The 144,179-nt window shown below is 42.0% G+C and overlaps 1 protein-coding gene and 1 long non-coding RNA gene across 13 annotated transcripts in view; both read left to right on the top strand.

Moving 5' to 3' along the window:
* The window catches only part of LOC112256345 (rap guanine nucleotide exchange factor 2-like), a 138,906-nt gene extending 114,512 nt beyond the window's left edge, over positions 1 to 24,394 (top strand). For 2 of the 12 annotated variants that reach the window (XM_042325628.1, XM_042325637.1), the window contains 25 exons: positions 1,650 to 1,827; positions 3,317 to 3,453; positions 4,295 to 4,453; positions 4,749 to 4,901; positions 5,176 to 5,340; positions 7,185 to 7,304; positions 7,523 to 7,726; positions 8,996 to 9,104; positions 10,356 to 10,522; positions 10,783 to 10,901; positions 11,573 to 11,730; positions 11,943 to 11,957; positions 12,438 to 12,678; positions 12,962 to 13,345; positions 13,629 to 13,840; positions 14,164 to 14,287; positions 14,778 to 14,801; positions 16,452 to 16,675; positions 16,886 to 17,056; positions 17,344 to 17,493; positions 20,162 to 20,221; positions 21,409 to 21,613; positions 21,786 to 22,312; positions 22,685 to 23,088; positions 23,700 to 24,394. In XM_042325628.1, the coding sequence (XP_042181562.1) occupies positions 1,650 to 1,827; positions 3,317 to 3,453; positions 4,295 to 4,453; positions 4,749 to 4,901; positions 5,176 to 5,340; positions 7,185 to 7,304; positions 7,523 to 7,726; positions 8,996 to 9,104; positions 10,356 to 10,522; positions 10,783 to 10,901; positions 11,573 to 11,730; positions 11,943 to 11,957; positions 12,438 to 12,678; positions 12,962 to 13,345; positions 13,629 to 13,840; positions 14,164 to 14,287; positions 14,778 to 14,801; positions 16,452 to 16,675; positions 16,886 to 17,056; positions 17,344 to 17,493; positions 20,162 to 20,221; positions 21,409 to 21,613; positions 21,786 to 22,312; positions 22,685 to 23,046 (4,368 nt within the window). In that variant the 3' untranslated portion in view covers positions 23,047 to 23,088; positions 23,700 to 24,394. The remainder of the gene's footprint in view (positions 1 to 1,649; positions 1,828 to 3,316; positions 3,454 to 4,294; positions 4,454 to 4,748; positions 4,902 to 5,175; positions 5,341 to 7,184; positions 7,305 to 7,522; positions 7,727 to 8,995; positions 9,105 to 10,355; positions 10,523 to 10,782; positions 10,902 to 11,572; positions 11,731 to 11,942; positions 11,958 to 12,437; positions 12,679 to 12,961; positions 13,346 to 13,628; positions 13,841 to 14,163; positions 14,288 to 14,777; positions 14,802 to 16,451; positions 16,676 to 16,885; positions 17,057 to 17,343; positions 17,494 to 20,161; positions 20,222 to 21,408; positions 21,614 to 21,785; positions 22,313 to 22,684; positions 23,089 to 23,699) is intronic. The other 10 variants (XM_042325636.1, XM_042325639.1, XM_042325630.1 and 7 more) reach the window with 9 other exon arrangements.
* Positions 24,395 to 54,732: 30,338 nt separating this feature from the next.
* Positions 54,733 to 136,768, top strand: LOC112257101. Its single transcript, XR_002954508.1, has 4 exons — positions 54,733 to 54,940; positions 135,144 to 135,349; positions 135,443 to 135,759; positions 136,550 to 136,768. It is a non-coding gene; the product is annotated as an uncharacterized LOC112257101 (long non-coding RNA).
* The last annotated feature ends 7,411 nt before the right edge of the window (positions 136,769 to 144,179 follow it).

The raw sequence follows: 144,179 nt of genomic DNA, 5'->3' as shown, positions 1-144,179 counted from the left end.
CGAACACACTTCTCAATTATGATCAGGATCAGCACACAACTCATGAGCATTTAGTCTGTCATAAGCCTGATTCATAAACCGAGGTGGGTGGCTAATACTGAATTAACATACAACAATATGTAATCAATGAAAGCTACTGTGTGAGGACTAGCCTAGATCTTACTGTAGACAAGTAATGGGGTCAATGAAGATGTCCAGTGACTCATATCTCTGCTATTTTAGGACAGTGTCCTTCTGAGGTTTGGAGCATGCCAACAATGTTTTATTACTGTGGAATGTAGCTGTTTCTACCGGGTTTCAGCATCCATAGACATTGACTTTCACATCAAGGTGAAGACTGGATAGCTGTTTTCTGTTTTCACTGCTGCCGAGATTTCCAGATGACTTCAAAACAATTTTCTAGGAATCTCCATCTCAGCACCTCAGTTATTCCCTGTCTGCGTGGAAAACCGACGTACCTCGATCTTCAGATTTTTCCACGGTTTCACTACTTCCACACTCTACCAACCCCTTCCAAGGGAAGAACCACACCCCCTTTACTCTCTCGCCCCATCAGGCCCCTGCCCTGCCCACATGGCTGACCTCATGACGCCGAGTGGCTACACAGATTGCACCCTGAATCATTAATGAGACGTTTGCACATGGTGGTTAAGGAGGAATGACATTCTGGGCTACGTTCTGTGAAAGACGGGGGGGACTCTTTCAATTTCGGAAAAATGTAAACACAACTGACAGCCCGGGCGGTAAAGATGCACTAGGACTAGGTTTCTGCAGGCAATTTACGAAGGCGACGTTGTTTCTAGCTCTCGCTTTGAAAAGGCAGGAGTTTAGGGACCGCATTCAGGTAAGAGGAGTTGGTTCTCACTCGACACATCTGGGCCAGGATTGTTTTCAGTTTTCATTTCCCTGTGTTTCATGCGTGGTTTTCGTTCTCTAGGCGGGGCTCGTGTTGAGAGCGCAAAACACGCAATATGGCCTCTCAGCGGTATTTATAGTGTGTGAGAAGCCTTGATGGATGCGCAGCGCCACGGTTTCTATTAATATCTCTGTGACATTGTCAATTGCATCACTTTCGCTCCCTCTCGTTGTTCGTTTTTCCTCTCTTTCCTCCATATTTTATCTCACTCTTTCAAAGAGGTTGTCAGGCTCTAAGTGCAAGCTGGAGTGGGAGAGCGAGAGAAAGAGTTGTGAGATAATTAGCTGGGTGTTTTATGCATAGTGGGGGTGTTTGATGATGCAGTGTCTCTCACATGCACCTCTTACTGAACGGGCTAGATGTTGAAAATACGATTGGTGGTGTCTTTTCTTGGTTGTACTGTGTTACCACTGACATGGTTGTCGCTTTTGATGCGTTGGGTTGATGCAGGTTCTGCTTATAAGCATACTTTTTTTTTATTTTTTAAATTGCCCGCCGTTATGTGAAGTTATTGCACCAAAACCCAGATTTTTATATTTGCCATCCGATAATCTCCGCCCACCAGTTTGCAGCTATTACTACATGGAGTAGATGGGATGGAGCAGACAAATGCTTAGCACAGACCAGCGACCCTTTTCCTCCACTCATGTTACTAAAACTCACTGGTTAAGCTTGATGGTTGGTGTTAAGACGGAGACAACTGTTAGGTCATTGTCGTTCCTTTGACCCTCAGGCCACGGAGAACGAGCCGGGCGACATGGACCTCAGCGGCCTGCCCGAGACCGCCGTCGACTCAGAGGAGGACGACGACGAGGAGGACATGGAGCGAGCGTCGGACCCCCTCATGAGCCGTGACGTCGTGCGGGACTGCCTCGAGAAGGACCCCATGGACCGCACCGATGACGACATAGGTCAGTCCGTGTGAGCACACAGAATCTTCCTCTAACATTCCCTCAAGGTTCCCCCCTCCCCCCTTTTGATTGTCTGTAAAGGAACTTTCTCACAACATTCTGGGAGCCAAAATCTATTTACCTGGTAGCGTGCCAGTGTTTCCCTACTGTTAAGTAGTCACTAGGCAGAGTGCCGCCCTCTCCCTTCCCTGCTTTGCTATGTTGCTTCTTGCCTCAGTTTGGCTCCGATTGGTTTTAATCAATCATGTTGGAACAGAAAGGGGAACCCTACGACTATTCCGCACAACGATTGAACCCTTACGCTAAACCTAGAAACAACTGTTAATATGCTTATTCCATTGATTACAGTACTACTGCTAAAACATCTTGTAAGTGCTCGCTCATTATTTTGGCAACACATTTGGAAAAGCAATGGGAACCAATTAGCTTTGGCTTTGTTCACAAAGGGGAAATCATACCCCGAGTTCCCATTGTAGGCTCATCAGAGTTTAATCAAGCATTCGCAATTTTTAAATAAACGATCCACAGCCTACCCCCCTTCTCCCAGTGCCACGCCCTTAGTGTATCTCAACCCCCGCCCGTCTGTATTAGCTAGCTACTGTTAATGATGTGCCCGACTCTAGGCCTTCGTGCTCTACTGCTTTCATTAGGTGAATTTATTTTAGCCCAGCGTGATATTCTGTCTGTGCCACACAGCAGCCTGTGATATCATAGGCCTGTTAGCAGCAATACAGTGATAGCGATCAAAAAAAGAGAGACTAGTTCACATTTACTCCCATTTGAAACTTCGATGTGGTGTGTGGATGCAAAAAGAGAAACCCCCCCCCACTCTCTGTGCCGGCAGGCTTTTTTAGGTCAACGCCGTACATCCTTGCCTCTCCTCTCCCGGCACATTAAAGTTTCATGCCAACCACACAGGTCAGCCCCGCACCCCAGACTTGTTTTAGGTGCCTTGGAAGGGGATGGAGTCTCTTTGCTGGTCCAAAATCCCCCCCCAAACTCCACAGCAAGCTATTTCAAGGAGCCCCCCAAAAAATGCATGGCACAGGAAACAGGATAGGCAATGACTTATACAGCTGAGCTGAAAGCCCCAAATGTGAATCAAGGTTGACAAACTGTGGAAGAGAATTTTGTTTTGGAACTGGCCGACTATCAACCTATGTATCTATCTAACAATGATCACAAAATGTTTACACGCAGAAGGTAGCGCAGTTGTGTTTTAAAAAATTCTCGATTAAAATGAAATTGATAGTTTGCCTTAGTGTACTTAAGATAATCCTCCCGCTGTTGGGTACTCATCACTATTGTGGGGTTGAATTTAATTCACTTTCTCTCACGCTAGCTGTGCCCTTTTTTTTGTCCAAAGCCACAGAGAAGGTGAAGGAAGAGTGAAGGACTGCCAAGTCCTCCTATGCTCTGTCTCTGTGTCTCTCTCTGTCTGTGTGTGTGTCAAGACCTTCCTAACCCCCCCCCTCCAACCTTTCCACAGAGCAATTACTGGAGTTCATGCATCAGCTGCCAGCGTTTGCCAACATGACCATGTCGGTGAGGAGGGAGCTGTGTGCCGTCATGGTCTTTGCCGTGGTCGAGCGGGCCGGCACCATCGTCCTCAACGACGGGGAAGAGGTGTGTGTGTGTGTGTGGAGGGGGATGTGTGTCCTAAGTGACTCTCTTATGTCTGTATTGTGTGTGCCTTGAATGTGTCTGGGTTTGCACGTCTATGGCCTGCACATGCACTTTGCCCTTGCCATTACCAATGAAGGTTTCTGATGTTTTTTTCCTCCTATTGAACATGAATGACTGCCATCTCCAAGCGTCTTGGGATCATAAGATTGCCTAAGGGGACCAGAAGAGAGATCACTTATCTACTTTCTCTTGAATGAAACCATTTTGGTCTGGTTTTGCATCCAAACAATAGTGAAAAGCCATTACCCTTAAGGGCAGTTCACTTCAGTGGTAGTCCAGTCAATGTAAAATAACATCCCATTGAGCTGATGTGTGTTAGCAATATGTCCACATTACTGCCTTAGTGCAGTGTCGGATTTATATATATTGTTGATGATGCTATAGGGAAGAAATTGAGGGAGAAATTGATCTCTTGCTATAAAATGTGATATCTTTTACTATCGTAATAAAAGGGTAAGCTTCCAGTTATTGTGGCGTTAAAACTGAGCTGTTTTATACTATTGAAACATTTGTGACCAACCATTAAAGATATCTACTTGTCAAAGAATGTGATGCTCATAATTTTTGTTCAATTTGACTCCCTGCCCAAAAAACAAAATAGCGTGATACATTGGTCCACTCCTCAATCAGACATGGCTAACCTGCTAACTAATCGCTCATTGTGATTAAACAATGTGCATCAAGGATCATTGTGGTGATCATTTCCTTCAACATTGATCCTAGCCTGATATGAAACCATTGATATCCACTGAATGATCACGGAGTACTTCTGACCCCCCAGCTGGACTCGTGGTCAGTGATTCTGAATGGCTCGGTGGAGGTGACGTACCCTGAGGGCAGGCCTGAGATCCTGTGTATGGGGAACAGCTTTGGGGTCTCCCCCACCATGGAGAAGGAATACATGAAGGGAGTAATGAAGACCAAGGTGGACGACTGTCAGGTAAAGGCTGGCTCTTATGATGGACGATTGGTATATTGAGCTGTGTGATTTTTACTGGACCTTGTTATTTACTTATTTACCTTGTTATTTATTTACTTATTTACTTGCTTGAATTAAGTATCTAGTTATAATTGTAACCGTTTGCCAATAATTCAAAATGAATACACTGGGGTTAATTTACCAAGAGATTTTGTATTTATGTCAATGGTATCATAAAATAGATTGGATCTCAGCCATGTTGGTCTAAAAAGGATTGTGTCCCCAAGCTAACTACTACCCTCTCTCTCTGCTCCAGTTTGTGTGCATAGCGCAGCAGGACTACTGCTGCATCCTCAACCAGGTGGAGAAGAACATGCAGAAGGTGGAGGAGGAGGGCGAGATCGTCATGGTCAAGGAGCACCGCGAGCTGGACCGCACCGGCACCAGGAAGGGACACATCGTCATCAAGGTGGGTTCCTTCATTCTTGAACAAAGCCTCGTAAAAGGTCCCGCGACGCGTTCATATTGGGTGTCCTAAATGCTATGTGTCCAACCTTCAGTGTTACTGGAAGGATTCTGATCTAATCTCTATTATCGTTGTGAATGGGATAGAACAGAAGAAGAAGAGAAAAGTATTGTCCACATAAATGTGGAAAGTTGCCTTTGGTGTCTTCACAGTGACATGGTACTTGAGACTCAAAACAAACGTGAATACGCTTCTCCTCGTACACCTTCTCCCTTAGGGTACGACGGAGCGTCTGACCATGCACTTGGTAGAGGAGCACTCGGTGGTGGACCCCACCTACATCGAGGACTTCCTGCTGACCTACAGAACCTTCCTCTCCAGCCCCATGGTCGTGGGCAAGAAGCTCCTCGAGTGGTTCCATGACCCAAGCCTCAGGGACAAGGTCAGCTTCCAGTACAAAAGCTTTTACTATCCATTTCAGTGAAGTATTTCAGTCATTGCATTGTAATGGAAGCCTGACAGTACTTAATAACCGTAATAGCCAACGCATAGTTAATACCACATAGATTAACAGGCGCATGCAGCAACACTCTTACATATCCGCTTGTTTTTCACCACCTGTTTTTTTTTTTTACAATGTATAAAAGTAGAGACTCAGAAAATGGTGCTTAATGTACTGCAGTTGAGGAACAATGGTAAAGTAATTCTGCTTTGAAAGTTGATTAACTTGAAGCCCACTTTTGAGAAAATGGTCCTTGAATAATTATGTACACCTACCGGAGAGCTCTCCTTTGTCTATACCCATTCAGTATCGTTCACACCCTCTTAAGCCTTAGTCCCACCCATCTCTTTCAGGATTCACATGAGGCCATGTGGTAAACACAAGTTTATTTGTCACATGCACAGAGTACAGAAGGTGTAAACGCTACAGTGATAGTACTTGCAATATCAATAACAGAAAGTGTCCAGATAAAATTATTTTAGAAATATTCTATCGTTATTAGATGACGCTTACCAGATCCAAAATGATATAACCCCCCCAGCCACACCTAGCTAAGTGGATGGGTCACTATTGTCTAGACAGGTACACATGTTCATGAAATGCAATCGGTGGCTGTAATCACACCTGCTAATTTGATGGGTCATGTAATAACCCGGCCGAATTGGAGTCTTTGGTTTAGACATGTAGCTAGCTAGGTAGCAAGCTAGCTAAACAATGAACCGGCATAACCCCAACTCATACTACTACCAATACAAACATTGTCATAGCTGTAGTGTGAATCTGCAGGTAGCTAAGGCTAACAAACTAGGTTCAATGTTGACTAGCTAACATTAGGCTATAACTACCCATTCAAATGGATTTCTGATTCGAATAATATTACTACACGGATCATACACGTAACTTTAGCTAGCGAGCCAGCAAGCTAACGTTTGCTAGCTAACTAACAGTATGCTTTAACTTGCAATAAACATGACTTTCTGACAAAATTAGAAGCTTAGATCTATAAAATGTAGCTAGACTCTTACCCATATACATGGATGAATGCTTCACGGTGGACTGGAACCATTTAACTCTGTTTTGTTTGTAGCTACATCTTGTTTGGCCAGCGCTGTGTCAAGTCACTCAGGTTCTCACTGACTGTGGCGTGTGCAGAAAGTAGCCCATCCCTTATTCCTCATGATCGGTCGATAGCGCCTGCTAAATTCAGGGCATCAATCTTCTTGCAAAAAGTATAACACAACTTTTGTAGTTCTTGATGGCTAACTTTATATCTTTAAAAAACGGCAAGGTAGAAAGTACTGTCAACACATACTGAATTCCTAACGTTATAGACAGAAGCGCGCTACATGGCAGAGCAAACCAAACTCATCTCCCGGCTTGTCAAGCCCATTCATTATCTCAGCCAATCATGACCAGTGGGAAGGTTCCTGACTTTTTCCATCACTAAACCAACCAGGCTTGTATTTTAACGATTTCATTTGTATTTATAGATGGAATACAAGTTTTATTAAGGCAACACCTTTTTTTTTAACTTTCAAATATTGCTCCTGTGAAGTAGTGATGTGCGACATACGCCTAGTTTCCTGAAACAAGTCACATATGCTTACATACACGCAGATTGAATTACAGAGATGAATACATCCTTACATGCACCCACACACAGACCTAAGTGTGAGGAAATGCATCGAACTAGCTAACGTTCAATCCAAGCCCATGCTCACCCACTTTATTAGATTTTTTTTTTTACCGTGAGTGAAAATGAACTTTCTTCTTTACATCCCCAGGTTACACGGGTAGTCTTGCTGTGGGTGAACAATCACTTCAATGACTTTGAAGGCGACCCCGCAATGACTCACTTTCTTGAAGAGTTCGAAAGCAATCTGGAGAGAGAGGTCCGTGTCTCAGTTAAGCATAGCATGTTTCATATCCAGTTCAACCATCCTTTGCCTTCATTATATATGCAGTCAAGCATTCAAATTGTCAAAACATTTGCCTTGCGCTAGCCTCTTGTTTTACAAATAAATGCTAAAATATATATTTTTTCCCCTTTCACATAGTAACAAAGTTGAGATGCAAACCCTGAATTGCGCAATATACTAAACATTCTCAATTTTCTTTACAGAAAATGTGCGGCCATCTTAGACTGTTAAACATTGCCTGTGCTGCTAAAGCCAAACTGCGTCTCGTGACACTGACCAAGCCGTCGAGGGAGGCCCCGCTAGCCTTCACCCTGCTGGGGGGCTCTGAGAAGGGCTTCCGCATCTTCATCGACAGCGTGGAGCCCGGGAGCAAGGCCGCAGAGGCCGGACTCAAACGAGGAGACCAGGTGAAGTAACAAGAACGTTCTTTGTGTAGCATTTTTTTCACACGTTCAAAATGCTTCACATAGAAGAAAAAAGTAAGGAAAACTTCCCTCCTCCACTACCAGTGTATGTGTAGCACCCACCTGATTGATGGTATGGCTCTGCTTTGCGCCAGAAAGATCACTTACATATCAGACAGCAATGACGGTGTAGAAGGGATGAGTGCTCATTCACTAGACTAGTTTACTCAGCACTGATTTTTCCCACTTTGCCCCAAGGGTTCCAAAGTGCCTAGGTTAAATCCAGGATGACAGCTTGGAAACCCTACTTGACTGTGCTTTCTGTGTGGCTTAAAGGTATACTCTTAAACACTTCCCTGCAGCTGCTTCCCAAAGGAAATATGAACCATAGCATCCTGCAAAGCATTTTTACTCTTTACAATTCTCCTGTCACAACGTCTCATGTAATTGCCATATACACAGTGAGTGACTCTTAACACAGCGTCCCCCAAACTCTGTCCTACGGACCCCAAAGGGTGCACGTTTTGGTTTTTGCCCTAGCACTACACAGCTGATTCAAATCATCAAAGCTTGCTGATGAATTCATTATTTGCATCAGCTGTGTAGTGCTAGGGCAAAAATCAAAACGTGCACCCCTTGGGGTCCTCCAGGACTGGTAAACACTGCTCTAACGAGCTCAAATATCCTTATCAATCTCACTACCCTTTTCATCGGCCCATTAACGAGACCGCTTAGCCGAACTTACGACCAGTGTTTCTTCTAATAAGGGCTGACCCAGAAACGACCTGATTTGCACCATCAACACTGTGGTAATGACTGCAGAGGAAGGCCCCTCACTCACAGAGAGATCAAAGATCACTTCCTGGTGCACCCAGAGATCACTTCCTGGTGCACCCAGAGATCACTTCCTGGTGCACCCAGTGATCACTTCCTGGTGCACCCAGAGGAATGGAAGGTGGCTCGGTGGCACACTCATGTGTAAATGCAAAGTCCTCATGACAAGGCAGCACTGGTCATAAAGCAGCTAAGAGGAAATGGACAAGTAGTGTAGCTGTTAGAGAGAAGGACACGGGAAGGGGGGATTCTTCCAACACCTGGGAGGATATACGGTAGATGAGTGTCAGTGTTATGTAATAGAATAGTTCACGTGGCTCATAATGGGGTGCTTACGTCAAGAGTTGTGGATTTGACTCCTGCAGGAATTAAACGGATCGAGGATGTGGAGGATTACTGTATGTAATGTTGTGGTATATTTGTTTTGTCTTTGAACAGATTCTGGAGGTGAATGGGCAGAACTTTGAAAATGTCCAGCTCACCAAAGCCAATGAGATCCTGAGGAACAACACCCACTTGTCCATTTCTGTGAAAACCAATCTTTTAGGTGAGAATTTTGAGGGCAAACTAACTATGAATGTACTACTATACTGAATAAAAAAGGGTTGGTCCCATACCACAAATGGTTCATAATATGATACGCACAAAAAGCTCATTTTTCTCAAAATGTTTTGCACAAATCAGTTTACATCCCTGTTAGTGAGCATTTCTCATTTTCCAAGCTAATCCATCCACCTGACAGGTGTGGCGTATCAAGATGCTGATTGGTGCGCCTTGTGCTGGGGACAGTAAAAAGCAACTCTAAAATGTGTTTTTGTCACACAACACAATGCCACAGATGTCTCGCGTTTTGAGGGAGTGTGTAATTGGCATGCTGACTGCAGGAATTTCCACCAGAGCTGTTGCCAGAGAATGTAATGTTAATTACTCTACCGTAAGCCGCCTTCGTCATTTTAGAGAATTTGGCAGTACATCCACCCGGCCTCACAATCGCAGAGTACGTGTAAAAGGCATTGTGTGGGCGAGTGGTATGCTGATGTAAATGTTGTGAACAGAGTGCCCCATGGCGGCGGTGGGGTTATGGTATGGGTAGTCATAAGCTACGGACAACGAACACAATTGCATTTTATCGAATTTGAATACACAGAGATACCGTGACGAGATCCCGAGGCACATTGTCGTGCCATTCATACGACGCCGTGACCTCAGGTTCCAGCATGATAACGTACGGCCCCATGTCGAAAGGATATGTACACAATTCCTGGAACCTGAAAATGTCCCAGATCTTCCATGGCCTGCATACTCGTCAAACATGTCACCCATTGAGCATGTTTGAGATGCTCTGGATGGACAGCGTGTTCCAGTTCTTGCCAATGTCCAGCAACTTTGCACAGCAATTGAAGAGGAGTGGGACAACATTCCACGGGCCACAATCAACAGCCCGATCAACTCTATGCGAAGAAGATGTGTCGTGTTGCATTAGGCAAATGGTGGTCACACCAGATACTGACTGGTTTTCTGATCCACGCCCTGTATCTGTGACCAACAGATGCATATCTGTATTCCCAGTCATGTGAAACCCATAGATTAGGGCCTAATGAATTTCTTTAAATTGACTGATTTCCTCATACGAACTGTAACTCATCTTTGAAAATGTTGTTTTTTAAATATTTTTTGATCAGTATAATAACTAATACTAATAATATAAGTAACAGTATCACTAAGCCTTGTTTCACACAGTAATGAAGAGGAGCAGGTAAGAAATACTCATCCGTTTCCCGCCCTTTCATCCACCCAGTGTTCAAGGAGCTACTAGCCCGGCCGGAGCACGACCACGAGGCAGAGGGCGAGGATCCGCCAGAGGTGGACCGCAAGAATGGAGCCCCGGCACACCTGCCCAAGATTGGGGACATCAAGAAGGGCTCACGCTACTCCATCCCTGACCTGGCGGTGGACGTTGAGCAGGTGGTTTGTTATGGACTACAGTACCCATAATGCTTTGTGTATGGTATCGGGCACGGATTCATTAGGCACCAAACGGAAGAAAAAAGACTGAAACAAGGAAGGGACTACCTGACATTGTCCAATCGCAAATGCTTGTTTTCGTTTTCCGTTGCAAAACGTTTTGCTACATTGTGCCTTTATGAATATGTCCCCCGGTTTGATCTCAGTAAAGACATTCCTAAAGCCTAACCTAATGGTATCCTGCCTCCTCCTTAATGCAGGTGATGGGCCTGGAGAAGGCCAGTAAGAAGGCCAAAGCCAACACGGTGGGAGGAAGGAACAAGCTCAAGAAGATCTTCGACAAGACGCTCACCAGCATCCTGCCCCCAAAACCATACAAGTAAGAGCCCAGGGGGAAATGTAACGTCACATTTGGAGAGGAAAGGAGAGTGGAAGAATAATAATAGGAGAGTTGAAGAAAATAGAAGAGGAGAGTGTGGAATAAAATGTGTTTGTTTTAATTTGTTGTATTCCTGAAGATGTATTGAGCTCTTTCCATGACGTAGACTGACCAGGTGAATTCAGGTGACGGCCGTCATCCCTTATTGATGTCACTTGTTAAATCCACTTCAATCCGTGTAGTTGAATGGAGACCGGTTAAAGGATTTTTTTAAAGCCTTGAGTCCTGGATTTGTGTATGTGTGCCATTCAGAGTGTGATTTAACTTCCTTTGAACGGGGTATGGTAGTAGGTGTTCAGGTGCACCGGTTTGTCTCAAGAACTGCAACGCTGCTGCGTTTTTCCACGCCAAACAGTTTCCGTGTGTATCAAGAATGGTCCACCACCCAAAGGACATTTCCGCCAATTTGTGGGAAGCATTGGAGTCCACATGGGCCAGCTTCCCTGTGGAACGTTTTCGACACCTTGTACAGTCCAAGCCCCCGTGCACAACTCAATATTAGGATATTCTTAATGTTTTGTACATTTGTCTACTTTACTGTACAAACATCGCCCTCTATCCTCTGAAAGTGGAACTGCTTCTAACCCCTCCCTCCCTCCGTGTTTCCGTAGCGATGTGGGCGTGGGCCAGTCGCAGGACGACAGCATCGTGGGCCTGAAGCAGTCCAAGCAGATTCCAGCCTCGCTGCCTGTCAGCAGCAACCTATCGTCCAGCAACCCTGACCTGCTGCAGTCCCACCACCGCATCCTGGACTTCAACAACCAACCGGGTGAGGACAGACAGACATGCCTCCTTTGTACCTCTAGTATACAGCTGTATATGAGAAGCACAGCGTGGTTGTCTTCAGCTCCCTTGAAGCCGTCTAATTTCGCATGCATTTATATACATTGCTAGCCGTGCACGTACTTGGCCAGTTGTCTGGCATCCATGTTTGACACACCCATTTACGTTCTCCTACACACACTCTTTGTGTTCCTTCAGCCCCGGTCGTGACAAGTGAGTATCACGCTGCTGCTGCTCTGCCCACGGCAACGCTAGTCTTCTTTGCCAGCTAACTGCTTTTTCGTTTTACAAGCGTCCTATGGTATTTCCAAAACGGGTCTCTAAAGGGCTAACTTTTAACTGTGGTTATGGTCTGGGCTTGTCGGTCGCATGCCTAAATCTGACTGGAGTACAGGTTCAAAGGAATCGTTCCTGTAAACATTTGACGGAGTGTAAGCAGCCAGCATTACATTGACCCGTTCATTCTCAGTGCATATTGGTGTGTTCACTTGTTATCGGGGTGGTATGGTGACATCAAAATGATTTAGGTGGGGATGCCATGATATCCTTGGGTGGGACAATGGTACATGAATTATGTGACTGCATGATAAAATTGCAATGCAATTAAGTGATCTACATATCCCAAATGAGGATTCCGCCCCAATGTTTGTCCAACATTGTGTTGACGTTATACCTCTAACACCCCCCCCCCAGACATGTCCGACCAGGTGCTGCGAGTGTTCAAGGCAGACCAACAGAGTCGATACATCATGATTGGTAAGGACACCACGGCCAAGGAGGTGGTGGCCCAGGCCATCCGGGAGTTCGCCCTGACTGCGGTGCCCGAAGCCTATTCGCTGTGCGAGGTGTCCGTCACGCCGGAGGGTGTCATCAAGCAACGGCGGCTACCAGAGCAGCTGTCCAAGCTGGCTGATAGGATACAGCTCAGTGGCAGGTAAGGACTGTTTTTTAAAAATGAACCCCCCTTATTATTGAAAAACCTTGTCTTTTTCGATTTAAACTCAAGTCACATCATAGTCACAACGCCAGGTGCTTGTTAATAATGACTCAACGTGATGCTATGAATAACTCTAGCAACAAAAGTACTTATTTTGAAAATGTGCTTTGTGTTGATAAGATTTCTACCTGACAAACAAAAGAGAGACCGATGATCGATCTACAATAGAACACCTGCTTGTAAATACTAAAGGAGCTCCCTGCTCTTCCCCTCTCTCTAGATACTACCTGAAGAGCAACATGGAGACAGAGACTCTCTGTTCAGACGAGGACGCCCAGGACCTTCTTCGTGAAGGCCAGATCTCCCTCCTCCAGCTCTCCACTGTGGAAGTAGCCACGCAGCTCTCCATGCGCGCCTTCGAACTCTTCTGCGCCATCGAGCCCACCGAGTACATCGATGACCTGTTCAAGCTCAAGTCCAAGACAGGCTCGTTTTGCCTCAAGCGCTTCGAGGAGGTCATCAACCAGGAGACCTTCTGGGTGGCGTCGGAGGTGATCAGGGAGCCCAACCAGCTCAAGCGCATGAAGATTGTCAAGCACTTCATCAAGATTGCTCTCCATTGTAGAGAGTGCAAGAACTTCAACTCCATGTTCGCTATCATCAGGTGAGGTGGGAGAGGTGGGAGGACGAGAGGAGACCAGGTGACCATGTTGTGTTGTCATGTAGATGGGTTAAATCGATTTTGAGGACTTTTACACCCAAAGTCCAGCAGTTACGCTGAATCGGCTGTGTTTGTGTGGTGTTGGAACAAAAGCCTGCATCCTCTAAACCCAGAGTTAGCCAGTTAGCCCCCTAACCCTAATCCCCAGAGATTATCACCCCCCTCTACATGATCAGCCTTCTAACTTTTCTAACTTCACTGTCTGTCTGTGGTCCTCCCCCAACAGTGGTCTGAACCTGGCCCCGGTATCTAGACTCCGGGGCACGTGGGAAAAGCTCCCCAGTAAGTACGAGAAGCTGTTTGGGGACCTGCAGGACCTGTTTGACCCGTCCAGAAACATGGCCAAGTACCGCAACGTGCTCAACAACCAGAACCTCCAGCCGCCCATCATCCCCCTGTTTCCCGTCATCAAGAAGGACCTCACCTTCCTGCATGAAGGTAGCCAGTGACACACACTTTGTCATTTTGTATCACAAAATGTGCTCAGAAACATTCCTTTTGCAACCCAGAACGAAATCTTAAGATAAACGCCCGCCCTTCTCAAAGCTTCTGCCAAAGCCCGTCCCCAGCCCTTCCCCTTCCTTTTCCCCCGTCAGATACAGCGCGTGTCGCCGACAGACCTTCACAAGAGACTATAAATACATTGGCTATTTGTCTACCATTTTTGTATCGGGTGTTGCACTCCCCTGTATGCCAATGCTCTCCTACAAGGCATCTTAATCAACCTGCTGTAACAAACAGCCTCTCTCGTCTTTCGCCAGGGAACGACTCCAAAGTGGACGGCCTGGTGAACTTTGAGAAGCTGCGGATGATCGCCAAGGAGATCCGCCACGTGGGTCGCATGGCCTCCGTCAACATGGACCCTGCGCTCATGTTCAGAACCAGGTAACATCGGGGGAAAAAAACACGGAAAACCAATATAATCCCAGAAGACTAATAACACCTCACCATCCCCCTATACGTCCAGTCAAACCACTGTCAATGATTGTTCAACATGTAGATTGTCAATATTCCGCGCTTCCACGCTTTTCCCTTGAGCAGCCGTTTCCCCGGGCAACCCAGCTGTCTCCTGTATTCTGTGCACTCCACTTATCGTTGGCGTAAAACCACAGTGCTCATGTGTAAGTGTGTTGTCTGACTGTGACTATGTATGTCCACCATGCTGTGATGTCACTTCCGGGTGTCGGTGGTTGTTATCAATGTTCGTCTCTTTCTCTCTATTGTGGGCCTCTGGTAAACTTGCTCATCTTGGTGGCTCTTTGTGGTCTATCCTGTCTTAAGCTTGTCTCCCTCTCTTTCTCTCTCTCTCTCGTCCTCTCTCTCCCTGTGCACTCTTTGCCCTCCACGCTTCACTGTTCATGGCTATCCCTTCTAGGAAGAAGAAATGGAGGAGTTTAGGGTAAGTTTTGGTGACCGACCTTTCCATGCTTTTTTCTTTTGCTCCATTTGTTCGCTCCCTCCCTCCCTTCCTCACTTCTGAGGCCTTTGTTTGTTTGTTTGTTTTAAGTGATGATTTTACTACCCTGTTTGGTTTGAATACCCTTCTAACACTGCTTGGCTCTGGCAAAAATGTCTTTAGAAATGGAAATTAAAATCACTTTTGCTTTTTTCAGGTCACACCGCCATTTTTGAAATCTCAAAGTATTTCGCAATTATGCGTTAGAACTGAGAGCGATTTGCATCCCATGTAATTCACAATCCATGAACTAGCAAAAGTGATTACTTTGTGTGTTTTCCCAGCTAAGATGGACTACTTACCAAAAATGGCATGCCTACTTTTGTTTCGCATCAATTTGCCATGGTTTGGATTTATCAGCCTCCATACTGAAAATATCTTCTTCAACATGGAATTCTGTAGTGTGCTACAATGACAAACAGGGCATACAATTAACACCTGCCAAATCCGGGTAGATTTAGGTATTGGGGAGGGGGTTTAAGAATGACTATTCACCTGCCACAAAGGCGTGTGGTCAATTTGCAGGGCTCTACAGTGCAAGCATTACATTTGCGAATAAAAAAATAGTCAAAAGTCAAGTATGAGCACATGTGCAAGTTAGGGTTAAAAAAAAAAGGCCGCCGTGGCAGTTTTCAAAATATTTCTGCTGTTTTGTTCCATAGTTGCTAATCGCACAAAGAAATATGAATCCTCACGCAGCAACGCTGGCAGGGGAGTGAAGTGCTGATAGATTCATTTTTGGAGGCAACGCCTCTAATTTACTCAAGTCTACAAAGTGAGACTTTGTCCTTGTTTTTTGGCTATTTACATTGTTTGTTCATAAGGTTGCTTTCCAAGACCCACGTGAGTCGTTCTGTTACTATGGTAACCTCCAGGCCTTAAAGGGGCAGCTGAACATTTTGTCCCTGATATTTTGGTTAAAAGACTCGGGTCACAATACATCAAATTTAGCAATATACCACATTACTTCTTACTAATACGTTTTTTGTTTTAGAAACATTACAAAGCATGTCTTCTGTTGTTTTTAATGTAATTATGGCCCCAAAAGTATTTTGGCTGGTAAAAAATCTGAGTGTATGGTAGTTCATTTTAGGCCCTGCAGCCAAACTAGTCATGCTTTACATGACAGCGTTACAGTGGCCAAGGAGGTACTATACCACTATACTGTGCATGTACTCAGTATGTACCATAGTTTCTGCTGAACAGGCATTTCAATACAACTACCTTGGTGTTTACCACAGAAAGACTGTACATCACTATTTGAACCACCAACACACACACACCTCCCCTGTTGCCTGACTGATTGACACCCCCCCCCACACACATTCCCTCCCCTTCTTCTTTAGAATGCATGGAATGTTCTGGAGCTGAGAGGAATGCCCCCAAAAGCCTCTCGGTCTCTGCATGTTTGACTCTCAAACGACCCTCCTCTCTACTACCTTCCAGGACATCTACATATTAGTACACACACATGGCCATAGTCTGATGGTGGTCTCGCTCTCCCCTTTCCATTTCTATGTGTGTATATTGTGTGTGTGTGCGTGTGTGTGCGTGTGTGTGCGCGCGTGTGTGTGTGTGTACGCGTGTGACCAGGTCTCTTAGCCAGGGCAGTGCCAACGCGGCGGTGCTAGACGTCACCCAGACTGGCGGGCACAAGAAGCGGGTGAGGCGTAGCTCCTTCCTGAACGCCAAGAAGCTGTACGAGGATGCCCAGATGGCCCGCAAGGTCAAGCAGTACCTGTCCAACCTCAGCCTGGAGACCAACGAGGAGGCGCTGCAGACCCTCTCTCTGCAGTGTGAGCCCTCCATCAACACACGTAAGTGCTGGATAGAGTACATGCTGTACACACACACACACACTTTTGTTCTCTAGCTGCAATGTGAGCCCTCCTTCAAAACATGTAAATGTTGCAGACATCATGCATGCTGTGTATACACCAGCACACCGGGTGGCCATTTTTGGTTCAGCAGCAACACTGGTATTATTGATTGTTAATGCACCACATTCTCCTTTAACCCTTTCTCAGTGCCCAAGAACGCTGGTGGCGGTAAGAGGCCAGACACATCTCCGGTGGTGTCCAGGGCTGCCAGCCAGCAGAGGGGCCAGCTGCAGAAGGGCAACCAGGCCCTTCAGGTGCCCGCTGTGGCCCTCTACCCCTCCCGCAAGAAAGTGCCAGTCAAGGACCTGCCACCATTCGGTAAGAACCTGCACAAGTTGAGGGGGAAAATATACTTGGTGCAATTATGCTCGTTTTAGAACATTGTTTCTTTCTGACACCATACAATCTGTGATTCCTCAAAGAAAAATGGATTCATTTCAGTTTCAGGTCAAATGTACCCGATCACAATGTTGCTTTTATTGTTGGTAGCTAGTTTAGTTAGACAATATGGGCTGGAGATTCGACGGATTAATCTGCGTCTGGGAAATTGGCCCTTGCTGAATGCTAATTAGCAAATGCTAATTTTGGGCTATTTTGTTTTGAAGGCACGAGTTCCCCTCAGTCGCTGAAGAAGATCCTATCGCTGTCGGAGGAGGCCAGCGAGCGTCACAAGCGTCAGACGGAGGACACTGTGTCTAATGCCTCCTCGCAGCTCTCCTCCCCTCCCACCTCCCCCCAGAGCTCGCCCAGGAAGGGTAAAATTATAATCCCCTCAATTCAACCTCAGCCCAGTCCCCCTCACCCACGCTGACACCTAGTGGTCATAGAGGGGAACTACTTGTTCAGCCTCCTGTGATGTCGTGTTGATATAGCAACAGTTACTCAAGGTTTTTGGGGGCTATGGGACATGACCCATGCAAATAGAAAGTTGTGTTTTACTTGTGGAGTTACATTAAAAGACACACGCCACAATTAGGGCTGGGCGATATGACCTAAAAATCATATCTCCGTTTTTTTTCGAACTGATGGTGATTCGCGATATATATTTAGATTCTCTTTGTGTTCTCTAAATGAGCGTTGTCATACAATTAAAGGTCAAATACACTGCATTTCAAACAGTCGGCAATAAGCTAATGAATTGAGGCCTTGTAAAAGTTATACCTAGGCTAAATATAAGCCTTCCACAATCATAAGACCAACTAATAATGTATTATTTTATCAGAATATTTTAGCCTCCTTTTTTGATCTTGCAACAATCACAGATCTGGTGAAAAAAAATGCCCTTTTTTGTTACAAATTTAACTAGAATCATACATAGTCATTATTAGTGAATGAGCGCTAACTTCTTAATAGCAGGCATTAGGCTATAGAAAATAAACACAGGTCTCATCAACAATCTCTCTAGGCACTAACAATCTCTCTAGGCTCTAGGCACTAACAATCTCACTAGGCACTAACAATCTCTCTAGGCACTAGGCACTAACAATCTCTAGGCACTAGGCACTAACAATCTCACTAGGCACTAACAATCTCTCTAGGCACTAGGCACTAACAATCTCTAGGCACTAGGCACTAACAATCTCTCTAGGCACTAACAATCTCTCTTGGCTCTAGGCACTAACAATCTCTCTAGGTTCTAGGCACTAACAATCTCTCTAGGCTCTAGGCACTAACAATCTCTCTAGGCTCTAGGCACTAACAATCTCTCTAGGCTCTAGGCACTAACAATCTCTCTAGGTTCTAGGCACTAACAATCTCTCTAGGTTCTAGGCACTAACAATCTCTCTAGGCTCTAGGCACTAACAATCTCTCTAGGCTCTAGGCACTAACAATCTCTCTAGGCACTAGGCACTAACAATCTCTCTAGGCACTAGGCACTAACAATGTCACTAGGCAATAACAATCTCTCTAGGCATTAGGCAATAACAATCTCTCTAGGCATTAGGCAATAACAATCTCTCTAGGCATTAGGCACTAACAATCTCTCTAGGCAATAACCATCTCTCTAGGCATGAGGCACTAACAATCTCTCTAGGCACTAACAATCTCTCTAGGCACTAACAATCTCTCTAGGCACTAACAATCTCTCTAGGCACTAACAATCTCTCTAGGCACTAACAATCTCTCTAGGCACTAACAATCTCTCTAGGCACTAACAATCTCTCTAGGCACTAACAACCTCTAGGCACTAGGCACTAACAATCTCTAGGCACTAGGCACTAACAATCTCTCTAGGCACTAGGCACTAACAATCTCTCTAGGCACTAGCCAGCTAATCTTTGTGTTTCAAGTTTAGCCAACTTGGATCGACAGTATTTGCTCGCTAACAAGGTTGAGTAGTTTAATTGTTATGAACACACCCTTCTGTCCGTCTCGAGCTGTTTTGAACAGCATGCAAGCCTGTCCACTTTGTTCGGATGTTGAAATGAAGTGGCCTACTTATTTTCTCAGAATGAGAACGAGTTGCCAATTCCTTATTTCCTTTTATATAATTGTTTTTAAATGCTTATTGCACATTTATAGAACACAGACTAGACGGCTCATAACAGTCTTTGGCTAAAATGCTGCTAGCGGTAGGTGGGACCCAAATGTGACAAACTGAACATTCATTTTCCAGAATCAATGTTCATTGATACTCTCGTTTTAGTAGTGTCTGCTCTGCGCACAATTTGAATAGAAAGGGTGTCGTTAGAAAAGTTATCTTCTCTATTGCAGTAAAAAATCATGTCTCAATGTGTTTGTGTTCATATGACCGATTCTGTTGGACCAAACCTCCAAATGCAAATAGCTAGTTGAAACCGCTTGTCAGATCAGAAGATGTGATCTCTGAACTCTGTTGGTGGGAGAGAAAGTAGCAGGGGCTTGGTGTGTGTGTGTGCAAACCGTAAAGGATGAGAGGAAACAACCTCTCACTAAAATCGGACCAAAATAAGGCAAATCTGTTTTTCTGGGTTTATTTTGTACCTAAGCGTTGGACCCTCCTTCCCGTCTTTGGGACAACGACTCTCATTTTTTAGGGCGGAGACATGAGCATCACGCCATTCTATACAGATCTCTGGTGTAAATGGGAAAGGTGCACAGAGGAGCGAAAGACACAAGACCAAATACAGCATGAGAACAAGCGGACATAAACGCTCATGAATACGAAAAAGAACAAAACAAAAGATTCTTACGATACAGAATATCGCTCCACCCCCAAAAAAACACACACATTCGAATTAATCAAATGGATTCGATATATCGCCAAGCCCTAACCACAACACTAAACTATCCCTTAGCCCAGCCATTCTTAGAGAGCGCCTAGTTCTACGCTGGTTCATATTGGAATATACCTCCCATCCCAACTACCTCACCCCTTTCATACTGTGTTGCTGTCCTGTGTCCTGTCTGTGTGTGACGGTCTCTTTGCCTTGCTGCACGTAGGGCTCGGGACACTGAAGGGCCAAAGTGTCCGGAAGGTTACCTTTACCAGTAAACAGACAGGTAAACTAAGCCCGGCTCTAAACCTAGACAGACGCTGCTGACCTAGAACACATACTGGAGTTCCCCGTATGATACCCCCCCCCCCTTATACATGCAGGGTATTAGTTGTTCAATTCCAACCAAGTCTTAAATTATGACTAATATTGCAACGTTTTCGATTAAGCAACAAATCAGAGTCGTGTTCATTAGGCACCAAATGGAAGAAAAGAGAAACAGGGGAGGGACCTAAACATGTCCAATAAGGAACTGTTTTCCGTTGCAAAAAATGAACACGACCCAGTTGATCTTACAAAGAGGAACTGGTTGGAACCTGTATATATAGGGGGGGGGGGCTTGTGTTGTCCCGCTCGTCTTAGTAGCCGAGTTGCTGCTGTTATGTCTCGTTGTATTACACGTAGTAAGGCAGTTGCTTCAGAAGATGATGTGCTCAGTTGCTGCTGCTTCACCGACATCATTACTCCACTTGATAGTGGAATGTGCTTAGAAGCCAGTAGAAGCCCTTCGGTCCACCGGGGGGAACTAATGCACTCCTTATTGGATGGGTTTCAGAGACCGTCTTGACGCTCGGCCGCCGGACTTTAGAATAGCACTTCATTTTCTGAATGGTAGCTGGAGGTTGGTTTGCCCAGTGATTTAATGCCGTTTTTGATGACTGGTGCGCAAAGTGGGAGAGGAAGTTGATAGGATTTATGACTCTGAGATGGGGTTTCTTGATGTGTGTGAATGGGATTTCTTTGTAATATCAGTCATTGTGACTCCAGGCTAAAGGTGTGAGGATCTTCGTTTTTTGGGGGGGGGGGATTGGGTCGCTGCCCCAAGCACGTTCTGAGGTTTGTTATAGAGTTAGGTCTTGCTGTGTATTTCTCCTATCCTTTTCTTAGGCTAGTGATTCTAGGTGGGTAGTGGGATCTTTGAATATTATTTTGATCATGACTCGAGGGTGTTAAAAGTTTTACGTTCAATGAATGGTGTGCTGAGTGAAGGTGGTGATTTGAGAGGTTAGATGTTTTGTTTTCCAGGTGCAGATAGAAAGATACGTTTCGTAGTGAGCCTATGTGTTCTCTCATTATGCCTGCTGTTAATCCATGCTAGGAGGTTCTGAATGTTTCAACCCTCTGAACACAACCCCATTGACAAGTAGATTGGAATCAGTAAGTTAATTTTAACCACCCCCCTCCTCTCTCCAGGCTACCCAAGAACGGGAGACACCTACTCGGATTCGGGTCACAGCGAGATTTCGTCGCGCTCCAGCCTGGTCAGCAACTCCTCCTTCGACATGGCCCAGGAGGAGAGGAGGGGGCTCAGGCACTCAGGAGGGGTGGGAGACCCCCACGCTGGAGGGGTGCGTCTGGAGAGGAGGGCTACGACCGACCCTGATCAGTACAGCCTCGGGTATGAATCAATGCTGCCAATTTACAGTTACAGAGATGAGTTTAATTTCAAAAGTTGAAAACGGAAGATTTCTCATCCCAGCCCTTTATTTCTCTACCTGTCCACTGTGTTGTCGATGAATGGCGAAACCATTATAAAGGTGTAGCTTGTCTCTTATCCCCTTCCCATACAGTTCCTACTCGTCCATGCAGGACTGCCGGGGCCTGTATGCCTGCGCCATGGTGCTCTCCTCCCCCAGCTCGGAGGAGTTGACCCAGGACCAAGGGGACCGTGTCTCCCTGGACGCCGCCGATAGCGGCCGCGGCTCCTGGACCTCTTGCTCCTCGGGTTCCCATGACAACATCCAGACCATGCAGCAGGGACGTAGCTGGGAGACTCTGGCCTTCGGACCGGGGGGTGTCATCGGCGGGAGCATTGGTGTCCACCCACCCGGGGGGCCTGAAGCATTACTAGGGGGCCCCGCTGGACTATGGGCGTCCCAGGCTAGAGGTAGCTGGGCATCGGCCTCTTCATCTTCCTCTGCTGCGTACTGGGGCGAGGACTCCGAGGGCGACACGGGCACGATTAAACGGCGAGGCGGGAAGGATGTGAACACCGACCCGGAGACGAGTAGTATCACGTCGATGGGGTCCGACGAGGCCAAGCAGCACGGAAGGCCTTCGCCATCACCCATCACTGCCGGAAACAAGGGCCTTATCAGTGAGTTGACCGCTGAACCTTGTCTGTTCTGTTGATGGATGGGTTTAGTTGCCCTCATAGGTGAATGTTCCTGTTCCTCAACAAATAAACATTTAATGTTATGGTGTCCATACCTGTTCCTTAACAAATAAACAGTTTCGTGGTGAAAGGGCTGATTTTAGAATTTTCTGAAAATACCAAACCTTCCTCACATATGTATGCATTCATGCCTTTTACGATTTGCATGCATCTTTGGAGCGAAGTACATGTCAGCTGACTCATGTCCACGTGAAGATCTCCATGCCAACACGTTTTCTGGGAGGTGTGTGTGGCGCAGGTGCGTAAAGTATTAATTCCAACTAACTCCACCATCTTTCACCCCCCCCCCTTCAGCGCGAAAGGAGAGCCGGTACCGCGAGCCCCCTCCAACCCCGCCGGGCTACACTGCCCTGACAATCTCTGACTTCAGTGAAGGGCAGACACAGTCGCCGCCCACAGCCCCGGCCCACTCCGGCCGCCGCCCGCCCGATTACACCACGGCCCTGCAGCGCTCGCGCATGGTCACCCAGTCGCCTGACTCCCATCACCACCACCAGGCCCAACAACATGCCAAGCGCCAAGGGCTCCACCGCACCCGCTCGCCAGGCGAGGAGGAAGAGCCTGAGGAGGAAGAGGAGGGTGAGTCCTTGTCTCCCAAACTAGTCGCTCTGAGGAAGACAGTGGCACACACAACACCAGAGACAACCAGGCCATGAGATGAGTGTACGGGTTACAGGGCAGGTCCCCCTCAGGCTGAGGTAAATGACTGATTTATAGCAACGATAACCTGCATGCCCACCAGGAACAACACGGACTTGAACCACTACCCCCCATATCCACCACAAACCTAGTCCGGTCCCAAATTTGTTTGTGCCGTCTTGCTCATTCCCCATAGGAGTTGGCATCGAGGAGATGTCAAGACAGCACAAACAGATCTCGGACCAGGCTAGCACAAACCCACCATGGCATCTCATGTGCATGAAGTCATCATGCTTGGACCAAAGCTTACCAAGCTCACCAGGCATTAGCGACATTTTGCTCCTCACTCTCTCTACTGTCTCTCACGTCACCAGTAGTGTCGAATGGCATTCATCTGCGGGCACGGTTGTGTTGACGATGCTTGCACACATGCATCTCCATCCCTGGCAGTGTTTTTCACACTTTTTGCACTTAACATTGTTGTTTGTAGCCAATATGCATATTGTTCAGTTTGGATAGTTGTTATGATACGGTAAGTTCACATAGAGGACAGTTAGTGATGTTTTTTTTTGTGGGGGTTTCTGCTTCTGTGATGCTTTTACAGGACTTTGCAAAAAAAGATGTGTATATATATATATATATTTTTTTGTTTCTCTTTCTCTCTTGCCAGAGGATGAGCAGGTATCAGCAGTCTGAGAACGGTCTTCTGCTGGATGTCCTTTGCAGTGACTTGAAGTCCCTTCCATGGGGGCGGAACAAGAGAGACTGACTTGATTGATTGATGGACAGACCAATCCAGTACGTACGTGCCTGCCTGCCTCCTCTTCCGGACTCTCCGTCATTGGTGGACTCCTCTGCTCGTATCTCCCCCCTCGCCTTAAAGCATCATGGGGGTTGAATGACCCTGCATGCAAAAAAAAAATACTGTGAAGAAGAAGATGGAGAGATGGAAAAGAAAGACACAAAATGCCTGGCACTTTGGGGAAAAAAATAAAAACAAGACAAACGGTTTTGCTGAAGAAGAAAAAACTGCTACGTGCGGCAACCGCGCACACACACACACACACACACACACACACACACACACACACACACACACACACACACACACACACACACACACACACACACACACACAGCTGTCATGGAACAGCTTTCCAAGACTAACCCCTATCCCAAACCCACCTCGCTTTACACACACAGTATCATGACGTGTTGAGCTTTGTCTGCACTTTTTAATTTTCTACTTTATAAAACGAGAACAAAATGGACAATGACGATGGAGGAAAAAAAAAAAAACATTTGATCAATTTTTGAACTTTCTTCTAGGTTTCTAGAGGTCTTCTTTCCAGAACTATTGCACTCGGGGGGTAAAAGTGGCTATACCCAAGTCTCATATCCCTGTGTGGACTCTGAAAAACAGATCTAACAATCTTAAGAGTTTTATTCCACAATTACAGTATTATCTTGTCCATTCACATATCCTAATGGTGGCTCAACCCCCACTGCTAACTGGACAGTCACAGTGAGAGAAATAAGTTGGGGTGACCAATATGTCATTTGGGGGGACCAACATGCACGTTCATAATCTAATGTTCTGACACACACTGGGCAAGTCTGGCTTCAGCACTTCTCAGTACAACTTTAGGTTTTAGTGCAACCCTCCATTCCTAACCCTGGCCTGGATATCTTGTCTATTTCCGATATGGCCAGCCACATCTTCAGTTCTAGGTCATATACGATATTGTGGCAGGTTGTGTGGATCATAGCAGTGACCCAACTAGGGAGTCAATCTGGCTATTTGATATCCATGTTTTAACCTAGGTCATCTGGTGACTTATATTAATTCTATATTTAGACAACATTTTAAAGGACAACTACAGGAGATTTTTCTTGGCTTAGTCTTGTCCCTAATGGGTTGTGATGTTAAAAGATAAGCACAAAGGGTATTTTATACCCGATTTGGCAAATCAACCACCTCGGGGAACGTGTTTTTAGTTATGCACCCCAAAGGCATGTCGAGGCTTAAATCCTATACAGGTGAATGGAGTCTCATGCCTTTCAGCGGTGCTGCATAACCAAACGCTTTCCCTGGGTTCTGTCAACCATTTAAATGAACTGTCCAGTGGAAATCTAACTTTAAATACTTCCTATTCTGTTAACTCATGCCCAAATAATGTTGACTCATCCTATCCTCGTATTTGTCACCAAACATTAATTGGAGAAAAACACTTTTTGTTGTAAACATATCAAACAGACCATTTAAAAAAAATGCTTGCTATTTCATCATAGAGAATGATGTGCTGGCCAATCAGCGGTCTACTTGCATGAATATGTTTTATGACAGGTATACGCCCACACCATTGGGGTACGCCCACACCATTCCAACAACACAAGCTGCTTTTCTTTTTTTGTTGTGGAAAGGAAAACGATTTCACTCAGTGTAATTTATTATAGGTCATATTTCATAGAAATCTGGAAACGAAACACTGGACAGTTAATTTTTTTAGACTGAACTAGAATACATCTCTCCTACCTTGCCATCGGCAACATCCTCCTCTTCATCGAAAAGTCCTCCGCTGTTACAGGCATCAAGATCAATGGATTTGTATATTACTAGGCAATGCGAAGCATAGAGCAACCTGTTTTCCACCATTTCTTAACACCATCGCAATTGACTGAAGAAAATGATTGAATATGTTTGTTTTGACTCCGGTGGGGAAGTTACCTAGATGAAAGAATTCACTTTGAAGGCTGCCAATCAGAATTAGTGTCACTTTTTTAGTTTTTCTTTTCACTGAGTTGTGCTGATCACATTGATCAGTAGTTAGAAACAATAGACTGAGAAGGAGGAGAAGAAAAAAAACCAAGTGCTGTGTTTTTCACTGTGGGCTGTTACTACACTTTCTGTCCATTTTTATTATTTTCATGGCAGCCGATAGATTGTCAATCATGCGTTTTAATTACAATGGTGACACGCATCATCATTCACTCTTTCAGCTCTGAAGATCATGTGGATATTAGCAGGCCAAGGCCTATTTGGAAAAACAAAGACGTTGCACAACATTGTACAAGCATAAAGATAATTGTAGTAGGTAGAACTACTACTCCGTTTTGATGTGTGATGTCAAGTGAGAAGTGTACATTTAGCTGGTGATTTTTCTCATACTTTCTTCTACTACTTTGACCTGTATGTCTTTTAAAAAGACAATCGGTGGAGTATGTTTTGGTTGTTTTTTTTTTTTTTTTTTTTTTTTGTATTTTTAATACAATAATTGTAAATATTGGTTATATTTTTGTTGAAATGTACTATGTTTATGCCTCAACATCCAGTTTGTATGAAGCTGGGAAATCAATAAATACTACAAAAGTTATCAATTCATAGTGCATTTAAACCTCTTTTTTTCCCCCCCTGCATTTTCAGGTCTCCTCTTTTGAATATTGTTCCTTTCCAAGACCTAACCTACACACCATCTAGTGTTTGCACAAAATAAGACATGGCAATGACTTGAAATGTGTAGCTCTCACACTTTTATAACCGACAGCGGTGTGTGTCAGAAATAATTCTATATTTATTTGTACTTTTTTCACGTTTATTTTGAATAGTTATGAAGACGATTAATGTGACAGCAATGTAAGGTGTAGTTAACCATGTTTTCTACAAGAGAGAATGTGTTTTATGTTCACTGACCATATTTCTTACCAAAAATATATATTTTTTTAAATACCTTACAAACATTTCAGAACCCAAGTTGTTCATGGCCATTGACTAGAGCCTGGCCATTGACTAGAGCCTGGCCATTGACTAGAGCCTGGCCATTGACTGGAGCCTGGCCATTAGCAATGTAATATGTGTGAGGCTTCTTGAAGCCCCCTTGTTTCTTTGCGTTTAAGAGTACCTTCAGACCTTGCATTAGACACGGGTTGAATGTTATCCACTGTGAATGAAGACACTCTGGGGTGAGAGCCAAGTAGACAGCCTACCAAGTCTCTGGTGTGTTACAGTGTAAAGAAATCACATGATGATAATCCATCTCTACAATCCATACTGTAGGCCCATGCTCAATCCCTCTTTCAATTGGAAAAGAGGCAGAGAAGAAATCTCATTGCTACAGTAAACCATTAGTTGATGGAAATGCCCACTTATCAACACTGCTATAAAACGACAAGCTGCAGAACAGCACCAGGGCAGAAGAGATCCAGAAGCATGCATGAGTTGACTACAGACAGCCGGAGTCTAAGTAGAGGGTCTCTGAGCCCCTCATGCAGGGGCGAGGCTCCAACATGTGCATCCTTCCTCCCTGTATGACCTAAGTGAAGCCAATGCGGCAGCTCAGGGTGCAAATAGCTCACAACACTTCAGCACAAGGAAGGAAGGCTCCGAGATGCTGCTCCTTCCTCACCGCGCACTCGTCCTCCATCCTCCCTGTGTGCTCGTCATCTTTCCTGACGATGTGACCTGAGTGAAGCCAATGCGGCCGCTAATGGTGCGAGTAGCTCATTAGACAACAACACAGGCTAGGAACGCTCCAAAATGCTGCTCAGAAAAATCTGTTGATGTGCCCTTGAGCAAGGCACTTAACCCTAATTTGCTCCAGTGAGGCCGTATCACTATGGCTGACCCTGTAAAAACTACACAACTCACTCTGTGCGCAATAATACTGGTTTTCAGGATTTTCTAATGACTACCCAATCTCTGTACCCCACAAATACAATGATCTTTAAGGTCCCTCTAACACTCCAAATCCATAGCCTAAATCCATAGCCTACTGAACATTGCAGACATTTCAGGAATATTTGAAATTAATCCTTATTGCCTACCAGGGTTGTGCTCAATAATTCCAATTAAATTCTTGATTTTTAATTGTAGTAGTAAACAGGATACAGAATTTGAAATAAGGAAATAGAATTGAATTCAGTGAAATTCAATTAAATGCAAATACATCTTGTGTAATCTATACAAATATACGTCTTTTACACAAAAGATCAAATGTCGTCATATTTTATTTTTGAAACAATTCATTTTGAAGACAAACTCTTAAAATGAATTGTCAAGGAAAACAAAACCTGTATGCAAATATTCTAAGTTATTATATTTCATGAATCACTTACATTTTGTCCATTATGGGGAAATTACTACATTTCCCAGAATGAATTAGTTTAACTCTCAAGTTGACCCTAAAGTCTTCAGGAAGAAGTCAAACAATTGGCTATTCAAAGCACTTAGGTTAAAGGAGTGTATATGAGCATTGTTTCCAGAGAGAAATTGATACACTCCATGACCAAAAGTCATGACCTGCTCGAACATCCCATTCCAAATCATGGGCATTAATATGGAGTTGGTTCCCCCTTTGCTGCTATAACTGCCTCCACTCTTCTGGGAAGGCTTTCCACTAGATCTTGGAACATTGCTGTCGGGACTTGCTTCCATTCAGCCACGAGCGTTAGTTAGGTCGGGCACTGATGTTGGGCAATTAGGCCTGGCTCGCAGTCGGCATTTCAGTTCATCCCAAAGGGGTCCAATGGGGTTGAGGTCAGGGCTCTGTGCAGGCCAGTCAAGTTCTTCCACACCGATCTCGACAAACCATTTCTGTATGGACCTCACTTTGTGCACAGGGGGATTGTCATGCTGAAACAGGAAAGGGCCTTCCCCAAATTGTTGCCACAAAGTTGGATGCACAGAATCTTCTAGAATGTCATTGTTAGCTGTAGCATTAAGATTTCCTTTCACTGGAACTAAGTGGCCCAGCCCAAACCATGTAAAACAGCCCGAGACCATTAATCCTCCTCAACCAAACTTTACAGTTGGCACTATACATTAAGGCAGGTAGCGTTCTCCTGGCATCTGCCAAACCCAGAGTCGTCCGTTGAACTGCCAGATGGTGAAGCCATCTGAAGCCAATCATAAATTGAATTAAGATGTTGTGTCACTAATCTACACACAATACCCCATAATGTCAAAGTGGAATTTTGTTTTTAGTCATTAAAAAAATAAATATATATATATTATGTAATCTGAAATGTCTTGAGTCAGTAAGTATTCAACCCCTCTGTTATGGTAAGCCTAAATAAGGTCAGGAGTAATAATTTGCTTAAAATGTCAATAGGTTGCATGAACTCACTATGTGTGCAATAACCGGAATGCTGTCCAGAGGGTGGTGTGCTGTCCAACGCAGGCCACAGGACACCGACAGCACCCGATGTCACAGGAAGGACAAAAAGATCATCAAGGACAACAACCACCCAAGCTACTGCCCGTTCACCCCGCTATCATCCAGAAGGGCGAGGTCAGTACAGGTCCATCAAAGCTGGGACCGAGAGACTGAAAAACAGCTTCTATCTCAAGGCCATCAGACTGTTAAATAGCCATCACTAGCACATTAGAGGCTGCTGCCTATATACATAGACTTGAAATCATTGGCTACTTTAATAAATGGAACACTAGTCACTTTAATAATGTTTGCATATTTTGCATTACTCATCTCATATTTATATACTGTATTCTATCCTATTCTATTGTATCTTAGTCTATGCCACTCTGACATTGCTCATTAGTATTTATATTCTTAATTCCATTCCTTTACTTTAGATTGTGTGTGTTGTTAGATATGACTTGTTAAATATTACTGCAATGTTGGAGCTAGAAACACAATCATTTCGCTACACCTGCAATAACATCTCCTAAACACGTGTATGTGACAAATAAAATGTGATTTGTGTTTTCGATTCGTTTTTATAATAGTGGTTAACATTATTTTGGAATGACTAGCCCATCTCTGTACCCCACACATACAATTACACTACCGTTTAAAAATTTGGGATCATTTAGAAATGTCCTTGTTTTTGAAAGAAAAGCACATTTTTTTGTCCATTAAAATAACATAAAATTGATCAGAAATACAGTGTAGACATTGTTAATGTTGTAAGTCACTATTGTAGCTGGAAATGGGTGATTTAAAAAAAATGGCATATCTACATAGGTGTACAGAGGCCCATTATCAGCAACCATCACTCCTGTGTTCCAATGGCCCGTTGTGTTAACTAATCCAAGTTTATCATTTTAAAAGGCTAATTGATCATTAGAAAACCCATTTGCAATTATGATAGCACATCTGAAAACTGTTGTGCTGATTGAAGAAGCAATACAACTGGCCTCCTTTAGACTAGATGAGTATCTGGAGCATCAGCGTTTGTGGGTTCGATTACAGGCTCAAAATGGCCAGAAGTAAAGAACTTTCTTCTGAAACTCGTTAGTCTATTCTTGTTCTGAGAAATGAAGGCTATTCCATGCGGGAAATTGCCAAGAAACGGAAGATCTCGTGCAACGCTGTGTACCACTCCCTTCACAGAACAGCGCAAACTGGCTCAAACCAGAATAGAAAGAGTGGGAGGCCCCGGTGCACAACTGAGCATGAGGACAAGTACATTAGTGTCTAGTTTGAGGAACAGACGCCTCACAAGTCCTCAACTGGCAGCTTCATTAAATAGTACCCGCAAAACACCAGTCTCAACGTCAACAGTGAAGAGGCGACTCCGGGATGCTGGCCTTCTAGGCAGAGTTGCAAAGAAAAAGCCATATCTCCGACTGGCCACTAAAAATAAAAGATTAAGATGGGCAAAAGAACACAGACACTGGACAGAGGAAGATTGGAAAAAACTTATGGACAGATGAATCTAAGTTTGAGGTGTTCGGATCACAAAGAAGAACATTCGTGAGACGACGAAAAGATGCTGGAGGCGTGTTTGACACCATCTGTCAAGCATGGTGGAGGCAATGTGATGGTCTGGAGTTGCTTTGGTGGTGGTCAAATTGGAGATTTGTTCAGGGTAAAAGGGATCTTGAAGAATGAAGGCTATCACTCCATTTTGCAACACTAGGCCATAACCTGTGGACGGTGCTTAACTGGAGGCAATATCCTCCTACATCAGGACAATGACCCAAAGCACAGCTCCAAAGAAACAATTTTAAGCCTTGAGACAATTGAGACATGGATTGTGTATGTGTGCCCATTCAGAGGGTGAATAGGCAAGACAAAATATTTAAATGCCTTTGAATGGGGTATGGTAGTGGGTGCCAGGCGCACTCGTTCGTGTCAAAACACTCAACAGTTTCGTGTGTGTATCAAGAATGGTTCACCATCCAAAGGACATCCAGTCAACTTGACACGACTGTGGGAAGCATTGGAGTCAACATTCACCAGCATCCCCGTGGAACGCTTTCGATACCTTGCAGAGTCCATCCCCCTGATCAATTTAGGCGGTTCTAAGGGCAAAACAGGATGATTAACATTGAATAGTCTCGTTTATAATTTCACTGGTTTAGTTTGCGAGTCAGCTAGGCTACTTAAAAAGTGTGCGTTTGTGATACAGTATATTATTATGCACTAAACCTACTGTAACAAGGTGTGCACTCCTTCGTGAGCTTTCGTAATGAAACCTTTTGAATTACAGAGGTGTTTTCAGCACCAGGAAATTCGCCAGCAGGACCACCCGTAGTCTCTAATACCCGCTGTTTAGCCGCGCCGCCCTTACAAGCACCACACACCACACCGAAGATGCAGACCACAATATGAACATGAACAATTGAGAATTATATAACAATACCTGAAATATCGATGTGCACAACTACCATGTCTATTCATACAATTTCCTCATAACTAATTGGAGTGAGAAATGCATTGAGAGTGTAGTATTGTTCACTAAAAGCCAACCCAATTGGTTAGGTTGTCCTCCTTTTAAAATTCCATTTCTCCCCTTTGTTTTCCAGGCATTCTAAACCTTCCAAATTCGACCTCGCATAATTCCTTCACGAACCATGGAGGGATTCTACTTGGTGGTATAGGAAGTTCAAGAAGTTGCTTCTGTAAATGGTGGTGTCATGCACAAGGGGGCACTGTTTTCTAAAGAATCGAACAGCACATCAGCAGCAGACATTCAGATTCGTCTTAGACTCCACTCCCTCTTTCTGGTTTAGTGACGAGTTTGGATGGAAGCTCTGTTGTAGCAAAATCCCAATACATTCAGTGGTGGAAAAAGTACCCAACATTCATGCATAAGTAAAAGTAAAGATAACTTATTAGAAAATGACTAAAGTGAAAGTCACCCAGTAAAATACCACTTGAGTAAAAGTCTAAAAGTATTTGGTTTTTAAATATACTTAAGTCTCAAAAGTAAATGTAATTGCCAAAATATACTGAAGTATCAAAAGTATGAGTATAAATCATTTAAAATTCCTTATTATGCAAACCAGATTGCACCACTTAAATTGTTTTCTTTTCTTTGCAGATAGCCAGGGGCACACTCCAACACTCGGACATCTTTACAAATGAAGCGCTGGTGTTTAGTGAGTCTGCCAGATCAGAGGCAGTAGGGATGACCAGGGATGTTCTCTTGATAAGTGTGTGAATTTGACCATTGTCCTGTCCTTCCAAGCATTCAAAATGTAACGAGAACTTTTGGGTGTCAGAGAAAATGTATGGAGTAAAAAGTATGTAGTGAAGTAAAAGTTGTCAAAAATATAAATATTATAAGTAAAAGTACAGATACTCCAAAAAACAACTTAAGTTGTTCTTTTAAAGTATTTTTACTTAGGTACTTTACACCACTGAATACATTACAAACGTAGCTTTTAGTGAAGCTCTTCAACACCTGCTCAAAAGTATTATAGAACTGAAAATCTAGAACTTATAGTGTCATTAATATTGATCTGATAATACATACAACCCATATGCTTCTTGTTCTTGTTGTTGTTGTTCTTCTTCAATGGATTCGATTTACACACTGCTATATGCTACTATAGCTATTACCTTGCTATTCTGACTACTTTTGAGTAAATGTTTCTGTCATTCTGTGAGTTTAAACTGACAGAGATACTCTATCTAGGGAGTGTCACTATGGAGAATGCCAGCTTGGCTCGAGGGCTTAGTCATTCTGACTGCTCTCCCCTTGTTTCAGTCACCCTGTAGCTCTAAACTAGACATTCCTATTCCACATTAATAAAACATGCTAGATAGAGGGGAAACCAAGGCTTTCACAGTGGAAAAGCTTTAGTCTGACACACACACACACACACACACACACACACACACACACACACACACACACTCCATGTGAAATGAGTTCATGTTGCGCCGATGATGAGCGCCAGTGGGCCTTTTTCGGCCTCCTGTACCCACAGAACTCGTGGAGGCGTCAGTCCAGGAAGTGCATAAGTCTACGTATGCAGTAGTCTAGTGTGGTGTGGGCTACAGTGAGTGGACAGCATCAACCCTTTTGACTTGGAATATTGTGGACATACTCTATAAGCAGCATCATATGAGTACTGCAGCAACTTCAAATTTAATTTGAAAATATTATTTTGGGTTTGTACTCATTGTCCTTGATCTCTTAACCTCCAGTTTGTTTTGATATTGTGGTAAACCATCATTTTTCAGTTCCTTTAAAAGTTGGGAATTCCAGAGAACCTTTTCAGGTTACAGTAAATGGAAAATGCATCATCATTCTTCTTTGTCCATTTGAAAATCTGCCTTGAGATACAATGTACAACTTGAGCTACACTTAGGTTCGATCCTGGCTGTATCCATGAAGGACAACATAACAAAGACCTGTAGTTGAAGTCGGAAGTTTACAGACACTTAGATTGGCGTCATTAAAACTCATTTTTCAACCACTCCACAAATTTCTTGTTAACAAACTATAATTTTGGGAAGTCGGGTTAGGACATCTACTTTGTGCATGACACAAGTAACTTTTCCAACAATTGTTTACAGACAGATTATTTCCCTTATTCACGGTATCACAATTCCAGTGGGTCAGAAGTATACATTCACTAAGTTGACTGTGTCTTTAAACAGCTTGGAAAATTACACAAAATGATGTCATGGCTTTAGTAGCTTCTGATAGGCTATTTGACATGATTTGAGTCAATTGGAGGTTTACCTGTGGATGTATTTCAAGGCCTACCATCAAACTCAGTGCTTCTTTGCTGGACATCATTGGAAAAATCAAAAGAAATCAGCCAAGACCTCAGAAATAAAATTGTTGACCTCCACAAGTCTGGTTCATCCTTGGGAGCAATTTCCAAACGCCAGAATGTAACAGGTTCAATTGTACAAACAATAGTACGCAAGTATAAATACCATGGGACCACACAGGCTTCATACCGTTCAGGAAGGAGACGCGTTCTGTCTCCTAGAGATGAATTTACTTTGGTGCGAAAAGTGCAAATCAATCCCAGAACAACAGCAAAGGACCTTGTGAAGATGCTGGAGGAAACGGGTACAAAAGTATCTATATCCACAGTAAAACGAGTCCTATATCAACATAACCTGAAAGGCCGTTCAGCAAGGAAGAAGCCACTGCTCCAAGCCTACAGTTTGCAACTGCACATGGAGACAAAGATCGTACTTTTTGGAGAAAAGTCCTCTGGTTTGATAAAACACAAATAGAACTGTTTGGCCATAATAACCATTGTTATGTTTGGAGGTAAAGCCGAAGAACACCATCCCAACCGTGAAGCACGGGGGTAGCAGCATCATGTTGTGGGTGTGCTTTGCTGCAGGAGGGACTGGTGCACTTCACAAAATAGATGTCATCATGATGTAGGAAAACAATGTGGATATATTGAAGCAACATCTGATGACATCAGTCAGGAAGTTAAAGTTAAAGCTTGGTTGCAATTGGGTCTTCCAAAATGGACAATGACCGTAGGCATACTTCCAAAGTTGTGGCAAAATGGCTTAAGGACAACAAAGTCAAGGTATTGGAGTGGCCATCTTAAAGCCTCGACCTCAATCCCATAGAAAATTTGTCGGCAGAACTCAAAAAGTGTGTGTGAGCAAGGAGGCCTACAAACCTGAGAGTTACATCAGCTCTGTCAGGAGGAATGGGCCAAAATTCACTCAACTTATTGTGGGGAGCTTGTGGAAGGCTACCCGAAATGTTTGACCCAAGTTAAACAATTGAAAGGCAATGCTACCAAATACTAACTGAATATATGTAAACTTCTGACCCACTGGGAATGTGATGAAAGAAAGAAATAATTCTCTCTACTAATTATTCTGACATTTCACATTCTTAAAATAAAGTGGTGATCCTAACTGACCTAAAACAGGGCATTTATACTAGGATTAAATGTCAGGAATAGTGAAAAACTGAGTTTAAATGTATTTGGCTAAGGTGTTTGTAAACTTCTGACTTCAACTGTATATGCTGGCATTGGAGCGTGGATTGATGATGTTCCTTTCTGTTTGCAGTCTCGGGTAAAACATTCCAAAACTAAGTGGTGCATCTGTTGGTTTTGTATCATGTTCTATATTTGAATCTGAAGGACAGTGTTTAATTCCACCTTCATTCCTCAATAGGGAATACAACGCCACATCGTGAACATTCACTACTGTTCGAAGGTTTGGGGTTAAATAGTACCTGTAAACACCAATCTCAACTTCAACAGTGAAGATGTGACCCCCGGATGCTGGCCTTCTTGGCAGAATTACAAAGAAAAGCCATATCACAGACTGGCCAATAAAAAGAAAAGATTAAGATGGGCAAAAGAACACAGACACTGGACAGAGGAACTCTGCCTAGAAGGCCAGCATCCCGGAGTCGCCTCTTCACTGTTGACATTGAGACGGGTGTTTTGTGGGTACTGTTTAATGAAGCTGCCAGTTGATGACTTGTGAGGTGTCTGTTTCTCAAACTAGACACTCTAATGTACTTGTCCTCTTGCTCAGTTGTGCACTGGGGCCTCCCTCTCCTCTTTCTATTCTGGTTAGAGACACTGGCTGATGACATCTATTTTGTGTTGTTCTGTGAAGGGACTAGTACACAGCGTTGTACGAGATCTTCAGTTTCTTGGCAGTTTCTCACATTGAACAGCCTTCATTTCTCAGACCAAGAATAGACCGATGAGTTTCAGAAGAAAGTTCTTTGTTTCTGGCCATTTTGAGCCTGTAATTGAACCCACAAATGCTGATGCTCCAGATACTCAACTAGTCTAAAGAAGGCCAGTTTTATTGCTTCTTTAATCAGGACAACAGTTTTCAGATGTGCTAACATAATTGCAAAAGGGTTTTCTTATAATCCATTAGCCTTTTAAAAGTATAAACTTGGATTAGCTAACACATCGTGCCACTGGAACACAGGATTGATGGTTGCTGATAATGGGCCTCTGTACACCCATGTAGATATTCCATTCAAAATCACCCATTTCCAGCTACAATAGTCATTTACAACATTAACAATGTCTACACTGTATTTGTGATCAATTTGATGTTATTTTAATGGACATAAAATTTGATTTTTTTTTTCTAAAACAAGGACATTTCTAAGTGATCCCAAACTGTTAAATGGTAATGTATGTTGTTCTCAAACGCAACGGTTAAGATTGGTAGTGCCCTCGTGTTTTCCTTCTATAGCCTTTGTAACAATCTCAATGTTACTCTCCATTGTGGGGTTGAATGATAGTCTCCATAATAACACTGGCTGTAGCAGCTTGCTAGTTATTATGTGGCCAAATGAATGAGATTTGGCTCCATCAAGTCTTCAAAGGGGATGTGATTCCATTTAATCACAGTGTGACACTAATAAACATGATATCCTACCTAAGGTCTTGCTTCAAACCCAGCCTTTGATGTTCGTGACACACAGGCTGCCAAACAAACAACTTGTTTCGTCCCTATCCCCATGCCTCTCTGTTTGTTGTCGCACAGCCAGCCCATTTCATTTCATCCATAGTTGTGTCAGGGGACTATGGCATTGAGTGAGTGTGCTTGCGTGTGTTTGTGACTTGATTGTGGGCCCTAGTACAGTAGCTGTTGTGGCAATTGTGTCAGATAGGAGAGTGTGTTTCTGTGATAGAGTTGGTACATAATGGGAGCTAATCAGGATTGGGTGTGTGGAGCGTAGGAAGTGAATAACAGGGGCCAGATTAAGAGACGGAAAGGGAGGAGACACTGTGGGGAAGAGTGAGCAGTACGTGTATCTGATGTGTGTGTGCCCGTGAGTGTGTGAGAGATGGGCTCTGTCTGTCTCTCTATCTGGCAAAGTCTATTTAGTCAGCAATTTAAAAACTTTCTCCACTCCTCCAACCCCTGTGTCGGGTTTCCCAGTAGCAATGTTCAAGGAAACATTATGAATATATACGGTAGACGGAACTCGTTTGTTTCAGACTGTAGGGAGTAAATAAGGGGAGGTGATGTCGGGAAATAGGTGTTTGGGTTTAGATTTCTCTTAAACTCTATATCCAAGGACAATGTGTGTGCTATTTGATAAACATGGACGCTGTTGGTTTATCATTCTGGCTGTAGCTCTTGTCTTGTATCCGTTGGACACAGTCTTGTAAAATTGACAGAATGAATATAACAAAGTACATTGCACCTCAACCCAAACATCTGTCATGTAAAATACATTCTTAACAGTCTTAATGACATGTTCTGTTAGTTTTCGATGGATGGCTGTTCCAGGAAATGAAGAACTGTCTAAAAAGCTGTTTCAGGTCATTCAGCAGGAGGGTATAATTTTGCTTATGTTATGGCCATTGGCAATAGATGGAGAGAGCCCTATATACAAGATCACGTGTTTCAACGAGTCCTTATTGGCGAGAAGGGCTTACCAAGGCAAAACTTCCAAAAAGGACTCATTTGAGGCAGGAAGGAGCTGGAGCAGAAAGGAGCCATTGTCTTTTAGCTCACTTGAATCCATTGTACAGGATGCGAACAGGTGACTGACGTTTCAATGTCAAGCTGACGTCTTCCTCAGAGTCCTTGATGGTGCTTAGCACTGAACTATCGGTGGCCTATTTTCTAACCGCACTCCTTTCAGTCCCCTGTGTATGATACAATATGAATCTTATATATCAAGAGATTTCTCCTTAGGCACTTCTGTCAGCATCTTTACAATTTCCTAACGTGATACATGAGTCCCACATGTATTTTGACGGAACATTTTGCAAACCCCAGCCGTTGTTTCCTAGGCAACATGTAGACCTTTGAATACCATTGCCATCTATTGCACATGAACCATGCACGTGAACACGTTTTAACAATTCAATATGAACCCAATGCAATCCCGGTTTTGCTCTTACTTGGGTACAGGGCATGATGTATTCAGAAAGACCGCATACAGTACACCTACCCACTTTCCATGTGCAGTGTGTACTCCCCACCAATGGGAGGCGCTGTTTCCCAGTAAATATTGTCTGGGTGAATATTCAGTCCCTTTGCCAGCACGCCTTATCATGAAGCACCAGACATCCACATTACTATGCAGCGCAATGGCCAGTTATGTGTGTGTAAACCCCGGGCTCTTGCGTTTTCGACTGTGTTCAATGGGCATACTCTGGGCAGTATTATGGGGGGATGTCTGGGAGCCGTTCATGCTAAATTGGATGAAGACGGCAGCACTGGAGAGCAGAGAGTGGAGATGTCACGTCCCTTTCACCAGGCTCTGTCTGAAGGCCAAATAGAGAAAGAATGCAGTCATGGGATGTTAAAGTATGCTACAAAGACAGGGTATGGTGGCTACAAGGCTACATCCAGGTGCTTACGAGTTCAGTTTTATGTGGCGATATACCTGAGAAGGGCAGTGAGTGTGTTATACCCAAAGCGTTACTTGATTTGTAGTGTCGTTCGAGAGTAAAGTTGAAATGTTCAAATCGAGTAGCTGAGTTGGGATCTAGGTGCAGCGATGGACTTGATGTGTTATATTTGAATGCGTAATACGTCATTGTAATTAGTGGCAAAGCTGGATAATGCGACAGCAAAATAACAATCGTCGTCACCATCATCATCTCCACCATCACCACCACCTTTACCCTCCTCCTCATGGTTTTCCTCAAAGCTAGTAAGTATATCCTGGTACATTGTTTAATTGCAAAATTGTAATTACTTCGCCACTACGGCCTATTTATTGCCTTACCTCCCTAATCTTACCTCATTTGCACACACTGTATATAGATTTTTTTGCACGCACTCTATATAGATTATTGACTGTATGTTTTGTTTATTCCATGTGTAGCTCTGTGTTGTTGTTTGTGTCACACTGCTTTGATTTATCTTGGCCAGGTCGCAGTTGTAAATGAGAACTTGTTCTCAACTGGCCTACCTGGTTAAATAAAGGTGAAATAATACAAATAAATAAACAGTCTGAAGGCACCCTTAGCGGCGTTGGTAGAAAGCGGATGTTTCTGGCTTTCAGGGATAGGGTATTTTCCACCTAACTTTTCCCTTGAAAAAACGGAAGTGGGGACTCCGCTCAGGCATCTTTCTACGCCTGCTGCATGAGGTTAGTCTGAAGGTGCAGACAACAAGAAGGCTGCAGGCCTTCTAGTGGTGTGGGGGCTGTGCTTTGGCAAAGTGGGTGGGGTTATATCCTTCCTGTTTGGCCCTGTCCGGGGGTGTCCTCGGATGGGGCCACAGTGTCTCCTGACCCCTCCTGTCTCAGCCTCCAGTATTTATGCTGCAGTAGTTTGTGTCGGGGGGCTGGGGTCAGTTTGTTATATCTGGAGTACAATTCGGTGTCCTGTGTGAAAAGTGTGCTGAGATCTTTCTTTCACTCTCTCAGAGGACCTGAGCCCTAGGACCATGCCCCAGGACTACCTGACATGATGACTCCTTGCTGTCCCCAGTCCACCTGGCCATGCTGCTGTTCCAGTTTCAACTGACCTGAGCCCTAGGACCATGCCCCAGGACTACCTGACATGATGACTCCTTGCTGTCCCCAGTCCACCTGGCCATGCTGCTGCTCCAGTTTCAACTTCCACCTGACTGTGCTGCTGCTCCAGTTTCAACTGTTCTGCCTTATTATTATTCGACCATGCTGGTTATTTATGAACATTTGAACATCTTGGCCATGTTCTGTTATAATCTCCTCCGGCACAGCCAGAAGAGGACTGGCCACCCCACATAGCCTGGTTCCTCTCTAGGTTTCTTCCTAGGTTTTGGCCTTTCTAGGGAGTTTTTCCTAGCCACTGTGCTTCTACACCTGCATTGCTTGCTGTTTGGGGTTTTAGGCTGGGTTTCTGTACAGCACTTTGAGATATCAGCTGATGTACGAAGGGCTATATAAATACATTTGATTTGATTTGATTTGCAGGCGGATTCATTCCCATTCTGTTTCTCTCTCACATACACCCTCTCTCCACCCCGCTCTCTGACTGAAGTGGACTGTGGTCCCTCTGTGACAAAGCACCTGAAAATGTGCTGAGATAAGACGGGGAGCCAGGGCAAAAACGGATGACAAAAACCCATCCTTACATAGCATTCTTATTACTTAGAGCCAGGAACTGTAGACACTCCTTCACTCCCTCTGCTTCTCTCTCTCTCTCTCTCTCTCTCCCTCTCTGCTTCTCTCTCTCCCTCTCTGCTTCTCTCTCTCCCTCTGCTTCTCTCTCTGCCTCTGCCCTCTCTCTCTGCCCCTCTCTCTCTCTCTGCCCCTCTCTCTCTCTCTGCCCCTCTCTCCCTCTGCCCCTCTCTCTCTCTCTTCTCTTTTTCCCCACTTCTCTATCAGACTTACCGTCTGTCTGACCACAGCTCATATTCCTGCCAGTGTCACAAAATACAGAAATATATAAATCATTAATATTAAATCTATGCCATTTGCTACCTCCTTTCCTCTGTGCTGACTTCATGGAACCTGTCAGCCATTGGAGTGGCCTCATAATGTGTCTTGTCTTCCTTGGGATTTGCGAAATAAATCTGAAAGAAAGGGTTTGACATCCATCTTTAGAGCGTTGGCTTTTTCAAGTGAGGCTTTGTCACTGAGAGAATGACAGACGGAGGCAGAAATAATATTTTATTATCAAAATGCAATGGAGGTGAACTGTGAACTTTCAAACTCAATAAACAATTCATTACAGTGTATTTTCCTTGACTGTGTCAGTGACCCCGCCAAAAGTTTTTACATTGGTAGGGAGGATCCTATTTAATCAACAGCTAAGCAGAGAATGTAACTCAACCTGCCATGCAATAATGTTATGAATGGTTCTGTTCTTGAAATAGCATGGCTGTTTACTTTTTCATGTGAGAAGTGGCCTTAGGTAAGGCACAGCCTGCCTGATGCGAGTCGTGACTCACAGCGAGGGAGAGCTGTGACACACTGGTCTGGACAGTAGGCAGTATTTGTGCAGTGTTTGGTTCTCTCAAACCTTTTTTTTTCTTCCCGGGGGGGTTGAGACCTCAAGTTGTTTAGGTTAGAAAATACTACAGTTGTATTGGTGGAGGGCGGAGCTAGTGGCCTGTGTGTGGTTGTCCACGTGGGTTGGAGTGAGAAATACACAGAGGAGAAGCAATCAGTAAAAAAACCCACATCTCCTTCATTATTGACACATTGTGCCGACAACATCAAAATAGCCTTTCCAGACTCTGAAGTCAGGAGGGCTTTGAGTTAGGTGTTACCCAGACTAGGTAAGACATGCCTAAGCAGTACAACAGCCTTCCAATTCCAATCCACTCCATCTTCTATGTGCAAAGTAACGTCCAACATAGAGATAAAAAAGGTAAATTAATAACCTATATTTTCCCATTTCTGTGACTTTTACAATCAACCTCCCCCTAGCTCCATATGCATTCTGATGCAGTTGCCTCAACCAGGCATTCTGATGCAGTTGGCCTTGCTTCAGCCAGGCCTGAACACAATGAATACAACCACCCGCCTCCTGTCGTGTTTAATTGCCTGTTAAAGCTTGACTGTGTGTCCTCTTCTGTCCGTTCTGTCTTCTATTTGGTCACTCCACAAGAGGGTATAAGGGCACAAGGCGAGCCCCAATTGCAGACACAGGAGGCAGATGGTTGAGCTCCGATATTTATTATCAACAAAAGGGGTAGGAAAAAGGCAGGTCGGGGACAGGCGAGAGTTCATAAACCAGGTCAGAGTCCAAACAGTACCAGGCAATGGGCAGGCTCGAGGTCAGGACAGGCAAGGGTTCAGTGATCAGGTCCGAGTCCAAACAGTACAATGGGATAGGCAGGTTCGAGGTCAGAACAGGCAAGCGGGTTCGGTATCAGAGATTGGGAAAGATAGGAGCTAGGAAAACACCTGGTTGACTTGGTAAAACAAGATGGACTGGCACAGAGACAGGAAACACAGGGATAAATACACTGGGGATAATAAGCAACACCTGGAGGGGGGTGGAGACGAGCACAAGGACAGGTGAAACGGATCAGGGTGTGACAGAGGGGTGACAGCCCCCATATAAACCTGCCAAGCACTGGCTAATAGTGATGCATGGGTTGACTCATAACCCGCTGTCCCCCTGGTTAGTGGGGCAGCAGGTTTAAGGTCATGAAATATTGTGTGGATGAACAACCTTGTCTCAGAGCATTTTATATTATTTTGTGCGTAAATCCAAGACACACCATTTAGTATGATGTGTTACGTTTCATATGGTATGTATTAATTTGTTGATGCCCATCATCCATGTCATATAATATATTACAAATCACAATTCGTATGGTATGTTACGAATTTGCAAAAATTACAATATGTTGCGAAATCCAATTTGTTGAGGCTAATGTTAGCTAGGTGGCTCAAGTCAGGGTTTAGGTTTAAGGTTAGGAGTTACAGTGCCTTGCGAAAGTATTCGGCCCCCTTGAACTTTGCGACCTTTTGCCACATTTCAGGCTTCAAACATAAAGATATAAAACTGTATTTTTTTGTGAAGAATCAACAACAAGTGGGACACAATCATGAAGTGGAACGACATTTATTGGATATTTCAAACTTTTTTAACAAATCAAAAACTGAAAAATTGGGCGTGCAAAATTATTCCGGTTGCAGTTGGCCGCTGATTCCTTCCAAATCACACACTGTTGAATTTGCGATTTCCAACTTGTTGTGTAATGTTTGTCTAATGACCGATCAGCACTGACACATGTTTACTGTAATTCCTCTTCACGTGACAAGGGTTGAAAAGGATTTGCCAGTAGATTGTCGACGTGATTCATGACGATGACTGCTTGTCTAGCTTGCTAGCTAAGATTTTGAAAGTATGTCGTTGACATGATCAGTCCAATCAAAGCTACGGTAGATATAACGAGATTTGACATCATTTTATCTGTGGCCAATGACCTTGAGCCTTCTTGGACGGGCACTTCTAATGTCAATCTATGGCAGCACACAAGGGGGCTTGAACTTTCTAGCTCTCCCTGTAGATTTTGCAGTGACATAGTGTCCCCATGAGTGACAGAATACTGAGACAATCACAGCACAACTAGAGAATATTACCAACCCCTCCATCACAGAAAGCACTAGCTAGGCTGAAACACCTGCATTTTGGAGCTGCCTTACTCAAGAAAGCAAAAAAAGAGTCCATGTTTGTATGTGGCTTTATTAACTATTAACTCTGATAGTATATCAACCACACAAAGTATGCACCCAAGCTGAACTGTAATCTTATCAGAGAAATGTTGATATAAATGTTTTCACAGCTTTCAATTTCCTTACAAACAGTCAAACTGACGTCTTTTGGACATTTTGCACGGAGAATCTTTCCAGTTTTTGGGGGTGAGTTTGGGACTGTAAGTCTTTATAATGATGAATACCTGGAGAAAAGTGGACCTCTTTGAAATGAAAATGGATGGCCCTCCAATCAAAAACAAACAAACAAGTGACCCTCCCCTATACCCAAAATAATAATTAAAAACAGAGCGTGGATAGCAGAGAACATGCCTATCGCTTACCCTCACTCCTAACACAGACCAGCGCTAAGATCATCTTAACTCCTTTGAAACTAAATGGATGGAAGATTATCTTAGTGCTCCAATGCTTTTGGGAAACCCAGCCCAGAGCCAGTTTTAGAAGCTTTTCTTCATTTTGTAAGACTTACATGGCAAAGTAGCCAGAAGTTTGTGGAGTCGCAGACAAGGACAGGGGTGAAAAGATATCCATTATAATAAAGCACTGCATGAATCATCTTATTTGCGGTCTGAGGGGGAAAAAAATGGCCTTTTACAAAACGCATGAAATGCGTCATACGTCATTTTACATGACTGGAGACGAGCCTGATCTTTTTTTAAATACCACAACAGAGCATGACAATGAATGAGCACATCCTGCAGCACTGGAGACATTTTGATTTCTATACAGGCTATTATTGAAAAAGAGGATAGTAAGTTTGGAACAGTGCTGACGTTGTCTATCAACCGTAAAAATGAAGCGCAAAAGAACCAGTTACAACTGAAGTATATGACTATCAATGAATTTGAGAAAAGAAACCTTAATTTAACACAGACGCTGCTCATTGTCACATGGCCTATACGCATGTACACATTTTTAAATGTATTCTATTTTATTCCATGATATTGTTGTTACAAAATAGATTTGTGTTGTCTGTGATTAGGGCATGGGAATATAAGATGATCTGCTAGGCTAAATTAACAAACTAGGCATGCATAGCTCACTGCATGATCTAAAAAAACGTTTCTAAAAAGTGAATTCAAAGGCATAGCCTAATAAGGCATTTTTCATTTCATTATTGTTTCATTCTATGTTCATTTAAATTTATACAGCCTAAATGCCCATTTTAAAGGCATGTTGTTAAAGTACTGTTGTTTGATGCATTGTTGAAATGCTAAGCGCTCCTGCCAAGCCTGTAGCGTGTCACAAATGCCTCACAATTAATTTCTTAAATGGCAGACTATAGCCCTGAAATAATAACAACATAGCCTAAATAATTCATTTTTCGTTCCTTCTTGGGCTACCTGGCTTGCTCCTGACTGATTTAGATTTAGAGTTAGTATGTTGTTTAATATATCGATCGTGATATAATTGATGGTGACAGAATCGCACATGACTTTCCATGTGAAGTATAGAAGGTTGTAGCAAAGCCTCTGAATGTCATAGAGGCAAAACAAAGGGTTCCCATATGCATCGGAGTCACGTCTTTCCCTAGCATTTCACAGCTTGTTTCTAGCATAAAGCATTGCGGACTGAAGTGTCGTTGTTTATAACTTTTGATATCTCAATTTCTTTAGCTAACAACGGGGTAGGCCAATGCTTTCGCCATATACCCTCACATACCCCCTCAATTCATGCCCTGGTTTTAACTTAACACACAGAATATATAGATAGTAGACTTTAATTTCATCTACCTCTTATTTCTTGAATAGGAAGAAATAGGCTCCAACACAAAGCCCTCTTGTTGTTATTAGCCAAAAGTACATTTAAAATGAAGACTGTTTAAATGAATTAGGCCTTCTCAAATTAGCCTCCTTTTAGCAACCATGCGCTGTGCATCTCCACGGCTGCCGCTTCATAGTAATGTAAGTTATGGAAATTACTCAAATATGTCTCGTTGTGAGGTCAATAACTCTGATAAATAGCTTAATTATGGGCAACAAAAAATATTGTTTTTATTCAAATCTATTAAAACAGCTGCAAGCTTACCTCCGGTCCTCCTCATCTCCGCCCTCTCCCAACCAAACTGAACAGGACATCAGTAGGCCTAGTCTGGGTGCACAGAATGATACTGCATTTTTTTTGGACAAATAAAACATCATTTTTGGAAGAAGCCTTCTACTTGTTTCCTGAAGTGCAACTCTACACAGCAAAGTCACTGGTTAGGCAGTACAAAAGGGTTTACGTCAGCAAGAGCAGGGCAGGCTGGGGCTCATGATTAGGAACGCCTATCTATTGCAGTGTGTAATGCAGTGAAGCCTAGTTTAATATACACCATCCCAGAAGCACAAAAACTTGGGAAGGAAGAACATTTTCTTAGAAATATATCTTGCTCTGTGCTTCACCGAGCATGCTCTTCGTATAGCTTAGGCCTATAGCCTATAGATCATTTTATTGAGACCACACTAGGCACACTTGATGTTGTGCGCCCAGCAGAGAATCAAGGCATCATCGGGCACACATGAGATACTATAATAACAACTAATTCTAAAACCCTCAGTAGGATTAGGGGCTAGATTCAATCAGATCCACTTTAGCCAGCATCCGCATAGCGGTCGTTTTGGCGGTGTAGGAGGTGGAACTGTGTTAGAGCTGTCAAATCCACAAGTGGCAATATACCTAAAGTGAAAATTGCCATTTGCTGGAAAGAGTCGCATGAACAGAAATCCCATTCAGTCTTGTTTACATGTTTGAACACTGGAATGTGAGATGTAATCTACACCTCAATTAAGATAATAGATATCCTTATTATTTAGCGTAATGATTTTTCAATTTCAGTGTTATTATCTCTATATAGCCTACATTTTCTATATAGCCTACATTTTCTCATTTCTCTAACACCAGTGGGGCGGGTGTGGCTTCTCAACAAAGATTGCAAGAGCAGCCTGTTCACTGATTTGATGCAGTTCCACCTCAGACACAGCCAAAACATCCACTATGCATGCGGGTGTCTGCTAATGCTGGTTAACGCTTGATCTGACTGAGTCCAGGCCCAAGTCTGGGAAAACTGGCCATATAGGTTTGGGCCACCTTGACTCGTAAAGACCATCCGAAACATTCCCTGTTACTTCTTTAGGGGACAAAATCAGCCCAGTCACACTCTGAGAAAAGGACATTGGACTACATATTCTGCTCGGTGTTGTACTGTTTTCTAAACTTCCTAGTAAACTTGTCCTGACTGATTAACATGCGTTATGCTGTGTTTCAATGTGACATTCTCTCATATGTTAGTTCGTTTCTCATGGGGTAAAATGTTTCTGAGGATATAAAATACTCTGCCAGAGACTTTAAGTTTGGGAAATATTCGGTGGAAACAGTCCACAGAATGTAATCTTTAAAAATACATCTGAAGGCATACACTATCAAATAATGAGCGCCAGATTTGTTTAATTTCTAAGCATATTTGATGAAATTTCAATTTAATAAAGCCTTACTCCTAACCCATAGACTCTGTTGTAAGAACTAAATTGATTAGATTATTTTGAGAATTTCACTGACTTAACGGGCAAGTCTTTTTTCCATTCCTATATGCCTCTATATTCAGGGAGTGTGCAACAACTAAGAGAAGAACTGAACAACCAAGTAACTAAATAAACATGTCGGGAATGTAAACACAAATCATCCATTTTAAATAGCAACAGTTTAAAGAACGTTGGCTAATCTTTTATTGGTGTTTATGTCACACACAGAAGGAATAAGTCTTCTGCTGGATATAAAATGATGGACAGTGTTTCTTATCTTCAGTGAAAATTCTGTTTTTACCCTTCAAAGGCTTATGCATGATGAATATTCAACATGTGATTTTATGCAAGGTTGAGCACTGGAACTGAGTGTACTTGTGATACTGGGCCTACACCACAGTGACATAGAATAAATGCCACGATTTCATCATTCAAAATGCACACTTCCAAATGGTCAATCATGTGTTACGGTATTAATTCTGGCATAATTCCACTGTATGTAGATTAAATTATATCCACAGCTGAAAAAAAGAGGGGAAATGAGGTATAAAGTAATAGGTACTGCGTATACGTGTTGACTAGCTGTGTACAACTGTTTAAAAAAACTGAATAATGTTTAGGTGCATGAGGCTTGCCATTTTCCCATGCTCTTTTAAGTGATTTTAATGTGGGATAAAGTACTGGTGAGCTTATTCGTTGTGTGGGCCTTACATTTACAGTAATTATCTAAAATCAAAGTTCATTTGTCACGTGCGCTGAATACAACAGGTGTAGACCTTACAGTGAAATGCTTACTTACAGACTCTAACCAATAGTGCAAAAAAAGGTATTAGGTGAACAATAGGTAGGTAAAGAAATAAAAACAACAGTAAAAAGACAGTCTATATACAGTAGCGAGGCTACATACAGACACCGGTTAGTCAGGCTGATTGAGGTAGTACGTGCATGTAGATATGGTTAAAGTGACTATTCATATATGATGAACAGAGAGTAGCAGTAGCATAAAAGAGTGGTTGCTGGATGGTGGGTGGGGCACAATGCAGATAGCCCAGTTAGATAGACCAACAAATTGGAGTGGGTCTAGGGTTTCTGCAATAATGGTGTTGATGTGAGCCACCTTTCAAAGCTCTTCTTGGCTACAGACCTGAGTGTTACGGGTCTGTAGTCATTTAGGCAGGTTGCCTTTGTGTTCTTGGGTCTGCTCGTGGTCTGCTTGAAACATGTTGCTATTACAGACTTAATCAGAGACATGTTGAAAATGTCAGTGAAGACACCTGCCAGTTGGTCAGCACATGCCCGGAGCACACGTCCTAGTAATCCGTCTTGCCCCGTAGCCTTGTGTATGTTGACCTGTTCAAAGATCTTACTCACGTCGGCTATGGAGAGCGTGATCACACAGTCGCCTGGAACAGCTGATGCTCTCATGCATGCCTCAGTGTTACTTGCCTCAAAGCGAGCATAGAAGTGATTTAGCTCGTCTGGTAGGCTTGTGTCACTGGGCAGCTCGCGGCTGTGCTTCCCTTTGTACTCTGTAATAGTTTGCAAGCCCTGCCACGTAAGACGAGCGTCGGAGCCGGTGTAGTATGATTCAATCTTAGCCCTGTATTGACGCTTTGCCTGTTTGATGGTTCGTCGCAGGGCATAGCAGGATTTCTTGTAAGCTTCCGGGTTTAAGTCCCGCACCTTGAAAGCGGCAGCTCTAGATCTATATGATCTATATTATCTTTTAGCCCGGCATTGGTATACTCAAGTTTAGGATGTGCATATCACCCTTCTATCCTTCATTACTTACAATGAAGTGTGTTTCGTTTTAACATGGCACTCCTTCTATTTTAGACCTGTGAATTTAATACGCCTTTATGGTTAAGCGTTTAAACCTCTTCAGCATCTGCTATTGCTCGGCGAAGCTTAAGGTGTTTCACAATTGCCTCAGTTCAATCAGAAAAGTTCTGAAGAAACACGATACATCAGTTGTCATCAAACGGACTGCCCGCCTTTCAGCCATCAATCTTCAGTGTGTACTTGAATCAGGCTTCTACCTAACTCCTACTAGGATCCCTCAAAGATAACATCTGGACTGTACGACAGGAAGAGGAGGAGCTATGACAGCCCCCTGTGAATACTCCTAGCCGTCGTCATCGCTCTAGCCTTTTTATTGCCGCTGCCCTTTTTCTCAAGCTGTTTGCCTCGTTCACCAAACAGACGCAGCTAGGAGACGTGCACTCAAACGACTCCTTCTCAAGACTAGTGGGAAGGCAATTAAGGCCTAGAAACCCCCTTCACACTGCATTAGGCCAAATGGGAGATACTGTATGCTGCATTTAACAACGTAATCATCACATTTAGCTGTGCTTGAAATTCTGCTGTAGCACCAGGTTTTTTTTATTTTTATAGCCCTTCAGAGTGCTGATTTTGTTTTGGAATGAGCTCTTGCTTGTGCGGAGATTGTGCAATGGCTATAGACATCACAGAATGGGCCTAGACCTTGTACATTAAATATGTTTTAAGGGCCACATTGGACTAGGAGGTTCTGAACCTACAAACATACAAAATGACCTGTGACTAAATTGTATTGCTTGCCAATACACTTGCTTGTGACGAGCAATAGTTACCGGTAAAAACTCCTGAAAATCAATCCCATCAACATAATTCTGTCGCCTATGGATGTGCAGTGCAGACACTCTTCCTATAACTTGCCAACAGGCTGGTACAGCTTGATACACGGAATGATAATATTTTGCTGCAGCGTAGTTGGCAGTGTGAAGAAAAAAACAACCGAAGCCCATTTTCCCATTTCCAGTTAGAAAATAGAAAGGGGGAAGAGAGTGGGAGGGAGTTGCTTAGCTTGAAACGAGAGTACTAAAGCGCCGTTTGGAGCCAACTGCACTGTTTGCGGCCATCACTCCCAATAACAGATGTACCTCTTTCTCTCTCAGCAGTCCTACTGAGCACTGGTAGGGGCTGAAAACATTTTGGAGATCACAAAATAGTCAAATTTATCTTATCAGAGAAGTCCCCGCAGCACACAGCTCAACTGCAGCAGGCTCAGATGGTGGAGCTGAGCTCACTGTGGAGAACTTGTAAAAAAAAAAACTACCCAGGGAGGAAACAATAACGTTGGTGGCAGTTAAAGTATTTCCCCCTTTTAAGTTCAAACACAAGCCGTGTTATCATATTGCTAGAGAGTGAAACTGACTGAATGTTTTTTTTATTTTTTTATTAAGTGTTTTCGATCAGCAGCATATATTGTGATAGGAGTTCAATAGCACTGGGGAGAGGATTTCAGTGTGTGTGTGTGTGTGTGTGAACTTAGACTTGTAAACAAACAAACATTCTCATCAAGGTTTGAGGCGGGCAGAGAGGATTATAATAATTCCAAAATCATTTCCATAGTTTGAGAGGGGACTCTGCAGCAACCCGTTTGAGTAGCTTATTCTTCCCGATATTAATGAAGAGTAGAATAAACAATTGAATTACCCTATGACATTATGGTAATACTTTAGTAGTAGTCCCTATACGAAACACAACTTGTGCTTTGCTTAGAAGGCCTACTGTGTATACATGCTTTAGTAAATATTCATAAGCAGTGTTATACACTACATGACCAAAAGTATGTGGACACCTGCTTGTCGAACATCTCATTCCAAATCATGGGCATTAATATGGAGCTGGTCCCCCCCCTTTGCTGCTATAACAGCCTTCTGGGAAGGCTTTCCACTGGATGTTGGAACATTGCTGTGGGGATTTACTTCCATTCAGCCACAAAAGTAATAGTGAGGTCAGCCACTGATGTTGGGCGATGATGCCTGGCTCGCAGTCGGCATTCCAATTCATCTCAAAGGTGTTTGATGGAGTTAAGATATGGGCTCTGTGCAGGCAAGTCAAGTTCTTCCACACTGATCTCGACAAACTATTTTTGTATGGACAACGCTTTGTGCACGGGGGGATTGTCATGCTGAAACAGTTGACACAGTTGGAAGCACAGAATCATCTAGAATGTCATTGTATGCTGTAGCATTAAGATTTCCCTTCACCAGAACTAAGGGGCCTAGCCTGAACCATGAAAAACAGCCCCGGAACAATATTCCTCCTCCCCAAACTTTACAGTTGGCACTATGCATTGGGGCAGGTAGTGTTCTCCTGGCATCCACCAAATCCAGATTCATCCGTCGGACTGCCAGATGGTGAAGCGTGATTAATCAGTCCAGAGAACACGTTTCCACTGCTTGAGAGTCCAATGACATCAAGCTTTACATCACTCCAGCCGATGCTTGGCATTGCGCATGGTGACCTTAAGCTTTTGTGCGGCTGCTCGACCATGAAAACCCATTTAATGAAGCTCGCGACAATCAGTTATTGTGCTGACGTTGCTTTCAGAGGCAGTTTGGAACATGGTAGTGAGTGTTGTAACCAAGGACAGGCAATTGTTACAAGCTACACACTTCAGCACTCGACGTTCCTGTTCTGTGAGCTTGTGTGGCCTACCACTTCGCGGCTGAGCCGTTGTTGCTCCTAGACGTTTTCACTGCACAATAACAGCACTTACAGTTGACCGGAGCAGCTCTAGTAGAGCAGAAATTTGACAAACTGACTTTTTGGAAAGGTGGCATCCTATGACGGTGCCACGTTGAAAATTACTGAGCTCTTCAGTAAGGCCATTCTACTGCCAATGTTTGTCTGTGGAGAGTGCATGGCTGTGTGCTCGATTTTTATACACCGGCCAACAACGGGTGTGGCTGAAATAGCCAAATCTACTAATTTGAAGAGGTGTCCACATACTTTTGTATATATAGTGTATATATCATATTACTATTCCACATTGGCAAAGCATCAGATGTAAGTACATTTTGTATCACCCTCTATCTAGCATGACCTTGCTTATAAAGGATCGATATACCCCTTAGAAGTTAATTGTTTAAATAATTCAGTCATTGAACATTTAATTTTCTCTAATCATGATTTGATTGGCTGAGTGAGCGTGAGGATTGATCTTCAGCGCGCTGAGGGTCTCAAAACAATTTCTCGACAAATTGATCACTTTAAAGTATACTAGAATAATTCAATGTTCTGTCGTTCAAGGTCAATTCATGATTAAAAAGAAATGAATTCCAGTCAGTGGTTGTACCTTGCCTAGTGACAAGTTACTTCATCACCTAAACCACTAGCATTGAAATCATCAGGTCGAGTGTGAAGTTGGGGGTTCTTGGATGCCTGGAAGGTTAGTTGCTATGTTTTACTGAGTTACACCTGAGTTGGGTTTCCGTAATAGGGTAGTCAAATCAAATTTTATTTGTCACATACACATGGTTAGCAGATGTTCATGCGAGTGTAGCGAAATGCGTGTGCTTCTAGTTCCGACCATGCGGTAATATCTAACAAGTAATCTAACAATTTCTGCCTTGGTTTGGTGTGTATTACATCTCTATCCTTCCCATTGTTGCCTATTGTGGGCAGAAAAAAAAGTGTAAGGAACGTCTAAAATGGAAACCATTAGTTTTTATTATGTGTTATTTTCATTTAGTTAGCAATTTCCACTGACATCACTTGTGTAGTTTTTTTTGAGGTTAGAGTAAAAAGTAAGATGTGCTGATTCTTCATATGGCCCACAATTCCCTTGATAGGTCATTCTCTAGTCAATAGGTTCAAATTAGGTTCTCAAAGTACAATTATTCAATGGAAACACTCAGGTCTGATAGGTTTAATTTCGTGCATTTTCAGAGCGGAACACAACCATTTACATTTAACCATAAGAAATGATTGAGCAGTCCACAAGCAACTCCCACCTTTACTCCAACTTTTTGCTAACCTCTCAAGTGAGCTCTCTCTTGATTTCTTGCAGAAAACATAATCAACCCCGTGTAAGTATTTTACATACTAAATTCAACGTCTATTAAGTCTAGGACTTGCCCTTTATCTGCTTGTAGCCCATGTTAAATGCCAAACATTGACGGCGAGTGTAAACAAATGATCAAATGTCCTTTATGGTGGTGATTGTATCTTGTAATGCAAGAGCCTGCAATTCACTCTTACCTCTTAGCCTAGTGGTTAGAGCGTTGGACTAGTAACTGGAAGGTTGCAAGTTCTAACCCCTGAGCTGACAAGGTACAAATCTGTCGTTCTGCCCCTGAACAGGCAGTTAACCCACTGTTCCTAGGCCGTTATTGAAAATAAGAATTTGTTCTTAACTGACTTGCCTAGTTAAATAAAGGTCCAATTAAAAAATATTTACGTCTTACTTCTGTTCATATCTTGAAGAAATTCTCAGATCAACAAAATGCTGTACATTTCCATATGATTTAGTTTTTTTCAATTTCCCAACAGGTCCCGGACCATCTAAAGCGTCCTTAGATAATCCATTCAATGTGGATGAGTGTAGAATTTACTTTCTAAAAATGTTCACCATACAAATGCAGGAGTCATTTTCAAACCGTTGGACCCGAACTCCTGGATGTGGAGTGTTCGAACATTCTTTCGACACAACCTGATTGCTGAATCATGATTGCTGTTTATTTGTGCAGTCAATTGCCCATTTGCCCCTATACAACGCTGACAACGGACAAAAACTCTGTATTTAAACCTTTCCCACTGACACTGGTAGGCCTACTTTCCACCATTTTGCGACATCTTTTAATTCCACTACTTTGAACTAATACTGTAACTCAAGTCTCCCTAACCTTTAACCATCTCTCATTAAAAACAACAGCATGTCCAATTACCTCTTCTTAGCCAGTGATGGGACGAAATTGCTCTTCCCCAGTTGTGTCACCAAGATGGCTGCATTTTTAACGCACGACCACATGGCTGCTTTATGGCAAGAAAATAGGGCTGGTGTGGTAATTAGCCAGCACGTGGAGAGCCAGAGTGGCAGTGAAAGTCATGGTCTCCCTCAAAGCTGGTGTCTGTTGCATGCTGATAACATTGACATGCCCCATTCTCCGTGGATGTCTCTCAAACCCGCCGTTGCATTGCAGATGATGGTTGAGGAAAAGAGAAGAGGAGGCTGAAAAAGACGACGGTGACAGATGAAGTGATGGTTGACCTTTGCTCATTAGAGAAGTGACCTTCGATAATCGATGGGGCGGATTTGATGTGCAGCCAACGCCACTCGCTATGTTTTGGCCCAGTTTTGCTTCGTTTTAGAGGGAGCAGTGTAAGACATTTTGCAAACTGATTGGGCAATTGAGTGCCATTTTGATACATTAGGATTTTGTCTCGGCTTAGCGGTGAAGCCAATTTGAGAAGTCCTTCTATGGCTGAAATATGTAATTCTGCAAAGCAACTGTTTTGATGTCAGGGATATATGCTTCCGTAAACGAAACTACAGAAAACAACACACATGAATCAATTTGACTAGCCTGCTCCAGTGGAGATGATCAATTGATTCTAGACTTACATTTTCAGAGTTTGTTGGAGAGAAATGGCAACATAAGTCTTACAAAATAATTCTGACCTGTGCTTCATGCACTCTATTCTTAGGAGTTGCGTGAGCCATGGACTCTGCCCTTCACTTGTTAAGTGCTCTGTGGAGAGAAATGTTGGCGAGCAGACGATTGAATCTATTGACCTCGCCCTGTCTGAGCCTAATCCCAGAGCTATGGGGACAAGGGTTGGCAACAGCACAGCGTTCTGTGTTTACACCACTCGCTATCAACGAAATGTGATATTCTGGCATTTTTGTAGGGAACACACACACACACTCAAACTGGCTCACACACACATTCAAGCAGGCAGGCACACATGCACAGGATCACAGGCAAATGCGCGTGCGCACGCACACTTTATCACAGTCCAGCCCATGCCAAATGTCCTTGGCGGACACATTTACTTTCCTAGGCTAGTGGTGCGCAGGAAGCAGGTGGGTGGTGGACGACACTCAGCTGAAGTATCCCACGCTGCCCAGAGAGGAGCAAGTCAACTGAGGCTAGGCGGTGGGATGGCGAGGGCCAGCTGGCCAGCCGGGGCTGCTGGGGGATTTGGAGCGGCGACAACGGGCAGCCACTGCCAGGCACCGCGTGGACATGCCAGCTGTTGTCCGACACCTGCCACCCACACCACAGAGGTGACTGCAATGAGGCCTGTTTTTCTCCCTTCTTATGCCCTAACAAATATAAGCTAATAATTCAATTACAGACCTAATTGGTATAGATTCTTGTTAAGTGCTTCAGAATCTCAACATTTTTGTTTGAGAATTGCGAAAATGACAAAAATATATATTGTTGACAAATAAGTGAATACGCTTGGCTGCTCGTTAGTGACTTGAGAGAGGATCAGCTTTATTTGTTGCTAGGTTCATAAACCATCATTTTCTCCCAGTTGGTTGACAATTAAACACTAACTGTGCAACACGTGTAACCTCCACAAAAGCATTGGACCACCAATGAGACGCATTAGGTTAGGTTATCTATTAGCCTAATACTAACACTCTGCCCAAGCTTGCCAGGGATATTGATTTAGGCTTTGGGGTGTCAATCTCTGAACTATTTAGTTGTTGAGCAATTTAGGAACACTGTAGACACTGTAGTACAGTAATTTCATGCAAGAGAAAGAAGTAAACATTGTTTATTGTCTATCTGTGCACAGTGTGCAGTCTTTCACATTTTTTGACCTGTGAACTCAAACGGCAGGAAAATGTGCATAATGTCTTCTGTGAATTTTGTTTACATGCATTCTAAACTTTTGCTTTGCCACATTCTGCTTTAAATTTGAATACATTGTTGATAGAGAAACTGTTTTGCTCTCAGTCTTTGTACTTGTTATTATAAAACTTGTTTGTGTGAGGGTGTGTGTGTCTTTCTGCATGAGTGTGTGTATTTGCTTGTGTGTGTGTTCATGCTAGCTTGCATGTGTGTGTGTGTGTGTGTGTGTGCATGCAGTTGTGTATGTGTGTCAGTGCGAATAGGATAGCTCTGTGTGTTTGTGTGTAACCCTTTTAGGTTAGACAGCTTAGTGGTGGATTATAGGTCTTCTGCAGGTGGTGAAGGCTGATGGTAATCAGACCTCACCACCTGGATTTAATTGAATAACGGAGAATTTTCTCAATTGAAACGTTCCCCTGCAACTAGACATTGGAGTTTAGAAAACACCAGTGACTTCTAAATTGAGAACGAAGAAAGTATTGCCAAGTAAAAGTTTATCGAAAATCTGCTGCTAATGGCTAAATAGTAGCCTGTTATCAACAGTTATCATTGCTAGTGATGGAAGCCGTTTAATCCCATCAGCTAGCGTCACTGCACCGTGAACAGGTTACTGCCCTACCCTCTTTGTGAATGGTTTGGCCAGAGATTTGAGAGGCAAGCCTATTTGTCAACTTCCTGCTCCCAGAATACATATTGGCAGAGTCACAACCACGTTCAAGAGGGGCCCAGATTTTGAGACTACACACTAGGAAGTGGAAAAACTTACAGTACTGTAGATTTCCCCCTATAACCTATTATTGTAAAATGGACTTTGAGAATTCCTAAGACCTTAGTGCTAACATGGTTTAGTACCCACCAACTGCATCCCCTTGTGACCTGTTAAGACTTAACGAATGTTTGAATCTAAGGTACTGTCAGTCAACAAGATCCTAAAAGTCACAAAGGCTGCCTACCCATATTGGCAGTTTACAACTCAGAAAGGAAGTCCAGGAAGCTAAACATATTCAAGAGTTTCAACTAATAGTGTTGGCCTATGTCACACTGATTCAATAGCCCGAGGGCTGTTTTTGAGTAGGAAAGGGAGCTATGTCATCAAAAGTAGACGGACCATGCCTCAGTTGCCAATATATCACTCATTTGTCCATTCCACCCACCCCTTCTGGTCACACTGTCCAATCTAGCTAACTTTAACTTCTCTCTAACTCTGAGATCCTTAACTCAGGTAGACTAAACATAGCCCGAGGGGGGATTTCTAAGCCCACTAGTGTAGAATGGGGACCCAGTCAAAGTAGCCTAATCTTCAGAGGCTGCTGCCCGCTCTCCCTATGGTGGTGTAGTGTACACTAGGCTGGTGCTGACAAGGAGAAGAGTCCCCAGGGATTGATATGTAAATACAGCCACCCCTATTGCCATCTGCTAGGCTGCAGATTAAGGGTTTGTGTTCTTGGTTGTTTTGCTCTGTTTTCTTGTGTGCTCGGCTGCTAAGAGAATAGCATATTGTGCCTCTTTGCGAGAGGCATAAACATATTCTCTTTTGTCCCCCACCGCAACCCCTCTGACACACATGTTTCTTTTGTTCTTTGTATTTACTTTTGCCTCATTATCTCTTTCTCTCATGCACACATGCAGGCACAAACACAGTTTATTCACACTCATTTATGCAGTGTGTGCCTACATACAGTGCTAATATACAATGTACAGCTGTTGGAAGTGCACAAGATATTGATTAGCAAATAGATGAACGGATTACAACCCCTTGTCATTGTACTCCGATTCCGTGTCACAGTTCCCGCATCACAAAGCTTAACAGCTGTTTACACACACTGTTGACATTTTCGACAGCCAGTCGATGTGCGTGTAGGCTTGAATATTGGTCTTAAGCCCTTCAACATGTCTTAAAAGTCGCCAATGCGCTTTGTCAATATGTTGTATTATTACGAAGCTAATGGTGATTATTGGATATAAAATGGACACTTAGCTATCATCATTATTAGCACAATACATTTTTTTATTTTCGCTTTGAGCGAGACATCCAATAACCTAGTCTTGAAATAACATTTTAGAAAATCACCAGTATCCTTAAAAAAAAATCACCTTTCAACTGTTGATTGAGGTTTTATCTTGGGAATCAATGGAGAGACACCACCGTTTTTTAGGCCTTTGACTCACAGACGGCTCTATGAAAGGCAAACCAAATTGAACTATGAAAGGAAAATGATCGCCCTTTAATCAGAGTTTAAAACCACTTCAGTTGGCACGCTTCTCTCCCAACAATTTTTTTTAATGTCCTTGATGGGGCTCTCCACACGTTGAGCCTGGGGACTGTCAGAGGGAGTGGTAAGGGGGTGGTGAGAGGGGAGAACTGGTCAGAGAGGAACACCATATGCACCTGCGTCTGTCATGGAAGATGGATACTCACACACAGGATAGTACATATTGACCGTCTTTATGGCTCGAGTACAGTGTGTGTGTGTGTGTGTGTGTGTGTGTGTGTGTGTGTGCGCGCGCGCGCACACACACGCACGCACGCACGCACACACACCCTCTGCATGTGGTGTACACTAGCATAGCTATGGGCTCACTAGGTTCCTCTTTTCTCATCTCTCTGTGCTATTTGGGCACTGAGCCACTGCTCCCCAGATGTGGCCCTTATAAGGCATTTCAAGCTGGTGCCAACCACTCACAGCCTCAATGCGCAGACACACAAGCCGCAATGAAAACATTCACATCAAGTTTGCACTTTTGCAACCACTCCAGCATTGTCAGCACCATGGACAACTTAAACCAGATGCATCAAGGCAGAAATGTCAGTAATCACTGTAAGATTCATAGCCTAAGAACGCTTTTGACACACAACACTTGACAACATACTATCTTTGGGAATGTCAGACACATTTCTGATAATTAAGATTCATAAAAATGCAAATTTTTCCAAGCACGCTAGTGCAACACATGGCTGACAGGGCTTCCCGGGGAGGATGGAGTGCGTATCTTTAGACGATTATCTCATTAAGTTCAACTCATTACCAGTATGTTTGACTCATTTTGTCTCGGTGGGGTATTTGGCTGAAATAATGCTTCAAAGAAGATGGAAGAAAATGTTAGCTTTTCATCCCAAGCGGATGCTCACTCTCAAAATCACTCTCTGTTGAATGGCTCACATCTGTTGCATTTTTATTACAATCTCTCCAAAATGGAGTTGCTGTTTATCCCCACTGTGAAGCTATGTTACAAAGTACCATAAGGATTCTTGAAAACACTAGTCTTTTGAGTAGCCTTCCACAAGCTTCCCACAATTAGTTGGGTGAATTTTGGCACATTTCTCCTGACAGAGCTGGTGTAACGGAGTCAGGTTTGTAGGCCTCCTTGCTCACACATGCTTTTTCAGTTCTGCCCACAAATGTTCTATAGGATTGAGGTCAGGGCTTTGTGATTGCCACTCCAATACCTTGACTTTGTTGTCCTTAATTAAGGGATTTTGCCACAACTTTGTTAACTCAACTGTAGTTTCATCTGTCCACAGAATATTTTTCCAGTAGCGCTGTGTAACATCCAGGTGCACTTTTGCAAATGTCAGAAATGAAATGTGTTTTTTTTGACAGCAGTGGCTTCTTCAGTGGTGTCCTCCTATGAACTCCATTCTTGTTTAATGTTTTACGTATCGTAGACTCGTCAACAGAGATGTTAGCATGTTCCAGAGATTTCTGTAAGTCTTTAGCTGACGTTCTAGGATTCTTCTTAACCTCATTGAGCGTTCTGCGCTATGCTCTTGCAGTCATCTTTGCAGGATGGCCACTCCAAGGGAGAGTAGCAACAGTGCTGAACTTTCTCCATTTATAGACAATTTGTCTTACCGTGGACTGATGAACATCAATGCTTTTAGAGATACTTTTGTAACCCTTTCCAGCTTTTAGCAAGTCAACAATTCTTCATCTTAGATCTTCCGAGATCTCTTTTGTTCGAGGCATGGTTTCTTGTTTAGGCAATGCTTCTTGTGATTAGCAAACCCACATTTTGTGAGTGTTTTTTTATAGGGCAAGGCAGCTCTAACCAACATCTCTAATCTCATCTCATTGATTAGACTCCAGGTTAGCTGACTCCTGATTCCAATTAGCTTTTGGAAAAGGCATTAGCCTAGCGGTTCACATTCTTTTTCCAACCTACACTGTGAATGTTTAAATTATGTATTCAATATAGACAAGACAAATACAATAATTTATGTGTTATTAGTTTAAAGCAGACTAGGTTTGCCTATTTTTGTGGAGTAGATGAAGATCAGATCAAATTTGTTGACCAATTTCTGCAGAAATCCAGGTAATTCCAAAGGGTTCACACACTTTTTATTGCCAATAAATGGTTCTATGTAGAAACCTTATTGCCTTCCAAATAATCCAACTTGCCTTCCAAAGAATTATCAAAGAACCCTGTCTTCCGAAAATGGTTCTTAGGATGTTAACAGTTCTAGGTAGAACCCTTTGCAAAGAACCTTTGTCTTCTATCCCGCCGCAAATAACCTTTTTAGAACACTTCTTTTCTAAGAGTTATTTAAATATTATTCACATCATCCACAGGTCAATGTCTTCTGAATCCGTACAAAAGTCCATAAATTCCAACTCTCGTGAGGCCTTTGCATTGAGCAGGTCAATGTAAATATTCTGCAATGAAGTCCTACTTTATAGTCCACCTATTGTTCTCCTAATCCTCCTTACACATAAGGGTCGGACCTCTACTATTCATTCTCTTTCAGTTTTTTTTTTTTTGCATGCTTTTACACTCAGCTTGTTCCGACATTCAGGTAATTACCATTCACTGCCCTCCTGAAGGCTCTGGGTGTGAAATTCAATCAGCAGCCAACCAAGATTTAACTCCCATATTCCCATATGTTGAAGCAAGCCCTGCTCGGGATATTGATTTAGCTGTTACACCCCACTTTTTGTCTCCTTTCATCAGCATCCCCGTCGCACAACTAGTGTGCTCGGACAGTTCTCTCTCTCTCTCTCTGTATTTTCAATACAGGGAGTATTGACTAAAGGTTTACATTGTTAAAGGGAACAGCCTTGGGAGGTAATTACACGAGGTGGAGATTATTATTAAGTATAATCACTTGGTTCAAGTGGGTCCATCGCTGTTTGTTGTTGATATAGTTGCTCTCAATGGTTCTAATCAAAACAGTGAACACAATAGCTTGAGTAGTTTTTTTTTTTTTAGAGAGAGCGTTACTATGAAGAGCATTTGGTAGAAAGCCCACAGTGAGGCTTCCTCTCAAGCTAAAAGGCACATGTTTTTTTTGGAGTCACAAAACATTTGGAATTCAATGTGTTTTTCTTGGAACCAAATAAATGCCCTTGGCTATGTTTGTTTGGGTTATAAAACATGTTGGAAATGCTTTCCTTTTAACCAAAATCCAATTAGAGGAGTACCGTGGAAACGGCTGTCATAGCTCCAATGAGAATGCACAGTTAGATGTGAAAAAATGGCCTTTATTGGTTTGAATTTGAGATGACACTTCACTGTAAAATTAATGAACAAGGAGGAAGAGAGACAGTACAGATTCGTATGAGAAGGTGAAGATGTAGGGGGCCGTTTAATAATTATCCCCCTCCCCATGGCTAGCTGGGGACATGCTGTCAGAGTCCATACAGCCAACAGGATTTTCAGTGCATTGCGCCGAAAGGAATAAACATCTCTCCGGTAAGAAGAAGGGTGGGGGTGTATGTTTCATGATTAACGACTCATGGTGTAATTGTAACAACATACAGGAACTCAAGTCCTTTTTGTTCATCTGACCTAGAATTCCTCACAATCATATGCCGACCATATCATCTCCCAAGAGAACTCTCCTCGGTTATCGTCACAGCCGTGTATATACAGCCATGTATATCCCCCCGCAAGCGGATACCAAGACGGCCAACAAGGAACTTCACTGGACTTTATGCAAAATGTGAGGCGTCAGTTTCTCGAACTAGACACTCTAATGTACTTGTCCTCTTGCTCAGTTGTGCACCGGGGCCTCCCACTCTTATTTCTATTCTGGTTAGTGCCACTTTGCACTGTTCTGTGAAGGGAGTATTTCACAGCGTTGAATGAGATATTCAGTTTCTTGGCAATTTCTTGCTCGGAATAGCCTTCCTTTCTCAGAACAAGAATATACTGACGAGTTTCAGAAGAAAGTTCTTTGGTTCTGGCCATTTTGAGCCTGTAATCGAACCCACACATGCTGATGCTCCAGATACTCAACTAGTCTAAAGAAGGCCAGTTTCATTGCTTCTTTAAACAGAACAACAGTTTTCAGCTGTGCTAACATAATTGCAAAATGGTTTTCTAATGATCAATTAGCCTTTTAAGATGATAAACTTGGATTAGCTAACACAATGTGCCATTGGAACAAAGGAGTGACGGTTGCTGATAATGGGCCTCTGTACGCCTATGTAAATATTCCATTAAAGATCAGCTGTTTCCAGCTACAATAGTCATTTACAACATTAACAATGTCTACACTGTATTTCTGATCAATTTGATGTTATTTTAACGGACAAAAAATGTTTGTTTTTTTTCAAAAACAAGGACATTTCAAGTGACCCCAAATTTTTGAATGGTAGTGTATATAATGTATGCTGTATCCTATCTATTCTTTACTATCTATTGCATCTTAGCTACTCTGTCACTGCTCATCCATATATTTTATACTTATATATTCTCATCCCACTCCTTTACTAGATTGTGTGTATTAGGCTTTGTTTTGGAATTTGTTAGATATTAGGTTTTGTTGTGGAATTGTTAGATATTACCTGTTAGATACTGCTGCACTGTCGGATCTAGAAGCATAAGCATTTCGCTACACTCACAATAACATCTGCTAACCATGCGTATGTGACCAATACATTTTTTTATTATTTTTTTAACGTTAATGAGCAACTTAACGTAATAAGTAACTTCTCATTTTGAAAACGGCCTATGTGGCATTGATATAAGTCAGAAAATTGTATTCCAATGTCAAAATGTACTACAAAGTGTAAATAGGATCATTTTGATTATAAAGTCAGTCTCATCCAAATCTCAGATTTGTGAGATAATTAGGAAAAAATTGTATGTCATTTAATGAAGGGTTTTCCTTGGTTTTGGTTTATTTCAATCCTGCCCACAGCTGGCAGAACCAAAGTATTCTGAGCGCAGCTACACAAGACCTATTGTAATGCCCATGGTCAATTTGGTTGGACATTCGATGTCTATGTAAGGCTAGTTAGGGAACATCAGTAAATGACACAATGTACATGGTACAATATTTAAAAGTGAAATAACTCCACAATTCAATGACTTAAAACCCTCAAACCAACCATAGATTTGAGAAATTCTTATACAAATATTGAAAGCATTTAAGGAGAGAAATAAAAGAAGTGCAGCATGAAAATATAGTCCCATTTACAGTGTAATTAATTGACGGTCCCTAACTTGTCCCACATGTAGGCTATCCAAAGTCAAACCAACTTTGCCACAGCCACACACTGGCTGGCTGTAGCTAAGTGGCAAAATACGTTGACTAGCATGCTTGCTAGTCTAGGCTACTTCCAGACACAATACCTGGGAATACTGTTTCAAGTTATCTAGAAGGGTTAGTGACTATAACTGTGTACCATTGGAGGCTGGTGGGAGGAGCTATAGGAGGATGGGCTCATTATAATGGCTGGAATGGAATTGATGGAACGGAATCAAACGTGGTTACCACATGTTTGTTATGGTTGATAGGTTCCATGTATTCTGTTCCAGCCATTACAATGAGCCTGTCCTCCTATAGCTCCTCCCACCAGCCTGTACTGTTTTGGCAGATTGAAAGTACAAATGCTTCCCACGTTTGAACACACACACACACACACACACGAGACACACACACCAAATCACGCCTCCAAAACCCACATGATTACATCCACTGTAAATGCCTTTTCACACCAATAGGGCCGGATTATGAAATCATAGTTCCCGGGGATTTGCTTTTTTTTGTCAGCAAGGTCAAATATATGTTATCTTTCATCCTTTTTCATTCAATTATATGACTATTCCTACTATAAAATATATATGTGTGTTGTTGACTGTGATAAAGGCACGGGATCATAAGCAGCGTGTGAGTTTCAAGTTTGAGGAAGCACATTTTCACTATAAAAATGCACCTTTATCATAAAAATGCACCTTTTATAATAAAGCATTCCATGCATCATCGCATTTGCAGACTTATGTAAGAGCCTACTATTCGTAATGTGATGATTGGATAGTCATCATTTAGGATAATAATCACTGTTTGCAAAAAAGACAGTTCAATGCATGGCTGAGCGCTTATAGCTTTAGAGTAGGCCTAGGCTGTAGGCTATATCATATAGCCTACATTTCTTCACTCTTTGCAGTGGATTCTTTTTGGCTTTTCATAAACAAATATCATGCAATTCTACTACACTTTATATGACTGGAGGCATTAGCCGAATCTTGTTTAAGACGACAAATTGCAGGTAGCCTACTTTGCTGATTTTGTCAAACATATCAATAAAAACAATGTTGTCTGTATAAAAGCCTACAAGAAGGGGAGACGCAAATAGTACATGAGGTCCATCTAAACTGGAGGAGGAAATTATTGTCCAAATACAAAACTTCTAGTTGCATTGACCCATCAACAATAAAGAGTATGCACAGTGCACACTCACCGGGGAAATGGCCGATGCACTCCGCTGGTGCCAATAAGATAGGCTATACTGTTGTTTACTCAATTAAATTGAGAATTTTAATAACTAAAAGACAGATTAGTCTTTTCATTGCCTTCTCTTTACAGCAATAGCCATTTGCTTTCTATACAATGTTTTCCCATGATTATATTTTGAAGTATTGTTATATGCCTGGCTGGGCCTATATTTTTTGTATAAACAGGAGGCAAATTAGGCTATACACTTTTGGCAATTTAATTCAGTTTACTTTAGGGAAAGTTTAGATTTCCCCAGTGGTGTAAAGTATTTAAGTAAAAATACTTTTAAGTAGTTTTTTGGGGGTATCTGTACTTTACATTACTATTTATATTTTTACTACTTTTACTCCACTACATTCCTAAAGATAATAATGTACTTTTTACTCCTTACATTTTCCCTGATACCCAAAAGTACTTGTTACATTTTGAATGCTTAGCAGGACATGAAAATGGTCTAATTCAAGAGAACATCCCTGGACATCCCTACTGCCTCTGATCTGGCAGACTCACTAAACACAAATGTGTTGAACTGGGCCGCATTTAAAACCAAATACTTTTAGACTTTTACTCAAGTAGTGTTTTACTGGGTGACTTTCACTTTTACTCAACAAAAAAAACGTTTTTTTTTGCACCTTGTGAAATAATCTCCAAGACTCCAATTGGTGGCTCTAGGGGAATTCAAAAGGCAGATTGAGGACCTTTTCTACTGAATAATGTTTTTTTCTATGATTGCTTTTTCCTTTCCACGTTTTGATTGAATATTGATGTGTATATTGACGTGTACAGTGTATTGATGTGTATACAGGGTTCATCTGTAAAAGAGACCTTGGTCTCAGCATGACTCCCTGTCAACAACAAAAAAAACAGAAAAACGGTGAAATCAAAATGTTTTGCATAGCACAGGTGGTCGCCTAAATTCACTGTAATAGTTCATATCCTAGGCCAAATATACATGCTGGCATATGAATGCTAGATTAATAGGCCTATGTGATTTAGCATATATTTCGGTCTTCACTGTTCCCTTCTTCTGGCATCTCCACCATCTGAATTACTGGCCTCGCTATTCTCTTTCCCTGTCCTCTCTATTGCTGTATTGTTCTTGCACCAGGAATAACAATAGGCCTATAGTTTGGTCAATTATTTTGAGCAATTTAAAAAAAACTAACATTCAAAGAGAAGAAGCCCTCTTGCTTGCTGAATAGAAAATAGTGTAGATCATTATCAATGAACTGGTGGGGAAGTTTGAATGACAAGAACATGTAGCTCTGGTGTGACGTGATCGCATAGGCTGGTGGTAATAAACTGAGTAATACTTTATTTGGATAGTTGCAAGTAGATGATTTGTAGATGGTCAATAGATGTTCAATAACTTTCAATAACATTTCAACTAAATATCCACAAACTCTTACCCATTCCTCATGGTTCTAATTATAGCAAGGCTGCCCAATCCAGGTACCTGGTAGTTAATTGTGTGTTATCTCTCGTTATTAGCTCAGAACATCTTTTGCGTTATTATACACAGCCGAAAATAACTTTTGGATATTAGAGCCGCGGTAATTCACCAGCATTTCAACCAGAAATATGACTTTACTGAATTGGATCCTCGTACCCCCCCCCAAGGCAATTCCACTTATCCCAGAGACTGCTCCAAGATGCCGCCGGAGGAGAAGAAGTATTCGGAGTGGACTCTCAGTACGACTCAGGAGGCGTGCCTACCACCCACCGCTTCTGAGTATGGACAATAAAGTAGATGAGCTCAGGGCGAAGATCTCCTTCCAGAGAGACAGCAAGGACTGTAACATACTCTGTTTAACAAAATCATGGCTCTCTCCGGATATATTGTCCCCATCCATACCGTCATCTGGGTTCTCACTACGTCGCGAAGAAAGGAATAAAGAACACTCCGGGAAAAAGAAAGGCGGAGGTGTATGTTTCATGATCAACTACTCATGGTGTGATTGTGGTAATGTACAGGAACTCAAGTCGTTTGGTTCACCCGACCTAGAATACCTCACAATCAAATGCCGACCACATTACTTCCCAAGAGAATTGTCTTCAGTTATCGTCACAGCCGTGTATATTCTCCCTAAAGCCGATACTGTGACAGCTCTCAAGGAACAACACTGGAGACTGCATATCCTGAGGCCTCATTTATTGTAGCTGGGTACTTTAATAAAGCAAATCTGAGGAAAAATCGACCAAAGTTTTAATAAACACATCGCCTGCGCCACTCGCGCTTCAAAAGCTCGCGACCATTTTGCTCCTCCCTTCCTATTGGCAGAAACTCAAACAAGAAGAACCCGTGGTAAGGACTATTCAACACAGGTCTGACCAATCGGAATCCATGCATTAAGATTGTTTTGATCACGTGGACTGGGATATGTTCCGGGTAGCCTCTGAGAATAACATTGACTTATAAACTCATTCACCGTGTCAGTGTATCAGGAAGTTTATAGGGGATGTTGTTCCCACTGTGACAATTAAAACCTATCCAAACCAAAACCATACATAGATGGCAGCATTCGTGAAAAACTGAAAGCTCAAACCACCACATTTAACCATGGCAACATGACTTTGAATATGGTCGAGTGCAAACAGTCCAGTTACGCACTCCATAAGGCAATCAAACAGGCAAAATGTCAGTACAGAGACAAAGTGGATTTGCAATTTAACGGCTCAGACACGAGAAGTATGTGGCAGGGACTCCAGACAATCACGGATTATAAAGAGAAAACCAGCCACGTTCCGCTTCGAGGGAAACACAGTGCCACCAACGAGGGCCACTACCGCTCCCATGGACTGTGAGCTTTCATTCTCTGTGGCTGTTGTGAGTAAGACATTTAAGCTTGTTAACCCTCGCAAGGGTTCCGGGCGAGACGGCATCCCTAGCCGCGTCCTCAGAGCATGCGCAGACCAGCTGGCAGGAGTGTTTAAACTCTTCTTATCCCAGTCTGTTATCCCAACTTGCTTGAAGATGTCCACTATTGTGCCTGTACCCAAGAAAGTGAAGGTAACTGAACTAAGTGACTATCACCCCGTAGCACTCACTTCTGGAATCATGAAGTGCTTTAAGGATCATATCACCTCTACCTTACCCAATACCCTAGACCCACTGCAATTTGCATACCGCCCCAATAGATCCACGGGCAACAGCAACACCCTGAAATCCACCCTGTGCAACTGGGTCCTGATCTTCTGGACGGGTTGTCCTCAGGTTAAGAAGGTAGGCAGCAACACCTCCATTATACTGATCATCAACACAGGGCCCCCATAAGAGTGCATACTCAGCCCCATCCTGTACTCCCTGTTCATCCATGACTGCGTGGCCACGCACGTCTCCAACTCAATCATCAAGTTTGTAGATGACACCGCAATGGTAGGCCTGATTAACAACAATGACGAGACAGCCTACAGGAAGGAGGTGAGGGCCATCGCGGAGTGGTGCCAAGAAAATAATCTCTCCCTCAATTTCAACAAAATTAAGGAGCTGATCGTGGACTTCAGGAGAAAGCAGAGGTAGCAAGCCCCATCCACATCACTGAATCTCTGAAATGGTCCACCCACACAGACAGTGTGGTGAAGAAGTCTGCAACAGCGCCTCTTTTACCAGCGCCTCGCTTGGCCCATAAGACCCTCACAAATCTTTACAGATGCACCATTAAAAGCATCCTGTTGGGCTGTATCATCACCTGGTACGGGAACTGCACCGTCCACATCCACAGGGCTCTCCAGAGGGTGATGCGGTCTGCCCAACCCATCACCGGGGGCACACTGCCTGCCCTCCAGGACATCTAAAGCATCCGGTGTCACAGGAAGGCCAAGAAGGTCATCAACGACCTCAGCCACCCGAGCCATGACCTGATCACCCCCCTACCATCCAGAAGGCAAGGTCAGTACAGATGCATCAGAGCTGGGACCGAGAGACAGAAAATCAGCTTCTATCTCAAGGCCATCGGACTGTTAAATAGTCACCACTAGCCGGCCTCCGCCCAGTACCATGCTCTGAACTTTAGTCAGTAGATGGCTGCCACCCGGGTACTGTACCGTGCACCTTAGAGGCTGCTGCCCTATGTACATAGTCATGGAACACTGGTCAGTTTCAAACTTCTTAGGGCTAGGCCTCCTTTTTTTCTCAATTTCCGCCAGAATGACATGCCCAAAGTAAACTGACTGCTGCTCAGGCCCTGAAGCCAGGATATGCTAATAATTGGTACCATTGGAAAGAAAACACCTTGAAGTTTGTAAAAATGTAAAAAATAATGTAGGAGAATATAACACAATAGATATGGTAGGAGGAAATCCAAAGATAAACCAACCTTCTTTTTTGAGAGACCATGGTCTTAGAATGGCAAGTTATTTCCCTGCATGCAATTCATATGGCTTCCACAGGGTGTCAGCAGTCTATGTACAAGGTTTCAGGCTTGTAACTTCAAAAACGAAGACGAAATATCAGTTTTAGCACAGGGACACAGTCTTGGAAATTCGTGTTTGTGCGCGCCATGAAGACAGAATGCACCTGCTAAAATCGGTTTCCGATTGAACATACTTCTTTTTGTAAGAAATATTATAGTTTGATTACATTTTAGGGTATCTGAGGAGTAAATAGAAACGCATTTTGACTTTATTGTTTGTTGATCAAATCGATGGCGCCAACTAAACAGACTTTTTGGAATATAAAGAAGGATTTTATCTAACAAAATGACACTACATGTTATAGCTGGGACCCTTTGGATGACAAATCATAGGAAGATTTTCAAAAAGTAAGTGAATATTTAAATGCTATTTGTGAATTTAAGAAACCTGTGCCAGTGGAAAAATATTTTGATGTGGGGCGCCGTTCTCAAACAATCCCTAAAAATAGCTACTGTAATTCGGACAGCACAGTTAGATTAACAAGCATTTAATCTTTCAACCGATATAAGACACTTATATGTACCTAAATGTTTAATATCTATAATTTGTATGATTATTTATTTGAATTGCACTCCCTCCAGTTTCACCGGAAGTTGTCCTGCTAACGGGACGCCTAGCCCTAATAGAGCACTGGTCTCTTTAAATAATGTTTACATACCGTTTTACCCCCATGTATATAATGTATTTTAGTCAATGCCTATCCCATTTTAACTATTGCTGTACATATACTATTCTTCAGATATACTACGTAGTCTATATACTGTCCATATTGTCTATTCATCCCATCACACAAGCATTTCACTACACCCACAATAACATCGGCTAAATATGTGTATGAGACCAATGAAAAATAATTGTGACTTAAACAAATGTTCGCAGAATGTTCAGCAAATGTATGGTTCTCTTTTATGTCAGTTCTGTGCTGTGAATGTTCCAACATTTTTAATTCTACATATGAACATCAATTCTCTTTAAATTCCCTTCTCAGATCACAAAGAAAACTTTCCATAAAAATCACAAGAAAACGTTTGAGGAATGTTTAAAAAAAACATACATCCCATTTTCAGCATCAACAAAACTCTCTCTATCCTCCATCTTGTTAAAACTGTTCAGGTTTTTCAGCCATGCCCACTAATATGCCACACCTGATCTTAATGAGTGCTTGTTTCCTTTGAAATAGGGTCTGTTTGAATAGACTCAAATGAACAGCATTATATGTAGCTTTGCACATGCTTTTTCAAGTCTGCCCACACATTTTCTATAGGTTTGAGGTCAGGGCTTGGTGACGGCCACTACAATACCTTGTACTTTGTTGTCCTTTAGCCATTTTGCCACAGCTTTGGAAGTACGCTTGGGGTCATTGTCCATTTGGAAGACCCATTTGCGACCAAGCTTTAACTGATGTCTTGAGTTGTTGCTTCAATATATCCTCCCTCATGATGCCATCTATTTTGTGAAGTGCACCAGACCCTCCTGCAGCAAAGCACCCTCACAACATGATGCTGCCACCACCGTGCTTCATGGTTGGGATGTTGTTCTTCGGCTTGCAAGCCTCTTGCTTTTTCTTCTGAACATAACGATGGTCATTATGGCCAAACAGTTCTATTTGTGTTTTATCAGACCAGAGGACATTTCTACAAAAAGTACCATCTTTGTCCCCATGTGCAGTTGCAAACCGTAGTCTGGCTTTTTAATGGCGGTTTCGGAGCAGTGGCTTCTTCCTTGCTGAGCGGCGTTTCAGGTTATATCGATATAGGACTCATTTTACTGTGGCTATATATACTTTTGTACCCGTTTCCTCAAGCATCTTCACAAGGTCCTTTGCTGTTGTTCTGGGATTGATTTGCACTTTTTGCACCAAAGTAAATGAATCGCTAGGAGACAGAATGCGTCTCTTTCCTGAGCGGTATGACGGCTGCTTGGTCCCATGGTGTTTATACTTGCCTACTATTGTTTGTACAGATGAATGTGGTACCTTTAGGCGTTTGGAAATTGCTCCCAATGATGAGCCAGACTTGTGGAGGTCTACAATATTTATTCTGAGGTCTTGGCTGATTTCTTTAGATTTTCCCATGATGTCAAGCAAAGAGGCACTGAGTTTGAAGCTATGGCCTGAAATACATCCACAGGTACACTTCCAATTGACTCAAATGATGTCAATTAGCCTATCAGAAGCTTCTAAAGCCATGACATAATTTTCTGGAATTTTCCAAGCTGTTTATAGGCACAGTCAACTTAGTGTATGTAAACTTCTGACCCACTGGAATTGTGATACAGTGAATTATAAGTGTTATAATCTGTCTGTAAAGAATTGTTGGAAAAACTATGGTTTGTTAACAAGAAATGTGTAGACTGGTTAAAAAAACAAGTTTTAATTACTCCAAACTAAGTGTATGTAAACCTCCGACTTCAACTGTAGGTCTTTATGTTAAGTTGTCTTTCATGGTTACAGCCAGGATCGAACCTAAGTGTATGTAAACATCCGACTTCAACTGTAGGTCTTTATGTTAAGTTGTCTTTCATGGTTACAGCCAGGATCGAACCTAAGTGTATGTAAACCACCGACTTCAACTGTAGGTCTTTGTGTTAAGTTGTCTTTCATGGTTACAGCCAGGATCGAACCTAAGTGTATGTAAACCTCCGACTTCAACTGTAGGTCTTTATGTTAAGTTGTCTTTCATGGTTACAGCCAGGATCGAACCTAAGTGTATGTAAACATCCGACTTCAACTGTAGGTCTTTATGTTAAGTTGTCTTTCATGGTTACAGCCAGGATCGAACCTAAGTGTATGTAAACCACCGACTTCAACTGTAGGTCTTTGTGTTAAGTTGTCTTTCATGGTTACAGCCAGGATCGAACCTAAGTGTATGTAAACCTCCGACTTCAACTGTGACCTAGAGGCACCAAAACATCCAATTTAAGAACATTCTGCAGATTGTTCCACAAACAAGGTGCAAGAAAACTAAAATTGATATTCCTAACTCAGCAGAGAACAAGACATTTTCAGAGTTAGCCATCCCTGAGACCAGGTGTGGTAACTCATAAGTCTAACGTTTAGTAATGATTAGTGCTGAACAATTAACCAAAATGTTTTTAAACACTAATTGACCGTCAGTTAGATTATTTGAATTCCATCTCTTTCCGTTTTTTTTCTGTGAGCTCACTGCACAGTTTCTCTTGAGATCAGATCAAGCCCGAACTATGCAATGTAGTAGGGAGTTGTAGTTTCCAACAGGCCAAAAATATACTACATAGTTTAGTGCAGAAAATGTGGTAATTCACTGCAATGACCATAATCCATTGTGAGGTCTGTGGGTTTGTTTTATGCCTGCTATGTTTGATTTATTATTATTTATTTGTATTTTATTTACCTTTACCCCTTTTTGTGGTATCCAATTGGTAATTACAGTCTTGTCTCATCGCTGCAACTACGGACTCGGGAGAGGTGAAGGATGAGAGCCATGCATCCTCCAAAACACGACCCAACCAATGACACTGCTTCTTGACACAATGCCTGCTTAACCCAGAAGCCAGCCACATCAATGTATCAGAGGAAACACAGTACACCTGGCAACCGTGTCAGCATGCATGCGCCCGGCCCGCCACAGGAGTCACTAGAGCGCAATGGGGCAAGGACATCCCTGCCGGCCAAACCCTCCCCTAACCCAGATGATGCTGGGTCAATTGTGCGCCACCCCATGGCTCTCCCGGTCGCAGCCAGCTGCAACAGAGCCTGGATCTCTAGTGGCACAGCTAACAACTGCAATGCTGTGCCTCAGACAACTGCGCTACTCGGGAGGCCTATGCCTGCCTGCTATGTTAGGATAGTGTGGGGAAGACCCGAAGAGCAAGAGAAGAGACAGAAGATGAGAATGCAAGAATGAGAGGCATAAAGAGCAGTTGCTTCATGAGATATCGCTACCTGAAAATACATGATCTAAGTGATTGATAGTTGGTATTCAGCAATCATAAAAGTATGTAGCCTAGTGGTTAGAGCGTTGTGCCAGTAACCGAAAGGTTGCTGGATTGAATCCCTGAGCTGACAAGGTAAAAATCTGTTCTGCCCCTGAGCAAGGCAGTTAACCCACTGGACGCTGAATACATGGATGTCGATTATGGCAGCCCCCCGCACCTCTATGATACAGAGGGGTTGGGTTAAATGCAGACGACACATTTCAGTTGAATGCATTCAGTTGTACAACTGACTAGGTGTTGCCTTATATACTTTGAAGAACTACGAAAATGGGGATTTTGTCAGACAGCGTAGGCAGCAGCTCTATGGAGATGAGATGATGACTTGGAATGAAATAACAAAGTCATCAAATTAAACAAATGTAATATACACAACAGCTGAAATATTTTATTAAAGTCAATAAATGATGGTTAATGGGCAGTAATGGGCATTCACTATCATCATGCGACTTGTATTAATTGTTTTGTTCTGTGTTGTTACAGCATTCAACCCACATAATGCATTCGTGTAATTAAAAGAAATGATCAAACAGAAATGGAACTGACCTCAAAAAGCACTAATCGCTCAGCACTCTTAGAAAAAAGTGTTCCAAAAAGTGTTCCTGCGGCTGTCCCCATAGGAGAACCATTTTTGGTTTGAGGTAGAACCCTTTTTGGTACCAGGTTGTACTATTTTGGGTTCCATGTGGAACCTTCGGTGTAAAGGTTTCTACATGGAATTCAAAATTGTTCTACCTGGAACCAAAAAGTCTTCTTCAAATGGTACTTCTGTGGAGACAGCTGAAGAACCCTTTTAGGTTCTAGATAGCACCTTTTTTCCCCTAAGAGTGTAGTAATGATGGAAGGTACAGTGTGAGTTTTTTTTATCCATGAAAACGTTAGCAATGTATCAACCTAAGTGACATCAAAGAGGGTCAACCAACTTTCCGGTAGAGAATGCAGTGATGAGTACTAAAACTGTCGCCAACGAGTACGACAAACTGCATCTAAACGGCTTTAATTAATGAAGTGGTAGTTACGTTCATATAGAGGATGTTGCCATAGTCTAGGACCGATAGGAACGTTAACTGAATCTGCTTTCTACTCTTTAGCATGAGGCATGAGCTATTTCTATAGAAGAAGACCATTTTTATTCTATGTTCTCAATGTTATTTAATTACCTTCAAATAACATATCATTTCCATTGTTAGAGCATAACACTTACAATAAAACTTTCAGAGGACCAGAGTAAAACATTTTCAGAACCTCCCTGCAACCTAGAAATTAACAATCCCAGAACAAACAAAATGTTCAGGTAAAAAAAGAAAAATGTTTTAGCTGTCAGGAAACTTTGAGTGCACCTGAGTGCCTCATCTAACGGAGAAACAATCACAAGTGACAATATTCTGTGTAGATTTGAATAACGTTCTCTGGTGAGGCGAGACAATGCAGTATCGGCTACAGCCTCATTTATTACATTTTTAAAAAATGTAACCAATATGTAATGGACTTTGGGTCAACTGATACTTTGTTACAAAGAATAGCAAGGGTCATTGCAACCAAATACTTCATAGCCAAATAGAAACTGAACCCTGACTTACTTCCACTCTTTCCGCTCAGTCCTACATTTCCTGTCAAACGTGTATCAAGGACATCTAATTCATTCCTTTCACATACTGTATACACATAGTCCCCCTGTGGGTATCCACTAACATTCATGTCCAGTTTCTATCCTTTAACAATCATTGGTTAGGATTTTTCTTAAATGCTGTACAGTATATACCCAAACCACATGGTTTGCTACATTGAGGATGTGATTAAAAAAAAGGTGAAATATGAACAAAAAAGATGAGCATTTAATTATGTGTCTGAGCACATGCTTAAAAGCAGGCTTTGTAGTAATGGCAAGTGGACAGGACATATTTTTCACCACAGCAATATCTTCCAATTGATACTCATACTACATCTAAAATAACTTGCCTGTCGCTGTCAACCTTTTGGGAATATGTATGGTAAAAAAAAGAAAGGACCGTTCTATTCTTCTAAGCACAATGTCATATGAGTGTGGGAGTACAGCTCTAATGAATAGTTCTTTTTAAGGTCACAGGGGAGGCCTTTTATCATGGAACTTGCTACAAGAAATCTGCCACTTGCCAATGTGTGATCATTATTGCAAACCTTTCTTTTTAAGTTAGTGTGTTAAGCTTCACAACCTTTTTTTTGTTGTACATAAAAGTACAGATCAGAATCCAGAATATGCTCATTTGTGAATATCTTGAGCAAAATGCAGGGAAAAGAGAATGAAAGCTCTTGATCTGACATAGGCCCTGAGTTCTACACTCTATACCCCCTGCCAGCCATTCTCACAACCTATACTTTGTTGTATATTAGCAGCTATTGTTGTTCTCTGGGGTTGTTTCTGGTGTGCAGTGTGGAACATCAACCCTCTGGCTCCAACAACTTGCCACTGTATCCTCAAAACTCTCAATTAGGGTCTATTCATTTATTTATTTTGAAACATTTTACAATAAACACATTTTCCAAAAAACAAAAACATACATAGATAAAAACAATAAACAACATACCATTTACATACATTTCCACAAACATTTATGGCTGGGCGGCAGTATTGAGTAGCTTGGATGAATAAGGTGCCTAAAGTAAACGGCCTGCTCCTCAGTCTCAGTTGCTAATATATGCATATTATTATTAGTATTAGATAGAAACACAAAGTTTCTAAAACCGTTTGAATGATGTCTGTGAGTATAACAGAACTCATAGAGCAGGCAAAATCCTGAGTTGAAATCAAAACAGGAAGTGAGAAATCTGAGCTTTGTATGTATTCACCAGAGTCCCCAATGAAATCCCCTTGAGATATTAATGATGTTGCACTGCCTAGGGGTTCCACTAGATGTCAACCAATAATATACATTTTAATGAGACTTCTATGGTGTTATGGGAGTGAATGGGAGCAGAATGTATCAGGTGTCTATCAAGCAGCCGTATTCTGATTACGCTTATTCCTCATGGTACCCACTTGCGTTCCATTGCCCACGAAGACCAGAAGGAATACTCAATTTGGAACTTTATTGAAGCTATATGTTAAAAACATCCCAATGATTAATTCTGTACTTAGTTTGAAATGTTTCTTCGACCTGGAACATAACTTTTTAAAGTTTTTGTCTGGTGTAACGCTGACCAGAATGAGCGTTTGGAGATGTATACCAAACGCGCTAACAAAATAAGGTATTTGGACATAAATAACGGATATTATCGAACAAAACAAACATTTATTGTGGACCTGGGATTCCTGGAGTGCTTTCTGATGTAGATCATCAAAGGTAAGGGAAAATTTATCATGTAATTTCTTGTTTATGTTGACGCCATCGTTGTGGTGATTTATTTATTTATTTTTTACTTCTGAGCGCCGTCTCAGATTATTGCATGGGTTTCTTTTTCCGTAAAGTTTTTTTGAAATCTGACACAGCGGTTGCATTAAGGAGAGGTATAGCTATAATTCCATGTGTATAACTTGTATTATCATCTACATTTATGATGAGTATTTCTGTTGAATCGATGTGGCTATGCAAAATCACTGGATGTTTTTGGAACTAGTGAATGTAACGCGCAAATGTAAACTCAGATTTTTTCATATAAATATGAACTTTATCAAACAAAACATGCATGTATTGTGCAACATGAAGTCCTATGAGTGTCATCTGATGAAGATTATCAAAGGTTAGTGATTAATTTTATCTCTATTTGTGCTTTTCTTCTCTCTCTCTTTGGCTGGTAAAATTGGCTGTGTATTTTAGTGAGTTGTTGGTGACCTAACATAATCGTTTGTGTTGCTTTCCCTGTAAATCCTATATGAAATCAGACAATGTGGTGGGATAAACAACAAGACTACCTTGAAAACGATATAAGATACATGTATGTTTGAGGAATTTTAATTATGAGATTTCTGTTCTTTTGAATATGGCGTCCTGTACTTTCACTGGTTGTTGTCATATCGCTCTCGTTAACGGGATTGCAGCCATAAGAAGTTTTTAACGACATCCCACTTGCTCAGATCCACATGTTCCCACAGTATCTACACTCAATGTTGTTTCTAAGACTTGTAAGACTCTGGCCAATTGACTTCAAATTGTGTTATGTTGTTTCTGTCTATAGCAAGATTAGATTAGAATTTTTTTTCTAATAAAGCATCAGATTCTTCCATTCGCATTACGCTGGAGTGTCATCAGTATTAAAGTAATAGCTTCTTCAATATAAGTGACGAAAATCATATTGTCCAACCACAGGAGGCTGGCTCATAATAATGGCCGAAACGGAGCAAATGTAATGTCACCAAACACATGGAAAACATGTACAGTGGCTTGTGAAAGTATTCACCCCCCTTGGCATTTTTCCTATTTCGTTGCCTTGATGGACAAAAAAAAAAAAGCCCAATTTTAGTCTCATCTGACCAGAGTACCTTCTTCCATATGTTTGGGGAGTCTCCCACATGCCTTTTGGCGAACACCAAACATGTTTGCTTATTTTTTTCTTTAAGCAATGGCTTTTTTTCTAGCCACTCTTCCGTAAAGCCCAGCTCTGTGGAGTGTACGGCTTAAAGTGGTCCTATGGACAAATACTCCGATCTCTGCTGTGGAGCTTTGCAGCTCCTTCAGGGTTGTCTTTGGTGTCTTTGTAGCCTCTCTGAATAATGCCATTCTTGCCTGGTTTCAGATATTTTTTTATAACCCAACCCTGATCTGTACTTCTCCACAACTTTGTCCCTGACCTGTTTGGAGAGCTCCTTGGTCTTCATAGCGCCTCTTGCTTAGTGGTGTTGCAGACTCTGTGACCCTTCAGAAGAGGTGTGTGAATATATACTGAGATCATTTGACAGATCATCTGACACTTAGATTGCACACAGGTGGACTATTTTTAACTAATTATGTGACTTCTGAAGGTAATTGGTTGCACCAGATCTAATTTAGGGGCTTCATCGCAAAGGGGGTGATGCACACACCACTTTTCCGTTTAACATTTTGTTTTACATTTTGTGAAACAAGTAATTTTTTAAATTTCGTGCTTATTTAAGATGGTGAGGAAGGCATTTAAAAAAATAACCAGGCATCCTCTACTGACGGGATGAGGTCAATATCCTTCCAGGATACCCATGCCCAATTAGAAAGGCCTACTCGCTGAAGTGTTTCAGGGAGCATTTGACAGTGATGAGTGGAGGTCGCTTGACCGCTGACCCATTACGGGTGCAAGCAATGAGGCAGTGATCGAAAACAACAGAGGTGTATTTAGAGGGCAAGTTGGTTAGGATGATCTCTATGAGGGTGCCCGTGTTTATGGCTTTGGGGTGGTACCTGGTAGGTTCATTGATAATTTGTGTAAGATTGAGGGCATCAAGCTTAGATTGCAGGATGACTGGGGTGTTAAGCATGTTCCAGTTTAGGTCACCTAGCAGCACGAGCTCTGAAGATAGATGGGGGGCAATCAGTTCACATATGGTGTCCAGAGCACAGCTGGGGGCAGAGGGTGGTCTATAGCAGGCGGCAACGGTGAGAGACTTGATTTTAGAGACGTGGATTTTTAAAAGTAGAAATTCAAATTGTTTGGGTACAGACCTGGATAGTATGACAGAACTCTGTAGGCTATCTCTGCAGTAGATTGCAACTCCGCCCCCTTTGGCCTTTCTATATTGTCTGAAAATGTTGTAGTTAGGGATGGAGGTTTCAGAGTTTTTGATGGTCTCCCTAAGCCAGGATTCAGACAGGGCTAGGACATCCAGGTTGGCAGAATTTCCTAAAGCAGTGAATAAAACAAACTTAGGGAGGAGGTTTCTAATGTTAAAACTTCTTAGGGCTGCAAGCCAGTTAACGGGATAGATATGACAACAGCCAGTGAAAGTGCAGGGCGCCAAATTCAAACAACAGAAATCTCATAATTAAAGTTCCTCAAGCATACAAGTATTTCACACCATTTTAAAGATACACTTCTTGTTAATCCCACCAGTGTCCGATTTCAAAAAGGCTTTACAGCGAAAGCACCACAAACGATTATGTTAGGTCACCGCCAAACCAGAAAAACACAGCCATTTTTTCAGCCAAAGACAGGAGTCACAAAAAGCAGAAATAGAGATAAAATTAATCACGAACCTATGATGATCTTCATCAGATGACACTCATAGGACTTCATGTTATACATAACATACGTTTTGTTCGATGAAGTTCATATTTATATCCAAAAACCTCAGTTTACATTGGCGCCATTGATGAAAGATACATGTTTTACATAGAATTAAAGATAAACTTGTTCTTAATGCAACCGCTGTGTCAGATTTCAAAAAAGCTTTACGGAAAAAGCAAACCATGCAATAATCTGAGGTTGGCACTCAGAGCCCAATCAAGACAAAAATATTGTGCAGTCAACAGAAGTCAGAAATAACATTATAAATATTCACTTACAATCAGAATGCACTCCCAGGAATCCCAGTTCCACAATAAATGTTTGATTTGTTTGGTAATGTCCATAATTTATGTCCAAATAGCTACTTTTGTTAGCACGTTTGATAAACAAATCCAGTCACAAAGCACGTTCACTAAAAGCGGACGAAATGTCATGTTCCGTAACAGTCATTAGAAACATGTCAAATGAAGTATTGAATCAATCTTTAGGATGTTTTTACATAAATCTTCAATAATGTTCCAACCCGTGAATTCCTTTGTCTTCAGAAGTGCGATGGAACAGAGCTCGTTCTCACATGAATGTGCATCGTCAGCGCATGTTCAGGTCATGATAGACCTTACTCAATCCACTCTCATTCGGCCCCACTTCACAGTAGAAGCGTCAGACAAGGTTCTAAAGATTGTTGACATCTAGTGGAAGCCGTAGGAAGTGATAAATGACCCATATCACACTGTGTACTTGATAGGCGATGAGTTGAAAACCTACAAACCTCAGATTTCCCACTTCCTGGATGGATTTATTTCTCAGGTTTTTGCCTGACACATGTGTTCTGTTATACTCGCATACATCATTCAAGCAGTTTTAGAAACTTCAGAGGGTTTTCTATCCAAACATACTAATAATATGCATGTATTAGCAACTGGGACTGAGAAGCAGGCAGTTTACTCTGGGCACCTCTGGGCACCTTTTCATCCAAGCTACTCAATACCGCCCGTGCAGGCATAAGATGTTTTAACATGCATGAAACCAAGGCTATTACAGTTACAGAAGTCATCAAAAGAGAGCGCCTGGGGAATAGGAGTGGAGCTAGGCACTGCAGGGCCTGGATTCACCTCTACATCACCAGAGGAACAGTGGAGGAGTAGGATAAGGGGACGACTAAAAGCTATGAGAACTGGTCATTTAGGACGTCCGGAACAGAGAGTAAAAAGAGGTTTCTAGGGGCTATAAAATAGCTTCAAGGTATAATGTACAGACAAAGGTATGGTAGGATGTGAATACAGTGGAGGTACAGTGGAGGCATTGAGTGATGATGAGAGAGATATTGTCTCTAGAAACATCATTGAAATCAGGTGATGTCATCGCATGTGTGGGTGGTGGAACTGAAAGGTTGGATAAGGTATAATGAGCAGGGCTAGAGGCTCTACAGTGAAATAAGCCAATAAACACTAACCAGGACAGCAATGGACAAGATATATTGACATTAAGGAGAGGCATGCTTAGTCGAGTGATCATAAGAGTCCAGTGAGTAGTGAGGTTGGTTGGGGTCACGGCAATTCAGACAGCTAGCCGGGCCATCGGTAGCAAGCTAGCATAGGATGGAGGTCTGTTTTTAGCCACCTCGTGCGTTTCCGTCGTTAGATTAGTGGGGTTCCGTGTGGTAGAGGGGGATCAATCCAATTGGCAAAATAGATGTAGATATAGTGACCCAAGAAAAATTGTCCGATAGACCTATTCAGATATCAGCCGATAAGACAGCTAACAATTAGCGGGCTGCAGATGGGCGTTCAGGTAACGTCGCGACGTAGGGGCCAGTTGGATAACTAGTCCAGTCGTGAAGGCACGGTGGGGCTCCTTTGTGCTGTGTGTGAAGATGAGAGAGAAGATAGTCATTGTATTCTTAAAAAGTATACCAGATGCACTTATCTAGAAAATTTCTTGAACTATATGGTATATTATTGCTCCCGTGTTGATGTAATAAAAATATTTAGCACCTTGGGATTGAGAAAAGCACTATTGGCAGATTCAGAATTAGGAAATATATTCCTTTTTTTAAGTGTTTTGATTTAAGCACTTCGCAGTAGTTGGTATTCAGACTTACCATATGCAGGTGCATAATGGCCTTTGTAGGTGTGGCTTCCTTGAAAACCCTTCCTCTTCCTGGCCAACATATCTTCTTGTGAAGTTATCATTGGGTAGGGTTTTCAGTACATTTATCTAAAGCCATCCCTTTAAATACGGTATACTTTAATTAGAATTTTCTCAGACTCACTAGAATATATAATCGAGCGAATGGGTTCAGAATAGGGCTCAATGAAAGAAAGCCATCTAAACACACAAACAGTCATCTCCTTTTCAGCACCAATTGGTAGATTAAAAATTACTCTGATCTTGTAGACTATTTAAGGTTAGGAAAGAATTTATGAATCATGCATAAAACAGTGTTGGAGAGCCTTCACACACAAAATATATTGGTTAATCAAATATACAATGGCTTTGATTCAACACCAGCAAATTCTGAAACCATAGGCCTTCAATTCCAATTCTGAATAACGATACAACTATTTATACTTCACTGTGGAAAGGAGGCCGAAAGACCTGTAATGTTGACATGCTTTCAGTGTGCTGATATATGACTGTTTTCACATTTGTCTCCAGTGATCATAAGGTAAAATAGATCTAAAACCATTTTCCTTTGCATTTACAATCCCATTATCCAGACAGATTACTCATTTACCTAGCTCTTATCAATTTGTAAATTGCAGTGCATGGAGATTGGCGGAGGAAACCGACAGTTTGCTCAACCTTGTTCATGGTTTCCTCGCTCGTAAAAGGGGGTGGAATTATGAGGGAATTAAGTCAATGTCAGAATACAGCCTATCTGTAGACACACCCCTGCCACACCTCCATTTCTATCATCTCCACCACAAACAAATAACTAGCTGGTACATGCTTTACCTCATGCTTAAGTTGAAGGTGAGAACACGAGTAGAGAGAAAAGTGAATAAGTAGATAATGAAGTTCCATTTACACATGCACAACTCTGGTCTGAATTTTCCCCATAAAGAATAATTGACGGATACTGCGTCATTAACTGAGTCAATATAAAGTTTGTTGAGATATTCCCTAATTAAATAAAAACATTTCTAAAGAGCATCATTCCAACACCATACTGTAATACTTACTGCCACATCTTCTCACCTGCATTCTGTCTCTTCAGTTCCTCCACCTCACTCTCACTGGCTGTCACCCTGGTCCCCATGGATGACAGTACTGCTGCTGGGATTGTACCAATAAAAACACATGATACATTTTTCATTTCTGCTGGTTAATGTTAACACAACAACATATTAAAAAAAAACACTATTTACAGTTGGTCGATATCAATTCACCACTATAGCTACTAAGATTGGGAAAAACTATATTACCTGCATTCTGTCTCGTCAGTTCTTCCATCTCTTTCTCAATGTTTGTCAGCTTGGTCCCCATGGTTGACAGTTCTGTTGCTTGTGCTGGACAACAATAAATAAGTAAAACATTGCAAGGCTGAAGTCTTGGTCATCCTGATGTTCAAAGTTTGGATACTGTTTTATAACCCAACCCTGATCTCCATGAAGACCAAGGAGAGCTCCTTGGTCTTCATGGTGCCGCAGACTCTGGGGCCTTTCAGAACAGGTGTATACAGATGAAATCAGAAGTTTACATACACTTAGGCGTCATTAAAACTCTTTTTTTCAACCACTCCACAAATTTCTTGTTAACAAACTATAGTCTTGGCAAGTCGGTTAGGACATCTACTTTGTTCACGACACAAGTACTTTTTCTAACAATTGTTTACAGACTATTTCACTTATAATTCACTGTATCACAATTCCAGTGGGTCAGATGTTTACATACACTAAGTTGACTGTGCCTATAACAGCTCGGAAAATTCCAGAAAATGTCATGCCTTTAGAAGCTTCTGATCGGCTAATTGACATCATTTGAGTCAATTGGAGGTGTAACTGTGGATGTATTTCAAGGCCTACATTCAGACTCAGTGCCTCTTTGCTTGACATCATGGGAAAATCAAAATAAATCAGCCAAGACCTCAGAAACAAATTGTAGATCTCCAGAAGTCTGGTTCATCCTTGGGAGCAATTTCCAAACGCCTGAAGGTACCACGTTCATCTGTACAAACAATAGTACGCAAGTATAAACACCATGGGACCACGCAGCCATCATACCGCTCAGGAAGGAGACGCGTTCTGTCTCCTAGAGATGAATTTAAAATGGTGCGAAAAGTGCAAATCAATCCCAGAACAACAGCAAAGGACATTGTTAAGATGCTGGAGGAAACAGGTACAAAAGTATCTATATCCACAGTAAAATGAGTCCTATATCGACATAACCTGAAACGCCGCTCAGCAAGGAAGAAGCCACTTCTCCAAAACCGCCAGACTATGGTTTGCAACTGCATATGGATAAATGTCTCTGGTCTGATGAAACAAAAATATAACTGTTTGGCCATAATGAAAAGGGGGGAGGCTTGCAAGCTGAAGAACACCATCCCAACCATGAAGCACGGGGTGGCATCATCATGTTGTGGGTGTGCTTTACTGCAGGAGGGACTGCTGCACTTCACGAAATAGATGGCATCATGAGGTAGGAAAATGATGTGGGTATATTGATGCAATATCTGAAGACATCAGTCAGGAAGTTAAAGCTTGGTCGCAAATGGGTCTTCCAAATGGACAATGACCCCAAGCATTCTTCCAAAGTTGTGGCAAAATCCCTTAATCAAGGACAACAATGTCAAGGTATTGAAGTGGCCATCACAAAGTCCTGACCTCAATCCTATAGAACATTTGTGGGCAGAACTGAAAAAGCATGTGCGAGCAAGGAGGCCTACAAACCTGACTCCATTACACCAGCTCTGTCAGGTGGAATGGGCCAAAATTCACCCAATTTACTGTGGGAAGCTTGTGGAAGGCTACCCAAAAAAGTTGACCCAAGTTCAACAATTGAAAGGTAATGCTACCAAATACTAATTGAGTGTGTGTAAACTTCTGACCCACTGGGAATGTGATGAAAGAAATAAACGCTGAAATAAATAATTCTCTCTACTATTATTCAGACATTTCACATTCTTAAAATAAAGTGGTGATCCTAACTGACCTAAGACAGGGAATGTTTACAAGGATTAAATGTCAGGAATTGTGAAAAACGGAGTTTAACTGACTGCGTGGCCACGCACGCCTCCAACTCAATCATCAAGTTTGCGGACGACACAACAGTGGTAGGCTTGATTACCAACAATGACGAGACGGCCTACAGGGAGGAGGTGAGGGCCCTCGGAGTGTGGTGTCAGGAAAATAACCTCACACTCAACGTCAACAAAACTAAGGAGATGATTGTGGACTTCAGGAAACAGCAGAGGGAACACCCCCCCATCCACATCGATGGAACAGTAGTGGAGAGGGTAGCAAGTTTTAAGTTCCTCGGCATACACATCACAGACAAACTGAATTGGTCCACTCACACAGACAGCATCGTGAGGAAGGCGCAGCAGCGCCTCTTCAACCTCAGGAGGCTGAAGAAATTCGGCTTGTCACCAAAAGCACTCACAAACTTCTACAGATGCACAATCGAGAGCATCCTGGCGGGCTGTATCACCGCCTGGTATGGCAACTGCACCGCCCTCAACCGTAAGGCTCTCCAGAGGGTAGTGAGGTCTGCACAACGCATCACCGGGGCAAACTACCTGCCCTCCAGGACACCTACACCACCCGTTGCTACAGGAAGGCCATAAAGATCATCAAGGACATCAACCACCCGAGCCACTGCCTGTTCACCCCGCTGTCATCCAGAAGGCGAGGTCAGTACAGGTGCATCAAAGCTGGGACCGAGAGACTGAAAAACAGCTTCTATCTCAAGGCCATCAGACTGTTAAACAGCCACCACTAACATTGAGTGGCTACTGCCAACACACTGTCAATGACACTGACTCTACTCCAGCCACTTTAATAATGGGAATTGATGGGAAATGATGTAAATATATCACTAGCCACTTTAAACAATGCTACCTTATATAATGTTACTTACCCTACATTATTCATCTCATATGCATACGTAGATACTGTACTCTATATCATCGACTGCATCCTTATGTAATACATGTATCACTAGCCACTTTAACTATGCCACTTGGTTTACATACTCATCTCATATGTATATACTGTACTCGATATCATCTACTGTATCTTGCCTATGCTGCTCTGTACCATCACTCATTCATATATCCTTATGTACATATTCTTTATCCCCTTACACTGTGTATAAGACAGTAGTTTTTTGGAATTGTTAGTTAGATTACTTGTTCGTTATTACTGCATTGTCGGAACTAGAAGCACAAGCATTTCGCTACACTCGCATTAACATCTGCTAACCATGTGTATGTGACAAATCAAATTTGATTTGATTTGCAATCCCAATACCGGGATCGATATGACAACTACCAGTGAAAATAGAGGGCGCCAAATTCAAACCACAGAAATCACATAATTACAATTCCTAAAACATACATGTCTTATGTCATTTTAAAGGTAATCTTGCTGTTAATCCCACCAAAGTGTCTGATTTCAAATAGGCTTTTCAGCAAAAGCACTACAAACGATTATGTTAGGTCTCCACCAAACCACAATAAGCACAGCCATTTTCCAGCGAAATATAGCATGTACAAAAAGCAGAAATAAAGATAAAATTAATCACTAACCTTGAATTATCTTCATCAGATGACACTCATAGGACTTCATGTTAAACAATACATGCATGTTTTATTTGATAAAGTTCATATTTATATAAAAAAAATCTGAGTTTACATTGGCTTATTAGATTCACTAGTTCCAAAAACATCAAGTGATTTTGCATAGCCACATCATTTCAACAGAAATACTCATCATAAATGTAGATGATAATACAAGTTATACACATGGACTTATAGATATACCTCTCTATTATGCAACCACTGTGTCAGATTTCTTAAAAAGTTTACGGAAAAAGCAACACATGCAATAATCTGAGACGGCGCTCAGAACAGAAGCCAAATTAGCCGCCATGTTGGAGTCAACAGAAACCAGAAAATACATGATAAACGTTTCCTTACCTTTGATGAACTTCATCAGAATGCAGCCCTAGGAAACACAGGTCCACAATAAATGCTTGATTTGTTCGAAAATGTCTGTTATTTATGTCCAATTAGTTACTTTGGTTAGCGCGTTTTGTAAACAATTCCAAAGTCATAAAGCGCGTCCACTATAACGTGACGAAATGTCCATAATTCTGTAACAGTCAGTAGAAACATGTCAAACGCTGTACTGAATCAATCTTTAGAATGTTGTTTACATATATCTTGAATAACGTTCCAACCGGAGAATTAGAATGACTTCAGATGACCGGTGGAACGCAAGTCCTTCCCCCGTGAATGCGCTTGGTGAATGCATGGTCAACTCGTGGCAGTGGTGACAATTTCCTGTGTCATTTGACCCTCCTTCACATTAGTCATCAGACAAAGTTCTATTGACTGTTGACATCTAGTGGAAGGCGTAGGGAGTGAAAACTCATCCATATCTCGCTGTAATTTCAATGAGAGCTTGGTTGAATATCTGCCACCTCAGAAAAAACAGGAAGTGGAATTTCTCTGGTTTTTGCCCGCTATATGAGTTCTGTTATACTCACAGACATAATTCAAACAGTTTTAGAGACTTCAGTGTTTTCTATCCAATACTACTAATAATATGTAACTCTGTGTGTACTCCATGTGTAACTCTGTGTTGTTGTATGTGTTGAATTGCTACGCTTTATCTTGGCCAGGTCGCAGTTGCAAATGAGAACTTGTTCTCAACTAGCCTACCTGGTTAAATAAAGGTGGGGGTTAAAAAATGCAAATATTAGCAACTATGACTGAGGAGCTGGCCGTTTACAATGGGCACCTTTTCATCCAAGCTACTCAATACTGCCCCTGCAGTCATAAAAAGTTCATGTATTTGGCTAAGGTGTAAGTAAACTTCCGACTTCAACTGTATATAGGAAAGACACATTCAGGCATTGTGAGATCTGGCATGCGTCTGCAAAGTGTATTATTGACTGTATGTTTTGTTTATTCCAGGTGTAACTCTGTGTTGTTGTATGTGTCGAATTGCTACGCTTTATCTTGGCCAGGTCACAGTTGCAAATGAGTACTTGTTCTCAACTAGCCTGCCTGGTTAAATAAAGATGTAAAATCATAAAATAAACAAGTTGTCAGCCTGGAACACATTGTTTGATAGAGGGGAGCCTGTTGAAGGGAAGTGATGTACATGTAATGACATAAATAAAAAGGTTGACTTAGATACTATTCAGTAGCTATGTTTACATTAACTTCTTCTTTTGTAGACAGTTAGAAAGTTTATATAAAAATAGATGCAACAATAGCCCGCTACGGTGTATTTTCATTGTATTGATAAAAACAGCTGGATATAATGGCACACCATTGTTTTTATCAAAACACCTAGTGTTGCTTACAAATTAAGCACTTAAAGTGCTTCCATTGTCCATTTAGGCAAATTGTGCATTAATAAATTGGTGACAACCTATAGCTCTACCACCGATATGTGTCATGTAGCCCGCAAGGATACAGTGTAAAAATGTATTTGCCATATTCAAATGATGTTCATGTGCCAACTTATCGCCACGGTTTCTTGCCATGGTGATACTTGCACTCCTGTCGATCTGAAATAATTGCATGGTGAAACTTGCATCAAAGCAACATTCAGCCATTCTTGTGTTTTGCCATGATGAAATATGATTTAGCAAGCTTTAGGCCTTCAGAATTAAATATGGAGTAGAGCTTAGATGTTAAGTGATGACGTCACGAGAAATCCCCCTGTCGAACAGATTCAAATGTTGCCGAGCTTCAGAACATTTCTCCTATAGCTGCCGTTGTCGTTAGAAGTCGCAATGTTTTCTGCTGCGATATCGTTTTTGTCAAATAAACCTGCCGTTTTTGTCCCGCCCCGGCTCAGTTTTATCATTGGAATGCGATACAAAAAAAAGCAAGGGAGTACTTTAGGACCAAGCGGACGCCTCAGAGCAGTCGGGTAGGCTGTTTTATGTCCGCCCTACTTCTAAAACCAAAGTTGCGCCCCTGCATATTGTAGGCTACTTGTGTGTGTGTGTGTGTCAGAATGCCATCCAGGTATAAAGACAGATATGCCACCTTCATTATCTTCATTTAACCTGGTTCACATTTCTAGCTATAGACTACGTATAAATGGAACCTTTTTCTCTCCATCTGTGAGAGCAGAGGGCGACGTTTTCCAATTCCAAATCGGCACTTACGCCCCTGTGCATTTGTAGATGTTCCCAATACATGTAGAATAACTCTGCCTGTCATTTTTCACTTCAAATAAAGTGTTACCAACGTGTCATTGGCCAAATGTCCCAAAAAACAACTTCGTCCACACAAAATGTAAATGATTAAATGTTTAATGGAAACCTCTCTTCACAACAACAATAAATCGGAAAAGTTGTACCGACAAATTGCATTGATTGTAGCAAAAAATAATGTCCTCAAGCTTTCCTAGTCTTGAAAACCCAGACCCAGGATCAAGAGCACAAGGTCTGAAGATAGTGTCAGATTCTCTTGAACGTTTAATGAATTTAACTGCGTCTTGGAACACATACAGAAATGTACTGTATATGTGATTAGAGCAGAATAATAATTAGGTATTGGTTATTGTAAAACAAAAAAGCTGGAATATAAAACAAAGTATTACAACTGATATGATGAGGATGTTGCAATCCAAGACCAAGTCTTGGAAATGGTCAACCAAATTCTACAAAAGAGGACAGTTGACACTTGGGCCTTAAAATGCCGGAATGGAATTGTGTTCCTGTTTAGCTAGGGTTACAAGTGGATACAGTAGTAACGTCACCTATGATGTGTGTCAAATCAAATCTATTTATATAGCCCTTCGTACATCAGCTGATATCTCAAATGTTCATAAATGACCAGCATGGTCGAATAATAATAAGGCAGAACAGTTGAAACTGGAGCAGCAGCATGGCCAGGTGGACTGGGGACAGCAAGGAGTCATCATGTCAGGTAGTCCTGGGGCATGGTCCTAGGGCTCAGGTCCTCCGGAAGAAAGAGAGAAAGAGAGAATTAGAGAGAGCACACTTAAATTCACACAGGACACCGAATAGGACAGGAGAAGTACTCCAGATATAACAAACTGACCCTAGCCCCCCGACACATAAACTACTGCAGCATAAATACTGGAGGCTGAGACAGGAGGGGCCAGGAGACACTGTGGCCCCAACCGAGGACACCCCCGGACAGGGCCAAACAGGAAGGATATAACCCCACCCACTTTGCCAAAGCACAGCCCCCCACACCACTAGAGGGATATCTTCAACCATGAACTTACCATCCTGAGACAAGGCTGAGTATAGCCCACAAAGATCTCCACCACGGCACAGGCACAACCCAAGGGGGGCGCCAACCCAGACAGGATAACCACATCAGTGACTCAACCCACTCAGGTGACGCACCCCTCCCAGAGACGGTATGAGAGAGCCCCAGTAAGCCAGTGACTCAGCCCCTGTAATAGGGTTAGAGGCAGAGAATCCCAGTGGAAAGAGGGGAACCGGCCAGGCAGAGACAGCAAGGGCGGTTCGTTGCTCCAGAGCCTTTCCATTCACCTTCCCACTCCTAGGCCAGACTACACTCAATCATATGACCCACTGAAGAGATGAGTCTTCAGTAAAGACTTAAAGGTTGAGACCGAGTTTGCGTCTCTGACATGGGTAGGCAGACCGTCCCATTTATGAATAGTCATCTCTGTCCCAACTGACTAAACTGCAGCATTTGTACATTGTGGGAGGCAACCTGTCTGTCTATAGAGACTACAAGCTTCCAGTGAAGAGATACACAACTTCCTCTAGGATTATGGCTGAACTATGACTCTTTTAGCCTCTCCAAGAGGCGGAAATCTCTTTATTTGGTTGCTATGTGTTGAACTACAGTCGCTATAGTATTTTATCAAGAAGGTCCACTTTTTTCCGCTCTCTTGCCTCACTTAAAAAAACGACTATATGTTAATCATTTAAATACATTTGCATGGCCTCAGTTTGCAATGTGTGCTTTAAAAATCCCCAAACCTGACCATGATCTCACAATGGGGCTGTGAAAGTGGCCACCCCCCTTGCACCTTCACAATGGATGTCTCTAAACATGCCGATTTGATGCTCAATTCTTACTTCTCGGTCTCCATCTCCATTCAATTGTCATATTTTGGCTCAGGCTTTTTATTAAGTCTTAATAGAGCACGTTATGGTGTAAGGAGAGCAAGACATTCAATCAATTGCCTCTTTGGTCTCTGAGTGAATTCTAAGTGCACGTCAAGCCCACAGCCAGGTGCCATAAAAGCAGACCATGCAGGCACATTTAGCCAAAGGTCAATTATGTAATATTCCCTTTTATGAAATAGAGGGCAGTCAGAAAACACGATCTGGCAGGCAATAATATCTTTATCTTCAATAGACTTGTGAGCACAAGTTCTTTAATGGAATTCAAACTCTTCAAGGAGGGCCGATTGCCGACATTTAATGTTACATTAAAATCTCACTTATCACAATGGTCTAGTTTAATAAAACAATGAAAATAGACTTAGTGTTTGATTATTAACCTGGGGTTAAAGGGTAATTAAGTCATTTCATTTCCTTTGAAAACAAAATGAAAGATTAAAGATTGAGATTTCATAAAGCAGTAGGAATGCCTCTTTCTTTCCCCCAACGCAGTTCTACAAAGCTTTGAGCGCTCTCCAAGTCTCCAAGTCCGGGAAGTGCATATCACGTAGCACGAAATGTCAGTCACTGGTTAATAACATTTTCCATTATATTTCAAGATTGAAAAATATAACAACATAATATCGTGGACCGAAATAGCCATAAACGTCCCTTAACGCTCAAAAGACATTCAATGGCTGCAGCATAGCCTATTCGACTGAATTATTAGCTAATAAATAAATAATGAATAATAAGCATATGATTTTATCTGATAATAGACTAATGACGATATAACTTCAAATACCGAGCTAGTAACGTTAAGTAGCCTAGGTTAACTTAGCTGACCTTCAATTGAGGGAATTCAGCAGAGTTCTCTGAGACATTTTTACAACTCATTTCAAACTCTGAAAATAAATACATGGGCAAATGTTACCAAACATGATGCTAATAGGTCTGCATTACGGTAGGCAGCTAATTGTTAAATTACACTTTCCATCCTTACATTGGAAGGTCACGGTCTCTGCGCTGATCGCCTGTGAGTGAGACAATGCTAGCTAGCCAATGGGAGCGTAGTAGAATGACCCTCTGAATAGCAGGACATGGTTTTGGCTTAACTGCGTTGGGGAAAAAGAAAGACGCAGTAGGAATATACATTGACATTTAGCCCTAATTAATTTAACTGGCTCTTGGTACACATACAGAAATGTACTGTATATGTGATTAGATCAGAATAATAATTAGGTATTGGTCATTGTAAAACAAAATAAAACTGGAATATGAAACTGATGAGGATGTTGCAATCCAAGACCAAGGCTTTGAAATGGTCAACCAAATTCTACAACAATACAAACGTGGACAGTTGACACTCACGCCAGTACCTTAATTAACAGTTAAGAGTATCACCACAAGCGTAATAGAACAGACAACAGTATTCATGAATCTTTCTGGTCGGAGCATGTAGATCTCATTACAGATGAAAACGGAGATAACACACCTCATTAGCATGTAGACCCATCTGCCTTAATGTGCTGAGCTAACAGGTGTTAGCATGGTTGTGTCTCAAATGGCACCCTATTCCCTACATTTGGAATGAGATGCCATCTGGGATACAGCCCATATCTTAGCAGAGTAATGTCATTTTGATACTGGGAGGCACTACACCTTGACTAAGCTGCGCAAAAGGATGTGTGCCCATGCATAAACAGAGTTAAGAGCTGTGTCTGTAATTGGATATGTAAAGGTAGATTTCAGATTTTGGATTATTGTAGGCAAAGCTATGCACATTTGAAATACCTTTGAGGAGTTCTTCCTGGAGAGGAACCCAAAGATTGAATCTGTATTCATATATAGTTAATGTAACTTTAGTATGAGTTCAGTCAATTATACCTTTAGCATATTCTCTAATTAATTGTGACAGAATTCATTATAAAAACACATTTTTGATAAGGATTGTGACAAAAGGAAAAGTGTTCCATTTTGTATAGCGGTGCTAATATAATATCCAGGATATTTTCTCATCATGACTGTGATACTATGCATTTGTGTGCATATGATTATGATATGACACGATATGATATGGTTAAAACATGAAATATGAAATACACTTTCTAATGTATTCATTCATACTTACTGTATGTGATTTGCACTCGGTTTCATTAGCCTTTTGCCACCTCAGTGTCGGCAGGCTTTGGAGAAAACCCGATAGCTTTACGCAACAAGCAGCGACAGAAGTAGGAGACAAAAGCAGGGAACTTTGAGAAATGCTGGTTCAGGGAAATTTTATTTAGAAGGTTTTCCAATGATCTGAGATTATCAAACAGTGTCTTCAAAAAGTGACTACTGGAGTTATTCTTAGATAAATTAGCCACAAATGTGAAGACCTATAAGTACTTTTGTTTAAATAGTGGCTAAGGCCATAATAACTATAACTGCAAATACAATCCATATACGGCACAGATTTGAAACAAAATGTCAGGTTTATAAAATTTGATTTGTCTGCTATGGCCATCTTGGTGAGATTTTATATGAGCTGTCTAGTAAAGTAGATTAAATTACATTTCATTATCTATTCCCATCTTCCCTGTTATGCTGGATCGTGTTGGGCTTTGGCTGCTACTCTGGCCATAATAATCCTCCCATTTATGCACTTTAGCCGGCATCAGCATAACGGTTGTTTTGGCGGTGTCAGAGGTAGAGCTGCTTTAGGGCCGTCAAATCCACAAGCGTCTCCTGGCATTATACCTTAAGCCAGCAGGTTCCCAAACTATGGGTTGCGACCTGATTTGAAAATGTCTAAAATCCTGAAGAAAAAAACACAATATCCCCAAAAATTTATGATATCATTTTGTCTTTGAATCTCAAAATCATTGTAGTGTGGCTAACCTTAAAAACCCAGCATATGCTCTCCAAATGGATGTTAGCTGTGAGGGCCGAGATGACCATGAATGGACTTTTGTTCACTATACATGTCGGGGGGAGATTTACGAGGACATATTGCCCTGTCTCATGATTCCCAAGCATTAAACAGCACAGGGGATGTTCATTGTGCTATATTGCTGAAAAACAGATTCCACAAGGGATCGAATGGTGGGCTTTTGCACAGATGGCAGAGTGGTGGGCAGGCCTGTTCACTCTAGTTATGAATGTGTCTCCCTCTGCCATATAGACATATTGCATATATGATACACGAGAACAAAAGACCTCGGAACTCGGAGATACACTGCAGCAGGTAACTTTGATTGTAAACTACATCAAACCACATCCACTGCGCACACCTGTTCACTAAACTATGTGGAGAAATGAGATCTGATCATCACAATGTTCTATTTCACACCAAGGCTTGGTGGTTATTGAGTGGGAGTGTTGGAAAGATTTTTCGCATTGAGAGAGAAATTGTCGTCAATTCACTATGGATGTAAAAAAAAATAATGACTTGGTTGATTTTCTGTGTCATGAAAAGAAAATGTGTGTCCTTGCCTATGTAACAGGCATATTTGGGAAACGGAACGAACTAAACGCAAGCATGCAGGGGAAATACAAAAACATTCTACAGATGAGTGACCGAATCAGTGGATTCAGAGGAAAGAATTCTAATTTGGAGTGAACCGTGCCCTCTTCCCTCGGCTGTGCATGTTTCTAACACAAGAGTGATGACTGCTCACCTCCAACGCTCAGAAGAGCACTTTTTGACCTCCTTCCCAATCCATTTGACTGTGATCCTGGCTCAGATGACATGCCGGTAAGGGAAATCAAAACAGCTGATCGAGCGGTCATGTGACCAAATGCTTCAGACAACACATTCACTGGTCATTACGTAAGAGTTTTGGTTCCTGACTCAAAGTTAATACCTTGCTGTCCCCCTCTGTGCATTAATGCTGAGTTCAAGACAACTGGGAGCTCCCACTGGGAAGAATCGTTTTGAACTTGGAATTCCAACTCAGGAACTCGGGCCTCTTTCTAGAGCTCCGAATCCCCGACCTGAAGACCACTGACGTCATGATTCCCAGTGTCTTGGAAGCACCATAAAACTCAAGGTCTTCACCAGCTCATATCTGTGTGAAGCTGGATTCAGTGTTCTCCTCTGCATTAAAACAAAATATAGATCCAGGTTGGATGTGCCAGCAGAGATGAGGTGTGCACTGTCAACCATGCCCCCTGACTTTGAGAAGCTCCGACGCGACATACATCAACTACACCCATCTCATTAGTGAGATAAGAAACATTATGTCAGACTAATTTGCAATTGACTGTCATAGCCCCACTGTCAGCGCCGTGTGTATAGGTGGCAAGGAAGTCAGGCGCAGGAGAGTCGAAATAGAGTGTAAATGGAGTCTTTTAATAACTGTCCACAGAACATGCTCCATAACACTAAATAGTATAGACATGAAAAACATGGGTACGAGGACCTGTCGCGCACCAATACAACAAATAAACAACACTGACAATAAAACAATCTCTGACAAAGACATGAGGGGAAACAGAGGGTTAAATACACAACAGGTAATGAATGGGATTGAAAACAGGTGTGTGGGAAGACCAGACAAAACCAATGGAAAATGAAAAATGGATCAATGATGGCTAGAAGACCGGTGACGTAGAACGCCGAGCATCGCCCGAACAAGGAGAGGCAACGATTTCGGCAGAAGTCGTGACACCCACATTAAAAGTACGTGATGGTGAGTTGAGAAGACAATCAGAAATACTGTTTTAATGTTTTTCAATTGACTGCCATAGCCCCCAATAAAAAAAACATCATTATTTTCACATATTTGGGGTCAAGATCATTTTCAGATATCTTTATGGGGTCGTGGGCCCAAAAAGTGTGGGAACACCTGTCTTAAGCGGACATTGTCATTGGCTGCACAGAGTCGTATTAAGAGAAACCCCATGCAGCCTGGTTCCCATGCAACCTTGTAATCTACAACTCGATTAGGCTGAGCGTCATTATTTCTATATAGCCATTGCCTACACATTCTTGTTGGGAACTTCTAAGGCAATTGGGATGGGTGTGGCTTTGACAGCTCCAAGACACTTACACCTCTGACACTGCCAAAACATCAGCTATGCGGGTGTTAGCAATTGCCGGTTAACGCTTGATCTGATTGAATCTAGGCCTAACTGTTTTAATCAAGTCAGAGCATCTGCCGTATTTAATGTTAAAATCATAATGATGAGCAACAATGTGGACATTAGGTTTGTAGAATGATTGAACCAGATGTTTCTTCACAAGGTCAAACATTTGTAATTTAGCATGTACTGTAGATTAATTAGGCATTTACAATATGAAGAAATTAGCTGTTATATTAATATTCAAAACTGTATAATGGAATTATTAAAATATATTGTCTTAGGCCACTTTTGGACCTAGTTCATATTCACGCAAAGAAAGATGGAGCCGTGCTGGATGGCCGCCGTTTTGCAAACTCTGAACCAACTTTGCTATTTTGTCATACTTTTTATATATTTTTTTAACTTTATTTTCACAAAATGTATCCGCTATTACTTCTTACAACCGACAGAGACTTTTGAACATCAAATCGTCAGTTACTTACCTACATTTTGGTACCCAAGAGGAAACACCAACGTTACAGAGGGAAGAGAGGGGAGATCTTGGTGAGATTAAGGCGAGGGTGGGAGAACCGGCCACCTCTTCCCTCCATTCTACTGGCCAATGTAGTCACTTGACAATAAGATGGATGACCTCCAATCGTGGATTTACTACCAACTGGACTCTCGAAACTGCAATATTCTCTGTTTTTTGAAACAGGGCTCTCAGACAAGATACCCCCCATGGCTATCCAACTCGATGGATCCTCCATTCATCGTGTGGACAGGACAGTGGAGTTGGGGAAATCGAGAGGGGGAGGTTGTCTCTTCATCAACGCCAACTTGCGTGCTGACTCGAGCACATTGGAAGTGTCAAGCCATTGTTCACTGGTCTTGGAATTCCTGATGGTCAAATGCCAACCCTTTTACCTCTCGAGGGAGATTTCAGCTGTTATCGTGACTGGTGTACACATTCCACCTCAGGACAAGAAAAATAACAAGCTGGTGTTTAACAAACTGTACGAGGCTATAAACAAACAAGAAAACGTACATCCAGAGGCTGCTTTTCTGGTTGCCGGAAATTTTCATTCCGCTTCATTAAGACATGAGATTCCCAACTTCCACCAACGATTGGATACCATGAAATTGGGGTAAAAGTGGTCTAGGACTGAGCTCATCTACATTATTGTCCAGAGACTGAACATTAGTGAGTAATATACTCGGAAGCAGTGGATGGTGTGCTCGCCTCCTGAGTAGGACTAGAAGTCCACTCCGAATACCTCTGCTCCACTGGCGGTGTTTTGGAGCAGCCTCTGGGATAAGTTAAATTGCCCTGGGGGTACAAAAAAAGGATCCAATTGGAAAGTCGTATACCTGGTTGTAATGCTGGTGAGTTACCACTGCTCTAATGTACACAAGTTATATCCGGCTGGATGTAATAACACAAAAAAAACGTTCTGGGCTAATGATGTAAGAAATAAACAAAAAAAAAACAAATACTGTGAAGTTGCTTAGGATCTAGAAGCAGAGCTGCCATGTCTATCGGCGCCATCTTACTATATATACATACAGTTGAAGTCGGAAGTTTATATGCACCTTAGCCAAATACATTTAAACTCAGTTTTTCACAATTCCTGACATTTAATCCTAGCAAAAATTCCCTGTCTTAGTTCAGTTAGGATCACGACTTTATTTTCAGAATGTTTAATGTCAGAGTAATAGTAGAGCGAGTGATTTATTTAAGCTTTTATTTATTTCATCACATTCCCAGTGGGTCAGAAGTTTACATATACTCAATTAGAATTTGGTAGCATTGCCTTTAAATTGTTTAACTTGGGTCAAACGTTTCGGGTAGCCTTCCACAACTTCCCACAATAAGTTGGGTGAATTTTGGCCCATTCCTCCTGACCGAGCTGGTGTCACTGAGTCAGGTTTGTAGGCCTCCTTGCTCGCACACGCTTTTTCAGTTCTGCCCACACATTTTCTATTGAGGTTAGGGCTTTGTGATGGCCACTCAAATACCGTGACTTTGTTGCCCCAACTTTGGAAGAATGCTTGGGGTCATTGCCCATTTGGAATACCCATTTGCGCCCAGGCTTTAACTTCCTGACTGATGTCTTGAGATGTTGCTTCAATATATCCACGCAATTTTCCTTTCTCATGATGCCATCTATTTTGTGAAGTTTCTCCTGCAGCAAAGCCCCCCCCACAACATGATGCTGCCACCCCGTGCTTCATGGTTGGGATGGTGTTCTTCGGCTTGCAAGCGTCCCCCTTTTACCTCCAAACATAACGATAGTCATTATGGCCAAACAGTTCTATTTTGTTTCATCAGACCAGAGGACATTTCTCCAAAAAGTACAACCCTTTTCCCCATGTGCAGCTGCAAACCGAAGTCTGGCTTTTTTATGTTGGTTTTGGAGCAGTGGCTTCTTCCTTGCTGAGCGGCCTTTCAGGTTATGTTGATATAGGACTCGTTTTACTGTGGATATAGACACTTTTGTACCTGTTTCCTCCAGCATCTTCACAACGTCCTTTGCTCCTGTTCTGGGATTGATTTGCACTTTTCTCACCAAAGTACGTTCATCTCTAGGAGACAGAATGTGTCTCCTATCCTGAGCGGTATGATGGCTGTGAGGTGCCATGTTGTTTGTACTTGCGTACTATTGTTTGTACAGATGATCATGCTACCTTCATGCATTTGGAAATTGCTCCCAAGGATGAACCAGACTTTTTCTGGGGTCTTGACTGATTTATTTTGGTATTCCCATGATGTTAAGCAAAATGGCACTGAGTTTGAAGGTAGGCCTTGAAATACATCCACAGGTACACCTCCAATTGGCTCAAATGATTAGCCTGTCAGAAGCTTCTAAAGCCATTACATCATTTTCTGGAATTTTCCAAGCTGTTTAAAGGCACAGTCAACTTAGTGTATGTGAACTTCTAACCCACTGGAATTGTGATACAGTGAATTAGAAGTGGAATAATCTGTCTGTAAACAATTGTTGTAAAAATTACTTGTGTCATGCACAAAGTAGATGTCCTAACCTACTTCCCAAAACTATAGTTTGCTAACAAGAAATGAGTGGAATGGTTGAAAAACAAGTTTTAATGACTCCAACCTAAGTGTATGTATATAGAGTATATGTTCTCAGAGTATTTGTTCTTCATGGTCATCTTCAACCTCTTCTTGTCCCCGTCTGTAATCCCCAAATATTTTAAGATGAAACACAATTACTTTAAGATGAACACCACCGTTCCTGTTCTCAAGACTTCATACCACAATGACTACCACCCTGTAGCACTCATATTTGTAATTTATTTGTATATATATATTTTACCAGATAAATTGAATGAGAATTTTCAACGACCTGGGGAATATTTACAGGGGAGAGGATGAATGAGCCAATTGTAAACTGGGGATGATTAGGTGACCGTGTTGGTATTACACCAGATTGGGAATTTAGCCTGCACCCCGGGGTTGACATTGGGGTTAACACCTCTACTCTTACGATAAGTGCCACAGGATCTTTAGTGACCACAGAGAGTCAGGACACCCGTTTAACGTCCCATCCAAAAGACTGCACCCTACACAGGAAAATATCCCCAAACACTGCCCTGGGGCATTGGGATACTTTTTTAGACCAGAGGAAATGGTGCGTCCAGCAACACTTCCATCAGCATCTGGTCTCCTAGCCTTGGCCAACCCTGCTTCAGATGCAAGCCAGCAGTGGGATGCAGGGTGGTATGCTGCTGGTTATCATGAAGTGCTTTAAGAGGCTGGTTATGGCACACATCAAGTCCATCATCCCAGACACCCTAAATGACCCACTCCAATTTGCATATCGCCCCAACAGATCCATAGACGACGCAATATCAATTGCACTCCAGACTGCCCTCACTTACCTAGGTAAGAGGAACAACTATGTGAGAATGAGCTGTAGTCAATGAACAGCAATGTTGTCAAAATCACTGCTTGTTATGGCAATAGCACCGTCCTCGATCACATGGCGCTACAGAGGGTGGTGCGGACAGCCCAGTACATCACTGGGGCGAACCCCCTGCCATCCAGGACCTCTATACCAGGTGGTGTGAAAGGAAGGATGGAAAATCGTTAAAGATTCCACCCACCCAAACCATAGACTGTTCTCTCTGCATGGCAAGCGGTTTCAGTGCATCAAGTCTGACACCAACAGGCCCCTGAACACCTTCTATCCCCAAGCAATAAGACGGATAAATAGCTAACTAAATAGCTAAAAAATGGCTGAGTTGACCCTTGTATTTTATTCTTATTTTTGTCTCTATGCACACTCATAGGGGACTACACACTCACAAAACGCTGACACTCTAATACACAATCAAACACTCACTCCATCATTTGCTCACACACACACAATTTGCACATACATTTATACTGACTCTACACACACACACCCACACTCACATACAATCATTATATAAGCTGCTGCTACTCTGTTTATAATATACCCTGATGCCCAGTCACCTTATCCCTATACAAATCTACCTCTATCTATCCAGTATTCCTGCACTTTGTAAATATGCTACTCGAACTGACCCTGTATATAGTATTACTTGTGTCATGCACAAAGTAGATGTCCTAACCTACTTGCCAAAACTATAGTTTGCTAACAAGAAATGAGTGGAATGGTTGAAAAACAAGTTTTAATGACTCCAACCTAAGTGTATGTATATAGAGTATATGTTCTCAGAGTATTTGTTCTTCATGGTCATCTTCAACCTCTTCTTGTCCCCGTCTGTAATCCCCAAATATTTTAAGATGAAACACAAATACTTTTAAGATGAAACACTTTGTAAATATGCTACTCGAACTGACCATGTATATAGTATGCTTACTTACTTTATCATATTCTTCTTATTTCTTATTTTCATATCTCGTGTGTTTTTATTCTACCTTGTTATTTATTTTTGTATTACCTTGTTATTAAATAAAGGTTTAATAAAAACATGAAAAAAGATTGATTACTGTATTGTTGGGGTTAGAGCTGGCAAGAAAGGCATTTCACTGTACTTGTGCAAGTGACATTAAAACTTGAAACTTGACTGGTTGGGCAGTGAGGGATCCTCCAACAGTCTAGACAATAACTTATTACTCACCATAGATTGTTTGTTTGTTTGTTGCCTCATTGCTTTCTCTCTGGTTAACACTGTATAAACTGACCTTAATGGTTTGAGTTCCAACTTCCAAGCTGATTGTTATACAATAACTGCCATCTATATAGGCAAGAACAAATGTATAGTTTTTTACATTTTTTAAACGGTTGCTTTCTGTGGAACATTCATTGCCTGCTGTTGCAGGGCCAAAGACATCTACAACTGGAGGCAGCCAGCCCATGATTGAGTGAGTTATTAAAAGAAACCATAAGTTGACTGCAACAAAAAGTTCCAATATGGCAACTTGCCGCCTACAGGTCAACAATTTCAAGAATAACGTGACATTTTTTAAAGGAATTTTCATTAGAGATTCATGAAAGAGAACCACCTCAACCTTATTGTGTTCACTAGATTTATTCTTCACCTTAGACAAGAACGGGAGTAAAACCTCATATTTGTGGAGGACGTCAACAAATAAATTGTCATTCTGCCCCTTGCACTAGGCCGGCATTCGGATCGTTTATTGACACGGTTCCAAAATGTGGCAACTGTGTCTTCAGGAAGAAATACATTTATGGGGTGCTGTGTGGAATTGGGCTCGCTAGGGCATCCCGTACTAGCTGTAACGAGAATATTTATTAGTATGCTCTGTGTCAGAAGATTACATAAAAAATGCAAATGCTGAACACTGCATATATAGCCTACACACAGTGTTGTTGATATGATCCCCTGGGTGAGCCCTGTATACTTATACTTAATGGAGCATGAAGAACAGCAGAGTGAGGCAAAAAAACATGGGGTGAATTTGTTTTTAAATAGCACAAAAATAAATGAATATCCCCCAGTTTTCAATTGATTTTGTAGCCTAAAGAAATTGGAGCAGTTCGGCAGTATCTCAGTGTCTTCCTTTAGTTCCTGAAGTGTCCCTCGTGCATTACAGGCGTGCAATTGGTTTTAGGGAAGACATACAGTGCCTTTAGAAAGTATTCACACCACTTGACTTTTTCCACATTTTGTTGTGTTAGCCTGAATTTATAATGATTTAAAGTGAGTTTTTGTTTGTCATAGACATTGAATATCCGTTTCAGCAGGGTGAAGTTATTAATTACACTTTGGGTGATGTATCAATACACTCATTCACTACAAAGATGCAGGCGTCCTTCCTAACTTCGTTGCCTGAGAGGAAGGAAACTGCTCAGAGATTTCACCATGAGGCCATTGGTGACTTGGAAACAGTTACAGTTTGATGGCTCAGATAGGAGAATAAGTAGGATGGATCAGCAACATTGAAGTTCCTCCACCATACTAACCTAATTGACAGAGTGAAAAGAAGGACGCATGTAAAAGAATAAAAAATATTCCATAACGTGTCCTGTTCGTATTCAGGACAAAAAGTGAATTGCTTTGCCACATTTTTTGCAGTATTTCTTTAGTGTCTTGTTGAAAAGTGTTATGTTGGGGGCAAATCCAATACAACGCATTACTGAGTACCATTGTCCATATTTTTTAACCTCTCTGGGATATGTGGGACGGTAGCATCCCACCTCGCCAACAGCCAGTGAAAGTGCAGGGCGCCAAATTCAAAACAACAAAAATCTTATAATTAAAATTCCTCAAGCAAACAAGTATTTTACACCATTTAAAAGATAACATTTTCGTTAATCCAGCCACAGTGTCTGATTTCAAAAATGCTTTACAGTGAAAGCACCACAAACGATTATGTTAGGTCACCACCAAATCACAGAAAAACACAGCCATTTTTCCAGCCAAAGAGGGGAGTCACAAAAAGCACAGAGGTAAAATTAATCACTAACCTTTGATGATCTTCATCAGATGACACTGATAGTACTTCATGTTACACAATACATGTATGTTTTGTTCGCTAAAGTGCATATTTATATCAAATAATCTCATTTTACATTGTCACGTTACGTTCAGTAGTTCTAAAACATGCAGTGATTGTGCAGAGAGTCACATCTATTTACTTAAATACTCATTATAAATATTGATGAAAATACAACTTTATACATGGAATTAGACATATACTTCTCCTTAATGCAACCGCTGTGCCAGATTTCAAAAAAACTTTATGGAAAAGCAAACCATGCAGTAATCTGAGTACAGCTTTCAGACAACAAAGCAGCCAAAACGATCAAATCAAATCAAATTTATTTATATAGCCCTTCGTACATCAGCTGATATCTCAAAGTGCTGTACAGAAACCCAGCCTAAAACCCCAAACAGCAAGCAATGCAGGTGTAGAAGCACGGTGGCTAGGAAAAACTCCCTAGAAAGGCCAAAACCTAGGAAGAAACCTAGAGAGGAACCAGGCTATGTGGGGTGGCCAGTCCTCTTCTGGCTGTGCCGGGTGGAGATTATAACAGAACATGGCCAAGATGTTCAAATGTTCATAAATGACCAGCATGGTCGAATAATAGTAAGGCAGAACAGTTGAAACTGGAGCAGCAGCACAGTCAGGTGGACTGGGGACAGCAAGGTGTCATCATGTCAGGTAGTCCTGGGGCACGGTCCTAGGGCTCAGGTCCTCCGAGAGAGAGAAAGAAAGAGAGAATTAGAGAGAGCATATGTGGGGTGGCCAGTCCTCTTCTGGCTGTGCCGGGTGGAGATTATAACAGAACATGGCCAAGATGTTCAAATGTTCATAAATGACCAGCATGGTCGAATAATAGTAAGGCAGAACAGTTGAAACTGGAGCAGCAGCATGGCCAGGTGGACTGGGGACAGCAAGGAGTCATCATGTCAGGTAGTCCTGGAGCATGGTCCTAGGGCTCAGGTCAGTTGAAACTGGAGCAGCAGCATGGCCAGGTGGACTGGGGACAGCAAGGAGTCATCATGTCAGGTAGTCCTGGGGCATGGTCCTCCGAGAGAGAGAAAGAAAGAGAGAAGGTGAAAATTAGAGAACGCACACTTAGATTCACACAGGACAGCGAATAGGACAGGAGAAGTAGTCCAGATATAACAAACTGACCCTAGCCCCCCGAAACATAAACTACTGCAGCATAAATACTGGAGGCTGAGACAGGAGGGGTCAGGAGGGATATCTGCCATATTGGGTAGTCAACATTAGTCATAAATAGCATTATAAATATTCACTTACCCTTGATGATCTAAATCAGAATGCACTCCCAGGAATTGCAGTTCGACGATAAATGTTTGTTTTGTTCGATAATGTCCATCATTATGTCCAAATAGCTTCTTTTGTTAGGGTGTTTGGTAAACAAATCCAAAGCGCATTCAGGTCCTGCCGAACGTCGGACTAAAAGTTCAAAAAGTTCCGTTACAGCCCGTAGAAACTTGTCAAACTAAGTATAGAATCAAATCTTTAGGATGTTTTTCAACATAAATCATCAATAAGGTTCCAACCGGAGAATTCCATTGTCTGTAGAAAAGCAATGGAACGAGAGCTAACTCTCTCATGACCGCACCTCAGAGCCTGTGGCAATCTGCCAGACACCAGTTCTAAAGACTGTTGACATCTAGTGGAAGCCTTAGGAATTGCAACATAAGCAATATCCCACTGTATCTACAATTAGGGGCCGAGTTCAAAAAAACTACAAGCCTCAGATTTCCCACTTCCTGGTTGGATTTTTCTCAGGTTTTCACCTGCCATATGAGTTCTGTTATACTCACAGACATCATTCAAACCGTTTTAGAAACTTCAGAGTGTTTTCTATCCAATACTATTAATGACATGCGTATATTAGCATCTTGGACAGAGTAGCAGGCAGTTTACTCTGGGCACCTTATTCATCCAAGGTACTCAATACTGCCTCCCCCCCCTGTCACCAAGATGTTTTAAAGCCTAGTGGTGGCTGCATAATGTTATGGGTATGCTTGTAATCGTAAGGACTGGGGAGTTTTTCAGAATAAAAAATAAACAGAATGTAGCTGAGCACAAGCAACATCCTAGACGGAAACCTGGTTCAGTCTGCTTTCCAACATACACTGAGAGATGAATTCACCTTTCGGCAGGACGATAGTCTAAAACACAAGGCCAAATCTACTTTGGAGTTGCTTACGAAGAAGACAGTGTATTTTTCTGAGTGGCCGAGTTACAGTTTTGACTTAAATCTACTTGAAAATCTATGGCAACACCTGAAAATGGTTGTCTAGTAATGACCAACAACCAATTTGACAGACCTTGAAGAATTGTGAAAACAATAATGGGCAAATGTTGCACTATCCAGGTGTGGAAAACTCTTAGATACTTACCAGATGTGATCACTGCCAAAGGTGCTTCTACAAAGTATTGAAAAAGTGTGAATATAAAAAAGTATGAATACTTATGTAAATGAGATATTTCTAAAACATGTTTTCACTTTTGCTTTTATCGGGTATTGTGTGTAGATGGGTGAGTAAAAAGATCTATTGAATACATGTTGAATTCAGGCTGTAATACAGCATGTGGAATAAGTCAAGAAGTCAGAAAACTTTTTGAAGGCACTGTAACTACTGGGGCTTGTGTTTTAATGACACAGACATGTACTGGTGTATGTATTAGTAGTTATTTCTTCAGGAAGGATGTAATAGTATCTATATGTACATCCCAAACCATTCATTTGTATTATATGGCCACCAATTTGAGGATGCGGTCAACAAACTACAATATGATTGGTCCAAGCATGCAATACGACACATCATTGAATGTTTTTACAGTTAAACACAGTAAAATCTGTCAACACAATGCGATATCTTACTAGTATTTCATTAATGGACTACTTCGCCATAATGATCAAGATATTTGTCGAGACCCCATTGCAACACTGGCAACACACCCATTATAAGCTATCATAATATTGCCTGGCAATTAATTAAAATATGAGGGCACAAAGCAGGAGCAGGGAAATGGGCATTTGAAAGATTTAATGAGTCTGGCTGTGGACAACGAACATGTGGGGTCTGAAGCAGGGTGATTCACTCACTGCTCGCAATCACTCAATTTAATGGGGAATTAAATTCAACTGACAGACAATGGGTGTTAGGGATGAGTTTGATTACCCCCCTAACTCCCCATGCATCGGCAAATACTGGGCACATTGTAAATGACTGGAAGAAGTTGGCACCAAAGTAAATAATTTAAAAAATGTGATATATCGTGACAATTTCATTTTCTTTGCTTCATGGGACGCTGCATGGCTTTCCAGAAAGGTGTGGGGGCGTCGTAATTATGTGTGAATATAATTCAATATAAAACCAGGGTTTCAGAGAGGATACCTTTCATTAAATGTTAATTAGTTGTCATATGTTAGTCTTGACTGGAGTCAACGTTAGAAAAATAAATTCAAATCAAATGTTATTTGTCACATGTACCTAATTCAACAGGTGTAGTGAAACGCTTTACTTACAAGTCCTTAACAAACAATGCAATTTTAAGAAAATCCCTAAAAAGGTAAGAGTTAGGAATAACAAATAATTAAAGATCAGCAGTAAATAACAATAGCTGAGCATTATATTCAGGGGGTACCAGTACAGAGTCAATGTGTCAGGGTGCAGGGGGCACCGGTGTCGAGTTAATCAAGATAGTTATTTACATGTAGGTAGAGTTATTAAAGTGGCTATGCATAGATCATAACAGAGTAACAGTAGCGGGGGGGGGGGCAATGCAAATAGTCTGGTAGCCATTTGATTACTTGTTCAGGAGTCTTATGCCTTGGGGGTAGAAACTGTTTGGAAGCCTCTTGGAGCTAGACTTGGCGCTCCGGTACCGCTTGCTGTGCAGGAGCAGAGAGAACAGTCTATGACTAGGGTGGCTGGAGTCTTTGACAATTTGTAGGGCCTTCCTCTGACACTGCCTGGTATAGAGGTCCTGGATGGCAGGAAGCTTGACCCCAGTGATGTACTGGGCCGTACGCAGTACATTCTGTAGTGCCTTGCAGTCAGAGGCCAAGCTGTTGCCATACCAGGCAGTGATGCTCTTGATGGTGCAGCTGTAAAACCTTTTGAGGTGATCGTGATTGAAAACACAGCTCATTGTGGAAGATTGAAGTGACTTAATTACCTTTACCAGACATCTTAAAGACCCTACATACTATTAATACATTCACAAATTACTTTCTGATTATTGCTCAATCACATTTTTAAGTTGAAGAAGTTGAAAAAAGAATGTTGAAGGTGTGACGAGTCAAGTTTCTTTATCTTGGGCTTCTCAGCTTCTCACTTCGTTCCGCAGCTACGGATTCATGTTTATGTGCAGTCAGTGCTGTGGATTCATGTGTATGTGCAGTCGGTGCTGTGGATTCATGTGTATGTGCAGTCCGTGCTGTGGATTAATATGTATGTGCAGTCAGTGATGTGGATTCATGTGTATGTGCAGTCGGTGCTGTGGATTCATGTGTATGTGCAGTCATCGCTGTGGATTCATATGTATGTGCAGTCAGTGCTCAGAATTCAAGTGTTTGTGTGCTGTGCAGTCAGTGCTGTGGATGAACATTATGTATTTCGGGTAGTCATTAGTTGCTGGCTGTTCAAATGCTTTCCCATCAAACTGCAGCTTGAAAAGAAATTAAGTGGATTTCAAACATTGGCAGGAAACAGGCTTTCCTTTGGCAAACCCCAGAACGGCTCATAGGTGGGTGAGAAATGGAGGGATGAAGGAGGGAGGGAGAGAGAGAGAGAGAGACCAATCTCTGAAGCAATTAGAGATGACATTCTCTGGAGACGGTGCTCAGCATCAAAGACATTCTCCCCAGGGGGCCGCAGCTTCTCTACTAAAATGTTAAGCATCCCCCAAGACTACCTGCACATTGCGCAGTACTGGTCCTCGTTGTGAAGTAAATCCAGTTTGCCACTGACAGCTTGATTGCTGCCTGCAAGTTTGCCATCTGAACCGGTTAGTGGTCATAGTGGATAGTGGTGTGGTGTAGTGTAGTGGACTCAAGGGGATGAGGAGATGAGGTTGAAAGAAGGAAGGAAGGATTTTTATTTCTCCTTTAGGTGGGTTATTTTGTTCCAAATGGCCTGAGGGAGGAAGTTCGGTACAGTCACTTAAAGCTGAGAGCTTCTCCAGCCTGAACAGGATTTGACTGTCAAGACCTTTTGGAGAGAGAGGGAAGAGATGGATACATTTTAGAGCACTCCCTTTCGAAAACAAAACATGATTTTACATGTGAAATGTTCACGTTTTCCACAATGTGAAACCATTTGGAACACTTCAAATGTGATAATATTTCACATGAAGCTTCATAAATGGATTTTCACGTAACCTTTCACCTGTGAAACCATGTGGTTTTGGAAAACTATAGTTCACATGAAGTTTCACAAGGGATTTTCACATTTGATCACGTAACCGTGTGGATTCAAATTTTCACATGATGCCCTGCAAACAAAAATATGTCATTAGAATGTCTCCAGGAACATCGCAATATAGCCGCAACTAACATATATGACGAATATGATTACATTGTGTATGTTTATTTACACAGTAAAACCAGCGTCATCTGGGTTTGGCCAGGGAAAGGCCGTCATTGTAAATAAGAATTTGTTCTTAACTGGCCTGCCAAGTTAAATAAAGATGAAATTTAAAAAAAATGTAAAATATTCTTACACTTTGGACTTCAGAGTAAATCTCTGCTTTGTATAATATACTCAAGAAGAGGTATTATACAGCATGTATCATAGTGATTCAGGAGTAACAGAATAATACGCCCCACCAAGATTAGACAACTATACAGAAAACCTTCAAATTGCTGAAATAAGTTCATTAAATCAGTGTTGAGAGAATAGTCAGATGAATTGATATCTAAAATAGCAGTGCAGATGGCACTCTTTTGGTAAGTGCAAACATCTAGTATAGTTAATGAAAGTGTAGGGGAGTTCTGAGAATGCAACAGACTTTGTGATGCAAGCAGAAAGACCAGCATACTCCAGAACTAGAGGTTTTGAGTTCAAATCCCATGTGGGGTTGTATTGAAAAGTCAGTATTAGGTGATCATGTCAAATGTAATCACATTGTCATTGATTAAAGACCTTAGATAAAGATCAATTAAATATAGTTACAGTACATTGTATCACAGGTTGACATTTTGCATCCACGTTGCCACAATTACTTCACATGGGCTCAAATGTTTTTAAGGTCTCATGTCATCCATCACATGTTCAAAGATTAACTTCACATAAGACCTCGTGGTTTTCCCTTAAGGGTTGTAAAGTCAATTACATAACGTTTACTGCCATAGGACATAGTTTTGTCTCGTATCTGCTAATACAGATACTCTGATGCTTGGGGTAGTTGACCATATATTTTCTTTATATAACTTGCAATATGCATTGCTTTCTAATGCTCATTCCCGAGGGTCCGTTCCATACTCTGGTAGACTGCATGGTGAGTTGTGTTTTCTCTGAGACATGTCAAGAACCATGAACCCTTTGCTTAATCCATTTTATATGCACCTACTTTAAATTGCCAACTCACGTTTCTTTGCCTCTTACAAACTTTTGGATCACTTTAACCCTTGATTTACTACTTACATGCTCAGAAGCGACCTGATCCCCATCCCCCCCCCACCTTATTTCCAACCCCATCTCTCTGCGAGCTCAAGCCCATCCCCAAATGTAATGAAATGTTATGCACAGTTTGAAGAAAAATTATCCAATCAATGGAAACAATATGTTGCAGTCAGAGTGAGATGGAGGGAAATATGCTCCAGGAAGATTAACCGTGAAATTATGTGCCTAGCCACCGTTTGGCCCCGCACTACCTGCGACACATGAAAAAGCCCAGTCATCATCACCTATAGCCAACATTTGAAATTAATTACTTATTTAGCATGTGCTGTAGAATGTAGGGATCTGCAGAAATACTACACTGAACTGTACGTATATGAAACTACAATAACAGCTGAGGTGTGCTATCTGGTATGCTATGGTGCTGCTGTGTGTGTTGCTTTCATAATGCATGGGCATAGTGAAAGCAACACACACAGTGAGAAAGTGCTTTTACCTCGAATTTGTCCTTTTGGAAATGGTTCTTAGTAAGCCATTCCCATGAGAAAATGCTCTCTCGAAAAGTACAGTTTTTTAAAGTTCCCATGTACAGGAACTTTTTTTGCTGATCAATGAGGTAGAAATTGCACACAGGAACTTCGCTGGGCTGAAATTGCTCACAGAGCTGAAAAAGGGAAGAGAAATGGAGATCGAATGTCTCCTACATGTTAATGTGACAGATTAAAGACAGCCATGGAAATGGATTTCACGCACACAAGGAGTTCAGAGCCCTGGGAGTTTTGCCATGATCCTTTGGCTCTGTGAACATCATAATTGGTCGGAGGCCACCGGTTCATTACCAAGTAGAGAAACAAGTGGCTCTTTACTGACAGGATGTCAATGGCCCAGGTTAAGTGAGTGTCTGAAGAAAATGCACCACTAAAGCCAAACAGATTGAAAGCATTTTTTAATGCTTAAAATACTGATGATTTGCGAGATGTGTATGGAATACCGTTTGTGTCATAAAGCACGTGGTCAAAACTCAATATTTTTAATGCTACGCGTGTAAAGTAAGCAGCGCATTAAGGTAACGTCTTCACGTGCTAAGTTAACACCTACACACCTCAAATAAGAGTGCGCAAATGTGCTTGCAGGCGGTTCAACACGTGCTAGATAAACGGCTGCAAGCGGTCCTGCACCTGTCAAATTAACGGCTACACCTGCAAAATATTTACCTACACAAGCTAACTTAATGCGCTCTTTAATATGCACATTCTACCAGACAATTTCCCTAAATTTCCCTAAATTGTTGTTACTGTTCATTTTCCACTGCAAGCAGAGCATGATCGTTGACAAGGTAACGGTTTTGTCTTTGAAAATTGTTGTTACTGAATCATAAAGTTTATCAGCTAGTTTACAGCGGAAGGATCTGTTATCACTGGTTATAAAATTCAGCCAACATTAATCTAGCACCAGGATCAGCAGTGCTTAGCATAAGCTAAATCAGATACTGACTAGCTAATTTAGCTAATGTCTGTAGCCTTGAACCCCGGCCATATTACACTGCTCAAAAAAATAAAGGGAACACTAAAATAACACATCCTAGATCTGAATGAATGAAATATTCTTATTAAATACTTTTTTCTTTACATAGTTGAATGTGCTGACAAAAAAATGACACAAATTATCAATGGAAATCAAATTCATCAACCCATGGAGGTCTGGATTTGGAGTCACACTCAAAATTAAAGTGGAAAACCACACTACAGGCTGATCCAACTTTGATGTAATGTCCTTAAAACAAGTCAAAATGAGGCTCAGTAGTGTGTGTGGCCTCCACGTGCCTGTATGACCTACCTACAACGCCTGGGCATGCTCCTGATGAGGTGGCGGATGGTCTCCTGAGGGATCTCCTCCCAGACCTGGACTAAAGCATCCGCCAACTCCTGGACAGTTGGTGGTGCAACGTGGCGGTTGGTGGATGGAGCGAGACATGATGTCCCAGATGTGCTCAATTGGATTCAGGTCTGGGGAACGGCAGGCCAGTCCATAGCATCAATGCCTTCCTCTTGCAGGAACTGCTGACACACTCCAGCCACATGAGGTCTAGCATTGTCTTGCATTAGGAGGAACCCAGGGCCAACCGCACCAGCATATGGTCTCACAAGGGGTCTGAGGATCTCATCTCGGTACCTAACGGCAGTCAGGCTACCTCTGGCGAGCACATGGAGGGATGTGCGGCCCCCCAAAGTAATGCCACCCCGCACCATGACTGACCCACCGCCAAACCGGTCATGCTGGATGATGTTGTAGGCAGCAGAATGTTCTCCACAGTGTCTCCAGACTCTGTCCCATCTGTCACATGTGCTCAGTGTGAATCTGCTTTCATCTGTGAAGATCACAGGGCGCAGTGGCGAATTTGCCAATCTTGGTGTTCTCTGGCAAATGCCAAACGTCCTGCAGGGTGTTGGACTGTAAGCACAACCCCCACCTGTGGACGTCGGTCATTTTGCAGGGCTCTGGCAGTGCTCCTCCTGCTCCTCCTTGCACAAAGGCGGAGGTAGCGGTCCTGCTGCTGGGTTGTTGCCCTCCTACGGCCTCCTCCACGTCTCCTGATGTACTGGCCTGTCTCCTGGTAGCGCCTCCATGCTCTGGACACTACGCTGACAGACACAGCAAACCTTCTTGCCACAGCTCGCATTGATGTGCCATCCTGGATGAGTTGCACTACCTGAGCCACTTGTGTGGGTTGTAGACTCCGTCTCATGCTACCACTAGAGTGAAAGCACCGCCAGCATTCAAAAGTGACCAAAACATCAGCCAGGAAGCATAGGAACTGAGAAGTGGTCTGTGGTCACCACCTGCAGAACCATTCCTTTATTGGGGATGTCTTGCTAATTGCCTATAATTTCCACCTGTTGTCTATTCCATTTGCACAATAGCATGTGACATTTATTGTCATACAGTGTTGCTTCCTAAGTGGACAGTTTGATTTCACAGAAGTGTGATTGACTTGGAGTTACATGTTATTGTTTAAGTGTTCCCTTCATTTTTTTGAGCAGTGTATATCATATCAAACTCTGCCCGGCCATAATGCTAGCCTCAGTGAACATCTCCTCCTTGTGTATTATTAAAAGCACTGCTGAAAAAACATCTCAACTATAACAGCCACGGAAACACACTGGACTATGTCAATACTATCAAGGTAAATGACATACTTGCAAGATTGTTGCTTGAATGCAGGGCCAGGCTTACATAGATGAGACGACGGTGATACTCCAAAAACATCCTGCTGGGGCTAATGCTATTAATACTGGTAGTTGTTTTTTTTGGACTATGCTGTCTCTATTTTGCTTGATCATTGACTAAAGGAAGACAAGCTACCTAAATGTGACTTATCAACTAGTACTGAAGCAGGACATTTTTTTGTTTTTACTTTTTTTAGCACAAAGTCGTGTATTTAAGCAAAACAACAGCTGAAGGTAGGCAACTTCTTCAGCCGGAGTGGCGGTCATTTTATTGCTAGCGTTAGCCGCGCTAGCCCTCGATTAGCATGAAGACACTGAAAAGCTCACATAAAGCAAATTTGGCCAGTGAGAACATAGTAAAACCTTTGCTAACATCTATAACATATCAGCTTTCGAACAGAGTTGACTTTAATGTGCACGTTCACTTCGTTTTTGGAATATTTACATTCCATCGAAGTCTTTAGGTTAAAACAACCATTTCAACCATATACCAAGAACTTTATAGTACTGCTTCAAAGGAATAGAGTTCCCATTCCTTCCGCATTATTTTCAAACAATTGTGTCTTGCAGAAGGGAACCAGGAAGAGGAGCTTGGAGTGGGAAAGGGGGAGGCTGATAGGGCAGCAGGGAAGACCTGATTCATCAAGTATCACAGTTAATTCTGGTGGTTCTCACCTGGTTGGCATGCACAACACTCTTAATGTTTGACTTCAGGCAAAATGTCTTCAGCCACCATAGGGTGAAGAGCCACTAGTTGTGTGGGTGTACCAAGAAAGGACGTTAGAAGTTAAGTCCCCATGATATCGACTCCACTGCAGCCCAGTCAATATCGAATTAAAAAAACTGGAACAATTAGATATCGTGTAGCACATGGTAGCAAAAATTCACTGGACCAACTCCAGTTTACCTGTTGTCCCAACAAATGTGTCAATTATGCATTTTACATACGTCAGAGTGCGTTTTCTTTTATAGCTCCACTTTCAACACCATCCTGACCCACAAACTGGTTAGCAGACTCAGGCCTCTGGGTGTAAACCCTGTAATAACAAGTTAGATTTTTTTACATTTTCACAAGAATGTGGATCCCCAGAATGGATCCAACACCTAAATATGCTGACGACACTTACATGGTACACCTGATCACCAGTGATCCTGAGTACATGAAGAAGTTGTGGGTTCTGATATAATGGTGATAGGACAACAGCCTCAGCATAAGCAAAACAAAGTAGATGGTGAGACTTAATAACCATTCTTCCATCTACTGTACATTGACATGGAGATGATCAGCAGCTTCAGGTTCCTGGGCACCCTGATATCCTTTTCTGCCCTTAGTCACATCACTCAAAAAGTCCCACCAGTGCTTCTCCACTACCCTCCACTACCCTCATCAACGTGCTGCACCACGACCTATAGTTGAAGTTTACATACACTTAGGTTGGAGTCATTAAAACTTGTTTTTCAACCACTCCACAAATTTCTTGTTAAACAAACTATAGTTTTGGCAAGTCGGTTAGGACATCTACTTTGTGTATGACACAAGTAATTTTTCCAACAATTGTTTACAGACAGATTATTTCCATTATAATTCACTGTATCACATTTCCAGTGGGTCAGAAGTTTACATACATTAAGTTGACTGTGCCTTTAAACAGCTTGGAAAATTCCAGAAAGTGATGTCATGGCTTTAGAAGCTTCTGATAGGCTAATTGACATCATTTGAGTCAATTGGAGGTGTACCTGTGGATGTATTTCAAGGCCTACCTTCAACCTCAGTGCCTCTTTGCTTGACATCATGGGAAAATCAAAAGAAATCAGCCACAACCTCAGAAAGAAAATTGTAGACCTCCACAAGTCTGGTTCATCCTTGGGAGTAATTTCCAAACACCTGAAGGTACCATCTGTACAAACATTAGTGCGCAAGTATAAACACCATGGGACCACACAGCCATCATACTGCTCAGGAAGAAGATGCATTCTGTCTCCTAGAGATTAACATACTTTGGTTCGAAAAGTACAAATCAATCCCAGAACAACAGCAAAGGACCTTGCTGGAGGAAACAGATACAAAGGTATCTATATCCATAGTAAAATTAGTCCTATATCGACATAACCTGAAAGGCCACTCAGCAAGGAAGAAGCCACTGCTCCAAAACCTCCATAAAAAAGCCAGACTAGGGTTTGCAACTGCACATAGGGAGAAAGATCATACTTTTTGGAGAAATGTCCTCTGGTCTGATGAAACAAAAATAGAACTGTTTGGCCATAATGACCATGGCTATGTTTGGAGGAAAAAGGGGGAGGCTTGCAAGCCGAAGAACACCATCCCAACCGTGAAGCACAGGGGTGGCAGCATCATGTTGTGGGGGTGCTTTGCTGCAGGAGGGACTGCTGCACTTCACAAAATAGATGGCATCATGAGGCAGGAAAATTATGTGGATATATTGAAGCAACATCTCAAGACATCAGTCAGGAAGTTAAAGCTTGGTTGTAAATGGGTCTTCCAAATGGACAATGAACCCAAGCATTCTTCCAAAGTTGTGGCAAAATGGCTTAAGGACAACAAAGTCAAGGTATTGGAGTGGCCACCACTTACCCAACAATGCAGTTAAGAAAAATACCTTTAAAAAAAAGAAAAAGAAAGTAACAAATAATTAAAGAGCAGCAGTAAATTAACAATAGTGAGGCTTTATACAGGGGGTACCAGTACAGAGTCAATGTGCGGGGGCACCGGTGAGTCGAAGTAATATAAGCATGTAGGTAGAGATATTAAAGTGACTATGCATAGATAATAACTGAGAGTAGCAGCAGCGTTAAAGGTTGGACAGCAATGCAAATAGTTTGGGTAGCCATTAGATGTTCAGGAGTCTTATGGCTTGGGGGTAGAAGCTATTTAGAAGCCTCTTGGACCCAGACTTGGCGCTCTAGTACCGCTTGCCGTGTGGTAGCAGAGAGAACAGTCTATGACTAGGGTGACTGGAGTCTTTGACAATGACACCAAATGTTGGTGACTGTAGAATTCCACTCTCCTTTTTCTCCCCGAAGGCTGCGTAAGTTGGGTGTATTGGCAGCCTTAAAATAACATATGTATTTTCTTCCGAGAAGATCCTGGCAGCCTCCTTCTCTTGTTTGTGTAAGAACTGTAGCTGTGGCTCCGCTGGGAATCCCAGCCGTGGAATGGCTGAAGCCCCCGAAGTGAAAATGATAACCTTCTCCAGGGTTTTTTATTGAACCTTTATTTAACTAGGCAAGTCAGTTAAGAGGAAATTCTTATTTACAATAACAGCCTACCATGGGTTACAGTGGGTTAACTACCTTGTTCAGGGGCAGAATAACAGATTTTTACCTTGTCAGCTCAGGGATTTGATTTAGCAACAGTCATGGTTACTAGTCCAATGCTCTAACTAGGCTACCTGCCACCCCAAGCTTGTTAAAGGGTACGTTTCCCTCTGAAAAAAAGAAGGAAACATACGCCTCTGCTCTCTATTGCTCTTTGATTAGTACCAGGTGGGGGGAGCCCTGCTTTGAAGAGAGAAGCTATGTCTTTGGCCAAAAGAGGCTTCTCAGTGTAGATGAAAACCTCTCTGAAGAAGCTTGAGTGTCTATTCATGTAAGGCAGGAGACCTAGACACTCCAGACCCTCTTTGAATCTATAAATTAAATAAAGTCACAATGAATTTGTCCTGAAGAACTTGACTCAACTTATGAGATTCCTGAGATATGTGGAAACTCACTGCTCTAGAGCATCCCGTAGCCTGCTTTCTAAGTAGAACTTTGTGGCTGACTCCACCAGGGCATCCCTCTCCTCCAATGTACGAATGTATCGCACTGAACCCAACATGACCAGTTGTTCGGAGGCCTCCATGACGGCTTCCTGTGCCTCGTCAACAGTTTGTGCTAACTGGATCTTAGATAGTTCAATAACAGTGTTGTGGGACAAATGAGCAGAACAATAAACTGATTATCACTACCCTTAAAAAAGATTGACTGCCAACAAAAGGAAACCAAATCCATGTGGAAAAGTGTTGCAAGAAAGGCATTTGTGCAAATCAGGTCCCTGAAATATTGCAGAGGAATGGATGGCACTCATTAGCAGCCTGAAAAATTCTCCTGAGGGACCACGCTCATCAGCTGCCTCTTTTCCATCAGCATTCCTAAAAACCACGTCTATTTTTGACTCTGGATTAAAGCGGGTTCTCTTAATGCCTCTCATTGCACAATCATAAACGTTGTCCCTCGTCACGTTAATTTGTTTGGCATCAGGGGCAAAAGCAAAGTCAATCTTGCTGCTCATTAACTTCGGCAGTGTTTGGAGGTCAACACTAAAAAAGAGATATTCAGAATAACAAAGCTCAGATACTTCCCACAATTCATCTGAAATAACAAGACATTGAATTATTTACAGGGATGACTTACTCATTGCCATCGTCACTAACATCAACAGGCAAGAGTGGACTCCATGGAAGTGGAGGCCACATGAAGTGGTATAGGTTAGACGGGGGGGGCAGGAAGTTGCGCTGGTAGAGGGGGTGGCACAAGAAGTGGTGCAGAAGGAATAGGCACAGGAATAGGTGCTGTCACAAGTGTAGCCTCATTTGTAGAAGTTGTCTGCAAAAGGTCATTTAAAGGCTTATACATTTCAAAAACACGGAGAACGTAATAAAGCTGTCAATCATGAGGTGATTGCGTTCTGAAAATGATTCACAGGAAAAAAAGGAACGCCTCATGCATCACTCACTATAGAATGTTATCAATGTGTAGGTCAATAAGACATTTTAAGGATGCATGTAACTATTTTTTGGGGGGAAAGAATATCTTCAATATGTACTGTATTACGTTCAACAAGCAGACAGGGTTGTTTTCTCCTCCATGGTCTGTCCTAACACGGGATGGAACGCCATATCTGGAGACAGCGTTCATGAAGCAATCCGTTACAGTACTGCTGCCATTGTTGCTGGAAGCACGGAGAAACACAATGAGGCGGCTGTACCCATCAATGCCACCATGTATGACTGTCCTCCACCTAAATCAGAGAATATAGCACTGGTTGATACAAAAGCTGAAGACACATTAAATATACAAACATCACCATCCTCCTTTACCACTTTGATGCTGCATCAAGTTCCTGCAGTATATAACAAAGCAGCAGACCAAATATTAAATTAACATACAAAAGTGGAACAATGTTAATGAACAATCTACCCGTGGATCACAACTATAAATACTTCCATTAGCCCTCTAAAGGCTATAACGAGGGTGTGTTCAAGACTGTTTACCACAGCGGAAAATGTGATTACAATATCTGCTTCAATTGGAAAAATAACCACGTTTATCTTGATGGGTCAATGGGACAGACTCTCTTGTTATTCACACTTAGGCACAAATACTTTGCTCCAACTGTTTTTACCTCCGTATGTCCTCAATATGAGCATGTTTGTACATTTCATGATGCAGATATTCTATCAATCACAGAAGTAGCAGAAACACAATAAATCAATTATTGTCCACATGAGTGACATATGGTATCAAGGGACATTGCTTGCTAAACTGAACTGTTAGTTGTTGATGAACAATGTACAACTTCTCACCAGTGATATAGATAATTGTCTCTATCACAAAGATACATCATCCTTATCAGTTTGTGGTTTCCATCAAGGTGCCATAACGAGTTTGGTCCAGCAACAGGGTATGACCTTCTATGCAGCCTCCGTGACATAGCTCTGAGGGCAGCCACCCTAGGGTTAACACGAAGCATGCTGTCCCTCACTCTGCATCTCTGCACCAACAATTCCCAATGCCCTGAATTGTGCTCGAACAGCCTCCGGTCCAAGTTTGTCGTTCCCAGCCACCGAGTCCTTAATCTTTTCATCCACAGCCAAGCCTGACATGTCAGAACATAACAGTGCATGTGACAGATTGAAGTGTCTGGGGAAAAAAAGAGTTACAATGGTCAGGGATGAGGTAATGCATATCATCATAGTAATTTTAAAGCCCTGTCTTGATTGTAGTCATTCTAAATGGTTTGATTGGTACGAAACTGGAAACCATGCATCTAAAGTCTTTGTAGTTTATAGCATTACTCCCAAGCACAACTGACCTTAGACGACATTTGACTGTCGATCAGGACACATGTAGAATATCTGCCATCTGAGGCACACTGAAAGCACAGGACATCAGAAACCTCAGTTGCTCTTGAGTGACGGCATAACAAAGGACACTTCTAGCTCCTCTCCAATTCTGAGGAACTGGCTGTTACAATAATACAACACTGTGTTTAGGCTTCTTAATTAATGTATTGTGACACCGCCCACCCCCCTCATTCTAAAAACACCTTTAAATGATAGTAATTGTCACAAATTCTGGCCAAGCAATGTTTTTATAATATTGGATTGTAATACCAAGACATAAATAGAAATGTTGATCAAGAACGAATACAATGGGCAGCAGGAGAACGAAGGATGAAAGAAAAATCAACGGCCTATCAATATTACCTGGTTTGATTGCACAACAGTAAGCAGAACCACACCCACTAGAATGCTGCTTACCTTGTTGTGCATGCCAGCCAGAGGTACGAATCTCCTGAATGAACTGAGATACTTGATCAATTAGGTCATCTGCTGAAGCAACATTTATCAGCCTCCCCCTAGCCCACTCAAGGCTTCTCTGCATGGTTTCCATTCTGCAAGATGACAGTTTTGGAAAAATAGAGACCATGGGACTGCGATTCCTGTTCAAACAGTGCCAACGTTAACGTTCCTGGTTTATGTCTGAAGTTAATTTCTACATCATATTCTTTAGATGAAATATTAATATTTCAAATGGTATTCAAACGTAATATCTGTGCTGTTGGAAGGCCGATATGTTGTAGATATTAACAAAGTTTTAACAGGGTTGTCCCAGCTTCATGTCAGCTTTGTAAATGTTTTCATGCTAATCGCGAACTAGCACGGCTAAGGCTAGGTAACATTGAAATTATAGCTAGCCAGCCTGCTTGAAGTTTTAGACCTTCCGTTGTTGTTTGCCTAAACATGCAAAAACATATTTGACGTCAGTACTCCTCAATAATAAGTCACCTTTATGTAGCTAGCAGGGCTGTAAAAAATGTACAGGTGGCGCCGTTCACTGCGGCTATGGCCATAATTTGTCGGCTAAGGAATGTTAGCAAGCTAACTAGTAACTGATTTAGCAATCCAGCCATTTAAATTCCAGCATTCAATAAAGAAAAAAAGATGTACTACATATACTAGCTACATATATAAAATACTCCCTTAGCCTAATCAGACTTACTATATTAGAGACACAGAGGCCTAAATCCATCCTCTGTGTTAGCTAGCTAATCAACTTTATGATTAAGTAATAATAGTATTTTAAAATAATCAACCTTGTTAACATGGACTGAAGGGCATCAAGAGAGCAGAAGCCGAAATTATCAGAGAGCAGAAGCCGAAGTGCAGTCATGTAAGGTCTGTTTGCAGCGGATAAGGAAGTTCCTACTCGCCATCTTCAATTGTGGTGTTGTTGCTTCAAACTGACTGTCCACCGATTTAATGAAATCTGATTGAAAGGAGGAGCTATGGAAATTGGGTGGTAAAATTTGCATATTAAAGAACGCTTTAGCGTGTGTAGGTGTATATTTTGCAGCTGTAGGCGTTAATTTTATGTGTGCAGGACCGCTTGCAGCCGTTTATTTAGCACATGTTGGACTGCCTGCAAGCACATTTGCACGTGCTTATTTGACACTTGTAGGCGTTAACTTAGCATGTGAAGACGTTAACTTAAGGCGCATTAATTTAGTGACTGCACCTGCTTAATTTACATTGAGTTTTGACCGCGTGCTTTAAACGGCATTCCAGAGATGTGGAGATGGGAGCGTGTCTGTATGGTTTTCCAGCTCTGTGACTTTTATTTGCATAAGCATGGGATGGTTTCGTAGAATCTGGGACTCTATGACTACTGTGCCATTTTCAGTCGATTTTGATATTTTTTACCAAGCTCTGACACACTCTTTGAATTAGGGGTTACTTCAAGGATCCATTGCAGTCAGTGGGTTCAAATTTGCACCTTTGGTTAGTTGAGGGGTTCTTGGTGGGACCTTAAATGTTTTAATGTAGCAAAGGGTTCATTCATGGAAGAACCTTTTTGCTGGTGAGTGCAGACCACTTTTAATTTATTTTGCCATTGGATTTGTTGTACTGCCAGACTCAGAAGAAGATTTATATGTGGTTTTGGAAATGGTTTTATGGAATAAAACTTGTAAACAATTACCCATTCCTATATGAGTACTATTTTAATAGCAAAGTTGAATAGTACAACATTAGCCATCAATCTAACTATATTATATTCCGAGAGCATCTGGTCGTTTAGGTGGTGGCACTAAACTACTCCTTTATCCTAAATTGAGATTTTATATTTTCTCCCTCACTCACTCACTTTCTCCATCTCCTCATTTGAAATCCTTGCTGTCACTGTCACTTTTCCACTCAAGCTTAACATGGTTGCTATCTATCGCCCACCAAATACACGTCAAAAGTTCCTCAATGAGCTTGACACCTTGATAAGCTAATTTCCAGACGATGGCTCACTGCTCTTACTGGGCGACTTCAACCTCCCGACATCTGCCTTCGATAATATTCTTTCCAACTTTTTCTTTCCCCTCTTTGCCTCTTGACCTTACCTTTTCATAGTCCCCTCCCACTCACAAGGCAGGCAATACACTTGACCTCATCTTTACTAGAGGCTGTTCTCCTACTAATCTCACTGTAACCCCCCTCCAGGTGTCTGATCACTACTTTGTTTCCTTTTCTGTCTCCCTCTCCTCCAATCCTAGCCACTCAGCCCCTATCCAGATGGTAATGCATTGTCACAATCTTCACTCTCTCTTCCATTAGAATATCCTCTTCTATCCAATCATCTTTCCTTTTTGCTAAATCCTTCTCCCTCCTGTCTCCTGATTCTGCCTCTTCAACCCTACTCTCCTCCCTTTCTGTATCCTATGATTCGCACTGTCCCTTTTCCTCCCCTCCTGCTCTGTGGCTGAGTGACAATGTTTGAATGGCTGAGTGACCTTTCTGTATCCTATGCCTTGCACTGTCCCCTTTCCTCCCCTCATGCTCCGTGGCTGAGTGAACAGGGCTACGGGCTGCTGAGCAAAAATGGAGGAAAACTGAACTTCCGGAGGACCTATTATCCTTTCACTCCCTCCTCTTTAACTTCTATTCCTCTGTATCCGCTGCTAAAGCCACTTTCTATCACTTTACATTTCAGGCTTCTGCCTCTAACCCTAGTAAACTCTTTTCCACCTTTGCAGGTGACTTTGTCAACCACTGAAAAGAAGGTTGATGACATCTGCTTCTCATTCAGTCAGCCTAATGGGTCCACTGTTACCACTTACACAGAACTATCCTATGCCTTGACCTCTTTCTCCCCTCGCTATCCAGAAGAAATCCTGCAAATAGTGAGGTCTGGCCGCCTGACAACCTGCCCTCTCGACCCCATCACCTCCTCTCTTCTCCAGACCATCTCTGGAGACCTTCTCCCCTCTCTGACTTCAAAATGGCCCGAGTTGCTCCCCTCCTCAAGAAACCAACACTCGACCCCTATGACATCAAAAACTACAGACACGTATCCATTTGGTTCTCTCCAAAACACTCGAGTGTGCTGTCTCTGATAAACTCTCTTGCTATCTCTCAGAATGATCTTCTTGACCCTAACCAGTCAGGCTTCAAGACGGGTCACTTAACCGAGACTGATGACTGCTCATCTCTGTGTCACGGAGGCTTTCCAACTGCCAAAGCTGACTCTCTCCCCTCTGTTCTCATCCTCCTACATATATCCATTGCCTTAGACACCATGAAGTATCAGATCCTTCTTTCCATCCTCTCATGGTTGGGCTTCTCAGGCACACTCTTGGATTGTGTTCTACCTGGCAGGCCGCTCCTACCTGGTGACATGGAGAGGGTCTATGTCTGCACCACATAGTCTAACTACTAGTGTCCATCAGGGCTCCACTTTAGGCCCTCTCCTCTTCTATACACCAAGTCACTTGGCTCCATCATATCTTCGCATAGTCTCTCCTATCATTGCAATGAGGATGACATTCAACTACTTTTCTCCTTCCCCCCCTTCTGACACCCAGGTGGTGACACGCATCTCTGCGTGCCTGTCAGATATCTCAGCTTGGATATTGGCACACCACCCCAAGCTCAACCTCGACAAGAATGAGGTGCTCTTCCTCCTGGGGAAGGCCTGTCCACTACAATACCTCTCCATCATGGTTGACAACTCCATGTGGTCCCCCTCATAGAGTGCAAAGAACCTTAGCGTGATGCTGGACAATACCCTGTTGTTCTCCGCAAACATCAAAGCAGTGCCTCACTCGTCTCTGTCCTGGTATCTCAATGAATGGCGGAACCAGCATCCCCCTAAAGCTAGGACAGCAAAGTCTGAAAACATCTGAAACCCTACGTCTTTGAAGAGTATCTTAAATAATCCCACAGCAACTACCCTGATTGATTTGATATTGACAAATGTTCCACATAAATAGTCTGCGGTTGGTGTTTTTTGTAATGATTTAAGTGACCATTGTGCTGTTGTTGCTGTTAGAAATACTAAGGTTCCAAAGACAAACCCACATTTTATTCATAAAATAAATCTGAAGTGTTTTAATGAGGCTTTCTTTCATGATTTGTTTTATTTTGACTGGAGCAAGATTGAGCTTATCCCTGGTGTGGAAACTGCCTGGATATTCTTTCGTTATGTTTTTCCCCAAATAGTAAACAAACATGCCCCATTCCGCAGGTTCAGGGTTAAAGGGCGGGATAATCCATGGTTTTCTTCTGAGCTGTCTTGTATTATTCACGACCGTAATCTAGCCTGGGCTAAAGCAAGGAAATCATGTTCTGATGCTGATTGTCTTATTTTTAAGCAGTTACGAAACAAGTGTTCTTTTCTTCTCAGGAAGGCCAAGTCTGAATATTTTATGTCTGTGTGTGAGTGTCAGTGATTCACACCCACATTTTGTTGTTACTGCCTGAATTTAAAATGTATAAAATGTAGATTTATTTTCAATGGTTGCTTTAAAACACTTAGAGTTTATTGGCTGTGATAGGAGAAAACTGAGGATAAATCAAAAATTGGAGTTACTCCACAATACTAACCTAATTGACAGTGTGAAAAGAAGGAAGCCTGTACATAAATAAAATATTCCACAACATTCATCCTGTTTGCAACAAGTCACTTGTAATACTGCAAAAGAATTGGCAATGCAATTTCCTTTTTATCCCGAATACAAAGTGTTATGTTTGGGACAAATCCAATACAACACATTACTGAATACCACAGCTCTCCATATTTTCAAGGAGTGTGGTGGCTGCGTCATATTATGGGTATGCTTGTAATCGTTAAGGACTTTTCAGGATAAAAAAGAGCTTAGCACAGGCAAAATCTGAAGTAAAACCTGGATCAGTCTGCTTTCCACCACACACTGGGAGATTAATTCACCTTTCAGCAGGACAATAACCTAAAACACAAGGCCACATCTACACTGAAGTTACCAAGGAGAGAATGAATGTGAATGTTCCTGAGTGGCCGAGTTACAGTCTTGACTTAAATATACTTCAAATCTATGGCAAAGCCTGCAAATGGTTGTCTAGTAATGATCAACAACTAACTTGACAGAGTTTTAAGAATTTTGAAAGGAATAATGGGCAAATGTTGCACAATCCAAATGTGGAAAGCCCTTAGAGACGTACCCATAAAGACTCACAGCTGTAATCATTGTCAAAGGTTCTTCTACAAAGTATTGACTCAGGGATGTGAATACTTATGTAAATTAGATATTTCTGAACTTCATTTTTAATAAATGTTTTCAGTTGTTATTATGGGGTATTGTGTTTAGATGGATGAGAAAAATATATATTTAATCCATTTTGAATTCAGGCTGTAACACAACAAAATGTGGAATGTCAAGGGTTATGAATACTTTCTGAAGGTACTGTGTAATTCCGAAAAGTTTCTTGTGATGGACCCTGATGGGATCATGGGGTCTGTTTACGATGATAATTATTAGGTGTTGGCTCAGGTTGCTAGCTACAATATTTTCAACCTTGCCCACGGTCTTAAAAATGTTAGGTTGTTTGGATTGCAGGCATTGGGTCACTTAGTTGGGTTATAGTCTTTGAAAATAGCAAGGTTGGGTTGTTGATGCTGGCTAATTGTTGCTGGCATATTCAGAAATGATATCAGAAGACTGGAGGCATGGCTTAGTAGGGGTGTGGCTATCAGATAGTTATTGTTGGCCACCCATGAGAGTACATGTCATTCTTGCTAATCTGTTCTGTTGTATTTTCATCACACGATAAGGTTGAATGCTGACAGTTTTTTTTGCTTAATTGAGGCTTAGAGGGGTGATTGAGTTCCTCAAGAGCCTATTGAACCTTTTGAATGTTCCCCCACAGTGGCAATGTTTGGAACACCTAAAGGTTATTTGAGGCTCCTTTACTTCTAAGAATGCATGGTAGAGTTACCCTTCCAACTTAAATCTGTGGGCTAAAATAACTGTTCCTCCAATTATTTTGCTCTACGTTTGGATCATATAGTTCAAACCTATAATAATCCACGTGATATGTGAAAATAATGTTATATTTTTTTTATAAAAGCATAACACTTGGTACACTTGTACAGTTTGGGGCCCTGAACATTTTCTATTTACTTACACTACATTGTAGATATACATAATGATTTAGGAAAGTAATATCACCATTTCCCAAGAAACAGACTGTTTCAAAGTTCAATGTGAGCAGTACATTTCCGAGCAGAACTACACGAGTTGCCAATGTTTGCATCTTCATTAAGAAAACTGTAATGGTTGTTACTTTGGCTCAGACAGAAATTAAATTGGTCTGATTATGCTATCAGGTCAGGGGTCAGATTGTTGGAGAGTACTGCTTCAAGTTACAAAGTTTTTATTTTATTTATGTATTTAACCTTTATTTAACTAGGCAAGTCAGTTAAAGAACAAATTCTTATTTACAATGACGGCCTACCAAAAGGAAAAAGGCCTCCTGCGGGGACGGGGGCCTGGGATAAAAAAATATATATATAGGACAAAACACACATCACGACAAGAGAGACAACACAACACTACATAAAGAGAGACCTAAGACGACAACAGCATGACAGCAACAAATGACAACACAGCATGGTAGCAACACAACATGACAACAACATGGTAGAAACACAACATGGTAGCAGCACAACATGGTAGCAGTACAAAACAGGGTACAACCATTGTCATGCACAGACAATAGCACAAAGGGCAAGAAGGTAGAGACAACAATACATCACGCAAAGCAGTCACAGCTGTCAGTAAGTTAACTGCTTAGGAGCTACCATGTCCTGATACAGTATCTACAGTATATCTAGCTGGTCCTTTACAGTATCTCAAGCTATGGTGTCCATATTAGGACAGCCTTAGAGTTACGAGGAGTCATTCTGACACCTATGTGTGACTCTGAGTCTGTCCTATTATGGCCCCCTTTATTTGGGTGGGTATGGTAGAATACAGAAGTGAACTAATCAGCACTACAACACTACTTTAATTAAAAGCAACTCTAATGATAGTTGGTCAAGTTTCTGAGGTAAATGTATCATAAGGGGACCAAGACGGACCCGCTTTAAATTACATTCAGCATATAAAGGCTTCATAAAGCCTTCTTAAGGCCTTCATAAGCACTACATACATGTGTTACAAAGCATCTATAACTGTATGTCATGCTTTATAAAGGGTTCATAAATGTGGCAAAACTGTGTGACATAATCACCCTTGTCAAATGTGACATAACCCACTATGTCAAATATGATAAAAACATGCTTTTTTTTGTTGCTCTTTTGTTCTCAACCCCTCCACCACCCCCCTCTTCGGAGGACATCTTTCAGTTGATGTTTTTTACAGCTTCTCTGATTCATGTACATACATTTTAACATATACATTTTTAGATGTACATTTTGCATACATGGTACTTTTATATAAAGCAGTCACATAACAATACATTAACCAACATACTGTAAGCTCTTTAAACCCAACCCTCGGCCACTCTCAGCCCATCCCACGTATCAGCATAAACCACCCTCGTTTGGTTTCCATGTGCCATATATATCTTTCTATTGTGCTGTGATGTTTTATATAAACATGTGCTTTATAAAGGGTGACATGTTGTGCAGAAGGATGGCATACGCTGTAAAGTGATGACATGTTAGTGACATTCCCGAAATGCGCGGAAGTTCTGGTGGACCAAACTTGGCCTTCATTAGTCAGGGTTAGGTTTATAAATCTCATTTTAAGAAGATCAATAGTGGAAACGGGCAGGGTTTAGCAATAATTATGACTGCTTGACTGTGTTAAGTAGTGACGATGACAAATACTTTACTCAGTACGCTCACTCCTACAGAATTCTATGGCCACTAAGGCCAACTTTGAATGGTTGATATCCCAGGCTTATATGTGCGGTGCAATAGCCTGGGGACGACGATACACTTAGAAACACTTACCTTGATCAAAGCCCCCAAACCTAAAGACTTTGAAAGTATCTTTCTTCTGGAAACCAAGTTCCTCAGTACACAAACATTCACATAACAAAAATGACCCATTACTCGTGGTGCTAGGCCCAGTCAGGTCTTTGACACATTCACCCACTCTCCCGCTGAAAGATCAGCCACAAAATGTTGTCACCATTGTAACAGGTAATAATCAAGCCCTGGTCCAACATGGGAACAGAAGAGGAATACCTTGTGTGTTAGTCTCAGGTTGGACTACTCCAAATCATCTTGGTTGTGACACACTAACACACATACAAACACAAGCTTTGCAGGTCCATCAAACCATTTAAATACCTATCAGACACTACAGTAACCTGTAGATCATGAAAGAACCTTCATAAATCAGTAGAATGTTAATAACCTATTAATTGACACTATGTAGTGTCCTGTAATGCTTAGTTTGAAGTGAGACACCTTTGGTCATTCATAACACATCCATAAAGGCTCTATATCACATGACACTTTACTTAATTTAAAGTAAGACCACTATGGTCATTCACAACACATCCATAAATTCCTTATATAATATGATGCTGTACCTACCATAAAGTCAGACCCCTATGGTCATTCACAACACATGCATAAATTCCATATATAATATGACGCTGTACCTACCATAAAGTCAGACACCACAACACAATACATTTCAATGTCCGTACTGTGAGATGCCTAAGACAGCGCTACAGGGAGACAGGACGGACAGCTAATCGTCCTCGCAGTGGCAGATGTGTAACAACACCTGCACAGAATATGGTACATCCGAAAATTACACCTGCGGGACAGGTACAGGATGGCAAAAACAACTGCCTGAGTTACACCAGGAACGCACAATCCCTCCATCAGTGCTCAGACTGTCCGCAATAGGCTGAGAGAGGCTGGACTGAGAGCTTGTAGACCTGTTGTAAGGCAGGTCCTCACCAGACCTCACCGGCAACAACGTCGCCTATGGGCACAAACCCACCATCGCTGGCCCAGACTGGCAAAAAGTGCTCTTCACTGACGAGTCGCGGTTTTGTCTCACCAGGGGTGATGGTCGTATTTGTGTTTGTTGTCGAAGGAATGAGCGTTAAACCGAAGCCTGTGCTCTGGAGCGGGATTGATTTGGAGGTGGAGGGTCCGTCATGGTCTGGGGCATTGTGTCACAGCATCATCGGACTGAGCTTGTTTTCATTGCAGGCAATCTCAACACTGTGCGTTACAGGGAAGACATCCTCCTCCCTCATGTGATACCCTTCCTGCAGGCTCATCCTGACATGACCCTACAACATGACAATGCCACTACTGCTTGTTCTGTGCGTATTTTCCTGCAAGACAGGAATGTCAGTGTTCTGCCATGGCCAGCGAAGAGCCCGGATCTCAATCCCATTGAGCACGTCTGGAACCTGTTGGATCGGAGGGTGAGGGCTAGGGCCATTCCCCCCAGAAATGTCCGGGAACTTGCAGGTGCCTTGGTGGAAGATGTCTGTAACCTAACCCAAATTATTACCAAACAGAACGTTCACTAAAAGGTCTGGTATTACATCATCAGCTTGTATCAATCACATTTTTACTAACATGGCTGAACATTGTTCTAAAGCTGTATCAGTGGCACTAGGTTACAGTGATCATAACTTGGTTGCACTCACTCGGAAAACTAAAATACCAAAGGCTGGCCCTAAAATAATCTACCGCATGTTCAATCAGGACTCATTTGTGGATGAGATTAAGAATGTGCAAAGGTTAGAAGTGTGTAGCAAGGATGATACTGAAATCTCACTAAGTTTGTTTATGAAATTATTTATGAGTATAGCTGATAAGCATGCCCCTTTAAGAAAATGCACTGTGTGTCACGAACGTCGTAATGATTGGACCAAGGCGCAGCGTGAGTAGAGTTCCACATATTTTTTATAAACCGAAACTCAGCAAAACAAAACAAACAAGCACAAACGAAATGTGAAGCTACTGGTGCACACAGGCAACTATTCGTAGACAAGATCCCACGAATACCAATGGCTACTTAAATATGAAATGGCTACCTAAATATGATCCCCAATCAGAGGCAACGATAAACAGCTGCCTCTGATTGGGAACCATATCAGGCCACCATAGAAATACAAAAACACCTAGATGACCCACCCTAGTCACTATCACGCCCCAACCAACATAGAGAATAAACAGCTTTCTATGGTCAGGGCGTGACACTGTGATGTCAAATGGTGCCCTATGGATTGATGATGAGCTGAGAAATTTAATGATTCAACATTATGATGCCAAAAATGTAGCAGATAAATCTGGTACTTTGTTTGATAAGCAAAGTTATTGTAAATTAAGAAATCTTGTGACTAAGCTAAACAAAGGAAAGAAGAAGGGATTCTATCAGCACAAAATCTATGAAGTAAAGGGTGATGGGAAAAAGCTGTGGAGAATGTTGAACACTATTATGGGTAGGAATTCAAACATGTCTGCCTCTTTTGTTGAATCAGAGGGTATATTTATTACAAAACCACACGACATCACAAATTACTTCAACTAATATTTTACAGGCAAAGTGGACAAGTTGAGGAATGCTATGATTCCAACTAATGGCTCCATGTCATATACCCTTATAAAAGATTGTATCATGAAGGAGAGGCAATGCAGGTTCCAATTTCATCAAGTAGAAAGGGAATATGTAGAAAGGATGCTGTTGTCTCTTTCGGATGACAAGTCACCTGGTACAGATAATCTTGACGCCAAATTGCTTAGAGTTACAGCTAACAAAATATCTACCCCAATCTCTCATATTTTTAATATGTGCTTGATGTATGGGGTGTGCTCAGAAGTCTGGAAAGAGTCAAAAGTCACCTGGTCCCTAAGGATAAAAAATGTGCATTCACTGGTCCTAATAGTCGTCCTATAAGCTTGCTGCCTGTGTTAAGTAAATTATTGGAAAATATTGTATCTGTACAAATCAAGGATTATTTCTCATGTAATGATCTGATAACGGGTTTCCAGCATGCATACAAAGAAGAGCATTCTACGAATAAGCCCTTAGCACAAATGACAGAAGATTGGTTAAAAGGTATGGATGATAGGAAGTTAGTTGGTGCAGTGTTCCTGGATTTCAGTGCTGCTTTTGATGTAATTGATCATGAACGGTTACTCGGAAAACTTAAATGTTGTGGTTTTAAGGATGCAGCTCTATCCTGGACGGAAAGCTATCTATCCAGGAGAAGGCAAAAAATGATTATTTAATGGTACCTTTTCAAATAGTAAAGATATACATTGTGGTGTTCCTCAAGGAAGCTGCCTAGGCCCACTGATCTACGCTATCTTTACTAATGACTTACCTTCAGTAATCAACAAAGCAAGAGTGGTCATATATGCTGATGACTCTACAATGTATAGTGCAGCATCAGAATGTAATGAGCTAGAAGATGTACTGAACAGTGAAAATTCAGTGTGTTTAACCTTGGTGCCTTTCAGGTTTAACTGATAAAATGTCCACTTATAATCACATGGCAGGTCACAAAGTTCACTCAAATGATTGATGTTAAGCGGTCATTTAACACTTCAAACCAATGCCCAATACTACTGCCACACTGTCAAAAGCCCAAACTTCCAAACTTGACCTTTGTTAATGGTGTCTGAGTGGGTCCATATGAACAAATTGGTGTTGAACATTTCTAAAACTAAATGTTTTGTATTTGGTTCAAGATATGCTTGCTGATGGCCCCCAATTGACTTTGTCAATGAATAGAATACATGTAGAGCAAGTGAGAAAAAATAATAAACTACTAGGCCGAGTAACGCAGCTTTGGACGCAGCTTTATCATGATCAGAACACATAGATAATATTGTTATTAAGATGGGTAAGGGAATTGCTGTTGCAAGAAAATGTGCAGAGTATGTAACATCTACCACTCTGAATCAGGTGATTCAATCCCTGGTCCTATCACACTTAGAGTACTGTCCGGTTATATGGTCATCTGCAGCAAAGAAAGATAGAAAAAAAGCTCCAAATGCCTCAAAACAGGGCTGCCAGATTAGCTATTCATTGCTGTAACTGAATGAATATTATTAAAATGCATCAGAATCTTTCATGGCTTCAAACACAAATGACTATCTAGTCTTCTGATTATCTTTAGGAATGTTATTTTTCAAACAACCACAGTATTCTTCAGTCCAATTAGTACATACAAGCAACACGCATAACCACCAAACCGGACAGGCAAATTCAGGGCAGCTAAAACAACTCAAGCCAAGGACAAATCGCCTTAAATCTACAGTTTTATATAGAGCTATAGCTGAAAATAACTTTTTACAGATCCATATTTCTCAGGCAAAAAGTGAATCCACCTTCAAGAAAAAAAAAACATCTAATGTGATAGACCATATGACTGGACAGCAAATAGAAAGTATCTGTCACGATCGTCGTAAGAAGCCTGCCAAAATGCAGCGTGGTATGTGTTCATGATGATATTTTAATTAAAGAAAGCACTGAACACTGACTACAAAACAATAAACGACCGTGGAGATATAAGAACTGTGCTGACACAAGCAACTAACATAGACAATCACCCTGTCACGCCTTGGTCTTAGTATTTTGTGTTTTCTTTAATTATTTGTTCAGGCCAGGGTGTGACATGGGTTTATTGTGTTGTCGTATTGGGGTTTTTGTAGGCATTGGGATTGTGGCTGATTAGGGGTGTGTCTAGCATAGGCTTGGCTGCCTGAGGCGGTTCTCAATCAGAGTCAGGTGATTCTCGTTGTCTCTGATTGGGAACCATATTTAGGTAGCCTGGGTTTCACTGTGTATTTTGTGGGTGATTGTTCCTGTCTCTGTGTAGTGTTCACCAGATAGGCTGTAATTAGGTTTTCACGTTTCGTTTGTTGTTTTTGTATTTATTTAGTTATTTCATGTATCGCTATTTTTTCATTAAAGAACATGAATAACCACCACGCTGCATTTTGGTCCGACTCTCCTTCAACAGACGAACGCCGTTACACACCCACAACCCACAATGACAAAACAGGCTACCTAAATATGGTTCCCAATCAGAGACAACGACTAACACCTGCCTCTGATTGAGAACCATATCAGGCCGAACACAGAAACAGACAAACTAGACATACAACATAGAATGCCCACTCAGATCACACCATGACCAAACAAAACATAGAAACATACAAAGCAAACTATGGTCAGGGCGTGAGAGCATCAACTGAATGTTAAATGTGCTTCCTGTCAGGTATTTTAATTATCTGTATTGTCTACTTGTTGAATGTTTGTGAAGTCTTGATTGGTTGTTTGTAATGTCTTGTTAACTGGTGTTGGACCCCAGGAAGATTAACTAGTGTTACGGCGTTAGCTAATCGGTATCCTTATAAAAATTACAAAATTACATTTGCATTAACTGTGGGTTTTAAAACATGTTCCAAGGTCAAATAAATGCCCCCAATGCAAATCACTGTATACAGATGGGTGCAGCAGTAAAAGTATTGTAGGGGAAAACTGTAGGTCTGTAGAATGTATACAGTACAGTATATGGTGTCATTTCATGGGGCTATGAATAATGCAGAGTGTTGCTGTACTTTAACTCCACCCATTACATTGGCAGCGGAATCACATCACACGCACTGACTGCACTACAGAAAATGAATTAAAGGGTAACTACACACAAAAAATCAACGTTTCTTAGACTTTACCCAGACCTCAAAAGCCATCCCCTGATTTGGTTAAAGCATCCAATTTAGTTGTTTTTCTATTAAAAAGTGTGAAAAAACTGGGGCAAACCAACTTTTGGGGGGGAAATCTGAAACCTGAGAAACAAAACCAAGATAACGGAATTTGGGAAAAGACAGATGTAAGCAAAACATTTAAACAGATTTTAAAAGGCCCTAACAACGTTTTATGCTGTGCATGACTGCACTTTAGAGTGTGTGTCATCCTGTAGCATAGCATTTTGGGGGAAGTTGAGGTCAGGTCGAATATTGATTATGCACCTAAGAGGGAAAGTGGTTGGGCCATGCTAGAAATGTTTTAGTGAAATATAATATAATATGTAACAATTAGCAGACACTTTTATCCAAAGTGACTTACATTCATGCGTGAATCCATTTTTATGTATGTTTTATGTGTTTCTAAAGTGAACTCTAACACGGTGTGTGCATGCGTATTAATGTGTGTGTCTCCAGGGAATTCTATTAAGTTTACATCAAGGATATGCTGATTAGTAACAGAGGGTTGTGTTTTCTTAATCACATTTTCCATCACTGTGACTTGCATAATTTCGCCACTGTCACAACTTGGCTTCCCATTTATTTTTCTACAGCCCAGACCAGAGGTCATTTAAAAAGAAGATAAATTCTAATTATCCACTGAAAGTACAAAGTAGCAAACAATTTACCAGACCACTACATTTGCCCCTTTTGCTTGAAGATACAGTATCAAATGATTATTATGGAACCATTATGAATTGAAATATTTTTTTCTTATATTCTGTGTTGACTGCAGGTTGGGAGATATACGTGATCTAATTAAAAGGCTTGTTCGGTAAAACATACAGTACATTAATAATAATAGCCTCCATAATCTCATTTTAATGATATTTCCAATGCAAATCCTTAAATAATGAAAATTGTGCATTGTTTGTCAGTAAATTGTTTGTGTATTATCTCCAAACGATGCACATCTCAGCGAAACCGCTCTAGCATTACATGCTTCATTAAAAATGATGACAGGAAAATAAACAAATATATTTGTGAATGAAATGCTTCTCTGTATCTTGAAATATTCCCAAAACAACTCAGCAAATATCCACTATGATTCTATTGGGTATGCTATGACGTCAGTCTCCAATATTATTAAGAGACCACTTCAGGCCACTGATTGAATGATCCAATGGCTGTAACCCCATTTGTTTCCCATATCTGTCTATTATCATATATCATATTTGATTCATAAAGCCTTGCCATCTTTAGGAACAATAAATAGTCTTTCCTGTGGTCTACAGAGCCAAACAAAAGTCCTAACTGAGTACGACAGTATGAGTATACCTAGCTGTAAAACCTGGAAGTGGTTTCAATCATTTTTCTACCATTCATTTTTCCGTAGGGGATTTTAGAATTACTTCACATAAGGTCTGTGTAGGCTTACCTTGGCATGACATTTTGATAACCGCACAAATCTCTCTCGGACAAGGTCAATTATATCAACACCCCCACAAAAATATGAAATTAGCTAATTAGCTGCCAATGTGGCTATCATATAGAACTACACATCCTGTTGAAAGCTTAGAAAAGTCTCTACTAATGTTAACTATCTAGCTAAGTGGGCTAGCTAGTTAGGCACCTGGGTTGGCTAGTTGACTACATTAGCAAACATTTGCTAGCTAATGTTGATCTCACCGTGGTGTAGTTGGACTTTCCCGACAGGAAATGCTAGCGAATGTTCCTAACAATAGCGATTAGCGCTAACTAGCTAACGCTAAATATCCCTGCTCTGGTGCACGAGCTAGTATGTCACCACTTGTGGGGAAAAGTCTGACTACATGAACAATGAGCTAACCTAACTAGTTAACTAAATGTTAGCTAAATATTTGTGTCCTGGTAGGATAACATTAGCTAACATGTCACCACGTGGCAGGTGTGACTACGCGGTGAGCCAACATTAACTAGCTGGCTAGCTAGCTCACATATGACTTGTTTTCCCATAGAAAACACAAATGGTTTTGTTCCATGAGTGCGTCCGTTGCACATGGCCAATCAAATGACATGTGAAGTCAGTTATACATGTTTGCAGGGATGAAAATTAAGCTAGCACCAAGACTAGTACTTTTCAGACTATGCTAGTAGACAATGTGCCAAACTAGCCTGACACAGTAGTGACATTTTGCCTTTACAAACATAGCATGCCACAGATTTAGGACATGCATGTTACTCAGGCTAATATAAATCGTGGTCTGCTGGCCAGTGCCTAAAATCCTTATGTTCCACCCCTGCATATCAGTCCCTTTCAGACGATCCCCCTTGTCACTATTGGTTTTCATCAGTGCCCTCAAGGCTTAGGGTTTTAACTTTCCTCTTGAGAATTAGAATCAGAAGTACAGTAGTATAGCTCATCACAATACTTGGGCTCCTGACTGGCGCAGTTGTCTAAAGCATTGCATCTCAGTGGTTGAGAAGTCACTACAGACACCCTGGTTTGAATCCAGGATGTATCACCACAGGCTGTGATTGGGAGTCCCATAGGGTGGTGTATAATTAGCCCAGCATCGTCTGGGTTTGGCTAATGTAGGCTGTCATTGTAAATATGAATTTGTTCTTAACTGACTTGCCTAGTTAAATAAAGGTTAACATATATTTTTTTTAACTTCACCTCTTCGGGCAAATAGTACCCTAGATGTCATGACCATCTAGTTGAGCATTCCAGATAATTCCCCCTTCCCAGCAAAAATGTCCTATCCACATAGTAGGATTTTAGATGTGCAGATAGATCAAAACCCAGTCTATTTTACCGTTACTATAGTCAAGTCTGTGGGTTATGGTATTTTAATATAGATGTTACCATTTTAGTAATTATTTTAGCTAGCTAGTAAAAGTAACCTTTTTTTAATGTTTCAGGTGGGCGGACCGGAGACCCAGTGTCATCACTCGGGTCTGTAGCTGCCATTTTCCAGTGGGAAAGAGAAATGAACCTGTACTTACCAGAAAAGGTAGCTCATCCACCATGGCAGAAGAAGCAGACCCAGACTGTTGATTTGAAAACAATAACAAAACACGAGGCATGAGGATTGGGTGTTGAGCGACCACTTGTCACATTGTCCAAGGTGGGTTTGTGTTATGATAAACAATGCATTTTCTGTCCAGATAAAGATGATGAAAAAGACCAACTACTGACCAAATGTCTCTTTGTTTTCCAGTCCAACAGGAGTGCATCCCTAAGGCCATCCGGTGCATGGACATCCTGTGCCAGTGGGATCCGACTGCGAGCGTCCAGTTGTGGAGACTACAGCACATCGAGCCTGTGGAAGGACAGGTCAGTAACTCATTAAATCATTTAATATAACACAATATTGTATTTGCAACAAAATGTTTAATTTGGGTCCCATTTTTGGGGGGGACATGAGGCGTGACATGCGGAACGTCAGGCTCACCTCACAAGAAGCAGTGCATGATCAACGCCACCCTCAGCAAGGAGATCTGCTGAAAGTGATGCACTCTCTCTCTCACTATCGGGGTAAGACATCATTTAAACATCACAGATATAAATTCCCACTGTGCCCATGATAAAATGCAATGTCAACTGTGTTGTACTACTGAATGAAACTGTGAGGAGATGCATTCAGACCAGCCTTTGTGATTGAACTTACCTTGGCTATATTACTTTAGTTGGCTGCTTTGAGCAAGACTTGAATGTAATATAACGTATTATAGGAGCCTATTGTTTGTGTATGATCTTTATTCAGTGTTTACTTGTTTTTAAACAATGTCAGGTACAGGCAGGGATGACTAGTGTCTTCAGTATACATTTTTTTAGACAGGTTAAATGTTATGTCATATTGTATCATAGCCAACATACAATTTAATATAGCATAGGGTCAGACACTGTTTTGAGTATTATTTCGTTCCACTCACCTCTGTTCCTAATCTGAATTAACAATACTCACCACTTACATTTTTTACTGCCTTTAAATGAGTCCGTTGAGACAGTGTTTCAAGAACCTAACGTTTGGCTCCAAATGTGAATACATGTCCAATACTCTAGTAATATATAATAATATGTATATTATTTAGAATTGCTCCATACTATGTGATAATGCCAATGTCACATATAAACATCTACGAGTCATGCTAACGCCTATACTGTGAGTCCATTGATTATCATTGTCTCAACTTGTTCCTTTTCCTTAATTCATCATATCTTCAATTACTTAACTTTCTGCCTTCATTTTTTCTATGCAATTTTTTATGAAATGTGACATCTTCTTGACATTAATTATATTCTACACCTTTCCTTACTGTTACAGATCGTGGTGAAGGATTTGCACCCTGTGATGTGATCGCATGCACACTGTGTAGTATGTAGATTGCACAGCTTTATGCAACCATACAGTTACTCTGCTGTACCAGGTGGCACATTATTCACAGCTCAAAAACCCAGTGGTCCCAACAGTCCTTAGCTGCACAGAGAGCGAGCAGTGTTGGCACAAGCCAAGAACTACGTTAAGTCTGGGTGTGGATAGATATCTTACATGTTTATATATATATATATATATATATATATATATACATATCAACATGTGAAATCAATATCTTAACAATTCTGGGTTAGGCGAGGCCCTGTGAGCAAGACGGTAATCTTATCAGCCAAACCGAAACAGAGGACAATTGCTGAAAAATAGAGGACAATGGCTGTAAAATATGACATGTAAATCTCACAAAACAATTACAACAACCGCTACAGGAAATTATTTGACTGTGAGATGACAAATTATGTTTTACACAGGAGCACACTCTACAAAGGCCTCCAAGCGGAACTGCCTAACCTGTCTGTCCTGAATGCGTCTGAGGTATACCACAATGTACTTAAGTAAAAATACTACGAAGTCGTTTTTGGGGGGGGGGTGTACTTTACTATTTAGAAATTGTTACTTAAAAAAATGTATATACTTTTACCCCTTTTTCTCCCCAATTGGTAGTTGGTAGTTTCGCCACTGTCACTCCCAGACTCGGGAGAGGCGAAGGTCGAGAGCCATGCGTCGTCCAAAACACAATCCACACTGCTTCTTGGCACAATGTCTGCTTAACCCAGCCACACCAATGTGTCAGAAGAAACACATGGCGACCGTGTCAGCATGCATGCGCCCGGCCCACCATAGGAGTCACTAGAGCATGATGGGACAAGGCCAAATCCTCTCCTAACCATGCTGGGCCAATTGTGCGCCGCTCCATGGGTCTCCCAGTCGCGACCAGCTGCAACAGAGGCTGGACTCAAACCAGGATCTCTAGTGGCACAGCTAGCAACTGCGATGCAGTGCCTTACACCACTGCGGCACTTGGGAGGCCCTTCTATTTAACTTGTACATTCCCTTTTACATTCCTAAAGAAAATAACATACTTTTGGGGCCTCCCAGGTGGCGCAGTGGTCTAAGGCATACCACTGCATCACAGTGCTAGCTGTGCCACCAGCTGTGCCACCAGAGACTCTGGGTTTGAGCCCAGGCTCTGGGAGACTGGGAGGTCCATGGGGTAATGCACAATTGGCCTAGCGTCGCCCGGGTGAGGGAGTGTTTGGCCAGTAGGGATATCCTTGTCTCATCGCGCACTAGCGACTCCTGTGGCGGGCCGGGTGCAGTGCACACTGACCAGGTCGCTAGGTGTATGGTGTTTCCTCTGACACATTGGTGCGGATGGCTTCCGGGTTGAATGCATGCTGTGTTAAGAAGCAGTGAGGCTTGGTTGGGTTATGTTTTGGAGGATGCATGACTCTCGACCTTCGTCTCTCCCGAGCCCGTACGGGAGTTGAGACAAGACAGTAACTACTAACAATTGGATACCACAAAATTGGGGAGAGAAAGGGGATAAAAAAAAACGAATAATAACATACTTTTTACTCCATACAACCAAAAGTTCTCATTACAATTTGAATGCTTAGCAGGACAGGAACATTTTCCAATTCACGCACTTATCAAGGGCCTGTTGTCCGGACCTCTGGCAGTCTCTATGTGGGTGCCATAGGATTACATTCTCAGGCAGACTCTTTTCTCTGTAAACATCAATGATGTCGCTCTTGCTGCGCGTGATTCTCTGATTCAACTCTACGCAGACGACACTATGCTGTATACTTCTGTCCCTTCTTTGGACACTGTGTTAACAAACATCCAGACCATCTTCAATGCCATACAACACTCCTTCCGTGACCTCCAACTTCTCTTAAATGCAAGTAAAACTAAATGCATGCTCTTCAACCGATCGCTGCCTGGACCCGCCAGTCTAGTATCACTACTCTGGACGCTTCTGACTAAGAATATGTGGACAACTACAAATACCTAGGTGTCTGGTTAGACTGTAACCTCTCCTTCCAGACTCACGTTTAAGCATCTCCACCTTTCCTTCCAGTTCTCTGCTGCCAATGACTGGAACGAATTGCAAAAAGTCTTATAACTCCCTCTCTAACTCTCTAACAGAGCAGCTTACCGTTCACTGCACCTGTACACAGCCAATCTGTAAATTACACACCCAACTACCTCATCCCCCATATTATTACTTACTCTCTTGCACCCCAGTATCTCTAATTGCACATCATCATCTGCACATCTATCACTCCTTCGTATTAATGCTAAATTGTAATTATTTCGCCTCTATGGCCTATTTATAGCCCATCTCCCTACTCTTCTACTTTTGCACACACTGTACATAAATGTTTCAATTTTTTTCTATTGTGTTACTGACTGCACGTTTGTTTGTGTAACTCTGATGTTGTTTTTGTCGCACTGCTTTGCTTTATCTTGGCCAGGTCGCAGTTGTAAATGAGAACTTGTTCTCAACTGGCCTACCTGGTTAAATAAAGGTGAATTTTTATTTCTTTTTAAAAATAAAATAAAATCTCAAATCCAAAATTAGATCTAGTATCGGCTTCCTATTTTGCAACAAAGTATCCTTCACTCATGCTGCCAAACATACCCTTGTAAAACAGACTATCCTACCGATCCTTGACTTAGGGGATGTCATTTACAAAATAGCCTCCAACACTCTACTCAGCAAATTGGATGCAGTCTATCACAGTGCCATCCGTTTTGTCACCAAAGCCCCATATACGACCCACCACTGGGACCTGTATGCTCTCGTTGGCTGGCCTTGCTTCATATTCATCGCCAAACCCACTGCCTCCAGGTCATCTACAAGTCTATGCTAGGTAAAGCCCCGCCTTATCTCAGCTCACTGGTCACCACAGCAATACGCACATGTAGCACGCGCTCCAGCAGGTATATTTCACTGGTCATCCCCAAAGCCAACTCCTCCTTTGGCCGCCTTTCCTTCCAGTTCTCTGCTGCCAGTGACTGAAACTAATTGCAAAAATCACTGAAGCTGGAGTTACATCTCCCTAGCTAACTTTAAGCATCAGCTGTCAGAGCAGCTTACCGATCATTGCACCTGTACATAGCCCATCTGTAAATAGCCCATCCATAGCCCATCCAACTACCTCATCCCCATATTGTTATTTCTTTTTTTGTTCTTTTGCACCCCAGTATCTCTACTTGCACATTCATCTTCTGCTCATCTATCACTCCAGTGTTAATGCTAAACTGTAATTTTTTCGCCACTATGGCCTATTTATTGACTTAGCTCCCTAATCTTATGACATTTGCACACACTGTATATAGATTTTTATTTTGTGTTATTGACTGTACGTTTGTTTATCCCATATGTAACTGTGTTGTTTGTGTCATACTGCTTTGCTTTATCTTGGCCAGGTCGCAGTTGTAAATGAGAACTTGTTCTCAACTGGCCTACCTGGTTAAATGAAGGTGAAAATAAATAAATAAATAAATAAATAAAATCCCTGGTCATCCCTACTAAATCTGATCAGGCGGGCTCATTAAACATATATGCTTAGTTTGTAAATGACTGTTGAAGTGTGCCCCTGGCTAAAAAACAAGAAAACTCTATGTAAGGAATTTGAAAATATTTATGCTTTTACTTTTGATAATTAAGTGTATTTTAGCAATTACATTTACAGTTGAAGTCAGAAGTTTACAAACACCTGAGCCAAATACATTTAAACTCAGATTTTCACAATTCTGACATTTAATCCTAGTAAGAATTTCTTGTCTTAGGTCAGTCAGGATCACCACTTTATTTTAAGAATGTGAAATGTCAGAACAATAATTTACATTCACTCAATTAGTATTTGGTAGCATTGCCTTTAAATTGTTTAACTTTGGTCAAACGTTTCGGGTAGCCTTCCACCAGCTTCCCACAATAAGTTGGGTGAATTTTGGCCCATTCCTCCTGACAGAGCTGGTGTAACTGAGTTGGGTTTGTAGGCCTCCTTGCTCGCACACACTTTTTCAGTTTGGCCGTCAAATTTTCTATAGGATTGAGGTCAGGGCTTTGTGATGGCCACTCCAATACCTTGACTTTGTTGTCCTTAAGCCATTTTTCCACAACTTTGGAAGTATGCTTGGGATCATTGTCCATTTGGAAGACCCATTTGCAACAAAGCTTCTTAACTTCCTGACTGATGTCTGATGGCTATCCGAGGCGGTGCAGCCAACGGGTTTCTCCACGCATCGCGCCGACAGAAACAAACATCTTTCTGGTAAGAAGAGGGGCGGGGGCGTATGCCTTATGGCTAACGTGACATGGTGTGATGAAAGAAACATACAGGAACTCAAATCCTTCTGTTCACCTGATTTAGAATTCCTCACAATCAAATGTAGACCGCATTATCTACCAAGAGAATTCTCTTCGATTATAATCACAGCCGTATATATCCCCCCCCAAGCAGACACATCGATGGCTCTGAACTAACTTTATTTAACTCTCTGCAAACTGGAAACGATTTATCCGGAGGCTGCATTCATTGTAGCTGGGGATTTTAACAAGGCTAATCTGAAAACAAGACTCCCTAAATTTTATCAGCATATCGATTGCGCAACCAGGGGTGGAAAGACCTTGGATCATTGTTACTCTAAGGCCCTGCCCCGCCCCTCTCTCGGAAAAGCTGACCACGACTCCATTTTGTTGATCCCTGCCTACAGACAGAAACTAAAACAAGAGGCTCCCATGCTGAGGTCTGTCCAACGCTGGTCCGACCAAGCTGATTCCACACTCCAAGACTGCTTCCATCACGTGGACTGGGACATGTTTCGTATTGCATCAGATAACAATATTGACGAATACGCTGATTCGGTGTGCGAGTTCATTAGAACGTGCGTTGAAGATGTCGTTCCCATAGCAACGATTAAAACATTCCCTAACCAGAAACGGTGGATTGATGGCAGCATTCGTGTGAAACTGAAAGCGCGAACCACTGCTTTTAATCAGGGCAAGGTGTCTGGTAACATGACCGAATACAAACAGTGCAGCTATTCCCTCCGCAAGGCTATCAAACAAGCTAAGCGTCAGTACAGAGACAAAGTAGAATCTCAATTCAACGGCTCAGACACAAGAGGCATGTGGCAGGGTCTACAGTCAATCACGGACTACAGGAAGAAATCCAGCCCAGTCACGGACCAGGATGTCCTGCTCCCAGGCAGACTAAATAACTTTTTGCCCGCTTTGAGGACAATACAGTGCCACTGACACGGCCTGCAACGAAAACATGCGGTCTCTCCTTCACTGCAGCCGAGGTGAGTAAGACATTTAAACGTGTTAACCCTCGCAAGGCTGCAGGCCCAGACGGCATCCCCAGCCATGCCCTCAGAGCATGCGCAGACCAGCTGGCCGGTGTGTTTACGGACATATTCAATTAATCCCTATACCAGTCTGCTGTTCCCACATGCTTCAAGAGGGCCACCATTGTTCCTGTTCCCAAGAAAGCTAAGGTAACTGAGCTAAACGACTACCGCCCCGTAGCACTCACATCCGTCATCATGAAGTGCTTTGAGAGACTAGTCAAGGACCATATCACCTCCACCCTACCTGACATCCTAGACCCACTCCAATTTGCTTACCGCCCAAATAGGTCCACAGACGATGCAATCTCAACCACACTGCACACTGCCCTAACCCATCTGGACAAGAGGAATACCTATGTGAGAATGCTGTTCATCGACTACAGCTCGGCATTCAACACCATAGTACCCTCCAAGCTCGTCATCAAGCTCGAGACCCTGGGTCTCGACCCCGCCCTGTGCAACTGGGTACTGGACTTCCTGACGGGCCGCCCCCAGGTGGTGAGGGTAGGCAACAACATCTCCTCCCCGCTGATCCTCAACACTGGGGCCCCACAAGGGTGCGTTCTGAGCCCTCTCCTGTACTCCCTGTTCACCCACGACTGCGTGGCCACGCACGCCTCCAACTCAATCATTGCGGACGACACAACAGTGGTAGGCTTGATTACCAACAACGACGAGACGGCCTACAGGGAGGAGGTGAGGGCCCTCGGAGTGTGGTGTCAGGAAAATAACCTCACACTCAACGTCAACAAAACTAAGGAGATGATTGTGGACTTCAGGAAACAGCAGAGGGAACACCCCCCTATCCACATCGATGGAACAGTAGTGGAGAGGGTAGCAAGTTTTAAGTTCCTCGGCATACACATCACAGACAAACTGAATTGGTCCACTCACACAGACAGCATCGTGAAGAAGGCGCAGCAGCGCCTCTTCAACCTCAGGAGGCTGAAGAAATTTGGCTTGTCACCAAAAGCACTCACAAACTTCTACAGATGCACAATCGAGAGCATCCTGGCGGGCTGTATCACCGCCTGGTACGGCAACTGCTCCGCCCTCAACCGCAAGGCTCTCCAGAGGGTAGTGAGGTCTGCACAACGCATCACCTACACCTACACCACCCGATGTTACAGGAAGGCCATAAAGATCATCAAGGACATCAACCACCCGAGCCACTGCCTGTTCACCCCGCTATCATCCAGAAGGCGAGGTCAGTACAGGTGCATCAAAGCTGGGACCGAGAGACTGAAAAATAGCTTCTATCTCAAGGCCATCAGACTGTTAAACAGCCACCACTAACATTGAGTGGCTGCTGCCAACACACTGACAATGACACTGACTCAACTCCAGCCACTTTAATAATGGGAATTGATGGGAAATGATGTAAATATATCACGAGCCACTTTAAACAATGCTACCTTATATAATGTTACTTACCCTACATTATTCATCTCATATGCATGCGTATATACTGTACTCTATATCATCGACTGCATCCTTATGTAATACATGTATCACTAGCCACTTTAACTATGCCACTTTGTTTACATACTCATCATACTCATTCATGTATATACTGTACTCGATATCATCTACTGTATCTTGCCTATGCTGCTCTGTACCATCACTCATTCATATATCCTTATGTACATATTCTTTATCCCCTTACACTGTGTATAAGACAGTAGTTTTGGAATTGTTAGTTAGATTACTTGTTGGTTATTACTGCATTGTCGGAACTAGAAGCACAAGCATTTCGCTACACTCGCATTAACATCTGCTAACCATGTGTATGTGACAAATAAAATTTGATTTGATTTGATTTGTCTTGGGATGTTGCTTCAATATATCCACATAAATAGTCCTGCCACATGATGCCATTTATTTTGTGAAGTGCACCAGTCCCTCCTGCAGCAAAGCACCCCCACAACATGATTGCTGCCACCCCGTGCTTCACGGTTGGTATGGTGTTCCTCGGCTTTCAAGGCTCCCCCTTTTTCCTCCAAACATAACAATGGTCATTATGGCCAAACAGTTATATTTTAGTTTCATCAGACCCGAGGACATGTCTCCAAAAAGTATGATCTTTGTCCCCATGTGCAGTTGCAAACCGTTGTCTGACTTTTTTATTGCGGTTTTGGAGCAGTGGCTTCTTCACTGCTGAGTGGCCTTTCAGGTTATGTTAATATAGGACTCGTTTTACTGTGGATATAGATACTTTTGTACCTGTTTCCTCCAGCATCTTCACAAGGTCTGT

This window comes from Oncorhynchus tshawytscha, linkage group LG08 (assembly GCF_018296145.1).
Source record: "Oncorhynchus tshawytscha isolate Ot180627B linkage group LG08, Otsh_v2.0, whole genome shotgun sequence".
NCBI lineage: Eukaryota > Metazoa > Chordata > Actinopteri > Salmoniformes > Salmonidae > Oncorhynchus > Oncorhynchus tshawytscha.
The sequence above is the reverse complement of the archived record's forward strand: the minus strand, read 5'-3'. Positions and strand labels throughout refer to the sequence as shown.